The sequence below is a fragment of the Dicentrarchus labrax genome, unplaced genomic scaffold (assembly GCF_905237075.1).
Source record: "Dicentrarchus labrax unplaced genomic scaffold, dlabrax2021, whole genome shotgun sequence".
Classification (NCBI taxonomy): domain Eukaryota; kingdom Metazoa; phylum Chordata; class Actinopteri; family Moronidae; genus Dicentrarchus; species Dicentrarchus labrax.
This window is the reverse complement of record NW_026136713.1, coordinates 2,607,009-2,751,187: the sequence shown is the minus strand read 5'-3', so window position 1 is coordinate 2,751,187 and position 144,179 is coordinate 2,607,009. Positions and strand designations below refer to the sequence as shown.

General features: G+C 41.7%; 2 protein-coding genes across 3 annotated transcripts; both read left to right on the top strand.

Moving 5' to 3' along the window:
• Positions 1 to 33,829: 33,829 nt before the first annotated feature.
• LOC127375251 (uncharacterized) lies at positions 33,830 to 35,674 on the top strand. Its single transcript, XM_051421256.1, has 2 exons — positions 33,830 to 34,633; positions 34,745 to 35,674. Exons 1-2 carry the CDS (start codon positions 34,137 to 34,139, stop codon positions 35,484 to 35,486), a joined length of 1,239 nt encoding a protein of 412 aa, XP_051277216.1. The 5' UTR covers positions 33,830 to 34,136; the 3' UTR covers positions 35,487 to 35,674.
• A 6,442-nt stretch (positions 35,675 to 42,116) lies between these two features.
• Positions 42,117 to 95,164, top strand: LOC127375257 (uncharacterized). 2 transcript variants are annotated; one of them, XM_051421267.1, is made up of 2 exons: positions 42,117 to 44,548; positions 94,725 to 95,164. In XM_051421267.1, the coding sequence occupies exons 1-2, from the start codon at positions 43,683 to 43,685 to the stop codon at positions 94,900 to 94,902; spliced, it is 1,044 nt and encodes a 347-aa protein (XP_051277227.1). In that variant the 5' UTR covers positions 42,117 to 43,682; the 3' UTR covers positions 94,903 to 95,164. The 2 variants fall into 2 exon arrangements, with proteins under 2 accessions (XP_051277227.1, XP_051277228.1); XM_051421268.1 differs by lacking the exon at positions 94,725 to 95,164 and having other exon boundaries at positions 42,117 to 45,138.
• The last annotated feature ends 49,015 nt before the right edge of the window (positions 95,165 to 144,179 follow it).

Genomic DNA, 144,179 nt, shown 5'->3' with positions numbered 1-144,179 from the left:
ATAATCCAAACTCAATGCTTCAAAACGGTATGTCACAAAGCAATGGGTGACGTCACGACAGGTTCACACTTGACACCCACTATCCACATCCCCTAATCTGTCTCTCTACAATGCCTCTGCTACCTGTGCTGAAGTCTCACTAAGCTTAGTTACAGTAAACAGTTAAAAGCAGTGACAGCTCTGTACTGTCACTGCTTTCATAAAGATGTCTTGCAAGTAAAATATGAGATGTTAGTGGCCAGGATAGATGGTAAAAAAAAAAGGGTTCCATTATGTAACTACAGTTCTTTGAGATATTATTATATATTATTATTATCTGAACATTAAAACAGCTGAAACATAACAATTTAAGGGAGACACTGGATCTGACAGATCTGTTAGGAGGGTATGAATGTTGCAAGTTAGGTGAGGGTCATGTGATGTTAACCAGTTATTGAAGTAGTCAATTAAATCATGAGAAGAATAAGATCAGACTTTATCCCATAACCCATTTCTCCTTGAAGGAAAATTATGACATACCACAGACCAAGTAGAACTCACAGAACCCATTTCTGATGTTTTTTTTTTTTAAATACTACCCCTAAATGTCAAAGATCTGTGATGTGACATATAAGTCACAATGGGCGTTTATGGTAAATGTATTCCTTATTTGAAAATAAATCAACTTGGCAGCTTTTCTGCTTACAGAAACACAAATTTGCATTTTTATTTATCAAAACTCTGACTTTAATAGTGCTGTTTAACAACAGATTATTTTTTAGATTTGTTTTAAGTAACACATTTCGTGCTCAGTAGGGGGCAGGATTTGGGTATTAGCAAAATATTAATAATTATCAAAAATAATTATTAAAAATGTAATAATTAAAATTAATTATTAGGGTAATTAAGTAATTAATATTTTGATTATTAATTACAGAATTTTCCTCGGGGCACCACCCTGTTACCAGGGACTAATCAATCAAATCTGCAATTTACAGTCTCAAAAATATATGTAGGTTAATTTAACTTTAATATCAAAATATTTAAATCAAGGGGAAACCATACATACGAAGGCGTGAATACAAGCACTGACCCCGCCAACCAGCAAGTTGTACAATAACACTCCACACAATGTCCACAGAAACCGACTATTTAAAATATAATGCAGTTTATTTAACAATGAATCATCAATTAACTGTTATCATATAATTATAATCGGTATACAACACTAACCACTACTATAGAAATCAAAGATTGGCTTATATAAATGCCTGAATATAGTGTGTGTGTGTGTATATGTGTATCTGTAGGTATATGTGTGCGTGTGAGAGAGAGGGTGTCAGGAGAGGTAGGCGAAGCTTACCCACGCGAAGGGAGGTGTGTATCAAGGTGACGGCCTGGAAGAGGAGGTAACGTTACAGTGATGACGAAGTCTCACTGATGACGCTACACTGCCTCCCCAGAATGGCGGTCAGGTTAAATGGAATGTGTGATTTACAATATGTGTCTGCTTGCTGGGGTACCGTTATCTGGTCCCCAAAATCGCTGGCAAATCAGAACACGTGTATAGGTGGGTGTGTGTGTGTGTGTGTGTGAGAGGGAAAAAAGGAAAAGAGAGAGTGAGAATAACGCGTGCGCACCGGAGCCGAGGTTCTGACCCGCACCCGAAGATATCGAACTGAGTTATACCCACTACACCACAACGAGATCAGACTCTGATGAGATGATCTCAGGTGTGTGTCCTTTAACTAGCGGGTATACAGTTCAATACTCTCAGACGTGCGGCAGTCTGCGCTCAGCGGGACCCGGCGCGCTCTTGGTAAAACAGCTTTGTATTCTGTGTCGGCGACACTTTAATGTGAAAATCCAATACAATATATATATATATGCGTTGAATGCTGATTCAGCTTGGTCCTCGAGCTGAATAGGAGAGGCCGTGGTCTGGTCCCAGACTAACGGCAGCTGGTCCCTCGTTTGGCAGGGTACAGGATCAGCAAAGTCGACTTATGTGAAGAAAGCAGCGATCAGCGATCGGTGTTTCTCCTGACGGAAAAACTTCGTCCTTCTGCAGAGAGAACAGCGGCTGCGTGCTGTCTCTGCGGGATCCCGGATTAATTGACGATCATTAAAAAGGAGGAAAAAGGTGTAACAATCTGGCTGTCCAGCTATAAGACGGATGGCACAGAAAAGTAAAAAGGGGGTTTTAAAAGATAAAGAGAATGCTCTCTAGTACTATAAGAGTCGTACCTTAACGGACGGTGATCTCAGCGAGAAGCAAGGTGGAGAGAATCTCTTGGGCTTTTATACCTGGGATGACAGTTCTGGGGTCTGCGCGGATCTGACCAATGACAGGCCGGGGTTTGGGTGTTTTATGGCTCTCAGACCACACCTAGGACCCCCCCACTGAGGGGTCTGAGATTTCGTGGGCTCCACATTTTATGACTTTCAGTCACCCCCAAACAGGCTTTATGGCTCCAACAAGGCCCCTGAAAAATCTTTGTTCGAGCACATGGCCAGGCCCAACACACAATTATAATAAATGAATAATAAATAAAGCAAATAAGGCTGCCTCATTGGACGGCTTCTCAACAAGCTACTGTAGCTGTAGAACACTGAACAACAGACTTTGTACTTGATAAAACATACATAGTGCAAAAAAACAAAAAAGGAAATGAAAACCTTTTAATAATCAGCACCATGTTTGAACAATTTTTCTCAGTTCTTACATCTAACCCTAGGCCAAATGGTAAGATTTGTAACAATTACTATTCTATCTATCCTATTACCTTTTTTGTTATTGTGACAGACGTCACATCAGGTTTTCCATGACGACTTTAAGGTTAAAAGCCCGCTGTGACGTGGCTTGTTTTACATTATTATGTTCAGGAAATATGGTCAGAACAGGTTAAATCCAATACAGGACACACTATTAAAGTATTAGAAGTGTTAGCTTTTTGAATTTAGCTTCTTCCTTCATTTCTGTTTACCAGTCACACCCACATTTTGGAGAGGACACTTCCTGTCACAGTCACATGACTGTCGTATGCCCACACCAGGATGTTTTGTATATGTCACTTAGGGACTTAATGAGTTAAGGTCAAGCTGTATATGGAAGATTCAAGGACATCTAAAGTGTTTGTTACACACGTGTCACCACAAGCCTCCAATGGGCCCTCGCTACATCACGATATCACAAAGCCAGTTTGGCCTACATGCATGTGAGTCCCTCACTGAACTACTGAGTAGACCAACTACTGCGTTTTTTCTAGTCTACTCAATTAAGGATTTATTTCAACAAATCCAGAGTTGGTGATTGTTGGAACAGTGGAAAGACGAAAGAAGATTTTGGTGAGTCTAGTTTTTTTCTGGTTAAACCAAAGGTCTATATCTGTAAGGATCCTTTCTATAATGTTGTCAGACTGGCAAAAACAAGAACTTTTAGTAGATGTACTGTGATATATTTGTCCCCAAGAGTCAGCAGACCTTACTCTATTCTCATCTAACTTGGTGTATTAAAAGGTCCAGTGTGTAAGATTTATTCATGAGAAATAGGAATCTTGTTTTAGTTATCTTAGAAAGAGTCTTTTATATCTACAGAGGGTGGCCTTCTGTGGAGTCCACCATGTTGAACCGCCATGTTTCTACAGTAGCATCAGCATTGGTGAAAAATTCTTGGTTTTGTCAATGGAGTCTGGTTGGCTGTTGTGGCCATCTTTGCTCTGTGATGCTGGTGCTCTAGTGTGACATGTAGTGGTCAGTGAATTTTGTATATATAAACTTTAACTGTTGGGAACAATATTAAAAACACGAGTAATAAATAATGTTTAATACTTTATTTTTTCAATTCAATTCAGTTTTATTTGTATAGCGCCAATTCATAATAGAAGTTATCTCAGGACATTTTTCAAAAAGAGCAGGTCTAGACCGAACTCCTTATAGTATTATTTAGACCCAACAGTACCACCATGAGCAAGACCTTGGTGACGGCGGCAAGGAAAAACTTCCTTTAGAAACCTAGGACAGACCCCTCAGCTCTAGGTGGGTGGTCTCGACCAGTTGGGGGGGGAGAGAGAGAGAGAGAGAAAATAGTAGTGACTGATGATGAACATGAAGAAGACGACAAGACGACGACGACAACGATGGGGGACAACGAGCAGCGACAACAGCAACAACAGTAACCGTAGCAATAATAATACTTATAATAATAATAATAATAACACTAATATCAGTGATATTAGCAATGGCAGTCAAGCAGGACCATGTCAGGAGGCTCCATCAGGATCCATGAGAACCTGCAAAACGAGAAAGCACAAGAACTCCGGGGAAGAAGTGAAGTTAGTAATTGATGCATTAATGGGACATGAATGAGTGCAGAAAGAGAGAGAAAGAGGCAGACAGACAGACAGAGGTGCACAACAACAACAGTAGCAACAACTACACTAATAGTAGAGACTGATGATGATGAACATGAAGAAGATAATGACGACCATGAGAAAAACAATGATGGGGGACAATGAGCAGTGATTATAGTAATAATAGTATCTGTAGTAATAATAATATAATAATAACAATAATGTTGCAAGGTATCGCAGGGATGGGAGGCGCATGGGGGGTGAGGGTCATGTGATGTTAACCAATTATTGAAGTAGTCAATTATATCATAGATAGATAGAAATACTATTACTCCCGAAGGGAAATTATAATGTTATAGCAGCTGATTAAGAGTCAATTATTATTAGAAAGAATGTCATGAGAAGAGTAAGATCAGTCTTTATCCCATAAGAACCCAGACCCATTTCTCCTTGAAGGAAAATGATGGGGTATATACCACAGACCAAGTGGAACTCATAGAACAAATTTCTGATGTTTTTGTTTTTTTTTAAATACTACCCCTAAATGTCAAAGATCTGTGATATGACATATAAGTCACATCACTATCTTCATTCTGAACCTCACATCAGAAATGTTTATGTGTCTGTGTAAGTGTGTGTCTCAGTCAGACATAAACAGAAATAAAGAAAAGATGATAAGGCATAAAAGGAGCAAAAACACACAATGATTTCAGACATTTACTCACCTACTGAGCAACTTCTCCTCTATCCATGCAGAACAGCCACCAAACAATGGCACTGAGTGCACATAAATGCACACAATGCCCATTCTCTTGTCAATAGATAGGTCTGAAGACAGGTACATGTGGTGTGTGTGTGTGTGTGTGTGTGTGTGTGTGTGTGTGTGTGTGTGTGTGTGTGTGTGTGTGTGTTTGGTCTGGATGGAAAAGGCTGAATGACATTTCCTCTTCTCTCCATAGCGGCACTACAAACACAGACGGCCGAAGCACTCAGACGCCCTGCAGCTTCTCTCCCTCTCTCTCTCCCACAAAAGGCTGATATTCTCTTCTTTCTTGTTTTTTTTTATTTTTTTTATTACTGATATAGACTACTGCACAATGTGAGTTATTTCCATGCACCTGTTTGCTGGGGGAGTTTATTGTGCTTGTTAGCAGCTGGAGCTGGCATTCAGAGAAAATACCACCACAGATTTTTGGTATTTGAGCTATAAAGCAGAAGGATGACACTGACCTTAAATGAGAGGATTTCCAAAGAGCTCTCATCAGTTTGGCTGCCTTTAGAACTGTTTGATGTTTTTGGGCTGTTGGAAAGATTCTCTTTGCAGGTGTTTATTTCAGGTTCAAAATATGAAATGCATCTTGAAGCCAAACACAGAACATCCTGTCTCTTAGAAATTGTGCTTATATAGTGTGTATATATATATACACACACACACACTGAACAAAATTATAAACGCAACAGTTTTGTTTTTGCCCCCATTCATGCTTTGAGCTGAACTCAAAGATCTAAGACTTTCTCTATGTACACAAAATTTCTATTTCTCTCAAATATTGTTCACAAGTCTGTCAAAATCTGTGCCGAGATAATCCATCCACTTCACAGGTGTGGCATATCAAGATGCTGATCATACAGCATGGGTATTGCACAGGTGTGCCTTAGGCTGGCCACAAAAAAAAGGCCACTTGAAAGGCCACTGTGCGGGGGTGGGTCAGTCAACCAGTCAGTATCTGGTGTGACCACCATTTCCCTCACACAGTGCAACACATCTCCTTCACATAGAGTTGATCAGGTTGTTGATTGTGGCCTGTGGAATGTTGGTCCACTCCTCTTCAATGGCTGTGCGAAGTTGCTGGATATTGGCAAGACCTGGAACACGCTGTCGTATACGCCGATCCAGAGCATCCCAAACATGCTCAATGGGTGACATGTCCGGTGAGTATGCTGGCCATGCAAGAACTGGGATGTTTTCAGCTTCCAGGAATTGTGTTCAGATCCTTGCAACATGGGGCCGTGCATTATCATGCTGCAACATGAGGTGATGGTCGTGGATGAATGGCACAACAATCAAATTCAAAATGCCATCAATAACATGCACCTGTGTTCGTTGTCCATAACACACGCCTGCCTATACCATAACCCCACCGCAACCATGGGCCACTCGATCTACAATGTTGACATCAGCAAACCGCTCACACACAACGCCATACACGCAGTCTGCCATCTGCCCCGTACAGTGAAAACCGGGATTCATCCGTGAAGAGAACACCTCTCCAAAGTGCCAGACGCCATCGAATGTGAGCATTTGCCCACTCAAGTCGGTTACGACGAGACCCCGATGAGGACGACGAGCATGCAGATGAGCTTCCCTGAGATGGTTCCTGACAGTTTGTGCAGAAATTATTTGGTTATGCAAACCGATTGTTGCAGCAGCTGTCCGGGTGGCTGGTCTCAGACGATCTTGGAGGTGAAAATGCTGGATGTGTAGGTCTTGGGCTGGTGTGGTTACATGTGGTATTGTGAGGCTGGTTGGATGTACTGCCAAATTCTCTGAAACGCCTTTGGAGAGGGCTAGAGAAATTAACATTCAATTCACGGGCAACAGCTCTGGTGGACATTCCTGCAGTCAGCATGCCAATTGTACGCTCCCTCAAAACTTACGACATCTGTGGCGTTGTACTGTGTGATGGAACTGTACATTTCCGAGTTGCCTTTTTTTGTGGCCAGCCTAAGGCACACCTGTGAAATAGGCCTTTGTTTTTGCCCCCATTCATCATGAGCTGTACACAATAGTGTTGCGTTTATAATCACTGCTAATACTGTTCATACTGTACATATCTTAACTTACACTGAACAAAATTATATAGTGTGGATGTAAGTACAAGTAATTCAATTGGTTGACATTATATACAGAGTAAACAGCTAGATATGTATACACTATAGGTAGATATGTACAGTATAGACAGTGGCAAGTGAATACATTATAGATATATACAGTAGGACAGTATAAATATGTGTTAGGGTGTGGGGGCTTAAATAGTCCAGGTAAGTGTGCAGTAGTGTGGAGTAGTGTGGCGGTATAGTGGAGATGGGGTCAGTGGTGAACAATATAGGAAGAAAAAGAGTTCAGTCCATGGAGGGTGGGGCAGAGTTCAGTCATTCAGGGGAATAGGGGACAGAGTTTAGCAGGGTGACAGCTGATGGGAAAAAGCTGTTCCTGAGCCTTCTGGTTCAATAACAGATACCTATAGGGAGGGCAAACAGTCTGTCCTGGAAGAATTACAGAGACTTGAGCAGCTAAATTCAGGTTAGAATTTAAAATCCTCCTCCTTATCTATAAAGCTCTTCATGGTCAGGCCTCTTCATATCTTAAAGAGCTCCCCTCTAGAACACTGTGCTCTCTGAATGCTGGGCTACTTGTGGTTCCTATAGTCTCAAAAAGTAGAACAGGAGCCAGAGCCTTCAGCTACCTAGCTCCTCTCCTGTGGAACCAGCTTCCAGTTTTGGTTCGGGAGGCAGACACCCTCTCCACATTTAAGAGTAGGCTTAAGACATTCCTCTTTGATAAAGTTTATAGTTAGGGCTGCCTCAGGTGAGTCCTGAACCATCCCTTAGTTATAGGCATAGACTATCGGGGGATTTCCCATGATGCACTGAGCTCCTCTCTTCCTCTCCCTCTCTTTCTGCACAAATTCATGTCCCATTAATGCATGTCACTAACTTCACTTCTTCCCCGGAGTTCTTGTGCTTTCTCTTCTCACAGGTTCTCGTAGATCCTGGTGGTGCCTCCTGCCATGGTCCTGCTTGACTCCCACTGCTATTATTATTATTATTAATAATCTCTAGCTCATGAACATCAGGGGAACAACTCCAGCTGATCTGTTTCCCACTTTTCTTCTTTCTTCCGTTGAAATATTGGACATTGTGGTCAAAGGTGCGCTCACCGTTGTTTGCGCGTGCCGGTGCGCTTGTGCATCTCAGCCAGTGCGGACATTGCATACCATTACCTGGAATATTCCTCTCCAACGTTCGTTCACTGTGCAATAAACTGAACGAACTTCAGCTACTTCTGGGGAAAAACAGAGACTTTTTTTTCTTTGTTTTATGCTTCCCGGAGACGTGGCGGCTGTGGTGCATAGGCAGAAAGGGTCGTCCCCTAATTGGAAGGTTGCTGGTTCGATCCCTGGCTCCTGGTGCCACATGTCGAAGTATCCTTGAGCAAGATACTTAATTGCTCCCGATGCCATGCATTGGTGTGTGAATGTGTATGAATGAGTTAGTTTCTGTTCGATGGGCTTTACCATCACTGAGTGAATGTGTGTGAAAGGGTGAATGTGCCATGTAGTGTAAAAGCTTTGAGTGGTCTGAAGACTAGAAAGGCGCTATACAAGTACAGGTCCATTTACCATCGGTACTGGACTCGCGCTGCAGCTGGCTTCCAACTCTTCAGAGCAGATCGTGACACAGAACTCTCCGGCAAAGCAAAGGGTGGAGGTATCTGTTTTTACACCAACAGTAGCTGGTGAAATGATGTGAAAGTGATCCAACAGTACTGCTCTTCTAATCTGGAATATTTCATCATAAACTGTAAACCTTTTTACTCCCCCCGTGAGTTTGTTTCATTCATTCTGGTGTTTACATTCCACCGCAGGCCAACGTGCAGGAGGCACAGCGCACGCTCGCTGACCAGATACTGTGTGTGGAGCGGACTAACCCGGGCTCTTTAGTTATTGTCCTGGGTAACTTTAACAAAGGAAAAACCTTAGCCACAAACTCCCCAAATACAGACATCAAATGCCTGACCGGAGCGGAGAACACACTGGATCACTGTTACACTACAGTCAGCAGAGCATATCACGCCATCCCCGCGCCGCACTGGGCCTCTCTAACCACATCATGGTCCACCTGATTCCTACATACAGGCAGAAATTAAAGCTCTGTAAACCTGTTGTGAGGACATCAAAACAGTGGACCAGTGGAGATGGTTGTGGACCCAGCCCCACCTGCCCCCATCATCCTGTGTCACTCCCCAGTTGACTCTGGAGTCCTTCCGCTTCCTGGGTACCATCATCACCCAGGACCTCAAGTGGGAGCTGAACATCAGCTCCCTCACCAAGAAAGCCCAGCAGAGGATGTACTTCCTGCAGCAGCTGAGGAAGTTCAACCTGCCAAAGATGATGATGGTGCACTTCTACACCGCCATCGAGTCCATCCTCACATCTTCCATCACCATCTGGTACGCTGCTGCCACTGCCAAGGACAAGGACAGACTGCAGTGAATCATTCAATCTGCCGAGAAGGTGATTGGCTGCAATCTGCCATCCCTCCAGGACCTGTACGCCTCTAGGACCCTGAGGTGTGCAGGCAAGATTGTGGCTGACCCCTCCCACCCCGGTCACAAACTCTTTGTAACACTTCCCTCTGGCAGGAGGCTGCGGTACATCAGGACCAAAACCTCACACCACAAAAATAGTTTCTTTTTACGTCTGCAGCTGGCCTCATTAACAAGGCCCGGAACCCCCTTTGACACTGACTCTTATACCAACCCTGTATATATGCATTACGTTAATGCACTCCCGTCTTCTGCACAGTTTTCTTTCTTAGCTTATTTATTTGTATTTTAAAAGTGCTTTATTTTTTGTGATTTGTATATTTGTATATTTTATGCACCAGTGCACCAGTCACATTCCTGGTAGGTGTAAAAACCTACTTGGCAATAAACAATTCTGATTACTACAGTTACTATTATTACTATTATCATTGCTCATTGTTCCCCATCGATGTGGCAGTGTTTGTCGTCATCATCTTCTTCATGTTCATCATCATCAGCACCACCATCAGTCACCACTATTAGTATAGTTGTTGCTACTGCTCTTGGGTGCACCTTTGTTTCTGTCCTTTTGTCGTTACCTCTGTCCTGTCCTTGTCGTTGCAGCAATAGGGCAAAGTAGTGCAAAAACAGAGAACAAAGAATATCACAATAAGAATATTACTAATATTATTAATATTAGAAGATATAAAACTATAGATGAAAGTATATACACTATGCATTGTTCAAGTAGGACATGGAGTGCAAAATATGAGCAGAAAAATTAAACTTGACTAAAACTAAAAAACTAAAACTAAACTAAACTAAACTACTAAAGTGGAAATTAAATATAAATAGTGCAAAAGGCTTGTGCGTTGTAGGTAGAAGTTTTAAACCAGTCTTAGTCTGCGGGGGGTTGGAGGTACTGGGTGCTGTGGTGTTGTGGAGTCTGATAGGTGATGGTACAACTGAGCCTCCAAACCGCTTGGAGGCTCGGGGCTGGGTCAGTCTGTAGCTGAAAGTGCTCCTGAGCTAACTCAGCTCAGTGTAGAGAGGATGAGAGGGGTTGTCCATGATGCCTTTCAGCTTCCCTCTCATCCTCTTTTCAGTCACAGCCTTCACACTCTCCAGCTCCATCCCCACCACCGAGCTGGCCTTCCTCACCAGCTTGCTAAGCTTGTTGGCACCCCCCCAACAGACCACCGCAAAGAGGAGGACACTGGCCACCACAGACTGGTAGAACGTCTGTAGTAGCCGAGTGCACACGTTGAATGACCTGAGCCTCCTCAGAAAGAATAGCCTGCTCTGTCCTTTCCTGTAGAGGGCCTCAGTGTGATCCATCCAGTCCAGTTTATTGTTGAGTGTCACCCCCAGGAACTTGTAGGTGTCCACCATCTCTACCTTCTCTCCCCTAATCTCAACTGGGGAGGGGGGTCCTCTTGCTCCGCCGGAAGTCCACCACCAGCTCTTTGGTTTTTCCTGTGTTGAGCTGTAGGTGGTTCCTGTCGCACCATCCAATGAAGTTCTGGATCAGGTCTCTGTACTCCTCCTCCCTATCATCCGAGATACAGCCGACAATGGAGGAGTCATCAGAGAACTTCTGTAGGTGGCACGCTCCAGAGTTGAAGCAGAAGTCAGAGGTGTAGAGGGTGAACAGGAATGGTGACAGACAGTCTAGACCTGCTCTATTTGAAAAGTGTCCTGAGATAACTTGGCGCAATGCATATAATTGAATTGAATTAACTATGTTGTCTGGTCCTCCCTACAAGTCCTACACAGTTCAACCTCTGAACATGAATATGGAGAAAGTGATTGAGATTATCATCCCCTGTGTGCTGAAGGTGTTTAAAACTGGAAGTGTCTGTTTGGGAAACTGGGACTGTGGGTGATGGTTAAATGTATGTAATGCACTTTCCTCTCTAGTCCTCCCCTATTCAAAAAAAGAACATTATGCTAATTCTGGTCCAGATTACATAGCAGAGCTGGTAATTTGATCCGAAATATAATTCTATACACATTAACATGTCACCTAAGGCAACAGTATATTTCTAGTTGGTTAAATCTAATTATACAGCAAACATTGAAACTCCATTTGGGTTGCCTTAACTGTTTCCTCCAGGCTGTGCAGTGGCCTGTGGTGCAGACGAATGCTGAAACTTACTCAGCTGACACCACTTGTAGTTCTGCTGTTAATTTGAAACAATGTGTAGATCTCATTAAGCACTGAGCGGAGATTAGCCCGGGCCATAAAAGATTTTGACCAACAAATAATTTCCCCAAATCTGCATTCAGAAGACTTCAGATTCATGATTTATACATGACGTTCCAAACAAGGTTGTTGTTTTTGACCCTGCTAAAGACACAGTTAGCAGTGTGGTGGTAAAATATTCATGTGTCATTTTCATTTGGATTGTGGCTGCTCTCAGCTCTTAGCGGAGGAGCCTGGAGGAGGTTTTGGGGGGATAACAATTGGAGGATGGTGGATAGAAAGCAGCTGTCACAGTTGATCCTGCATGGGATTTACTGTGCTCAAACCCAAACAATGACTCCTTCCTTCTGCCAAGAGATATTAAATACAGTAATTGCCTGTCAGAGCCGCTTCATTCGGCCATCCCGCCAGACGCCAGCTGAAGGAAAAACTCTGGAGGAGATGTTTCTGAGGCCACCATTGATAACCAGAAGCCTGTCATTGCATGCATTCCATTTTCTTGTGTCAATGTGGGCTGTGTCAATTTGGGCTGATACAGGGTAAGCAGAGCTTTGAGAGGATACAGTGTTTTCTGGAGATCTCTGAAGGGCTTAAGCAGAATTCTGACTTGAAAATAGAATAAACAAGCAGGCAGATTTCTGTAGCCTCTTTCTCTTATCATCACAGACACTGGTGTAAAGGCCAACTGCAGCAAAATTAATTAACTAATTAATTGATTATTGGTCTATACATTTTGAGCAGTTAGTGAAAAATTCCCACCAGTTCCCAAGATGACATCTTTAATTTTCATTTCATCATTCAAATGTATTTTTCTCCTACCCAAAGTGGCCAAATTATTGGAACATTACTAGAACATTAGATATTTGCATTCAATCATTTTACCATTAAAATTACACTTGCACTGTAAAAGATGAAGACTTGCACAAATTAGTTAATTCCACTGTATACCGAATTTTGCATGCACAGTGAAATATTCTCGCAGCTTACTGTCAGTAAACTTTCCTATCGTAAGTCTTGGACCTCAAGAGAGTTCCAAGCCTGCAAAAGTAGTTACTGAATGGGTCCATGGGGTGGAGGTGTAGTTACAGCAGTTGCGCAGGGTTGGCATGGCCTGTGTTTGTGGGGCTCATTATATCTTTTCATGGGCAATGATCCCTGGTGGTACCCTGCTTACCAACTGCCTAAATCTCTAAGATACTCAATTAATTATCATATAAGGAAAACCAGAAACTATTCACATTTAAGAGATGGAACCTTTGAAATTTAAAGGACCAGTGTGTAAGATCTAGCAGTGAAGTTTCAGTTTGCAACTAACCAAACACGCTTGCGTCTGTATTTGATGACTTGGGAAGGAGAACGAGCTGTGAAGTGTATAAGAGAAACTATGGTGGCCGCAGAATGGGAAAGGCCCTATCTATAGGCATTGTTTTGTTTGTCTGTTCAAGGCTAGTTTTATACACAGATGGCGGTTCAACATGACGGACTCCATTTAACGATTCATTCAAGGCTTATTTTAAGGTAACAAAAATACGATTCCTATGTTCAGGTGAGTGTACGCTAATGAAAACATACCTAATATTATATGATGCTCCTGAATAGACCTTTAAAATAAATGGTTCACTTTTGGTTTCACACAGGACACCAACAGCAGTCTCCTTGGTTAAAGTCCTGTGTTTTGTTTGAGCCATCTATCCATGCCACCACCTCCATATGTGGACTTTTTCACTCTTTATTCTATGTTACTTGACTTCGACGGTGGGCATGTCCAGAAATTATGCTAGATGGATACTTATAGCGTCATATTTTGAAGCAGAGAGCCACTGACCCAGCGGCAATATTTTAGACTGGCATTACTGAATATTATCACTTAGATGTGTTCAGGGCAGGACTCCTATCAGACAAGCAAAGTTGGGGCAGAATGGACAACGTACACGGTCCGTGTATGTTTTGGTCATTGGATTTTCCTTTCAGAAACGGGTACTAAAAAACAGAAAATGAGTGGTTATTTGATTTTCGTTTTAAAATACAAAAATTAAAATTGAACTACAAGGCGTTTTTCTTTTTCGTGGTCAAAAAGGGATGAGCGAAATTTAAAAAAATATTCGATTTTCATTTTCTATTTCATATAACAAAAAATAAAATCACTAGAAAACAGAAACGGAAAAAAGACCTGTTGTTTCATATTCTGAGACCGGATGTTGTCATTTACAGGACGGTGCTGTGTAGAAGAAACAGTAGGCTAATAGACTGCGGTCAATCCAGCCGTGAGTCCGATCTCCGTGGTCAAATCAGCCGCACTTAAATTTCGAGTGTACAAGTATTCTCAGCATTATGGTATTTGTGTATGTGAGTCCGATCTCCGTGGTCAAATCAGCCGCACTTAAATTTAGAGTGTACAAGTATTCTCAGCATTATGGTAAATGCGGAGAAACAGCGTATTTACTTCCGGTTTTCAAAATAAAGGTATTTAGAGCCGTAAGCTATAATTAAAATATGTTACATTAAAGTGTTTCATGCGCCCCTGATGAATAAAAAACACTTTATATCAAGTATCTTTACTGCACCAGTGTGGAGAAATGCCAAAATAAAAGTCTCATATTTATGCCTCTAGAGATTGCATATTTGACCGTATTTGAGGTACTGTAAAAACATATTGCTCAGTGTTTCCTGGCTACTGATGGTATATTTGACTTTTACACATATGAGACTACAAACATACTTAATATCAAGCATTTTTACTGTACCAATTTGGAGAAATTCAACAATAAAAGTCCATATTTGTACCTCCAAGTGGTATTTTCATATATTTGAGCTACTGTAAAAACACTTTGCTCAATAATTCCTGGCTATGGATGATATATCTGACTTCTACACATCTAAGACTACAAGTATACTTAATATCAAGCATTTTTACTGTACCAATTTGGAGAAATTGAAGAATAAAAGTCCCATATTTATACTTCCAGATTCCATATTTTCTTATATTTGAGCTACTGTAAAAATGTAAACTGTATGTGGAACCACCTGCAACAGCTGTCACACTGAATAATATAAAAAATAATATGTGAGGAAGAGACAGTAGGTACAATGGTGTTTTGAAGTTAAAACTAATTATTTTTCCCTTTTACCTACAAATGGACACAGCAGAGCTGCAAAATAAGAAGAATGTGGACTGGCATTGCATTTTGTGTGAAAAGTAAACAAATTAGAATTGTGTAGGATTTTGTGTTTAGTGTTTATCTTATCAAGATGTTATTAAACAGTTGTGTGAAATTTTGACATGATTACTGCAGCATTATTGAAGTGTAATGAAAATGCTTCATCAGTAGCCTGGAAATATTGAGCAATATGTTTTTACAGTAGCTCAAATATAAGAAAATATAGAATCTGGAAGTATAAATATGGGACTTTTATTCTTCAATTTCTCCAAATTGGTACAGTAAAAATGCTTGATATTAAGTATATTTGTAGTCTTAGATGTGTAGAAGTCAAATATACCATCAGTAGCCAGGAATTATTGAGCAAAGCGTTTTTACAGTAGCTCAAATATATGAAAATATGCCACATGGAGGTACAAATATGTGACTTTTATTGTTGAATTTCTCCAAATTGGTACAGTAAAAATGCTTGATATTAAGTATGTTTGTAGTCTCATATGTGTAAAAGTCAAATATACCATCGGTAGCCAGGAAACACTGAGCAATATGTTTTTACAGTACCTCAAATATGGTCAAATATGCAATCTCTGGAGGCATAAATATGAGACTTTTATTTGGGCTTTTCTCCACACTGGTGCAGTAAAGATACTTGATATAAAGTGTTTTTTTATTCATCAGGGGCACAAGACTTTAATGTAACATATTTTAATTATAGCTTACGGCTCTAAATACCTTTATTTTGAAAACCGGAAGTAAATACGCTGTTTCTCCGCATTTACCATAATGCTGAGAATACTTGTACACTCTAAATTTAAGTGCGGCTGATTTGACCACGGAGATCGGACTCACGGCTGGATTGACCGCAGTCTACTAGCCTACTGTTTCTTCTCCACAGCACCGTCCTGTAAATGACAACATCCGGTCTCAGAATATGAAAAAACAGGCTTTTTTCCGTTTCTGTTTTCTAGTGATTTTATTTTTTGTTATATGAAATAGAAAATGAAAATCGAATAATTTTTTTAATTTCGCTCATCCCTTTTTGACCATGAAAAAGAAAAACGCCTTGTATTTAAATTTTAATTTTTGTATTTTAAAACGAAAATCAAATAACCACTCGTTTTCTGTTTTTTAATATCCGTTTCTGAAAGGAAAATCCAATGACCAAAACATACACGGACCGACCGTACACTCATGTTTTGTGGCGGTACATCAAAATTTCACACCACAGACACGACCACTTACCACAGTCATCACATAACATCAACAATGTGTTTTGCATTTTATGAGTACATTTCAGCTGGATCTGATCATCCTGCTAGGAGTTGAACATGAAAGTATAAAACGTGACGCTCTCACTATTACTGAATATTATCACATAGACGTGTTCAGGGCGGGACTCTTATCAAACGTGAAGTTTCGTTGCAGTCAGATCATGTATGCAGAAGTTATGACAAATCCCTGTTTTTATGGCGAAGGATCAAAATTGCACGCCACGGGACACCATGCCACATGTACGCTGTTTGATGGAATGTCGTAAATAGCACAATTTTTAATGGTGAATGTCTCTAGATGGCTGTGTCCATGTGTGGAGTCGATCCGATAAATTTCCTAGGAGGAGTTCATTCAAGTACAATGTGTGCAAATCGCCAGAAATGGCCGCTAAATCCAAAATGTCCGACTTCGGGTTTAGTTTGAGGTATGGGTCCAAGAGGCTTTTCTACTTAAGATACACATGCGTACCGATTTTCGTATGTGTCGACCTTACGCGTCTTAAGGGCTGGTTTGGGGGGGGCAGGGCTTAGCCATTTGGCGGTGCCCGTGCACGGGGACAATTGCATACCGGTATTTTCGCTACTTTTGAATTTTGTGCAAATTTCCCTGACTTTTCGAGCATGTTGCGGCCGCCAAATATGCGGTGGAAGGCGGCAAAAATAATAATTCCTTGCATTACAATAGGGCCTTGCACTGGTCAGTGCTCGGTCCCTAATAAGAAACGAAGCAAATACAATAGGGACCTCCAGCGGTCGCTGGCTCGGTCCCTAATTCCTTCAATTACAATAGGGCCTTCGCACGGTCAGTGCTCGGGCCCTAAAAATTCACACAAAATGACCATGGAATTCAAAATGGCCAACTTTGATGGCACGCTATGGACACGCCCTTCAACGTACAGTCACAAATAGCACGGCGTTCAATCAGCAACATTTTGTGATTGTACTGTCCAATTTTGAAGCAGATCTGATAAATTCCCTAGGAGTTTGTTCGTTCAAATACAAGACCACGGAATTCAAAATGGCCAAATTTGACGGCACGCCACGGACACACCCTTCAACGTACAGGCACAAATACCACGGCGTTCAGTCAGCAACATTTTTTGACTGTACTGACCAATTTTGAAGCAGATCCGATAAATTCCCTCGGAGGAGTTCGTTCAAATACAAGGCAAAAAAGTGAAAATGGCAAACATAATGGCCGCCAAGAGTTAAAATGAAAATCAAAATAGCTGACTTCCTGTGGGTTTTGGGGCATGGTTCCAAGAGGCTTTTCTGTAGGTCTCGGTATGTTACATGTGCCTACCGAGTTTCATACATATTGGTGAAACGTGGCGCCAGGGCTGCTTTGTTGAAATACTGAAGGGGGCGCTACAAACACGATTTTTACATGCGTCCTGTGAATTTCATATTCATAACTATTACGGTCTCTGCAGAGTGATTTACCCTGCCACCAGAGTGCCACCCAGTAGCGTGGTTTATTTTTCCTTTTTAAGTGAGCCTCAGGGAGCCATGGGCAATCATCGTACCAAGTTTTATTTTAATCACACTTGCCGATGTGGAGATATAAGCTTCTTCATTTTAAAGAGCGCCACCTGGTGGCGATGGCCTGAAATTGTGCACGATGCCTAGTGAAGACATAAGGAACTATTGACCCAAGGTTGGTGTCAATCGGACATACCAATGTGGAGAAATGGTCCACTTCCTTTTATGACAAAAAATCAACAGAAAGTGCTAATTTTATAACGTCCTTATTTTTTTAACCCTTTAGGCGCCGGGTTTTATTTTGAAAAATACTAGATTTTGACATCTAAATTTCAGAAGGCTCTGATTTGAAAGTGGTTTGAGATAGAGACAAAAAGTAAATGAGACAAATATTGAGAATGACCTAAAGTTTATCTAGGGAGTAAATTTCCCCATCTAATTTGCATATTATGACGTCATATGGCGACGGCCATATTGGATTATATAATTTCCATGAAATACCTGATATTTTGAAAGAGAGTTGAACTTATTTCATCGGATTCACCCCCCTCCATCTATTTGTTATGTTGTCCACATATCAAATGTACAGGGAAAAGTAAATTGTAAGCCAACAGTCATAAACTAGAACTATTACTACCACAAAACTCATGTAAACAGTAGGCGTTTTTTATGATTTTTTACCCACTACCACCCCCCCAATTGGAGGACACATTTTCTTTTCTTTTTTATTCTCTTCTTCATTATTATTATTATTATTATTATTATTATTATTATTATTCTCATTATTATTATCATCATTATAATATGATAATAATAATAACAGTAGGCGTCTTTTAGCTGCAGAAGCCTAATCTGATCTATCCAGATAAAAGTTTGTAGTATTTGTAGAGTGTGGAACCTCTCATTGCAAGGCACAGTACAGAGACAATATGAACAATATTGAGACCCCACCACATAGCTCACATATGGACAGGTACACATCCGCATCGGATGACTGTGCCACTGTCGCGCATGGACGCACTGTGATCGGCGCGGTAGAAAGAGTGAACACTAACGCTGGTCCCAGCGCTATTCTCACCATCCCCGCTACTTCTCCCACATCCATTAGCTCCCTTACTGATACTACGAGTTTGTGTAGTACTCCCACCTATGTTAGGCAAAGGGTCGTGTGTTTGTGCTTGTGTGCTTTCCCCGCTCTGCCCGGCAGCGCCGGTGCAAAGACGCACCGTGACTATCACACTCACTAAACGACCGGCCGTCATCTCCCAAAGGTAGATTTTCCCCTTCAGAATCAGAGTCAGCAAATAGGAGACTCATCACTTCCCTAATCATTAACTTTTAGCTTGTCATTTTCGTTTATTTCGTCTCAATAACTCCTAAATCCAGCAATACCACTTCAGCATAAATAGCGCTGTGGCGCACTATTTCCGGTTTCTCGCCCAACAGTTTGGACGGGTCTTCCTCGAACATTTTGCATTGAAACATGACGTTTTTCTGAGCTAAGGTCTAAGTACGGGATGTCTGCCAACTAGTGGAGGGGAGTATGAATGAGATATAACACTATATTAGGAGAAAACAGCTGTTTGATTCAGTACCGCGTCCTGTCGCAATTTTGCGACTTTGGCGCTTAAAGGGTTAAATATCAATTTTAAATTACGTGAAAAGTTTTGTGTGAATCGGAGAAAAGCACATGGATGGAACACAAAAACGTAGTTTTTAGACATTTCGTGCCGTAGTGGAAAAAAAGATCTAGGCGGAAGTGGGCGTGGCCTATATAGGGAGATGCAGCTCCATTCACCGAACGCATGGATATAAGGTTTTTGAATGTGAGACAAACGATGGGGGAGTTATTAGCCTAAACCTACTTTTCTTAATAATAGCGCCACCTAGTGGCCTACCCCAAAGCGACCATAGAATTTCAATGCTTTCACCAGGCCTGACAAATTTGCCAAATAAAATGAACGCAAAGTATATGTTCAGGGGGTCGAAAACGCAGTCAATGTTCTGAATAATAATAATAAACATACTGAATAATAATAATAAACATAGCAAAAACAATAGGGACCTTCCAGTTTATACTGGCTCGGTCCCTAATAATAACTTTAGCATAAACAATAGGGACCTTCCAGTTCCCACTGGGTCGGTCCCTAAATAGAAATATTATAGATAGGTAGCTTCTTCAGTTACAATCAGCTACAGTCGGTGTTGGAGGATATTTTAGAGGGAATGAAATCTGGAGATTCTGAGAAAGTAGTGAAATTCTTAGTATGGTTGGCCATCCCTTTTTGTGTCTGTCATCGGGTATCCAAGTGTTGTAAAAACAAAATAATCTATTTCCTGAATGTCTGTAAAGTCAATTAAAATGTAAATACTGTAACAGTTTGCTTTTAAAAACAGCTGAAATTTGGGCTTATCAGTTACTGTCACTTGTGTGGGTGTTGTAGGGTTCTGTGTTGGGTATTTCAAAGCAAATATATGTAAATATTTAAATTTGATTTCTATTTCCTCCAGTCTCAAATGGTTTGCATAAACTCGTCATGCTGTAGTCAAACACTGCCAGCAAAAGTGGAGAGCAGAGAAAAACACAAGTCAAGAAAAGGCTTGACTTTTCTTGGTATTCTTCCTGAAAATCCCAGCCTGAAGCCACCTCCTCCCCCACCTCTCTGCTCCATTCAGCTTCCCACTGAGGAGCAAACTGCAGTGCTACCAGAGTTGTGTTGTGGTAGATCACTGCCAACTGGTAGACAGATACAGACAGTATCCTGTAATAGGTTTTTGACTTAAATACAGGTTACACAATGGCACTCAAGTTGTGTAGTCCAGAGGTCTTGTATACTGGGAGGTTAGAGAACAAAGAGAACCTGTGATTTCCTTTTGTTTCGTAGCCTGGCTAATTGCTGGGTTAAGCTAATGCTAGCAATCAAACAAGCTACTGTGCGTAGCAAGTGAACAGGAGAAAGTGAATAAAAGTGGAGCCCATGTGGATCAGGGGAAAACCAAGTGAACATGCTGTTCTGTAATATGGGAGACTGAATATAATGGTCTTCCTCCAAATAACGAGATCCACTGCTCAGCAACAGACGTTCAGTGGCACAGTACACACACCGAGCCGAGTGAGTAAGAGCTCTAGGGCCAGAATATTTTCACATCTCACTCTGTGAATTAAGAGTTTATTTTGATCAGTTTGACGACAGGGATTACAATAACGAGTTGATTTACCACAGCCCAGACCAGGACTCTGGAGACAATAAAGACAAGGCGGGGACAGGGTGGGACAGGTGTAGTACTCTAGTAGCTAGGGTAGAATCCATACATTAGTATGAGACATTAATCTCATTATTACTGATGTTTTGACAAGAAAATAATTATCAAAAGAGACCAATGAAAACTGCAATCCAGCCAAACACAGAGACACACTATAGTTAGCTGCTGTGATGTGTGGCTGGAGTGAAAACTGCTGTATATCTACGTCTCATCATTCAGATCTGTAGGTGCTCTTGAGCTCAGAGCCTAAGACCTCCCCCTCTATTTGGTCATCTCCCATTCCAGGCTCTCTCTGCCATCCCATCTCCCAGTCTTGGCTGGTGTGTCCTGTATTAGTCTCCACAGTCCTGTACCACAGGACTCTAACTGCCCATTGTCACCACTACAGCTACTACTTCCAAGTTAGCCATGCATTTCGCAGAGAGCCACAACACTGGAGCCAAAATGGATAGACTCCTGGGTCGGCCAGCTAAATGACATGCACGTGCATGCATCAGTTGAATTAATGGTTAAATTCAAACTGTGCTCTTCCCCCTCCCTCCACTTTGTTTTAATTTGATTTGCAAAGGTCAAATATTAAAAATGAGAAGTGAGGAAGAGATGCAATAACAGATGTGAAGCCTGTTGTCTAAGCTGGCACAGAGCTGCTTCATTTGGAATAAATTCTACAGTTAACCAGAGCTGGTTCCTGATTTTATATTGCTCTATTTCAGTGTAAACATGATGATTTTTTCTGAAGAGGAAGGAAAGAACAGATTTGTTATCAGTTCCAACAATTCCACTTGTTTGATAATCCATCACTTCTACATTATAACTCTTCATAGTTACAGAAAATGTATGTATTTACATGACATAGCCCCATGCATGACATTTTGCTTTTGAAACTGACCAGAGTGAATGCAATGCATTCCTAATCTGCCATCTTGCAGCCACAAAAATGGAAAGAGAAGAACAAGGAGTGTGGAGCTATTATTGTGGCAAAACTATTTACAAATGTGTGTGGAGAGTTGTGTAACTGTATCTCAATCTCTGTGTGTGTAATCAGATCTGTGAATGTGTAAAATAATCTGTAAATATATACTGAGATTTGTGAATGTGTACAGGAATCTGCAAATGTGTGATTACAATCCGTGTGTGCATAATCCCATTTGTAAATATGTAAAAAATCTACAAATCTGTATTCAGATTTGCAAGTGTAAGGATATTTGTACACGTGTGGACAAATCTGTAATTCAGTCAGGACCACTTTTGTCAAAATAACTTTTATTCCAAAGCAGAATGTTACATTTTGGCGGTATGGCTCTGTTCTGGGACCTCCTTGCCCTTCTACGTGCCTACGTGGAAAACCTTAAGGCAGGGAGAGCACACCTCCCTACCCTTACATGTGCATGCATGGAAAAGTTTAAGACAAGGAGAGCGGCAGCAGAGACCCCCCAGGGTACAGAACAGGGCAAGCATCAATGGCAATCATAAAATGACATTGGTTAATTAGATACAACATAAAAGGAAGAGCTGGGGTGGAGGTGGGTTGCAAAACAGCTTGTAGAGGAAGCAGCAAAGATAGGCAGGCTAAAGCAGCTTAAATAAGGTACCCTGAATGATATTTGCCAATTTGAAGGAATCAGCTGAGCTGTCAGCTGACTGTGTGTTTACGATTAGCTTTGATCAGCTGATATAGCTGGAATTGAAAGCTGAGCCTGACTTCGTGGCCTGCCTGCACTAAGGCTATGGTTAATATGTGTAGACATATCTGTAAGTGCTGACTTACATATTAATGACTGACATATTAGTATATGAAGTATTTGCTCAAATAAAGTTTTTGGGGCCAAGTACAAGAATTTCTGGGGCCAAGTACAAGAATTTGTACAAGTACAAGAATTTCGTTTTTTTCTGAGTTTAAGATCAGAAAATTGCAGCTCATCTAGGATTTTATGTCCTTAAGACATGTTTGTAATTTAGATAATTGATTAATTTCATCGCCTAGTGCTTGCTCATGGTGGTACTGTTGGGTCTCTGTAAATAATGTTTTAAAGAGTTGGGTCTAGACCTACTCTATTTGAAAAGTGTCCTGAGATAACTTCTGTTATGAATTGGCGCTATACAAATAAAATTGAATTGAAAAATTGAAAAAAACCTTAGAGACTCACTGTCTAAAGATATAGTTACTCTAGATGGCATTACCTTGGCCTCTAGCACCTCTGTCAGGAATCTTGGAGTTATCTTTGATCAGGATTTGTCATTTAATTCCCACAAATAAGACACATCCTATCACAGACAGATGCAGAAAAAACTAATCCATGCATTTGTTACTTCTAGGCCGGATTACTGCAACTCTTTATTATCAGGTAGCCCCAATAAGTCCATTAAAACGCTCCAATTAATTCAAAAACGCTGCGGCACGAGTACTGACAGGAACTAGACAAAGAGATCACATCTCTCCTGTACTAGCTTCTCTACAAGGGCTCCCTGTAAAATTTAGAATAGAATTTAAAATTCTCCACCTACAAAGCTCTTCATGGTCAGGCCACTTCATATCTTAAAGAGCTCATAGTACCCTATTACCCCATTAGAACACTACGTTCTTTGAATGCAGGGCTACTTGTGGTTCCTATAGTCTCTAAAAGTAGAACAGGAGCCAGAGCCTTCAGTTACCAAGCTCCTCTCCTGTGGAACCAGCTTCCAGTTGTGGTTCAGGAGGCAGACACCCTCTCCGCATTTAAGAGTAGGCTTAAGACATTCCTCTTTGATAAAGCTTATAGTTAGGGCTGGATCAGGTAAGTCCTGAACCATCCCTTAGTTATGCTGCTATAGGCCTAGACTATCGGGGGATTTCCCAAGGTGCACTGAGCTCCTCTCTTCCTCTCTCTTTCTGGACTCATTCATGTTCCATTAATGCATGTTACTAACATCACTTCTTCCCTGGAGTTCTTGTGCTTTCTCGTCTTGCAGGTTCTCATCGATCCTGGTGGAGCCTCCTGCCATGGTCCTGCTTGACTGCCATTGCCAATACTGTTGTTGCTGTGCACCTGTCTGTCTTTCTGTGTCTCTCTCTCTCTCTCTCTCTCTTTCTGTCTCTGTCTCTCTCTCTCGCTCTCTCTCACCCCAACTGGTCAAGACAGACGACCACCCACCTAGAGCCGAAGGATCTGTCCTAGGTTTCTACCTTTTAACAGGCAGTTTTTCCTTGCCCTTGTTTCCAAGTGCTTGCTCATGGTGGTACTGTTAGGTCTCTGTAAATAATGTTATAAGGAGTTCGGTCTAGACTTGCTCTATTTGAAAAGTGTCCTGAGATAACTTTTGTTATGAATTGGCGCTATACAAATAAAACTGAATCGAATTGAATTGAATTAATGTCCAAACAAATACATGTGCCGCTGTGTGTATGTAATGCACCCAATATTGGAAACAAATATCCAACATGAATTCTATTCACAATCATCCACCACTGCAACTCCAGACAATCTGAACTAAACCACATGAGCTGTGTCATTTTAGCACTGGTTTACTGATAAATCAGATGGCTGCCACTCTAGGTGACTGCCTAGTTTGATTAAATATTGGTAAGATTTGTTTTGGGGTTTTTTTTTGTGAAAAAACAATCTTTGGGCTAAACTTATGAGTTACTTTGAATAAACGCCATGTGCATGTTTGTGCCTGCTGTGGGAAATAAACAGGATTTGGGGGTAATGAAATAGATGTGCCCCTGGTCAAAGGGTTGAGTTTTATGATAGGAAGAGCCAGGGGGAAGTCACAGATCAAAGGACCATTTGGTGAGAGAGACCTGGATTTACAGGAGTAACATTTGCAAGACACAGGGGGTTTCATTGTTTGTGATGTAATGAGATGTACTGAAATGTATATAAGGGAGAGCATTTTGGAAGTCGGGAGAGAACATTCACGATGGGACCTTCTCTCCATGCTGCATGAATTAAAGTGACTTGATTATCACACCGGCTTGAAAGTTCTTCAGAGACTTAGCACCTCTCAACTTTGGGAAGAATTTCCACGACACCTGCCACTGTTATACTTTATCTGCACAGAAGCCTTGTGCTTGAATAGAAGATGAGACTAGATTATGGAGCAACTTGCAACATACATTTGCTTATTAATAAAGGAAATAACAGGACTTTAGGCAGCGTAAGTGTGGCTTGTTTAAATTAGAAACTTTGTAATGACAACTCATGGGCTTTTTTTTAACCTGCAAATTCAGAGCAAATATCTCTGTGAGTGGCAGGAAGAGAAAAAAGATTTAAATTAAAAAATAAAATCCCAAGTCCCCAAGGCCTTGGTTTCCTTATTCTCCCAGAGACAGCCTGGTCAAATGGAGTGGATAATAAATTGGATTACTCTTTCAGTAGGAAGTCAATCTCTTGGCCCTGTGTTGGAGTCCCAGTAATGATCATTAAACAGTGAGAGGTCTGCAGCTGCAGCAAGGGCTGGGGATCTGAAACGGAGGAGAAACAATTTTAATTCAATGTGTAGGGTCAAAGTAGACCTTTGAATATGAACTTATTGTTCATTTAGCAGGGTTAATGGGACTCTTATTGTGACGGGGCACTTCCTGTCACCTCATTCAGCCACTTCCTGTGGCCATAACCTGATGTAGCTTGATGACGCACAATGTCCAATTGATAAAACTCCTGGCACAGCGTTTTTCTCTCGCTCTCTTCGCTCACCTCTCTCTCAAAGGGCACCAAATTCAGCTTTAACCTCAGCACACATGAGGAGAGGGAAATCAAACCCTCCCGCTCCTCCATGCTCTTTGTCTCTTACCAACATGTGTTTCATGCTCAGCTGAAACATCTGGTCAGAGGACACACCTATTCTGCCACGCAACCCCCAATGCGCACACAGACACACACCCACCTTTTCCCTCTAACTTAGTTGATTTAAGTTAGATTGTATATAGTGTATTTTCCTCTGTTTGCTTTTATTATCCCTTTAATAAATGCTTGTGTTTATACATGCTAGCCTATTTCATTTCGTATGAATACAGAACTCCAAATCCTTCCACTTTAACTATTAATAGTGATTTTGGTTATATAGTTATTAATTATTAATCCAATTTCTAAATTAATAGTTTAGTGTTTTTTAATGAGACTGATCAATCAGTTATTGGCTATCGTTTCCCTTATTTAAGGGTGCTGCCCCGAGGAACTTTAATATATAATATCGCTTCCCTCTGTGTCTCCAGCAAATCCCGTAGCCAGCTGCTGCTACTCCAACTAATAACTATCAGTGTGTTGGTCTTAATGACCATTCATTCATTTTGTGTTTCTTGGTAAGACTTTCTTTGGCTATTTACAGTGCGTTAACGCCATCTATTGGCCACTTGCAGTAACGGCAGGTTTTGGTGTATGGTTTCTATTTCCGATGGTACTCTCGTTTTGAACGAGTTTTGTGTTCAGTCTTCCAGACCAAGTTGCGCTCTGTGTTGTGTCAATTCCTCTTACAAGTTTCTTCAAACCCCGCACAGTCGTGTTTCCCACGGGGGCAATGCCGGTGAGTAACGCTGTGTGTAATATAAGGTGTTTTATATTAGCCGTTTTCTTAAGGAAATGAATGTGTTGCTACGAAGTGTAGATTCCTTTGTTTTCCATGTAATAGCGGCTCACGCTTAGTAGAAAACGATGTATGTGTTGCATTTGGATTTGGAAATGATTGGAAAAAGGCAATATGAGCTAAAAGGTACTTTTATTTGTGTTTAAAGTTTTACAGCTTGTTTTTGCACTGCCGTGTGTAAAATAAAGGAGAGGAGAAAAGACCTCGGGATAAAGCAGCATCTCTCTTCTTTGTTCACCTCACCTGGCTGTTTATACGCGCTGGATAACTAAATACGCAAACGTTTAGCGAGGCCAGTACAGTAAAACGGCAAACCCTCGCCTGTCAAGAAGAAGACAGAACTTCAACTGCATGTGACTTGCCGAGACGTGTCCCCTGCTCCATAAGACATGGATTCTCCGACCGAAATGCAACTTCCCTCTGGTGTGACTGAAGTAGAAGCCCGTGACTGGGAGGTGAGATCAGAGCTACTTGCATCAGGCCCTGTTCGTACGCCGTCTCAACACGGATCAACATGCAGCTCTCGAAGGAGCACCGTGCTAGCAACCGCTAAAGCCAAAGCTCAAGCAGCAAGAACCAAAGCAGCCTTTTCTGAAAGGGAAATGGCACTGAAACTTCAGAAAGCTGAATCAGAACTACAAAGTGCCAAAGCAGAAGCCGAATTAGAGGCATTGCGGTGTAGAAAAGAAATGGAGGCTGCAATAGCTGAAGCAGCAGCTCTTCAAGCAGAATTAGATGACGACAACAGCCTCGGGGAACCGGGGGTCAGAACCGAACCAAAGGTATTTCTCTGCATGCAACGTGCCACCGCAGAGAGACATAAAGCAAGAAAGCTATAATATTTCGCCCAACCTGCATAGCCACCTGCCTCCACCAGCATGTCCTCCAACGCAGCCAGCCATAAGACCTCCAGCACAGCATCCAGTGACATCGCCTGCACAGCTACCGACACATCCACCAGCAGAGTCCCTGAGACCGACACCAGCTCCAAGACAGTTGCCACTGCCGTCACAGGTACCACTACAGCCACAGCAGCCATCCATGCCACCTGCTAGTCCGTATTACATGCCACTCCAAGCCAGCAACCAAGCATGGCAGAGAGGAAAAGACTATGGGCTACCCAGTCCTGCTCCACACCCTACCTCGTCTCGTCACACGCCTGCCCAAGATGGACACAGCTCCCCGACTGCTGACCTGGCGAAGCTCATCGCTAGAAACCAGATCGTCTCCACAGGGCTGACGCAGTTCGACGATAAGGCAGAGAATTACTGGGCATGGAAAGCTTCATTCTGCAATACCATAGACAATATAGGCTTGTCGGTAGCAGAAGAGACTGACCTTCTGATTAAATGGCTCGGCAAAGAGTCGTCCGAGCAAGCACGCAGGCTCAGAGCAGCCTACATCAGAGACCCCCAGGGTGGCCTCCAAGCCATCTGGCAGCGCATTGAAGAGTGCTATGGCACCCCTGAAGCCATCGAAGGGGCGCTGTTTGCCAGGCTGGAAAGCTTCCCGAAAATCTCCAACAAAGAGCCGGCCAAGCTACGTGACTTAGCCGACCTGCTACAGGAACTGTACGCAGCAAAGCAGGATGGATTTCTTCCAGGACTAACTTACCTTGACACTGCTAGGGGAGTAGCCCCAATTGTAGAAAAGCTCCCGTATAATCTACAGGAGAAGTGGATGTCCTACGGCTCTCAGATAAAGCAACAGCAACAGATTCCCTTTCCCCCATTCAGTGTGTTCGTCAACTTCATCCAGAACCAAGCCAAAGCAAGAAACGATCCCAGTTTCAGAATCACCATGCCACCTCTGCCTGCCATAAATAGAGACAAACCCAAAGGCATCCAGAGTAGAATCAACCAGCCTGTAGCAGTCCACAAGACTCAAGTCGCCGAGTCCAACCAGAAAGGTGAGCCTGAAGCGGACTCTCTAGATCTCACCAAGCAATGCCCAATCCACAAAAAACCCCATTCATTAGGAGCATGTAGGAGCTTTAGAGACAAACTGCTAGCTGACCGTAAGCAATATCTCAGAGACAATTCCATCTGCTACCGCTGTTGTGCTTCAACCACACACATTGCAAAAAACTGTGACAAAACCATAACATGTGCAGAATGTCAGAGCATCAAGCACGTCGAAGCCCTCCACCCAGGTCCATCACCATGGAAAGCAAAGCCACCCCCACCTACGTCAGAGAACGGCAGGGAGGGCAGTGAGAACCAGCAGCTTCCAGAGACAGTCTCCTCCAAGTGCACTGAGGTATGCGGTGAGGGGATGAGTGCTAGAGGTTGCTCCAAAATATGCTTAGTTAGTGTCTACCCACAAGGCCAGAGAGAAGCAGCAACCAGAGTATATGCTATCATTGACGAGCAAAGTAATAAATCCCTTGCACGTTCAGAATTCTTTGAGATGTTCAGCGACAATAGCACTCCATCTTCGTACACGCTCAAGACGTGTGCGGGCAGCATAGAGACTTCTGGAAGGAGAGCCTGTGGCTACATGCTGGAGTCACTGGATGAGAAGACCTGCGTCCCTCTCCCTGTCCTCATTGAATGCAATGAACTCCCGAACAACAGGTCTGAGATCCCAACACCTAGTGCAGCTTTGCATCACCCTCACCTGAGATGCTTAGCCAGTGAGATTCCCCCCTTAGACTCCAGTGCCCAGATACTGCTGTTGCTAGGGAGAGACATTTTGAGTATACACAAGATCAGAAAACAGATCAACGGCCCCGACAATGCCCCATTCGCTCAAAAGCTAGATATAGGCTGGGTGGTGATCGGAGATGTGTGCCTCGGCACAGCGCACCGCCCCTCCTCAGTCACTTCCCTCAAAACATGTGTCTTGGGAGATGGCCGCCCCAGCTACCTCACACCCTGCTCCAGTCACCTGCGTGTGAAAGACCCTCCACACAGCCACTCAATCCTTCATGATCTTCCATCTCAGCAAGCCGCTGCCCACACTGCTCCTCTGCTGCACAGGGACGACCTGGAGTCCTCCGTCTTCCACTGCACCGACAAAGATCACCAACCTGCTCCATCCATCGACGACCTCAACTTCCTGAAGATCATGGATACTGAGGTATGTCAAGATAGCACTCAAAGCTGGGTCGCACCCCTACCTTTTCGGACTCCGAGAGAACGTCTGCCAAACAACAGAGACTATGCCATGAAAAGACTCAAGTCAGTCTGCCACACACTAGAGAAGAAACCTGCCATGAAAGAACATTACATGCAGTTCATGCAAAAGATGATTGACAGTCAGCATGCAGAGATTGCCCCAGTCCTCCGAGAAGGACAAGAAAGCTGGTATTTGCCATCCTTCGGCATCTACCATCCCAAGAAACCCGAACAGATTCGAATAGTGTTCGATTCAAGTGCTCAGTATGAAGGGATTTCACTGAACAATGTCCTGCTCAAAGGCCCAGATCTGAAAAATGACCTGTTAGGCGTCCTCATCAGGTTCAGAAAAGAGAAAATTGCTGTGACTGCAGATATTCAACACATGTTTTACTGCTTTGTAGTCAAGGAGGAGCACAGAGACTACCTGAGGTTTCTGTGGTTCCGCGACAACAACTGGGACAGTGACATTGTGGACTACAGAATGCGTGTGCATGTGTTTGGCAACACACCGTCTCCTGCCGTAGCAATCTACTGCCTCAGGAGAGCAGCGAAAGAAGCAGAATCTGAATTTGGCTCTGATGTCAGAGCATTCATTGAGAGAGACTTTTATGTTGACGATGCTCTTAAAGGGGCATTTCAAAACTTTTAATCATTTTATTATGTACATTTGGGAAACGAGGGCCTTAGCAGGCAAAGTTTGAAAAAAAGACTCAGTCATGTTTTTGGGCAGTAGAATATAGAAAACTGACAGAGTTCCCTTACTACTCCCGTTGGTAAAAAAAATGCACAGGAAGAACATGCAAAACTCACCCGTCCAGAAATCGAGTCCAGTGGATTAATTTTATTTACAATGGAAATGTCCAGAGTTGGCAAAAGCTGTTGGTGTGCAACACTTCACCAGTGACTGTTTAAGACTCGGTCAGTCAGTGATAAAATGTTGCGATAAGGGCAGTCAACTATCTGCAAGAGGCAAAGAAACTGTAAGTATTTTAAAATTTATGCTGTTTTCATTGTGTGTAATGTTAGCTAATGCTAACAGCTTTTAGCGCGGACGAGTGAAGCTAACGAGTTATTGTTTGTTAGATGTGTAAATGAAACTTATATGGTGAGGTTAATTAACCACTGGTAGATGTCTATATTTTCCTGCTGCAAATTTTTATAGAGACTTACACAAGTTTAGCCATTAATTACCGGTAAATCCCCCCGGGCCGCCGTTGTTGCAGGGGGACTTACTGTTGTGAGCTTGGGGTTTAAGCACAACAGCTTTATTTTCGTTGTATTTGTAAATGTGCATGCTTTCAGAAGTAACTGTTACTATGTTTGTGTGTGTCGCTCTAAATAAGAATACGTAACGAGAACAACAAATCAAAGTTTTCTGGCATGCACCAGCTGTTTCCTTGTTAACTACAGACATTTAGACAGGAATAGTTAAGTAACGTTAAGTAACTATGTTAGTTACGATGCATCGGTACAAGGATGTTATTGTCGCCGCGACACAAAAACGGAATATAAACAAGGTCAGCATAGAATACGGGTACTATAATGTGATATCTAAACGAGACAGTTAGGTATTACGACTACAAGAACATGAGGCTAGAACTAACGATATAGCGACTGTGTTCATCATGGTTGATGATTCTTAAAACTTAGACAAGTACAGTGTCTGTTTAAACGAATAGCTAAATAACAGGACCTTATTGTTCAATGAAAACTAGTAGAGCATGACAGTCATTGTTAATCCGGATAAATCACAAAACAAATAATCAACAAGAACAGTTATTTGCTTTACGTATTTCGAGTATAAATATCACTGCTCTTGTGTTTAGGAAGCACATCGGCGCTGAAGGGTACATTTGATGAGCAGACAAACAACACGCCATTTGGAACCAGCTTTCAAGAAGCTCAACCTCATTTAGTACAGGTTAGTGACAAGTACTTATCATGTGATTTCTTGTTGTGTTCTGTTAATAGTAAAATATGATTGCTATCATTTTAGTTCGCATAAACAATAACATCATCTGTCGTTTTAAGGCAGAAACTGTTTCCGACATGTTGGTGTTAAGCTCTTAATCAACACCTATAAAGAAAGTAAGGAAGGAGGAGGAGGAAAGGAGACCCTTAGAAGGCAGTTCTGTGCGTAGGACAATGATTCAACATGACAACCAACCACGAGAAATTACGTAGTAAACATTTAACAATCATTGTGTTACATCCTACTATTGTAGCTTACTAGGACGATCTTGACATTTCTGTCAATGTTTGTGTTTATTGCAGATGGATCTACGCCTTCAAGACTCAACTAATGTTATGAGAACTGCTATGAGCTGTTTCAGGGGCCCTGTGTGTCAGGGAATGTGACATGCAGAAAAAATGGCACGTTTCTCGAGAACAGCGCGCATTGAGTTCAAGAAGGGAAGCAGCCTTTGACGGGACGTGTACGCCACTGGTGCCTTTTCTTTAAGCGAAAAGGTATGTATTTACACTAAACTATGAATAAAAAGGAATATAGCATAATGACAAATTTATATACACAATGTGTATTTGAAAAGTGATTACTGGGTGCGCGTCGTTTCTAAGATCTTCAAAATCTTAACCATGTAAAGACCCGCGATTGTACACAGGTGGAAGACGGCAAGACCAATTGACAGCTCAGACAAAATTGTCCGTGTGACGAAGACTCACCAGGTATGTAATACTTAAATAATCTTTTATATATATATAAATAAAACACAAAAATACTATTAATGTATATATAAAAATAATTACTTACTTAATTAAGTCAAATAGACAGAGGACACACTTTATTTACACGGTTAAGTGCATATAATCTGTAATTTACAGTGAGCTATACAATAATACATTTTATTGCTTTCTAAATAATAGAGTAATGAGGTTGAAGCTAAAGAAAAAGGCAAGAGGACCCTGGAGGAACGTGTTACAAGAAGATAACGACGTACAAAAAAGTTGAAATACAATTATAAAAAAAGTATTACGTTTATGTAATATAAGTTATTAAAATGTCTTTTTTTTTTTTTTTTTTTTTTTTTTTTTTTTTTTTTTTTTTTTTTTTTTTTTTTTTTTTTTTTTTTTGGTTTTGGGGGGGGTTTTTTTTTTTTTTTTTTTTAACATTAGGACACCAGGGAACTAGATTAACTTGTTGAAATAAGTATAATATGACTCCTTAAGTCGTTTGCAACAGAGTCCGAGGCCATAAGCGTGGTGAAGAGGGCACAGGAGTCGCTCTCCCACAACAGCCTCCGGTTGCACAAGATCACGTCAAACAGTGCAGCTGTCATGGCTGAATTCCCCCCGAAGACCGTGCAAGCAGCATCAAAGACCTGGACTTTGCCACTGATAACGTCCCCATGCAGCGCAGCCTGGGTATCAGCTGGAACATAGTCACAGACACATTCACCTTTCAAGTACAGCGAGATGACAAGCCTTTCACACGCAGAGGCGTGCTCTCAACCATAAACAGCATCTTCGACCCGCTCGGTTTTCTCTCACCCGTCACCATACAGGGGAGATCGTTGCTGAGAGAGCTGACCATGGAAAACGGTGAATGGGACTCGCCGTTACCTGGACACCTCCAAGCAGAGTGGGTGAGATGGAAGTCCTCCCTACAATGCCTTCAAGACATACAGATCCCCCGCTGCTACACATCTCTCTCCACCTCTGCAGCAAGCGCGAGAGAGTTGTGTGTGTTTGCGGATGCTTCAACCAAAGCAATCGCAGCAGTTGCCTACCTGAAGGTGACCGATGAAGATGAACGCTCCGAAATTGGATTCGTGCTTGGCAAAGCAAAGCTGGCACGAGACAATCCAGACTCGAACTCTGCGCAGCAGTCCTTGCTGTTGAGATAGCTGAGACTGTTGTGAGTAGCATGGTCTCACACATGAACTCTGTCACTTTCTATTCTGACAGCAAAGTCGTGTTAGGTTATATTAACAATGAGCAGAGAAGATTTTATGTTTATGTAAGCAATAGGGTCCAACGCATCAGACAAGCAACATCACCCCAACAGTGGAAGTATGTCCCCACAGAGCTCAACCCAGCCGATCATGGCTCCAGATCAGTTGCAGCTGCATCATTGAGAGACACCAATTGGCTGACCAGACCCGCCTTCCTTTCTGGTAAGCCTCCAGCTGATCATCCGTCACTGTTTGATCTAGTTGACCCAGAGTTAGACTCTGAGATCAGACCTCAGGTCGCAGTACTAGTCACTGAAACCACACAGCTCAGCTTAGGAACTGAGCGCTTCGAGCGTTTCTCAAAGTGGACTTCTGTGTTAAGAGCACTTGCGGTCTTGATTCACATAGCACAGTGTTTCAGGCAAACGGACAAAGACAACATATGCAGAGGGTGGCATACCTGTAAGAAAGCAATCACGCCAGAGAACCTGGAAAAAGCAAAGAAACTACTGATCAAGAACATGCAACAGGAAAGATATCCTAGTGAATTTAGCAACATTCAGAGTAAGTCAGACATTCCAAAACGGAACAACATTGCAAAGCTGCGCCCAGTGGTTGACAGCTGCGGACTTCTCAGAGTGGGAGGACGCATCACACAGTCTGGCCTTGAGATAAACCGCACCAATCCTCTCATCGTCCCAGCTCAGCATCACCTAACGACTCTCCTTGTGCGCCACCATCATGAGCAGGTAAAACACCAGGGCAGACACTTCACAGAGGGGGCCATCAGGGACGCTGGACTGTGGCTGGTGGGCGGAAAGAGGTGTATCAGAGGCACCCTGTCCCGGTGTGTCACCTGCAGGAGACTGCGTGGCAAACAAGAGCATCAGCTGATGGCAGATCTGCCTGCAGACCGGCTACAAGCTGCCCCACCGTTCACGTACGTCGGCCTGGATGTGTTTGGTCCATGGGAGGTCATCAGCCGCCGGACGAGAGGTGGACAAGCAAACAGCAAAAGGTGGGCAGTAATGTTCACCTGTCTGTGTGTGCGTGCTGTACACATTGAAGTGATAGAGACACTGAGTGTATCTAGTTTCATAAATGCTCTACGGAGATTTTTCTCCATCAGAGGCCCTGCTGCACAGATTAGGTCTGACAGAGGCACTAACTTTACTGGTGCGTCAAAAGAACTGAATCTGGAAGACGACGCAGACATGCAACGTTACCTACAAGACCAGCAATGCACATGGATTTTCAACCCCCCGCACGCCTCCCATATGGGAGGGGCCTGGGAGCGACTCATCGGAGTGGCCCGTCGCATCCTAGACTCCATGTTCTTGCAGCAACGCTTCTCTTCATTGACCCACGAGGTCCTCGTCACACTCATGGCAGAGGTTTGTGCAGTCATGAATGCGAGACCCCTGCTGCCTGTGTCAACTGACCCCGAGAACCCCCTCATACTCACCCCCTCCATGCTTCTGACGCAAAAGACAGGAGCCCCATCATCGCCTCCACCTGACTTTGGCAAGGCAGAGATCATTCGTCACCAGTGGAAGCTGGTACAATATCTCGCAGAGACATTTTGGCACAAATGGCAACGTGAATACCTGAGCACCCTGCAAAGTCGGGCCAAGTGGCAGGAAAAAAGGCCTAACTTGCAGGAAGGAGACATCATCTTGATGAAAGACAATGCAGTGCCAAGGAACCACTGGCCGATGGCAGTGGTCATCAAAACTTATCCCAGCAGAGACAATGTTGTCAGGACTGTAGATATCAGAGTGGTCCGCCAAGGCACTCCTAAAATGTACAAAAGACCAGTAACTGAACTTGTCTTACTTTTCTCTCCTAAACAGGATGTTACTTGTGTTTAAGTAAAGTGTGTGCATCTAAAAAGTAATAGGTGTGGTATCCTTAAGATACCAGGCAGGGAGTGTGTTGGTCTTAATGACCATTCATTCATTTTGTGTTTCTTGGTAAGACTTTCTTTGGCTATTTACAGTGCGTTAACGCCATCTATTGGCCACTTGCAGTAACGGCAGGTTTTGGTGTATGGTTTCTATTCCCGATGGTACTCTCGTTTTGAACGAGTTTTGTGTTCAGTCTTCCAGACCAAGTTGCGCTCTGTGTTGTGTCAATTCCTCTTACAAGTTTCTTCAAACCCCCGCACAGTCGTGTTTCCCACGGGGGCAATGCCGGTGAGTAACGCTGTGTGTAATATAAGGTGTTTTATATTAGCCGTTTTCTTAAGGAAATGAATGTGTTGCTACGAAGTGTAGATTCCTTTGTTTTCCATGTAATAGCGGCTCACGCTTAGTAGAAAACGATGTATGTGTTGCATTTGGATTTGGAAATGATTGGAAAAAGGCAATATGAGCTAAAAGGTACTTTTATTTGTGTTTACAGTTTTACAGCTTGTTTTTGCACTGCCGTGTGTAAAATAAAGGAGAGGAGAAAAAGACCTCGGGATAAAGCAGCATCTCTCTTCTTTGTTCACCTCACCTGGCTGTTTATACGCGCTGGATAACTAAATACGCAAACGTTTAGCGAGGCCAGTACAATCAGTATCAGGCTCAATGAAAATCAGAGCTATAGTTTGTGCAGTGGAAAGTCCAATGTTTAAGAGCTCATGTCTGGTATATGTGACCAGGGAAAGAGAGCAGAAAACAGAACAAATAAACAAAAACACAAACAGTACTAGAGAGCGCAGTAGTGAGGCAACCGTCCGTAGCACCATCTTGATCAGAAAACAACATGGAAACATTCTCAACTGTTTTTCTTAAAAGATAAAAACCACCTCAAGCGATTTTAAATGTTCTTTTTTAACTCAAGTCTAGTTTTTTTCAGACTTTCTATGAACCATATCTAATGCGATATGACAAAATGAACATGATTAATGTTAGCTGGCTACCAGCTACTGCTGGTGATCCTTTGGCTCACTTCCATTTCTTTAAAACACTGTGCACCAACTGTTTGAAGTGAGATAGTTTCCAGCTCTACAACTGTTTTTCACACAGGGTTGATAGTCAGCAATCAGCAGCAACAGTTTTAGCCAACATGAGCTTTAGGAAACAAAAAAGCAGAGACAACACCAGCTGGAACCAATGAAGCTGCAAACAGTTTAATATAAACAGTGCATATTTGTTTTGGAATTTCGTACAGAAATACAAATTCTTTTTTTTTGTTCTTTAACAAAGCAGTCGAGCCAAAATTTTTATATAAGGCCAGTGGGAAGAATCTGTCTATGTTTTTTGACAAGGCAGCAACAACTAATTTTAAATTAAATTAAATACAACCTGAACTATAAAACATATTTAGGAATGATCTGTCAACATTGATGCTGGTAAGCGGACCTTGAGTTAAGATATATTGTTTTTCCAAACTATTGTTTCCGAGGCCATAAATAAACTTTCATGCTCAGTCAAGGAGTCATAATAAGAAGTGACATAATAACAAAAGATGAACTGAGAAAAACGGCTTTCGCTGATGAAGACCATTAAATGGATTTGATGTTGGTTCTTCTCTGATTGCTCTGACATAAAAACATTCTTTTCTGCATAAGAATTTGAATTCCTTTAGTATTTTAGTGACTTCATTAAAAAGAAACGTTTTCACTTTTTAAAATATTCACGTTTTTCATGTGCCTCAGGACAGTTAAACTTATATGCTTGTAAATGTGAACCAGCCAAGATAGACCTAATGTCTGATTTAAGGATGTGACCAGAATGGTAGTAAACAAAGTCAGACAACTGACTTTTTTAAATAAATACACGTGTTGTTATTGCAGCTAAAGGATTGTCACATTCTGATAAGCCCTCAGCAGTGCTAGACTATGTGATTTGTGAGTTTTGTCAGAAGTGGTTTAATATATGCATGATTGACTGACTGTTCTTTGGTTGACATTGTGCGTTAAAGAGTTACTTAACAGTAAATCCAGTCAATTTACTGAGTGGATTATGTGTCCTCTCACCTTATTATACTATCAACTGATCCTGTTCCCAGTAGTTAGAGTCACTGTAACAGTAGATATTTGCCTTTTTCTAGAGAAAGTATAATAATGGTGTCATGTAGACCAGGACCAACCGGACCATACCATTGTAAGACGTATTCCCAAACCCCAGTCTGATGAACTAAAGTACCGCTTCATAGGGCTGTGTGTTAACAAGAATACAGTGATACGATATGTATCATGATTTAGGGGTTATGATTCAATATATATTGTGATATATCATAATACTGTAAGGAAGGTAATATTTTGCAATCTTTTAAAATCAAATTTTAGGAAAACTTATATGCAAGTAAGTAAGTGAGTAAGTAAGTACATTTAATTGATAAAGCATATTTAAACACAGTATAAACTGACCAAAGTGCTGTATAGTGGATAACTAAAAAGAAAAATAATACAGAAAAACACATTGGACCAATAGTCAATAATTCTATAAAACATGAATAAAAGGAAACCTTCAATATTAGGGCACACAACACAGAAATACATAGGATGAGCAGGAGTACAGGGTTAGGGAACAAGGAAGGCCAGGGAGTAAAAGTGGGTTTTTAGCCTGGATTTAAAGGCAGAAATGGAGGGGGCAGATCTAATATCCAGGGGGAGCTGGTTCCACAGAGGTGGAGCAGCAACTGCAAAAGCTCTATCACCCCTCTGTTTGAGCCGTGAGCGCGGTACATGCAAAAGCCCTTTATTTGAGGATCTCAGGGACCTTTGAACAGAGTAGGGCTGTACAAGGTCAGCGATGTATATTGGGGCCAGCCCATTTAGTGCCCTAAAAACAAATGATAAAACTTTGAACTGAATCCTAAAATGAACTGGGAGCCAATGCAAGGAGGCCAGAATGGGGGTGATGTGCTCACGCCTCCTGGTGCCAGTTAGAAGACGCGCAGCTGCGTTTTGGACCAGCTGCAGACGTCTAAGTAAGGACTGGGGGAGGCCAAAGTAGAGGGAATTGCAATAATCCAGCCGTGATGTAATAAAGGCATGGATAATTTTCTCAAGGTCATTGTGAGATAGGAAAGATTTGAGGCGGGAGATCATTCTGAGCGGGTAAAAACTATTTTTGACAACAGAGCTAATCTGTTTGTCAAAGCAGAGTTCGGAGTCGAGAATGACACCCAGGTTTCTGGCATAGGGTTTCTGACAGATGGGGTGAGCTGACCTAAGTTTTGTACTACAGTGCATCTTGACCAACAGACCAGAAGAGATTGCATGGAGTCCCTAGATTTTAGAGGCAGTACAGCTGTGAGTCATCCGCATAGAGGTAAAAAGAGATGTTATGCTTTCTTATAATGTCACCCAATGGGAGCATATACAGGCTGAAGAGCATAGGACCCAAGATGGACCCCTGAGGGACCCCATATGAAACAGGAGCAGATGATGAGGAGAACTGACCAATAGAGAAAGTCCTATGTTTGAGATAGGAGCGGAACCAGAGTAGTGCAGTCTCCCTAATGCCCACTTGCTGATCAAGGCGGGTGAGGAGGATGTTGTGATCAACGGTGTCGAAGGCGGCACTAAGATCCGGTAATATGAGGATGGCATTATCACCTGAGTCTAGTGTGAGAAGCAAATCATTAGTTACTGAAGTAGGGCTGTTTCGGTGCTAGGAAGGGGTCTGAAACCTGACTGAAAAAGTTCTAGTAGGCTGTGAGTGGTCAGAAAAGGAATCAGCTGTGACAGAACAGCTTTTTCCAGAACTTTAGAAATAAAAGGAAGCTTGGAGTTTTTTAGGCAGTTGGTATGAAGGTTGTGTTTTTTAAGCAAGGGTTGGACATCCTCATGCTTATACTATAAAGAACAAATAAGAAATAAGGAAATGTGGAGTGGCACTTTTGAACTGTTCATAAAAACTACAAGATTGACCTCCTTCCGAAAAGCAAGCTGAGAAAGATAAAGGAGAAGGAACTAAAATCACAGTTGTCTGGACATCAGTCATTTTTCTCACAGCTGACCTCAAAAGCGAAAGCAGCCACCGAAGCATCGTTCCGGGTGAGTCACTCCGTCATTAATCACAAGAAGTCCTTCCAAGATGGAGAGATGATAAAGAGGCAATTGTTTAAAGCAGCTGACTCGTTGTTTCAGGACTTTCAATTCAATTTTATTTGTATAGCGCCAATTCATAACAGAATTTATCTCAGGACAATTTTCAAATAGAGCAGGTCTAGACCGAACTCTTTATAACATAATTTACAGAGACCCAACAATTCCCACCATGAGCAAGCACTTGGCGACGGCGGCAAGGAAAAACTTCCTTTTAAGAGGCAGAAACCTAGGACAGACCCCTTGGCTTTAGGTGGTTGGTTGTCTGCCTCGACCAGTTGGGGGGAGAGAGAGAGAGAGAGAGAGAGAGAGAGAGAGAGAGAGAGAGAGAGAGACACAGACAGACAGACAGACAGAGACAGAGTCGCACAGCAACAACAGTAGCAACAACTACATTAATAGTAGTGACTGATGATGATGAACATGAAGAAGATGACGACGACGACGACAACAACAACGATGGGGGACAATGAGCAGTGATTATAGTAATAATAGTAATAATTAAAGCTGTAAGCAGCATTGAACAGGACCTCGAAGCCGGCACGTGTCGGGGTGTGCTGCGGCCACGTCACGTGCCGGCGTAACACATGCGGCCCACAACATGAACATTTCACGTAAATCAGATCAAAATCGCTATGCAGCGCTTACTTCCTGTTGCCAGTAGATGGCGCTCTCACAATATCTGAATATTGTCACGTAGATGTGTTCAGGGCGGGACTCTTATCAGACATGTCAAATTTCATTGAGATCAGATAATGTACACTAAAGTTATGAGGATGTGTTCAAGGTGAGACTGTTACAGAATATATGAAGTCTATTGGAGATTGGACATTGCACACTGAAGTTATGAGTACTGTTTTACGGCGAATCTGCTGAATTCGCCGAAAGTGAAAATGAAAATCAAAATGGCCGACTTCCTGTGGAGTTTCGGGTGTGGGTCCAAGAGGCTTTTTTGTACGTCCAGGCATGTTACACGTGCCTACCGAGTTTTGTACATATCGGTGAAACGTGGCGCCGGGGGTGCTGTTTATTTATCCTGTAGGGGGCGTTACAAGCACGACAAACACGATTTTTGGTATGTGAGCTTCAGGCACTCTACACGTTCCCTGTGAATTTCATATTCATAACTATTACGGTCTCTGCACAGTGATTTACCATGCCACCAGACCACCACCTAGTGGCGGATTGTTTTGACACATTTTTTAGGGAGCCTCAGGGAGCCATGGGCAAGCATCGTACCAAGTTTAATCTTAATCACACATACCGTTGTAGAGATGTAAACTTCTTCATTTTAAAGAGCGTCACCTAGTTGCGATGGCCTGAAATTGTGCACAATGCCTAAAGAAGACATGTGAAAATGTGGACCCAAGTTTGGTGTCAATCGGACATACTAATGTGGAGAAATGGTCCACTTCCTTTTTTGACGAAAAATCCACAGGAAGTGCTAATTTTATAACGTGCTTGTTTTTTGAAATATCAAAATTCTTTTAATCACTTTTTAATAAGGACGGTCCACAGATGCTACGTGAAAACTTTTGTGCAAATCAGACAAAGCGCGTAGGAGGAACGCAAAAAAGTAGTTTATGGACGTGGAAATACGTTTTTTGAATGAGCGATGCGGGAGTTATTAGCCTTAAACGATTTCCTGTTGCCACTAGGTGGCACTCTCACTATTACTGAATATTATCACATAGACGTGTTCAGGGCATTATCAAACACATGAAGTTTCGTTGAGATCAGATAATGTACACTGAAGTTATGAGGACGTGTTCAGGGCGCGACTGTTACAGAATATATGAAGTTTAATGGAGATTGGACGTTGCAAACTGAAGTTATGAGTGCTGTTTTATGGCGAATCCGCTGAATTTGACAAGTCGTCACTGGCACGGTCATTTCACGTAACTCGCTCAAAATCGCCACGCAGCGCTTACTTCCTATTGCCAGTAGGTGGCGCTATCACTATGTCTGAATATTGTCATGTACACGTGTTCAGGGCAGGACTGTTATCAAGCATTTGAAGTGTGGAGCCGATTGGACAATGTACACTCAAGTTTAGCGAATTCGTGTTTTGTGGCGGTCCATCGAAATTTCCCGCCACCCCACAGACACACCCCCTCACCACAGTCAACACATATCATCAACAATGTGTTTTGAATTTTATAAGTAAATTTCAGCTGGATCTGATCATCCTGCCTGGAGTAGAACATGAAAGTATAAAACGTGATACTTCCTGTTACCAGTATGTGGCGCTATCACTATGTCTGAATATTGTCATGTAGACGTGTTCAGGGTGGGACTGTTATCAAACACGTGAAGTTTCATTCAGATTGGATCATGTACGCTGAAGTTCAATTCAATTCAATTCAATTTTATTTGTATAGCGCCAATTCATAACAGAAGTTATCTCAGGACACTTTTCAAATAGAGCAGGTCTAGACTGAACTGAGTGTCATTGACGTGCTACGGTAAGCGTACTGACTCACTTCCGGTTTCCTTCCTGCTCTGTGTACACTGTTTGGTGCTGTAGCTCTGTCAGTGAACGCTAAATATAAATTAGTTTTACTCGTTACAGCGGTTATTTACCCGCTTAACATTTAAACGTAGACTAGTTCTACTTAAACACTTGGAGTTTCTCCCTCTTTTAGGGACTTTTCACTACTTTCAAAGTTTTTCATACACTCTAGTTTCATTAGCATTAGCAGTTAGCTTTGGCTTCTCCCTCTCCCTCTCCTCTGTCCTGCTCAGTGTGTCAGATGTTCAGTTATTCCTCTGCCTCCTTTAAAGATAATGGTACCTGTATTAAATGTAGTTTATTTACTGCGCTGGAGGCGAGGCTTAGTGAGTTAGAGGAACGGCACCGCACCACGGAGATATCTTTAGCCCCTATAGTTAGCCAGCCCCCGGTAGCCGGTGCAGTCCGACCAAAGGTAGCTTCTGTTAGCTCTGTAGTTCCCCCGGTAGTTCCCGAGCAGCCGGGAAGACAGGGAGGCTGGGTGACTGAGCGAAGGAAGACTAGAACGGCGAAGCCCACAGGTCACCACCAACCGCTTCACGTTTCCAATACATTTTCCCCACTCAGCGATACACCCGCTGAGGAACCAACTCTGGTTATTGGCAGCTCCATAGTCAGAAACGTGAAGTTAGCGAAGCCAGCGGCCATAGTCAAATGCATCCCTGGGGCCAGAGCGGGCGACATTGAATCAAATTTAAAACTGCTGGCTAAAGATAAACGTAAATACAGTAAGATTGTTATCCACGTCGGCGGTAACGACACCCGTTTACGCCAATCGGAGGTCACTAAGATTAATGTGGAGTCGGTGTGTAACTATGCTAAGACAATGTCGGACACCGTAGTTTTCTCTGGACCCCTCCCCAATGTGACCAGTGATGACATGTATAGCCGCATGTTGTCATTCCACCGCTGGCTGTCGAGGTGGTGTCCAGCAAACGATGTGGGCTTCATTGATAACTGGAAGCCTTTTTGGGGAAAACCTGGTCTGATTAGGAGAGATGGCATCCATCCCACTTTGGATGGAGCGGCTCTCTTATCTAGGAATATGGCGAAGTTTATCTCTAAAACCTGACAGTCCAGAGTTAGGACCAGGAAGCAGAGCTGCTGTCTTACACACTTCTCTGCGCTTTCTTTAGAACAGTCACCCACCCAAAACCCCATAGAGACTGTGTCTGTCCCCCGACCACCTAAACTATTTAAAGAAATAAAAACAAGAGGAGTTCAACATAAAAATCTAATAAAAATTAAAACCAACTCCTCAGTAGCACAAAATAAGAGAATGAAATGTGGGCTGTTAAATATCAGGTCTCTGTCCTCTAAAGCTGTTTTAGTGAATGAATTAATATCAGATTATGATATTGATTTACTTTGTCTTACTGAGACCTGGTTGTCCCACGAGGAGTATGTTAGCCTAAATGAATCCACCCCCCCAGTCATATTAATACTCACATTCCTCGAGGCACAGGCCGAGGAGGTGGAGTAGCAGCTATATATGATTCGAGCGTTTTAATGGACCCTAAACCTAAACTAAATTATAATTCATTTGAAAGCCTTGTTCTTAGTCTTTCTCACCCAAACTGGAAAACACTGCAGCCAGTTCTATTTGTTATAGTGTACCGCGCTCCTGGACCGTACTCTGATTTTATATCTGAATTTTCAGAGTTTCTATCAAAGTTAGTCCTTAAATCAGATAAAGTAATTATTGTAGGTGATTTTAATATTCATGTGGATGTTGACAATGACAGCCTTAGTAATGCATTTATATCATTAATAGACTCAATTGGCTTCTGTCAGAGTGTAAATAAACCAACTCATTGTTTTAATCACACTCTTGACCTTGTTTTATCCTATGGCATTGATATTGAACATTTAATAGTCTTCCCACATAATCCTTTCCTATCTGACCATTATTTAGTAACTTTTGAATTCATACTATTAGATTATAAGCCATTAGGCAAAACTTTCTACAGCAGATGTCTATCTGACAGTGCTGTAGCTAAATTTAAGGAGGAGATTCCTTCAGTGTTTAATTCAATGCCATGTCTGAATTTAACAGAGTCCTATAACAACTTTAGTCCCTCTGAAATTGATAATCTTGTCGATAGTGCTACAGGCTCACTACGATCAACATTAGACTCTATCGCTCCTATAAAAAGGAAATTATTAAAACATAGGAGACTAGCACCTTGGTATAACCACCAAACCCGCCAGTTAAAGCAAATAGCTAGGAAATCTGAAAGGAAATGGCGCTCTTCCAAATTATCAGAATATCGCTCAAATTGGCAAGATGATCTTAAGATTTATAGAAAGGCCCTCCGTAATGCCAGAGGAGCCTATTACTCAGCACTAATAGAAGAAAATAAGAACAACCCTAGGTTCCTCTTCAGCACTGTAGCCAGGCTGACAGAGAGTCACAGCTCTATCGAGCCACATATCCCCATAAACTTAAGTAGCAATGACTTCATGAGCTTCTTCTATAATAAAATTATTACTATTTGAGAAAAAATTAATCACCAACTGCCATCAACAGTTATCAGTGGCTCTCCAAGTTCAGGGACTTCTGTCAATGTAAACTTAGATGTATATTTAGACTATTTTTCTGCTATCGATCTTCATCAGTTAACTTCAATCATTTCTTCATCGAAGTCATCAACCTGTCTGTTAGACCCGATCCCAACTAGGCTGCTTAAAGAAGTTGTTCCCTTAATTGGCACTTCTTTACTGGATATGATTAATCTTTCTTTATTATCAGGATATGTACCACAGTCCTTTAAAGTAGCTGTAATTAAACCCCTTCTTAAAAAGTCCACTCTTGACCCAGGGGTTTTAGCCAACTATAGACCGATTTCTAACCTCCCGTTCCTCTCTAAGATTCTGGAGAAAGTAGTCGCCAAAGAGTTGTGTGACTTTCTACATAACAATAGTTTATTTGAGGATTTTCAGTCAGGATTTAGAGTTCATCATAGCACAGAGACAGCTCTGGTTAAAGTTAATAATGACCTTCTGACTGCTTCTGACAATGGACTTGTCTCTGTACTTGTATTATTAGATCTTAGTGCTGCATTTGACACCATTGACCATGATATTCTTTTACAGAGACTTGAGCATCAAATTGGCATTAAAGGAACTGCCCTAACCTGGTTTAAGTCATACTTATCAGATCGTTCTCAGTTTGTACATGTTAACGATGAATCCTCCATAAATACTAAAGTTAGTCATGGAGTTCCACAAGGTTCTGTACTTGGACCAATACTATTTACTTTATATATGCTCCCTTTAGGCAACATTATTAGGAATCACTCCATTAACTTTCACTGTTATGCAGATGATACGCAGTTATATCTATCAATCAAACCCAATGAAATTAATCAATTATCTAAATTACAAACATGTCTTAAGGACATAAAATCCTGGATGACCTGCAATTTTCTGATGTTAAACTCAGAAAAAACCGAAATTCTTGTTCTTGGCCCCAAAAACCTTAGAGACTCATTGTCTAAAGATATAGTCACTCTAGATGGCATTAACTTGGCCTCTAGCACCACTGTCAGGAATCTTGGAGTTATCTTTGATCAGGATTTGTCATTTAACTCCCACATAAAGCAGACCTCTAGGACTGCCTTCTTTCATTTACGTAATATTAGAAAAATTAGACACATACTATCACAGACAGATGCAGAAAAACTAATCCATGCATTTGTTACTTCAAGGCTGGATTACTGCAACTCTTTATTATCAGGTTGCCCCAATAAGTCCATTAAAACGCTCCAATTAATTCAGAACGCTGCAGCACGAGTACTGACAGGAACTAGAAAAAGAGATCACATCTCTCCTGTACTAGCTACTCTGCATTGGCTCCCTATAAAATGTAGAATTGAATTTAAAATCCTCCTCCTCACCTATAAAGCTCTTCATGGTCAGGCCCCTTCATATCTTAAAGAGCTCATAGTACCCTATTACCCCACTAGAACACTACGTTCTCTGAATGCTGGGCTATTTGTGGTTCCTATAGTCTCTAAAAGTAGAACAGGAGCCAGAGCCTTCAGTTACCAAGCTCCTCTCCTGTGGAACCAGCTTCCAGTTGTGGTTCGGGAAGCAGACACCCTCACCACATTCAAGAGTAGGCTTAAGACATTCCTCTTTGATAAAGCTTATAGTTAGGGCTGGATCAGGTGAGTCCTGAACCATCCCTTAGTTATGCTGCTATAGGCCTAGACTATCGGGGGATTTCCCATGGTGCACTGAGCTACTCTCTTCCTCTCTCTTTCTGCACTCATTCATGTCCCTTTAATGCATGTTACTAACTCCACTTCTTCCCCGGAGTTCTTGTGCTTTCTCGTCTCGCAGGTTCTCATGGATCCTGGTGGAGCCTCCTGCCATGGTCCTGCTTGACTGCCATTGCCATTACTGTTGTTGCTGTGCATCTGTCTGTCTGTCTCTCTCTCTCTCTCTCTCTCTCACCCCAACTGGTCGAGAGAGACGACCACCCACCTAGAGCCGGAGGATCTGTCCTAGGTTTCTGCCTTTTTAACAGGCAGTTTTTCTTTGCCCTTGTCGCCAAGTGCTTGCTCATGGTGGTACTGTTGGGTCTCTGTAATTAATGTTAAAGAGTTCGGTCTAGACCTGCTCTATTTGAAAAGTGTCCTGAGATAACTTCTGTTATGAATTGGCGCTATACAAATAAAATTGAATTGAATTGAATTGAACTCTTTAAAACATTAATTACAGAGACCCAACAGTACCACCATGAGCAAGCACTTGGCGACAAGGGCAAGGAAAAACTGCCTGTTAAAAGGCAGAAACCTAGGACAGATCCTCCGGCTCTAGGTGGGTGGTCGTCTGTCTAGTTAGTAAGTTATGAGGATGTGTTCAGGGTGGGACTGTACACTGAAAATATGAGTACTATCTGTTTGATGGCCAATCGGTGGAATTTGACACGTCGTCACGGGCACACGGTTAAACATACAGTCACAAATAGCACAACTTTTGATAACCAATGTGTGTAGATTGAAGTGATCGAATTTGAAGTCAATCTGATAAAATCTGTAGGAGGAGTTAGTTAAAACAGAAGCCCTTAAATGCCGGAAATAGCATCACAGTTTGACATTCGATTCAACCTTGCCAACTTTGAGGGAATGCCATAGACACGCCCTTTAACGTACAGTCACAAATAGCACAACCTTTAATCAGCACCATTTTTTGACTGTACTGACTAATTTTGAAGCAGATCTGATACATTCTCTAGGAGGAGTTCGTTCAAATACAACGCAAAAAAATGCTGAAAATCATTGCAAAATGCCGGAAATGGCATCACAGTTTGACAGTTGATTCAACCTGGCCAACTTTGAGGGAAAGCCACGGACACGCCCTTTAATGTACATGCACAAATAGCACAACTTTTAATCAGAACAATTTTTTGACATTACTGACCAATTTTGAAGTAGATCCGATAAATTCCCTAGGAGGAGTTCGTTCAAATACAACGCGAAAAATTCACCGAAAATGCGCACGGAATTCACTATGGCCAACTTTGAGGGCACACCACGGACACGCACAAATAGCATACATGCACAAATAGCACAACTTTTAATCAGCACCATGTTTTGACTGTCCTGACCAATTTTGAAGCAGACCCGATAAATTCCCTAGGAGGAGTTCGTTCAAATACAAGGCAAAAAATAACAGAAAATGACCAAATAAATCAAAATGGCTGACTTTGATGCCACGCCACGGACACGCCCTTTAATGTACATGCACAAATAGCACAACTTTTATTCAGCACCATTTTATGACTGTAATGACCAATTTTGAAGTAGATCCGATAAATTCCCTAGGAGGAGTTCGTTCAACTACAACGCGAAAAGTTTGCCGAAAGTGAAAATGAAAATGAAAATGGCCGACTTCCTGTGGGGTTTCGGGTATTGGTCCAAGAGGCTTTTATGTACGTCCCGGCATGTTACACGTGCCTACCGAGTTTCGTAAAAATCGGTGAAACGTGGCGCCGGGGCTGCTGTTTTTTTATCCTGTAGGGGGCGCTACAAACACGACAAACACGATTTTTGGTATGTGAGCTTCAGGCACTCTACACGTGCCCTGTGAATTTCATATTCATAACTATTACGGTCTCCGCACAGTGATTTACCATGCCACCAGACCGCCACCTAGTGGCGGATTGTTGACACATTTTTTAGTGAGCCTCAGGGAGCTATGGGGAAGCATCGTACCAAGTTTCATCTTAATCACACATACCGTTGTAGAGATATAAACTTCTTAATTTTAAGGAGCGCCACCTAGTGGCGATGGCCTGAAATTGTGCACGATGGCTAAGGAAGACATGTGGAACTATGGACCCAATTGGTGTCAATCGGACGTACCAATGTGGAGAAATGGTCCACTTCCTTTTTTGACGAAAAATCCACAGGAAGTGCTAATTTTATAACATGCTGGTTTTTTAAAATATCAAAATTCTTTTAATCACTTTTTTATTATGAGGATCCTCAGATGCTACGTGAAAAATTTTGTGCGAATCGGACAAAGCGCATGGGGGGAACACGGAAAGGTAGTTTAAGGACATTTCACGCTCCAGCGGAGAAAAATTATAGGCTCCATTCACCGAACGCGTGGATATGAGTTTCTTAAATGTGCGACAAACTATGCAGAAGTTATTAGCCTAAACGCATTTTTTATGATAGTAGCGCCACCTAGTGGCCAACCTGAAAGCGACGCATAGAATGTCCCCATTTTCACTAGGCCTGATAACTTTGCCAAATAAAATTGAGTTTTCGTATATGTTCAGGGGGGCAAAAATGCAGTCAAAGGGGGCTAAAAATAATAATAGGTAAGGAGAAGAAATCAAGTGAAAACAATAGGGACCTCCAGCGGTCGCTGGCTTGGTCCTTAATAATAGGGGAGAAGAAACGAAGCAAAAACAATAGGGACCTCCAGCGGTCGCTTACGAGGTCCCTAATAATAGGTAAGAAATCGAGCAAAAACAATAGGGACCTCCAGCGGTCGCTGGCTCGGTCCCTAATAAAGGAATTCTGATTCTGATTCTGATACAGGCCTTGGGGGCGGGAGGTAGGGTCATGTATCTGAGCTTGAATGCATTTTATGAATAAAATAATAAGTCACATTCAGACATAAATGGGTTGTTAAACTAACATGCTCTTAAATGACTTAAGAGTTCAGGCTTTTATGATTTCTTTATTTTTGAATTGAATGATTACTTTACCCATTAAATTTAGTCTGGCCCCTGATGAAGCAGTCTCTCTCTCTCTCTGTTAGCATCTGTTTCAGGCCCCCTCCCTTCCTCCCTCTTTCTTTAATTTGATGTTGCACGACAAAAACACACACAAGTGCCTTCATCTTTGCCTCAAAAATTGTGAGATTGTTGTAAATATCTAAAGAAGAGCATTTAAATTGTCCAAGTGCTGGAGGGGACGGAGCCAAATGTGGGTCAAAGAACAGATTGGCATTAAGCCTTTTCCATATGTATGCTGATGATTTAAGGGGGCAGAAATTCACTTAGAGTGCAAGGGTAATCATGCATGGGGGGCTGCACCAAGAAATTGGTTACATATTGAAGTGACACTGTGTTGGAAATTGAAAGCAGAAAGCAGAAAGTCCAAATAAATCAAATAAGCGAGACAAATGGTACAATCTGCCTCTCTCTCTCTGTGTGTGTGTGTGTGTGTGTGTGTGTGTGTGTGTGAGGACTCTCACTGCAAGAATGATGGAGGCTTAACCTGTCAGTTTCATAAAACAGTCTACAGACCTGAAGCACCATTCAACCTGGATTCTAATAACAAAGGCAAGTCCAGTCATTTACAGTAATAACCTTGGGAGGCAAGAGTTTGGCAGACCGAGTCTGGATCTGCTGGGTTCATGTTGGCCAGATCGTTCTGTTATGTTAAACAGAGGAACCCACAAGCAGAACACAGACTTGGTTGGTTATGATTTCCGAAGACAGGCTTTATTGAGAACCAGTTGATGAAATGGTGATGTAAAGCTCCAGCTGGTAGTGATGAGAGGATTATGGCTGAGATCCAGGCAGCCTGGCTGATAAGAAGGAGCATGCAGGTAGCTGAAGTAAAGGTGATGATCATGAGGCACAGGAAAAAACAAGGTTAAGTTTCAAAGCATGAACAGGAAAAAAATTCCAGGCATGTAGAGACAATCTGGCAGAGAGCAGCTGGAGAACCAGGGTTTATATACTGCAGGACTGATGAGTTGATGGCTGGCAGGTTTGAGCAGTCAGACAGGTGAGCAGGTAATGGAGAGTGGGAGGAGTCCACACACACACACACAGAGACACAGGGAAACCAGGGAGGAAAAAACTACTTTGTCTCTCACCAAAAAACGTGTTTCATGCTCAGCTGAAACATCTGGTCAGAGGCCAAGGGACACACACCTTTTCTGGCGCGCAAACCCCTATACACGCACACACACACCTTTTTTCTTTTCTATTTCTATTTGTGTGTGGTGCCCAGAGTAACTTTAATATACATTTTTAATGTTATCTTTTGATAATACATTTTGATAGCTAAAATTAATTCATTGCATCAATATAGTTTGGTGCCCCTTTAAACCACTGTTGTACCAACAGATAGTACTGCTGTGATTTATCATAGCACCTACAGTGGCTAAACCACTGACATATATAAGACGGACGTTGTGTCTCCTTGCTGCTGCCAGCGTTCGCCACTTGGAGCCAGAGTCTGTGCAGTAGTAGTTGGTGCTATGGTATCAAAGTCCTGCCCATACGCCCTGCCGGCTAAATGGGAGGCAGAGCCGAGCTGTCAGTCATGACGAGAAACTCAATTAAAACCTTACCAATGACATAAATGAACGCCTGAACATACATCAGTATAATAAGAACTACCTAAAATGAAAGCCCATATGTTCTATCTGTTAACATGGATGCAGCAGACTTTATGAGCTATACTGCAGTCAGCCATCAGAGGGCGATCAAGATGTTTTGGCTTCACTGTAGTAGAGCTGTCATGTCAAAATATAACACAGTACATATTCCTCTTGCATATTTGTGGAGATGCGCGGCATCAAAGTCAGGTGACATAGTTAAAGCAGAGAGCAGAGTTGATTGAGTAGCGTGAGTTGTGTCTGAGAGTAGCTGCATGACTCAATTCGATATATTTTGAAAAATGGCTGAGGCACGACCAAAGAAAAGATGCTCGGAGGAATATATGGCGAAAAGAAGAGAGACTGAGAAGGAGCGAACAAAGATCCGGGTTTACATTGGGGAATCCATCCAAAGGTGGCGAGAACTCCGCCGGCAGAAGGGCTTCCAGTCCGATGTACATGTGGCTAAGTTCTTACTGGACAGGTAAGTAAAGTCAAGATTGGTTGTTGTAAATGCATGCACACTTGAGCCCTCGTGCCAGTAAAAAGTCGTTCTTTTCCAAAGTTATCCCATGAGAGTGAACCTACAAAGTAGCACAACTCCACTTTCGATTTCCATGCGCGTTCATGACAGTTACGGAAATATGGGGGGGAGGGGCGAGCTTGCTCTGTTTTGTTTGGTATAAAAGTTGGACTAGGACCTAGCAAATCTTCTATAACTCTAGTAATGCTGACTATAGTGACAGGCCTTGAAGATAATATAAATCCCACAGACACTCCCAGACAGAGAAATTTACTCTCTTCTACAGTAAAATCAATATGATAATTTACACAATAAAAGTGGCCACAGGACACTTTTAGCACTGTATGAAAGCAGAGCTTGGTAACCTTTACATACTCCCTCATCAGACTGTCGCTTTGTCTGTGTGAAATTTTGTCTTTACTTACTGTCCTGACAGGTTGATCCCACTCCTTCCATCTGTCTCTCTACTGTGTGGCACTTCTATTAGAGGTGGCAGGCAGTGCTCACATTACCATTCCGTGTAGCAGTGTGGAGAGATGAGGCCAGGGAGGGAAGAAAGGACACTTCAAAACCCTAATTCAGCAGCTCAGATCTGCAGACAGTTTAGCTGAGGTCACAGAGGAGCCTGGGGAACATATCAAAGGCAAAAAAAAAAACACTTTGAAAAGAAGCTCTAAAGTGTTATAGAGAAGCAATGGGACAGATGCCTTATACAGCAACACAGAAAAAGTCATTGAAAAATACTACAAAAGACAGAAGGACAGTAACAGAAAATATTTGTTTGCTAAGTGGGTGATGAAAAAAATAATGAAGCCAAATCAGGACATCAATTAATGAGACATCAAAAATGTACTGCTGTCACAAAAACCATCACAATATCTCTGTCAGCACTGTCTCTAAAACACAAAAAAGTTCGTATGACTACACCACAACACTATTTGCTCAAACTCAGCCTCCAGAAGTAAAAAATCTAAACACTAGCTCATCTTCAAATCCCAACAAGAGTGTTTCAGAAGCAGTGCATCTTCAGAGCATCTAGCCTGCACAACATTGTTGACCTATGTCTTTTGTCCTTTTTCCATGATATTAGTGCATCTACCATGGGTAAGTAGACTATGTAGTTAAATAGTTTCTCTGTGTGAAAAGTGTTTATTGTTGTTTTATACTTTTTTGATGTAGCATGAAATGCGATCAGAAGTCTGCATGGGGTATCAGGTATGGCATCAGCAGTGATGCAGACATTGTACCAGATCATTGTGGTAAAGACTGAAACCACCTCTCCCCATACTTTTCCAGTGTCAGGACTTGCCTCCAACAAGTTTTGAAACTTTACGAAACTGACAATATGACTTTCTCTTTGATTGGCAAGGTGTGTGTGGAGTAGTGCAACACCATGCATTCAAGGAGAGAGTCTGAAAGTATGCACCATTTGCATGATTCATCACAGCTCTATGACGACAGGCTTTTTGCACTACCTTATTTAGTTCGCTGTTCGTGACGTGCTACGGTAAGCGTACTGACTCATTTCCGGTTTACTTCCTGCTCTGTGTACACTGTTTGTTGCTGTAGCTCTGTCAGTGAACGCTAAATCTAAATTTGTTTTACCCGTTACAACGGTTATTTTCCCGCTTAACACTTAAACATAGACTATTTCTACCTAAGCACTCGGAGTTACTCCTTCTTTTAGCGACTTTTCGCTACTTTCAAAAGTTTTTGAAACTTTGGGAAGACAGGGAGGCTGAGTGACTGAGCGAAGGAAGACTAAAACACCGAAGCCCATAGTTCACCACCAACCCATTCATGTTTCTAATACATTTTCCCCATTCAGCGACACACCTGCTGAGGAACCAACTCTGGTTATTGGCAGCTCCATAGTCAGAAACGTGAAGTTAGCGAAGCCAGCGGCCATAGTTAAATGTATCCCTGGGGCCAGAGCGGGCGACATTGAATCCTATTTAAAACTGCTGGCTAAAGATAAACGTAAATATAGTAAGATTGTTATCCACGTCGGCGGTAATGACACCTGTTTACGCCAATGGGAGGTCACCAAAATAAATGTGGAGTCGGTGTGTAACTATGCCAAAACTATGTCAGACTCCGTAGTTTTCTCTGGACCCCTGCCCAATGTGACCAGGATCAGTAGACACTTGCTACGTGCTACAGTAAGCGTACTGACTCATTTCCGGTTCACTTCCTGCTCTATGTACACTGTTTGGTGCTGTAGCTCTGTCAGTGAACGCTAAATCTAAATTTGTTTTACTCGTTACAGCGGTTATTTTCCCGCTTAACATTTAAACGTAGACTAGTCCTACCTAAACACTCGGAGTTACTCCTTCTTTTAGCGACTTTTCACTACTTTCAAAGTTTTTCATACACGCTAGCTTCATTAGCATTAGCAGTTAGCTATGGCTTCTCCCTCTCCCTCTCCTCTGTCCTGCTCAGTGTGTCAGATGTTCAGTTATTCCTCTGCCTCCTTTAAAGATAATGGTACATGTATTAAGTGTAGTTTATTTACTGCGCTGGAGGCGAGGCTTAGTGAGTTAGAGGAACGGTACTGCACCACTGAGATATCTTTAGCCGCTATAGTTAGCCAGCCCCCAGTAGCCGGTGCGGTCCGACCGAAGGTAGCTTCTGTTAGATCTGTAGATCCCCCAGTAGTTCCCGAGCAGCCGGGAAGACAGGGAGGCTGGGTGACTGAGCGAAGGAAGACTAAAACACCGAAGCCCACAGGTCACCACCAACCCATTCACGTTTCCAATACATTTTCCCCACTCAGCGATACACCCGCTGAGGAACCAACTCTGGTTATTGGCAGCTCCATAGTCCGAAACGTGAAGTTAGCGAAGCCAGCGGCCATAGTTAAATGTATCCCTGGGGCCAGAGCGGGCGACATTGAATCAAATTTAAAACTGCTGGCTAAAGATAAACGTAAATACAGTAAGATTGTTATCCACGTCGGCGGTAATGACACCCGTTTACGCCAATCGGAGGTCACTAAGATTAATGTGGAGTCGGTGTGTAATTATGCTAAAACAATGTCGGTTTTCTCTGGACCCCTGCCCAATGTGACCAGTGATGACATGTATAGCCACATGTCGTCATTCCACTGCTGGCTGTCGAGGTGGTGTCTAGAAAACGATGTGGGCTTCATTGATAACTGGAAGCCTTTTTGGGGAAAACCTGGTCTGATTAGGAGAGACGGCATCCATCCCACTTTGGATGGAGCGGCTCTCTTATCTAGAAATATGGCGAAGTTTATTTCTAAAACCTGACAGTCCAGAGTTGGGACCAGGAAGCAGAGCTGCTGTCTTACACACTTCTCTGCGCTTTCTTTAGAACAGTCACCCACCCAAAACCCCATAGAGACTGTGTCTGTCCCCCGACCACCTAAATTATTTAAAGAAATAAAAACAAGAGGAGTTCAACATAAAAACCTAATAAAAATTAAAACCAACTCCTCAGTAGCACAAAATAAGAGAATGAAATGTGGACTGTTAAATATCAGGTCTCTGTCTTCAAAAGCTGTTTTAGTGAATGAATTAATATCAGATTATGATATTGATTTACTTTGTCTTACTGAGACCTGGTTGTCCCACAAGGAGTATGGTAGCCTAAATGAATCCACCCCTCCCAGTCATATCAATACTCACATTCCTCGAGGCACCGGCCGAGGAGGTGTAGTAGCAGCCATATATGATTCGAGCGTTTTAATGGACCCTAAACCTAAACTAAATTAAAATTCATTTGAAAGTCTTGTTCTTAGTCTTTCTCACCCATCCTGGAAAACACTGCAGCCAGTTCTATTTGTTATAGTGTACCGCGCTCCTGGACCGTACTCTGATTTTATATCTGAATTCTCCGAGTTTTTATCAAGTTTAGTCCTTAAATCAGATAAAGTAATTATTGTAGGTGATTTTAATCTTCATGTGGATGTTAACAATGACAGCCTTAGTAACGCATTTATATCATTAATAGACTCAATTGGCTTGGCAAATAAACCAACTTATTGTTTTAATCACACTCTTGACCTTGTTCTATCATATGGCATTGATATTGAACATTTAATAGTCTTCCCACATAATCCTTTCCTATCTGACCATTATTTAATAACTTTTGAATTCATACTATTAGATTATAAGCCATTAGGCAAAACTTTCTACAGCAGATGTCTATCTGACAGTGCTGTAGCTAAATTTAAGGAGGAGATTCCTTCAGTGTTTACTTCAATGCCATGTCTGAATTTAACAGAGTCCTATAACAACTTTAGTTCCTCTGAAATTGATAATCTTGTCGATAGTGCTGCAGGCTCACTACGATCAACATTAGACTCTATCACTCCTATAAAAAGGAAATTATTAAAACATAGGAGACTAGCACCATGGTACAACCACCAAACCCACCAGTTAAAACAAATTGCTAGGAAATCTGAAAGGAAATGGCGCTCTTCCAAATGATCAGAATATCGCTCAATTTGGCAACTTATAGAAAGGCCCTCCGTAATGCCAGAGGAGCCTATTATTCAGCACTAATAGAAGAAAATAAGAATAACCCTAGGTTCCTCTTCAGCACTGTAGCCAGGCTGACTGAGAGCCAAAGCTCTATTGAGCCACATATCCCCATAAACTTAAGTAGCGATGACTTCATGAGCTTCTTGTATAATAAAATTATTACTATTATAGAGAAAATTAATCACCAACTGCCATCAACAGTTATCAGTGGTTCTTCAAGTTCAGGGACTTTTGCTAATGTAAACTTAGATATATATTTCGACGGCTTTTCTGCTATCGATCTTCATCAGTTAACTTCAATCATTTCTCCATCGAAGCCATCAACCTGTCTATTAGACCCGATCCCAACTAGGCTGCTTAAAGAAGTTGTTCCCTTAATTGGCACTTCTTTACTGGATATGATTAATCTTTCTTTATTATCAGGATATGTACCACAGTCCTTTAAAGTAGCTGCAATTAAACCCTTTCTTAAAAAGCCCACTCTTGACCCAGCGGTTTTAGCCAACTATAGACCAATCTCTAACCTCCCCTTCCTCTCTAAGATTCTGGAGAAAGTAGTCGCCAAAGAGTTGTGTGACTTTTTACATAACAATAGTTTATTTATGGATTTTCAGTCAGGATTTAGAGTTCATCATAGCACAGAGACAGCTCTGGTTAAAGTTAATAAGGACCTTTTGATTGCTTCTGACAATGGACTTGTCTCTTTACTTGTATTATTAGATCTTAGTGCCGCATTTGACACCATTGACCATGATATTCTTTTAGAGACTTGAGCATCAAATTGGCATTAAAGGAACCGCACTAAGCTGGTTTAAGTCATATTTATCAGATCGCTCGCAGTTTGTACATGTTAACGATGAATCTTCAATAAATACTACAGTTAGTCATGGAGTTCAACAAGGTTCTGTACTTGGACCAATACTATTTACTTTATATATGCTCCCTTTAGGCAACATTATTAGGATCACTCCATTACCTTTCACTGTTATGCAGATGATACGCAGTTATATCTATCGATCAAGCCCGATGAAATTAATCAATTATCTAAATTACAAACATGTATTAAGGACATAAAATCCTGGATGAGCTGCAATTTTCTGATGTTAAACTCAGAAAAAAACGAAATTCTTGTTCTTGGCCCCAAAAACCTTAGAGACTCACTATCTAAAGATATAGTTACTCTAGATGGCATTACCTTGGCGTCTAGCACCACTGTCAGGAATCTTGGAGTTATCTTTGATCAGGATTTGTCTTTTAACTCCCACATAAAGCAAACCTCCAGGACTGCCTTCTTTCATTTACGTAATATTACAAAAATTAGACACATACTGTCACAGACAGATGCAGAAAAACTAATCCATGCATTTGTTACTTCAAGGCCGGATTTCTGCAACTCTTTATTATCAGGTTGCCCCAATATGTCCAACGCTGCAGCACAAGTACTGACAGGAACTAGAAAAGAGATCACATCTCTACTGCACTGGCTCCCTGTAAAATGTAGAATAGAATTTAAAATCCTCCTCCTCACCTATAAAGCTCTTCATGGTCAGGCCCCTTCATATCTTAAAGAGCTCATAGTACCCTATTACCCCACTAGAACACTACGTTCTCTGAATGCTGGGCTACCTTTGGTTCCTATAGTCTTTAAAAGTAGAACAGGAGCCAGAGCCTTCAGTTACCAAGTTCCTTTCCTGTGGAACCAGATTCCAGTTGTGGTTCGGGAGGCAGACACCCTCTCCACATTCAGTCTCGCAGGTTCTTATCGATCCTGGTGGAGCCTCCTGCCATGGTCCTGCTAGATTGCCATTGCCAATACTGTTGTTGCTGTGCTGCTGTCTGTCTGTCTGTCTCTCTCTCTGTCTCTCTCTCTCTCTCACCCCAACTGTTCGAGACAGACGACCACCCACCTAGAGCCGAAGGCTCTGTCCTAGGTTTCTGCCTTTTAACAGGCAGTTTTTCCTTGCCCTTGTTGCCAAGTGCTTGCTCATGGTGGTACTGTTGGGTCTCTGTAAATAATGTTTTAAAGAGTTCAGTCTAGAGCTGCTGTATTTGAAAAGTGTCCTGAGATAACTTCTGTTATGAATTGGCGCTATACAAATAAAATTGAATTGAATTGAATTATTTACACCATTAAAAGGAGTCATATTATGGCCTATTATCTGCCTCGACCAGTTGGGGTGAGAGAGAGAGAGATATTATATATATTATTAGCAGACACACAGAAACTCCCCTATTTACCGGGAGAAATGCCAAAAAGTCAAATTATTGCAGCAAAATATGTCTCCTCATGCCACGAACTGAGGACAACCAGTGGAAACTCAGATAAATGTATAAAATAATTTATTATTTTTGTTCAGTCAGGACCACTTTTGTCAAAATATCTTTTATTCCAAAGCAGAATATTACATTTGGTGGTATGGCTCTGTTCTGGGACCTCCCTGTCCTTCCACGTGCCTACGTGGAAAACCTTAAGGCAGGGAGAGCACACCTCCCTGCCCTTCCATGTGCATACATGGAAAGGTTTAAGACAAGGAGAGCGGCAGCAGAGACCCCCAGGGTACAGAACAGAGCAAGCATCAATGGCAATCAGAAAATGACATTGATTAATTAGATATAACATAAAAGGAGGAGCTGGGGTGGAGGTGGGTTGCAAAAAAAGGCTTGTAGAGGAAGCAGCAAAGATAGGCAGGCTAAGCAGCTTAAATAAGGCGCCATGAATGATATTTGCCAATTGGATGCTTGAGGGAATCAGCTGAGCTGTCAGCTGACTGTGTATGGTTTCCAATAGGAAGCTTAGGAGGAATCAGCTGATCCATCAGCTGATGTATGTTTATAAATAATAATACATTTAATTTGAAGCGCTTTCTGAATACTCAAGACACTTTACATAAATCATAAAAGCAGCAAAACAACTATGACTATGATTATGACTAGTTGTGATCATATGATATATCTGTAACTGAGAGTTGAGCCTGACTTCGTGGCCTGCCTGAACTAACGCTATGCTCAATTTCAGTCAGGACCACTTTTGTCAAAATATCTTTTATTCCAAAGCAGAATATTACATTTGGCGGTATGGCTCTGTTCTGGGACCTTCCTGTCCTTCCACGTGCCTACGTGGAAAACCTTAAGGCAGGGAGAGCACACCTCCCTGCCCTTCCATGTGCATACATGCGGAATGACACGCATGGCAAAATTAAGATGTCCGAGCAAGGAGAGCAGTTGTCTTTTGGAAAATGCTACTGCTTCCTGTGCTTTTTTCATTACCTCTCTGATGCGATTCAATTTTTCGAGAGGCAGGGAGGCTTGCATCAGGACGCTATCTAGAGTGATGCCTAGAAACTCTATAGCCTTACATGGGCCTGATGTTTTTTCCTCAGATAGTGGAACCCCTAATGTTTTAAAGGTATGTTTTAGAGCCGAAATGCATTGGTCTGGTTTTGAATTTGGATAATCAACTAACAGAAAATCATCTAAGAGATGAAGCACGAAAGGCAGTTTGCAGTTGTTTAAAAGAATCCAGCAAAGAGCCTCTGACAGGGTGTCGAATATTTTAGGGCTGCTGTGACAACCAAAGGTGAGCTTGACTGAGAAGTATATTTTTTCTCTCCATTTGACACCAAACAGATGCCACTGTGAAGGGTGTAATGGCATGACTTTAAATGCGTCTGTGATATCTGCCTTGGCTAGCCATGCGCCTCTACCTGCTTTTTTTATCAACTTGATGGCATCGTCTATGGTAGCATAGAATAAGGAGAAAGGTGCCAGAGGAATTAAACTATTAATGCTTTTCGTTTCGTTGTTGTGAGGAGCAGATAGATCAATGATTAAGCGATTTTTCCCTGAATATTTCCTGGTAGCTATACCTATAGGGTTAATGAGGGTTGTTGAGAAAGGTGATTTCTCAAATGGACCAATCATGAACCCTTTTGTTATCTCTTTCTCTAGTAAAGTATCGACTACCTCAGGTTCTTTTAAAGCAGATTGTAGGTTTTTGCAAAGAAATGACATTTTTGGCAACCATGTCAGCCCAGCTAAGAACCCTTGAACCAGTCCTGTGATCAAATAATTCACGAAACAGCTGTTAGGATGCTTCTTTAGCGCCTTCCCCAGCTCAGGGACGTTGATTGGTGTTGAAGGCTTTATTTTTTCAAGCCCCCTTTTGGGAGGCGGCTTTGTCTCGGGCACACTGATTTGGGATGCCCGTCTCCACAATAACTGCAAGCATGAATGTATTTACAATTATAGAACTTGCACACATTTTCGTTGAAATTGAAGCACATGGGAGTTATTAATTGAGTCACCTTGGTTTCTTCGGTTTGGGGTTTTGAAAAGGGCTTGGGTGGTTGGCCTACAGTCACAGATCTAGGGCACAGGTTGTGCGAGTGAGAGAAAGAGCCACAAATTGAGCAGGACAGAGCTTGGTGGCCTGTGAAATGCCTGCTAATAAGAGCCAGGTCGACTACTGACCAGTCCAGTCTTTGGTTGAATCTTTGAATGAACATGGAAGCTTTAGCAGAGAATGATTTGTGGTATTCAAAAAAAAGTGTTCCTCCATAAGACAAGGCTAGATCTAAAATGATAGCTAGGTATGTGTCCAGTTGGGCTCTACGGGAAGGATACGCTTCACATATGATGTCTCTACATACTCCAAAAGCCACATTAAATTCCGCCAGAGTTAATGTTTTAGACAGTCTGGGCTCACACTCTTTCAGCATCACTGACATATCTCCACAGTCCACAATACGTCTATCACTAATCTCTGAGCAGAGCAGGATTTTTATCAAGTTGACGTCATTACCTGCAAGGATTTGACTTCTGAGATGTGGAGAAATTGCAGCGGCCGGAGGAAAGAATGGAACCCCTGTGGAGATTGGGACTGCACTTCCCAGCGTTCTCCGCGGGAATGTGATGCCGTCGAAGTGTGCTGCGGTGATGTCATCGTCCAGCGCCACACCTGTCGGACCATGCGCTGGACCTGCGGACAGTGAGGAGGGAAACATGCCAGCTGCTGATGAAGACGGGCCGGCTGTATGTGTTGACTCCAGGACTTGGATCCTGGAATTCATGGTGGCAAGCAACGACTGGATGCTGGACAGAGCTGACACGATGGGGTCGTTATCGGCCGGGTAGGCGGAGCTGGCTGCTTCGTCTGGGACTCGTGCTCTTTTGGAAGGCAGCGCGGCGGCTGGAGCTGGGACTGCAGCGGAGTTGCGGGAGCAATTCTTCCTTTTCTCTGCAGATTTTTTAGGAACAGAGTGGTTGGAGAGAAATGCGGATGCTGTTTCGGAGCGGATCTTCTCCTTAAACAGTGCAAACAGCTCCTCGTGAGACGCCCCTACTGGAGCAGTAATGTTGTTTTTAAACAACACTTCCAGGAGTTTAGGTACTGGCCAATCATCAATGCCAGGAGTATTTGGATTTTTACTTGCCAAACGAGAGCTGCGGCGGATGGACATAACGCTCTCTTCGTTGGCTTACTCTGCCTCGGATTGTTGCTGAGACTCCATGATGCAGTCGACCTGCCATGAATCCTCATCGTAGGTAGACATGACGAGCAGTGAGGTAAGTAGAAATACGTACACGGATAGCTTGATCGTTCTCATGGGGTAGCTTGCAAAAAAAGGCTGTAGAGGAAGCAGCAAAGATAGGCAGGCTAAGCAGCTTAAATAAGGCGCCATGAATGATATTTGCCAATTGGATGCTTGAGGGAATCAGCTGAGCTGTCAGCTGACTGTGTATGGTTTCCAATAGGAATCTTAGGAGGAATCAGCTGATCCATCAGCTGATGTATGTTTATACATAATAATACATTTAATTTGAAGCGCTTTCTGAATACTCAAGACACTTAACATAAATCATAAAAGCAGCAAAACAACTATGACTATGATTATGACTAGTTGTGATCATATGATATATCTGTAACTGAGAGCTGAGCCTGACTTTGTGGCCTGCCTGAACTAACGCTATGCTCAATTTGTTGTTTGTTTTTTTTAAATATATACACACACACTCTCTCACACACACACACACACACACACACACACACACACACACACACACACACACATCTTACAGTTTTATCTATTTTATTTTAATTTTAATATATTTTAATATTATATATATATTATATATTATATTTAATAATTTGTTATTACTGTTATATTGACAACAGACTACTTGTTTTAACTGTAGCCTGTTACTTTACTACTGTCTTAATGACATTTTTAGTTGATACAAACTGATTGATTGATTGTAATTAATTACTTATTGACTGAGATTGATTGATTGTGACTGTGATTGTGATTGAGTCAATCATAGTTACAGTATTACCAACAGTATAGATTATAATTAATTTATTGTAAATATTGTTTTCCTTTATTGTTATTATTATTATTTTTAATTCCAAACGCTTGCTTTGGCAATATGTACAGTGTTAAGTCATGCCAACAAAGCGAGAGAGAGAGAGATAGAGAGAGACAGACAGAGAGAGAGAGAGAGAGAGACAGAGACAGAGACAGAGACAGACAGACAGTTTCACAGCAGTAACAACAGTAGCAACAGCTACACATGAACATGAAGAAGATGATGACGACGACAACAGCAACGATGGGGGACAATGAGCAGAGACAATAGTAATAATAGTAACTGTAGTAATAATATTAATAATAATAATAACAATAATATCAGTGATATTAGCAATGGCAGTCAAGCAGGACCATGGCAGGAGGCTCCACCAGGATCCATGAGAACCTGCGAGACGAGAAAGATCTGATCTCTTTACCTAGTTCCTGTCAGTACTCGTGCTGCAGCATTCTGAATAAATTGGAGTGTCTTAATGGACTTATTGGGGAAACCTGACAATAAGGAATTGCAGTAATCCAGCCTAGAAGTAACAAATGGATGGATTAGTTTTTCTGCTTCCGTCTGTGACAGGACGTGTCAAATTGTCCTTATCAAAGATAAATTCAGGATTCGAGACAGTGGTGCTGGAGGCCAAGGTAATACCATCTAGAGTACCTATATCTTTAAACAGTGAGATATAGGTGTTTGGGGCCAAGTACAAGAACTTCAGTTTTTTCTGAGTTTAACATCAGAAATCTGCATCTCATCCAGATTTTTATGTCCTTAAGACATGCTTGTAATTTAGATAACTAATTTCATCAGGCCTTTCTTGATAGATATAACTGGGTATCATTTGCATAACAGTGAAAATTAATGGAGTGATTCCTAATAATGTTGTCTAAGGGAAGCATTTATAAAGTGAATAGAGTTGGTCCAAACACAGAACCTTGTGGAACTCCATGAATAACTTTAGTGTTCATGGAGGATTCATCGTTAACATGTACAAACTGAGAACGATATGATAAATATGACTTAATCCGGCTTAGTGCAGTTCCTTAAATGCCAATTAGATGCTCAAATCTCTGTAATAGAATATTATGGTCAATGGTGTCAAATGCAGCACTAAGATCTAACAATACAAGTACAGAGACAAGTCCATTGTCGGAAGCAATTAAAAGGTTGTTATATACCGTGATGAACTCTAAATCAAATAATATCAAATAAGATGTTACTATGTAGAAAGTCACAGAACTGTTTGGCGACTACTGTCAGTACATATCCAAAGAAAGATTGATCATGGGGGCACTGCTGAGCTTTAATGGAGTAGGACATGATTTGGACGTTTCCTGCCCTACTTTTTGTTGGAAAGTTTAACTCTGGACTGTGTAAAATGTCTGGAAAGAACACTAAAACTCGCAATACTATTCAGACACAACTGTGGCCTGGTCCACAAACCGCGACCACATCCTCGAGTGAGCCATCAGCTCCTGCAGAAAGGAAAAAAAAAGGAACTCCAGGTTACTCTCTGGGATGCTTTTTCTACTATCAATGACCTGCAAAAAGACTCGAAGAATAAAGTTAGTAACATGCATTAATGGGACATGAATGAGTGCAGAAAGAGAGAGAGAGGAAGAGAGAAGCTCAGTGCACCATGGGAAATCCCCCGATAGTCTAGGCCTATAGCAGCATAACTAAGGGATGGTTCAGGACTCACCTGAGCCAGCCCTAACTATAAGCTTTATCAAAGAGGAACGTCTTAAGCCTACTCTTGAATGTGGAGAGGGTGTCTGCCTCCCGAACCAGAACTGGAAGCTGGTTCCACAGGAGAGGAGCTTGGTAACTGAAGGCTCTGGCTTCTGTTCTACTTTTTGAGACTATAGGAACCACAAGTAGCCATGCATTCAGAGAACGCAGTGTTCTAGTGGGCCTGACCATGAAGAGCTTTGTAGGTGAGGAGGAGGATTTTAGATTATATTCAAAATTTTACAGGGAGCCAGTGCAGGGAAGTGTTTTGAATTAATTGGAGCGTCTTAATGGAGTTATTGGGGCAGCCTGATAATAAGGAGTTGCAGTAATCCAGCCTAGAAGTAACAAATGCATGGATTAGTTTTTTGGCATCTGTCTGTGATAAGATGTGTCTAATTTATGTAATATTATGTAAATGGAAGAAGGCAGTCCCCGAGGTTTGCTTTATGTGGAATTAAATGACATGTCCTGATCAAAGATAACTCCAAGATTCCTGACAGTGGTTCTAGCGGCCAAGGTAATGCCATCTAGAGTAACTATATCTTTAGACAGTGTCTAAGGTTTTTGGGGCCAAGTACAAGAATTTCGTTTTTTTCTGAAAATAGTATTGGTCCAAGTACAGGACCTTGTGGAACTACATGACTGTATTATTTATTGAAGATTCATCATTAGCATGTACAAACTGCGAACGATCTGATAAGTATGACTTAAACCAGCTGTAGCTGCATAGAGCTGCTCAAGCCTCTGTAAAAGAATATTATGGTCAATGGTGTCAAATGCAGCACTAAGATCTAATAAGTAATAATAATAATAAAAAATAATAATAAGTAAGTACAGAGACCATTGTCCGAAGCAAAAAAAAGGTCATTATTAACTTTAAGCAGAGCTGTCTCTGTGCTGTGATGAACTCTAAATCCTGACTGAAAATCCTCAAATAAACTATTGTTATGTAGAAAGTCACACAACTGGCGACTACTTTCTCCAGAATCTTAGAGAGGAAGGAGGGGTTAGAAATCGGTCTATAGTTGCCTAAAACCCCTGGGTCAAGAGTGGGTTTTTTAAGAAGGGGTTTAATTACAGCTACTTTAAAGGACTGTGGTACATATCCTAATAATAAAGAAAGATAAATCATATCTAGTAAAGAAGTGCCAATTAAGGGTACGACTTCTTTAAGCAACCTACTTGGGATCGGGTCTAATAGACAGGTTGATGGCTTGGATGAAGAAATTATTGAAGTTAACTGATGAAGATTGATAGCAGAAAAACATTCTAAATATTTACATTTACATTAGTTAAAGTTCCTAAACTTGTTGAGCCAGTGATACCTGTTGAGGGCATTTGGTGACTAATTTTCTCTTTAATAGTAATAATTTTATGATAAAAGAAGCTCATGAAGTCATTGCTCCTTAAGTTTGTGGGGATATGTTGTGGTTCGGGAGGCAGACACCCTCACCACATTTAAGAGGAGGCTTAAGACATTCCTCTTTGATAAAGCTTATAGTTAGGGCTGGATCAGGTGAGTCCTGAACCATCCCTTAGTTATGCTGCTATAGGCCTAGACTATCAGGGAATTTCCCATGGTGCACTGAGCTCCTCTCTTCCTCTCTCTTTCTGCACTCATTCATGTTCCATTAATGCATGTTACTAACTTCACTTCTTGTCAGTTCTTGTGCTTTCTCGTCTCGCAGGTTCTTATCGATCCTGGTGGAGCCTCCTGCCATGGTCCTGCTAGATTGCCATTGCCAATATTGTTGTTGCTGTGCACCTGTCTGTCTGTCTCTCTCTCTCTGTCTCTCTTTCACCCCAACTGGTCGAGGCAGACGACCACCCACCTAGAGCCGAAAGATCTGTCCTAGGTTTCTGCCTTTTAACAGGCAGTTTTTCCTTGCCCTTGTCGCCAAGTGCTTGCTCATGGTGGTACTGTTGGGTCTCTGTAAATAATGTTTTAAAGAGTTCAGTCTAGAGCTGCTGTATTTGAAAAGTGTCCTGAGATAACTTCTGTTATGAATTGGCGCTATACAAATAAACCTGAATTGAATTGAATTGAATTGAATTGAATTGAATATGTGGCTCAACAGAGCAGTGACTCTCTGTCAGCCTGGCTACAGTGCTGAAGAGGAACCTAGGGTTGTTCTTATGAGGGACTGAGCCAGTATTGTTTTTTGCTAAAATTATTATAAGGGACCGAGCCAGCCACCGCTGTGAGGTCCCTATTGATTTTGGTCCGTTTATTATTATGATTCTTCTTAGGACTTTTTACTGCATTTTTGACCCCCTGAACATATAAAAAATGTCTATTTTATTTGGCAAATTTCTCATGGCTGGTTCGATCTTGGATATTCTATGCGTCACATTCAGGTCAGCCACTAGGAAGGCCACTAGGTGGTGCTACTTTTAGGCAAAGTTTGATAGGCTAGTAACTCCCGCATCGTTTGTCTCACATTAAAAAATATATTATTATATCCACGAGTTCGGTGAATGGAGCTGAATCTCCCTATATAGGCCACGCCCACTTCCGCCTAGATTTTTTTTCCGCTAGAGTGCGAAATGTCCAAAAACTATCTTTTCGTGTTCGATCCATGCGCTTTTGCCCGATTCGCACAAAACTTTTCACTTAATTTAAAATTGATATTTCAAAACAAGCATGTTGATTTTTCATCAAAAAGGAAGTGGACCATTTCTCCACAATGGTATGTCCGATTGACACCAAGCTTGGGTCCATAGTTCCCCATGTCTTCCTTAGGCATCGTGCACAATCTTGAACAATTTGAGGCCACCGCCACAAGGTGGCGCTCTTTCAAAGTTTCAAACGTTTATATCTCTGCATCGGCAAGTGTGATTAAAACAAAACTTGGTAGGATGATTGCCCATTGCTCCCTGAGGCTACCCTAAAAAGGAAAGAAACTGGGTGGCGCTCTGGTGGACCGTAATAGTCATGAATATGAAATTCACAGGACACGTGTAGACCGTGCCTGTAGATCACATACCAAAAATCGTGTTTGTCATGTTTGTAGCGCCCCCTACAGAATTTTTAAAAAGCAGCCCCGGCGCCACATTTCGCCAATATGTATGAAACTCGGTAGGCATGTGTAACGTGCCGAGATGTACAAAAAAGCCTCTTGGACCCATGCCCCAAAACCCACAGTAAGTCGGCTATTTTCATTTTTAATTTTCACTCACGGCGTCCATTTTGTGGTCATTTTCACTTTTTGGGCTTGTATTTGAACGAACTACTCCTAGGGAATTTATGGGATCTGCTTCAAAATTGGTCAGTACAGTCAAAAAATGTTGCTGACTTAACGCCGTGCTATTTGCGACTGTACGTTGAAGGGCGTGTCCGTGGCGTGCCGTCAAAGTTGGCCATTTTGAACTCCGTGGTCTTGTATTTGAACGAACGAACTCCTAGGGAATTTATCGGATCTGCTTCAAAATTGGACAGTACACTTGACAAATTTTTCTTATTAAAAGTTGTGCGATTTGTGACTGCCAGAAGACATAAATTTACTATACCTTGAGTGTACATATTCCAGTTGATTCCAAGCTCGGGTCCATAGTTCCCCATGTCTTCCTTAAGCATCGTGCACAATTCGAGGCCATCGCCACAACGTGGCGCTCTTTAAAATAAAGAAATTTATATTTCCGCATCAGCATGTGTGATTAAAACAAAATTTGGTACGATGATTGCCCATGGCTCCCTGAGGCTCGCTAAAAAAACGTGTCAACAGTTCGCCACTAGGTGGCGCTCTGGCTGCAGGGTAAATCATTCTGCTGAGACTGTATTAGTTATGAATTCACAGGGCACTGGTGCCTGTATCTTACATACCAAAAATCGCATGTTTTATTTGAACGATCTCCTTCTAGGAAATATATCCGATCAATTTCAAAATTGGTCAGTACAATCAAAACAAACTGTAGATAAAAAGTTGTGCTATTTGTGACGTCAAACGGCATGCCCATGGCGTGGCCTCAAATTTCAACGACTGACTTTCAACGAAAAGGGAAGCTGTCATAACTTCAGCATACATGATCAATGCTGCCCAATGCTGCTTGCAATATATATATATATATATATATATATCTAAGTTTACATTAACAAAAGTCCCTGAACTTGGAGAGCCACTGATGACTGTTGATGGCAGTTGGTGATTCATTTTCTCTCTAATAGTAATAATTTTATTATAGAAGAAGCTCATGAAGTCATCGCTACTTAAGTTTATGGGGATATGTGGCTCAATAGAGCTGTGGCTCTCAGTCAGCCTGGTTACAGTGCTGAAGAGGAACCTAGGGTTATTCTTATTTTCTTCTATTAGTGCTGAATAATAGGCTGGACTGAAACGCTCCGTTTGATCTCCTGTCTCTTTAAGGCCCCCCTCCCGAAAAGCCCAGTCTGCTCTCGGCTGACGCTCCGGCCCTCCCACTTGCGCCTTAGCGTGGTGTTTTGGCAGGCAGCTCCTCACTGTTACTGAGTTTAGCTGCATTTCTACTGTCAATATTAATTCAATAACTGCTTCTAAACCAAAAACTTCACCGCGGGACATGTTAGAGTGGGAGCCTGACCTGAATCGCGGAGATATGAACAACATCAACAATGAGAATTACAGCTTTCTATGACGTTTCTCTTTACAGATACAGTAGTGAGCAGTGACCCACAGTCTACAGAGCCCAGTGAAGTAAAAAAAAATTGTTGTGAGGAGCTAAAGAGGTAACGTGTTAGCATGTGCATGTAGCATAGTGTATAATGATAATGTGACGTGGGGATGTGAAACCATACGAAACAGACAACATGAAACATTACTCAAGCAGTTGTTTCTAGTGAAGAAACAGCCAGTAAATGTACCAAAGTAATCAGAGTAATAGTATAATGATTACTGTAACCTCCCATCTGTTATGTTCTTTGTACACATTAGTTTACTGAGACCATGGAAACATACCATAATGAGGCTGCCTGGAATACTTTATCCTGTACAACATGTCAACATAACTGAAGGAATTACTCATCTAATAAACTAACTTTCTTATGTAGTTGAAAAACTGCTATGTAACCAATTGTAAACTGTACTTTTTCCATATTTCATAGTGAGTCTGATATTTTAACTTGAAACATTTGTTAGACAATTATTACCAAGGTTAACCTTCAGATTTATTTATTTGTAAAAGCTGCAATTATGTTTTAACCCCTTTTAAAAATACTGTATATACTGAATATCATTTATAATTATATATTATGATGTCATTTATCTGTCAACATAATAAAGTTTGAATGTGAGACAGTAATGTATTGTGTTGCTTACGGTCATTTACTACAGGCTTAAAATTTCACATTTTCATATTGATAGATGTTACACTGAGCAGGGTTTCAACTCGTCTACATACAGGAAATCTTCATAAAACCTCTGTGAAATAACATGTTATTTGTATAAAACCATACTTGTTACTGAATTTAAAAATGACCAAAACTCAAATAAAACTTCATTCATATTCCAGTTACAAAAAAATGATTGACAAATATAATTGGGTGTATGTTGCAAGTAACAAAGCTATAACTTTTATGTGAGCTGTGCAGATCATGTCCTCGAGGTATATGGTTTCTAGTATACTGAAGTGTCCGCTGGTAATGGAGCTCTGCGGTCAGTGTTCATCTTGATGCGTCTTCCTTTGGATACCCAGACTGTCCTGATGCTGCAGCTGTCTCTGTCCTCTGATGGGTCCAGGAACACCTGAGCCTCATCAGGTCACTCAGATCACCTGTAAAACATGGCAGATTCATTGTTACTTGTAAGACAGCATATAATACAGGACAAGTTCAACAGCTCATTGGGGCTCAAAGTAGTCCTAAGGCATGTAATAAAATGAAAGCTGCAAGCAGCAATGAACGGGCCCTCGCACTCTATGCAACTCGGGGTGTGCCGCGGCCACGTCACATGCAAATGTTACGTGCAGACCGCGAGATGAAAGTTTCATGTAAATCAGATCAATGTAAATCAGATCAAAATCATCACGCAACGCTCACTTCCTGTTGCCAGTTGGTGCTATTACTATATCTGAATATTGGCATGTAGATGTGTTCAGGGCGGGACTCTTATCAAACGTGAAGTTTCACGGAGATTGGACCATGTACACTGAAGTTATGAGGACGTGTTCAGAATGGGACAGTTACAGAATATGTGAAGTTTAGTGGAGATTGGACATTGTGAGTACTATCTGTTTCATGGCGAAATTCCCTAAGAGGAGTTTGTTCAAATAAAATGTGAAAAATCGCCGAAAATTACCAATAAATTCTAAATGGCCGACTTCGATGCCACAAACGCGCCCTTAAACGTACATGCACAAAAAGCACAACTTTTAATCAGCAACATTTTTTAACTGTACTGACCAATCTTGAAGTTGATCTGATAATTTTCCTCAGAGGAGCTCGTTCAAATACAATGTGTGTAGATCGGCGATCTGCACACGTGGGTTAAGGTTATGGGTCCGAGAGGCTTTTTTGCTTGTCTGATCATGAGACACATGCTTACCAATTTTCATACATGTCAGTCGTACGTGTCTTGGGGGCTGATTCTGGGGGGTGTGTGGCTAAGCTATTTTGTGACCCCCATCCACGGGACCAAGACAATACGTTAGTGTTCACCACGACTGAATTTTGTGCAAAGTTTCATGAGGTTTCAGGCATGTTTAGTCCCCCAAAAATTTTTCAAATGTTCAAACAAAGGCTGATTTTCGCCGCATCGCCATGGCAACGTGGTTCTTCGAAAATTCTTAAGATTCACAAGATGTCATCGCCATCTTGCTAAGGGACTTCTGACAGAATTTCAGCTGGATCTGGTCAATCTGCTGGAAGATATACATAAAAGTATAAAAATGACAATTCTTTTCACCACTAGGTGGTACTCTCACTATCAGTGAATATTATCACATAGATGTGTTCAGGGCGAGACTCTAATCAGACAAGCGAAGTTTGGAGCCGAATGGACAATGTTCTCAAGTTATAGCTAATTTGTGTGTTCTGGCGGTACATCAAACTCTTACCAGACGTGCGAAGTTACGTTGAGATTGGATCTTGTACGCTGAAGTTATGACAAGTCCTTGAAATTGGACGCCACGCCACGGGCAGCCCTTTGACGGAATGCCGTAAATAGCACAACTTTTAATTGTGAATGTCTTTAGATGGCTGTGTCCAAATCTGAAGTCGATCCGATCAATTCCCTAGGAGGAGTTCGTTCAAATACAACGTGTGCAAATCGGCAGAAATGACTGCTAAATCAACAATGGCCGACTTCCTGTTTAGTATGGGGTATAGGTCCAAGAGGCTTTTCTGTTTTTTTTTTAATCACGATACACATGTGTACCGTACATGTCTTGGGAGGCTGATTCGGGGGGGGCTTAGCCATTTGGCGTCACCCGTGCACGGGTACAATTGCATACGTCGAGTTTCGCCATGTTTGAATTGTGTGCAACGTTTTGTGAGCTTTTGCGCTTGGGAAAGTGTGCATAAATGCGATTAAAGGCGCAGAAAAACAATAATTCTTACAGTTACGATCAGGCTTTCGCACTGGTCAGTGCTCATAAATACAGTACAAGTTCCCAGTACAAAAACAGACATTTAGCAGTGAGTCTTTGTTGTTGTTTATAATACAATAGGAGATGATATGAGTAGGAGATGTTACACTGACCCTGCACTTATATCGGGGGACCAAACATGCTTATAGGGAGGCCCAGGGGACCAGGGACCTCATCACCATCCTGGCCTCCCTTAATGCGGCTGGGGAGGATGTCCCCCTTTTCATCATATATGAGGGGGGATATCCAGGGGGCCCCTATAATAAGGAGGGGGTCCCCTATGCCCTCTACGTCAAGTCACCGGCAGGGTACATGGACAGTGAGCTGTTTAGGAAGTGGTTTGTCGGGCATTTCATGAAGTTCACCGGACAGGAGTGCCAGCTGCTGCTTGTTATGGATGGACATAAATCCCACCTGGATCCAGAGCTGGTACGGGTGGCACAGAGGGAGGGGGTCATTCTCCTGTGCCTTCCACCACACACTTCACATATCCTGCAGCCTCTGAATATGAGTTTCTTTGGACCCTTGAAGGAAGATTTTTCTGGTATTACAGGAGATCTGTCAGCAGTGAGCCACTCCTTGGTATCCAAGAAGGAGTTTTTCAAGGGTCCCAAGAGACTCATACCAGAGGGTAAAGGATCATGAGAAAATATGTGTAGTTTAGTCAAATTATTTTTCAATTTCTCTAGTCATTTGTCTTTTGATTAAAGAATATCATTTTTTGCATGAACATTTATTTGTTATATTATACTATATACTAACTCTGCACTGAGTGTATTACAGGTAATTGTTATATGTGCATACAGCATATGTGTCTATAATTGCTAAATTAAATGCATCAGCTTGTATTTTACAAGTGATTGAAATGAGAAGTGTTTAACAAAATATCCAGTAGGTGACGGTAGAGCTTCACTACATAATTTACAGTTGTTGAAGCATTGTATCTTATTTTGAAGAAGGAAAGTACAGTCCCAGATGTGTTGATGTTAGTTTGTCAGACTCAGGAACAACTCAATACCCCGCAAAACCAGCAGCGCTCAATGTTTACAGCGAGCGGATGCGGCTGTGCGGCTCAGCAAGTCCTATTACTGACTCTAGTAAAGAAGGGGCAAAAGTAAATGGGTAAAACGATACATAAAGTCCAACATCAGACTTAGTAATACTCCTCAGTAATCTATTACTGTAACTACATTAACGCTAACGGTTTATATTAGTCACGGTTTTACTTCACAAACAGCAGTCAGCCACTACAGCTCCTCGTGCTAATCAAAGTTACAATGCCTTACTGAACAAATAAATTCCAGCAGTTTGAACATTTCTTCCTTACACATAGCTCTGTCTTTACCTCCGGTGCACATCCATCACATGAATTTACATACTGCAAAACATACACACCTGAACAGAGAAGAAGGCCTTCAGCTAGCTGGCTGAGCTAACGTTAACACATCAGTACAAAGTTACACAAAAAGCTAAAAATCACCAGCACCCAACCTACTACTCCTGGTATTTTTTCAGCTTCTCAAAGGGCTTAACGGTCACACAGAAAGTCCGACATCGGCCCAGCCTGTGTGACTACAATGTTAGCCACAATAGCTGCATAGCATGTTAATGCCAAGTCCAGCAGGCTAACCAACACAATAAACAGCAAAATAACATTAAATAGAGAAAAACTTACAGCTTCTAAGAGTGAAGTTGTGTGATAGATGTCCGTATCGGTCCATGAGCTGGTACTCCTTTGAGAAAGTAGTTGCAGTCCTTGTGGGAACATTTCAGTCCCATTTCAAAAATAAATAAACAATCCAAAATAAAGTATGCATCTTCCTCTGATGATTCAATTCAATTTCAATTCAATTTTATTTGTATAGCGCCAATTCATAACAGAAGTTATCTCAGGACACTCTTCAAATAGAGCAGGTCTAGACCAAACCCTTTAAAACATTAATTACAGAGACCCAACAGTACCACCATGAGCAAGCACTTGGCGACAAGGGCAAGGAAAAACTGCCTGTTAAAAGGCAGAAACCTAGGACAGATCCTCCGGCTCTAGGTGGGTGGTCGTCTGTCTCAACCAGTTGGGGTGAGAGAGAGAGAGAGAGAGAGACAGAGAGAGAAAGAGCGAGAGACAGACAGACAGACAGACAGACAGACAGGTGCACAGAAACAACAGTATTGGCAATGGCAGTCAAGCAGGACCATGGCAGGAGGCTCCACCAGGATCGACAAGAACCTGCGAGACGAGAAAGCACAAGAACTCCGGGGAAGAAGTGAAGTTAGTAACATGCATTAATGGAACATGAATGAGTGCAGAAAGAGAGAGGAAGGGAGGAGCTCAGTGCACCATGGGAAATCCCCCAATAGTCTAGGCCTATAGAAGCATAACTAAGGGATGGTTCAGGACTCACCTGATCCAACCCTAACTATAAGCTTTATCAAAGAGGAATGTCTTAAGCCTACTCTTGAATGTGGTGAGGGTGTCTGCCTCCCGAACCACAACTGGAAGCTGGTTCCACAGGAGAGGAGCTTGGTAACTGAAGGCTCTAGCTCCTGTTCTACTTTTAGAGACTATAGGAACCACAAGTAGCCCAGCATTCAGAGAACGTAGTGTTCTAGTGGGGTAATAGGGTACTATGAGCTCTTTAAGATATGAATGGGCCTGACCATGAAGAGCTTTATAGGTGAGGAGGAGGATTTTAAATTCTATTCTACATTTTACAGGGAGCCAATGCAGAGAAGCTAGTACAGGAGAGATGTGATCTCTTCTTCACGTTCTGAATTAATTGGAGCGTTTTAATGGACTTATTGGGGCAACCTGATAATAAAGAGTTGCAGTAATCCAGCCTTGAAGTAACAAATGCATGGATTAGTTTTTCTGCATCTGTCTGTGTCTAATGATGGGAGGACATGCAGACTTCTGTGCTGGTCAGTGTAGCAAACATCAGGGCAGCTGGGGCACTTAGCTCCAGGCTTTTAGGAACAGCCAGGGCTTGCAGGGCAAACATGTTGGACAGCAGCAAAGGCAACTCTTCTCAGTGGGAGGTGGTTAGTCAGAGGGGAGGTGGTGCTATGCAAATAAATCCCCTTTTTACATAGGAAGGGGAGCAAAATCTGAATGGAGCGTTTGGGCAGAGGTCTTCTGACATGGCCAGCCCACTAAAAAAGGACTGCGTTGATTTTTTACACAGTTTTTGGGTTGGTAGGCCACCCAAATACCCAAATATGTGTGTACAAACATTAGTAAAGTTCATTTTGCATAATATGTCCCCTTTAGTGTGTGGCAGTGGAGTTAGTACACTGTTGGTTTTCTGGAACAGCTCATCTCAGAAGTTCTAGTTCCTTTTTACGCCTAAATACCACATAAACACCATTTCTGTTTGACTGACAAGTAGCCATGTGAATTATGATGGAAAGGAGCGGGTAACCATGCTCCTGACAATGTGTAACTTTGAAGTGAGAAACTTCCTTTCCAACAGTCAACATTGGTTTCTTTTAACTATGACCACAATTGTTCCCTATGCTTAATCTGAAATCTCTTTTTTCTTTTGTGTGTTTTTGGTGTTTCAGCGATATAAGAAATTTAGCATAGCGTTAGTTCAGGCAGGCCATGAAGTCAGGCTCAGCTCTCAATTCCAGCTATATCAGCTGATCACAGCTAATCATAAACACACATCAGCTGATGGCTCGGCTGATTTCTCCTAAGCTTCCTATTGGAAACCATACACAGTCAGTTGACAGCTCAGCTGATTCCCTCAAGCATCCAATTGGCAAATATCATTCATGGTGCCTTATTTAACCTGCTTTAGCCTGCCTATCTTTGCTGCTTCCTCTACAGGCCTTTTTACAAGCTACCCCATGAGAGCGATCAAGCTATTTGTGTGTGCATTTCTATTTACCCTACTGCTCGGCATGTCTACCTATGATGAGGATCCATGGCAGATCGACTGCATTATGGAGTCTCAGTCTTGAGGCAGATGAAGCCAACGAAAGAGAGTGTCATTTCCATCCGCCGGAGCTCTCGTTTGGCAAGAAAAAAATAAAAATCCTCCCAGCACTGATGAATGGCCAGTGCCATCAGTTAACTTCAATCATTTCTTCATCGAAGCCATCAACCTGTCTGTTAGACCCGATCCCAACTAGGCTGCTTAAAGAAGTTGTTCCCTTAATTGGCACTTCTTTACTGGATATGATTAATCTTTCTTTATTATCAGGATATGTACCACAGTCCTTTAAAGTAGCTGTAATTAAACCCCTTCTTAAAAGTCTACTCTTGACCCAGGGGTTTTAGCCAACTATAGACCGATTTCTAACCTCCCGTTCCTCTCTAAGATTCTGGAGAAAGTAGTCGCCAAAGAGTTGTGTGACTTTCTACATAACAATAGTTTATTTGAGGATTTTCAGTCAGGATTAAGAGTTCATCATAGCACAGAGACAGCTCTGGTTAAAGTTAATAATGACCTTCTGACTGCTTCTGACAATGGACTTGTCTCTGTACTTGTATTATTAGATCTTAGTGCTGCATTTGACACCATTGACCATGATATTCTTTTACAGAGACTTGAGCATCAAATTGGCATTAAAGGAACTGCCCTAACCTGGTTTAAGTCATACTTATCAGATCGTTCTCAGTTTGTACATGTTAACGATGAATCCTCCATAAATACTAAAGTTAGTCATGGAGTTCCACAAGGTTCTGTACTTGGACCAATACTATTTACTTTATATATGCTCCCTTTAGGCAACATTATTAGGAATCACTCCATTAACTTTCACTGTTATGCAGATGATACGCAGTTATATCTATCAATCAAACCCAATGAAATTAATCAATTATCTAAATTACAAACATGTCTTAAGGACATAAAATCCTGGATGACCTGCAATTTTCTGATGTTAAACTCAGAAAAAACGAAATTCTTGTTCTTGGCCCCAAAAACCTTAGAGACTCATTGTCTAAAGATATAGTCACTCTAGATGGCATTAACTTGGCCTCTAGCACCACTGTCAGGAATCTTGGAGTTATCTTGATCAGGATTTGTCATTTAACTCCCACATAAAGCAGACCTCTAGGACTGCCTTCTTTCATTACGTAATATTAGAAAAATTAGACACATCCTATCACAGACAGATGCAGAAAAACTAATCCATGCATTTGTTACTTCAAGGCTGGATTACTGCAACTCTTTATTATCAGGTTGCCCCAATAAGTCCATTAAAACGCTCCAATTAATTCAGAACGCTGCAGCACGAGTACTGACAGGAACTAGAAAAAGAGATCACATCTCTCCTGTACTAGCTACTCTGCATTGGCTCCCTATAAAATGTAGAATTGAATTTAAAATACTCCTCCTCACCTATAAAGCTCTTCATGGTCAGGCCCCTTCATATCTTAAAGAGCTCATAGTACCCTATTACCCCACTAGAACACTACGTTCTCTGAATGCTGGGCTACTTGTGGTTCCTATAGTCTCTAAAAGTAGAACAGGAGCCAGAGCCTTCAGTTACCAAGCTCCTCTCCTGTGGAACCAGCTTCCAGTTGTGGTTCGGGAGGCAGACACCCTCACCACATTCAAGAGTAGGCTTAAGACATTCCTCTTGATAAAGCTTATAGTTAGGGCTGGATCAGGTGAGTCCTGAACCATCCCTTAGTTATGCTGCTATAGGCCTAGACTATCGGGGATTTCCCATGGTGCACTGAGCTACTCTCTTCCTCTCTCTTTCTGCACTCATTCATGTCCCTTTAATGCATGTTACTAACTCCACTTCTTCCCCGGAGTTCTTGTGCTTTCTCGTCTCGCAGGTTCTCATGGATCCTGGTGGAGCCTCCTGCCATGGTCCTGCTTGACTGCCATTGCCAATACTGTTGTTGCTGTGCACCTGTCTGTCTGTCTGTCGCTCTCTCTCTCTCTCTCTCTCTCTCTCTCTCTCTCTCTCTCTCACCCCAACTGGTCGAGACAGACGACCACCCACCTAGAGCCGGAGGATCTGTCCTAGGTTTCTGCCTTTTAACAGGCAGTTTTTCCTTGCCCTTGTCGCCAAGTGCTTGCTCATGGTGGTACTGTTGGGTCTCTGTAATTAATGTTAAAGAGTTCGGTCTAGACCTGCTCTATTTGAAAAGTGTCCTGAGATAACTTCTGTTATGAATTGGCGCTATACAAATAAAATTGAATTGAATTGAATTGAATTGCCTAAGCTCCTGGAAGTGTTGTTTAAAAACAACATCACAGCTCCAGTAGGGGCATCTCACGAAGAGCTGTTCATACTGTTTAAGGAGAATATCCGCTCCGATTCAGCATCCGCAGTTCTGTCCAACTACTCTGTTCCTAAGAAATCTGCAGAGAAAAGGAAGAATTGCCCCCGCAACTCCACTGCAGTCCCAGCTCCAGCCGCTGCGCTGCCTTCCAAATGAGCATGAGTCTCAGACGCAGCAGCCAGCTCAGCCTACCCGGCCGATAACGACTCCATCTTGTCAGCTCTGTCCAGCACCCAGTCGTCTCTTGCCACCATGAATTCCAGGATCCAAGTCCCAGAGTTCGGTTCGACACATTCAGCTGGCCCGTCTTCCTCCGCAGTTGGCCCGTTTCCCTCCTCGTTAACCGCAGGTCCAGTGCATGGTCCAGCTCACGGTCCAACAGGTGCGACGCTGGACGATGACGTCACCGCAGCGAGCTTTGATGGCATCACATTCCCTATATTCTGCTTTGGAATAAATGTTATTTTGACAAAAGTGGTCCTGACTGAACCATGGTAATGGGATATTCCATGCCATAGCCCTATTAAAGGTGAAACAAACAAAAATTAAAATTATATTTTTATGTATTTTGTCACACCTACTGTTTACTTTGTATGTTTTATAAGATTGTCAGCGGTCCAAGGGAACCACAAACTTTGAGTTCTTTCCAATTTTATTTTCATTTTTTAGGATGACATTGTGGGCACCTTCTCCAATTCCTCCAATTACTCCTACATGTATTTGTCCGGTCCTCTCATAAAGACAAATTAGAAACTGCCCTCACTATAATGAAGTCCTTGAGACACTGAAGGCCTTTCGGAATAGATTATGCGTGGGTTCAGACAGCTTTCAGACAGCCAGTTATTTTTAAACATTGTTTTATAATACACCCCCGAAATTGGCCCCTCACCTGTCCAAACTGTTTAAGCAGTCACTGGGAGCATTGCCCCCTGTGCAGTTTGCATCAATTGTGGTGAATAAATGATTTGGTAGTCATGATTACAACTCAGTGATCCAGTTGACATAAGGGCCCCATTCACACCATTTTCTTTCTTATGACTCTTTCTTATCACTTGAGATTTGATCACACCTTTAAATGTGGTCTGGCTGATCCAATTTCAGTCCAATCCCAACGTGTTCTGCATGCTATTATACCTAAGTTGTGCATTAAAGCTGTGTATGATTTTCAGTAGAGATGTTCCAATACTATTTTTTTCTTTCCAATATCGATTATGATACCTGAACTTATCAGCGGATACCAAGTATTGATCCCTTACATGTGGGATAAAAAAATTATATAGATATTATTTTCTTCAATTTATTTCTTATACTACTAAGCCTGTATGATTGCTATCATTATTGTATGGTCTGGTCAGGTTAAACCACTTGTCAGAGTGAGAAAATGACTTCGTTATCCTGGGAAAACAAAGGTTTTGGGGCTAAATTACACAGTGTTGGATTAGTGCACACATGCATACGTGCTGCGATCCAGTAGCGCATTTTAGGCAGTATCGGCTGGATTTCGGATTCTGGTATAGGTATCAGAACAATTCTATATTTCAAAAACAAATTAACAGCAATTAATAACTCAAATCCTCTGAATTAAATTATACTATCACATTGACTGACACAGTCCAGTTTTGTCCATTATGCCTTTCTCTCCGTCCCTTCAGCCACATTCCCACTTCCCTAGTCCCTTGCATTTCTATGAAGCTTTGCAGTCATTGCCATTCTGCATTCATCCACCAGGTGCCCTCAGACTTTCCCACCTGTCCCAGCTCACCTGTTTCTCGTTCACCAGTCACCATGTCAGTTATTGAACCTGTGTTCATTAAAGTATATGAACACCTTACTTTTGCCTGTTTTGTTTTCTCTTTTCTCTTACACACCCTTCATCTTTAACAAACATACTTATCATCTATTGCCGCCTTTACCCCTTTGCTGCCTCCTCTAGCACCACTTGTCTTCTTTGTCTTGGCACTTCCAGGACTCCTGTTTCATTAACCCCTGACAGCGTTGTAAAAAAAACATTCTTTCACGTACCATTCAAAGTTAGATGTGAGTTCCTTGTAGGGCTGGGCGATAAAATGATAACGATATGTATCTCGATAGACACGTAATCAATATCAATAGAAAATGCGTTCGATAGAACGTTTCGATATGTTTTTTTTCCTCATTGGAAGAAACCAGCGTAAGTTTAGCTCCGCTTTGGTTGCGAAGCAAGGTTGGTTGCATGAACAAAGGCACTCGTCGTCTGGTACCTAGCAACGTATGGAGTGACACGCTAATAGCCAATCATGTAACAGTATCAAGTTTGGTTGCGCCATCTCGTTGTCTCGTGTTCGTGTTTGTTTCCAGAAACAGCGTGGTGTGGAAAGCCGCACGGCAAGTGAAAGATGAGTGCCGCAACGAGCGAGGAAATTGTGGAAAAAAATGGAAAGGTCAGCTCGCCAGTATGGGAGTTTTTGGGATTTTATAAGTCAGACCGTAGTCAGACCAATGTTGTATGTAAATTATGCAAGACCGTCGTCCCCACCAAGACTGGTAATACAACTAATTTGTTTTACCACCTTAGCCGCTCTCACCCTTTGGAGCACAGCCGTATCAGACAACAACGGCCAACACCACAGAAGCAGCAGCAGACCACCATGGAGCGGTACTCGGCATCAGTGCCTTATGACAAAGAATCCAAACGTTACAAAGACATAACCCAGGCAGTGGCATATCACATAGCTAAGGATATGCTTCCTCTCAGTACCGTCGAGAAGCCCGGTTATAAAAATCTCCTTCACGTGCTTGAACCACGCTATGTGATTCCAGGTCGAAAGTACATTTCTAAGACTGCCATTCCCAAACTATATCTGATGTGCAAAGAATCTGTGCAACAAGAAATCTCGTCAGCCAGCTACTTTGCCACAACCTCTGACCTGTGGTCAAGCCGTACTTCAGAGCCATACATTAGCTTGACCATTCATTTCATAGACGACAAATGGAATCTGAAAACCAGATGCCTTGAAACAGCTTATTTTCCTGACGATCACACAGGACAAATTATAGCAGAAGGCTTGAAGGAGGCACTGTTGTCCTGGACTCTAATTGAAGACAAAATGGTGTGCATCACCACAGACAGTGGCGCAAATGTAGTGAAGGCGACTTCACTGAACGACTGGACCCGGCTACAATGTTTTGGCCATCGTTTGCATTCTGCTATTGGTGAGTAGCATTGTCATTTTGATGGTATCATCCATCCATGTTGGTTACTGGATTGATTTTATTAGCTAATACATTGAGATGATATAATTATTATTAATTATTATAGTTATGACTGTTATTATTATTATTATCCATGAAAGCAGCTTTACACTGACTTACTGAACCTCATCTATTATCTGTAATTTATGCTGTCATTGTTTTTCTGCAGGTGCTGCAGGAAAGGATAAAAGAGTGGACAGGGCTGTAGGTGTTTGCAAGAAAGTGGTCTCTACCTTTTCTTACTCATGGAAGAAAAAGAGTGCTCTCTCCAAAGCACAGCAACGTCTCCATCTTCCCACACACCAGCTGATCACAGAGTCACTAACCAGGTGGGGCTCTAGACAGAAGATGGTGGCAAGGGTCCTAGAGCAACAAAAGGCCATCACTGAAGTTCTGTCTGCTGACAAAAACACCAGGCACCTGATCCCAACTTGGCAGGACATTGATGTCCTTGAGTCTATGAATGCGGCCTTAACTCCTCTCCTGGAGTTCACAGACTCCCTTTCTGGTGAGTCATATGTGACAGTCTCGTATGTGAAGCCTGTGCTCCACCTGTTCCGCTCCAATTTGCTTAAAGTAAATGAGGGGGACACTCAGCTCACATAAGAGATGAAGACAAAAATAATGACCTATCTTGATGAGAAATATGCAGGCCCTGACAGAGATGATCTCCTTGACATGGCTACCTTGATGGACCCCAGGTTTAAAGTCCAATACATCAGACCAGAGAAGGTAGGGGCCATTAAAATGAGAGCAGTGTCTGAGGTAGTGAATGAAGGCCAAGGCCAGTCACAGGCAGGGCCTTCTGAGGGAGCAGCAGACCAAGGTGCAGAAGAAGGAGCTGCGGCTGCGGCTGCGGCTGAACCACCTCTTCCACTGGGCGTGAAGAAGCAACGCAAGTCATTGGGGAGCTTCTTCAAAAAGCAGAGTCAAGAAGAGGTTGACTTGCCTCTCACTGATGAACAAAAAGTGGAGAGTGAGCTGGAAAGGTACCTGAGGTGCCCTGATGCAGACCGTGAGTCTGAACCCCTGGACTGGTGGAGGCTCCATGAACACAACTTCCCCAGATTGTCTCAGCTGGCAAAAAAGTACTTGTGCATCCCAGCCACCAGTACCCCCTCAGAAAGAATTTTTAGTACTGGGGGTAATATTGTTACATGCACCAGGGCAGCTTTAAAACCAGAGAAGGTCAACCAGCTGGTGTTCCTAGCACAAAACCTTGAGTGAAAATATAGTTGAATAGTTCAGATGTTACAGATGTAAAGTCTAAGTCTACCTCAGTTTTACTTTAATTTCTTCTATGTTTACAAAACACTGCATATTTATTTATTTATTTTTAAAATGTTATTCACCAGAACTTTTTTACACTAAACTTGCAGTAGAAAATATATATGAAGATAGTTCTTCTCAGATCTCAGGTTTCTCTATGTTTACATTTAACACTTTGCACATGTTTTTATAACACTTTAGTTTTGTTAAGCACTTTATTATTGATAATTGTTCAGTTTTCATTGTGATTTAAATTTTCATTCAGTCTTATGTTCATATTTATTGAGTGTTTTCCAGGGTTGTGTTGACATTCCTTTTCCCTGTCTGCCTACAATCAGAGGAAGGTTAAGTTCATAATAAAAATGTTTAAATTTAGTATATTTTCCTCCTGGTCCTTATTCTAAATAGGTCATACAATTTTCAATAATTATCGACATCGACCGATATGAAACACTTATATCGTGATACAGATTTCAGCCATATCGCCCAGCCCTAGTTCCTTGTCAATTACCTATATAAAGGTCAAATCAATGTATCATTTAATACAAGGTTGCATAAAAGTCCTTTCAATTGCAAAGCTTGTTTGTAATGATTTTTTGCAACATTCAACCATAGAAAAGGTTCAACTGAGGAGTATTCTAAGTGCCCTTATTAACTGAAGTCTCTGATGTCCACATATTATCAATTACTTTCCATGTCTGTTCCCTATATTTATCCAGTTCACTCAACACCCAACCACTCTGCTCAATATCTTATCTCCTATTTTATTTAACATAGATAGATAGATAGATAGATAGATAGATAGATAGATAGATAGATACTTTATTTATCCTGAGGGAAATTCAAGAGTAGACATAATTGGTTACTCTGTATCAGTGATGATGATGGGGATATAAAAGGAAGGCTGCAGTGCGGTGATGATGTATGGACTGATAGCATGCAAGGCTGTACAGTAAAGAGATGGATCAGATGGTACTGTATTTTGAGCAGGGCTGATGTGTGGACAGAAAGATGATATGCTAACTTATATATATTGATCCCTTCCTTACCTCCTGTCCTGGTCCTCAGAGAGCTGATCATGACTGCTTTCGCTCAATGGCCTATTACACCCAATTCACATAGAGCAGACGCCTGAGCAGCTTGAGGCGTTTCTTGTGTGTGATGGTTGCGTTTCCCAAACGCATGGCGTTCACACTGAGCATGTCAGCTGCTGTAAAGCTGCTGCTGCCAGCCCTATGTTTCCCTACACACTTTTCCCTGTATAATGTTCATTAAAATTAAAATTTTCATATAACTTAATTAACAATGCAATATAATTTAAACGCAAATATGAAGAGGGGTAATCAGAAAGCACATGTGGCACATGTCATCCAGCTCACTTCCAGAAATTCTTTCACAAGTGAAGTCGTTTTAATTAAAAGATTACTACATTGCTTTATTTTGAAAAGGTTGTTTAAACTGTACTGAAATATGTGGATATGACTACCAACAGATCCTTCCACTGTGCTGTTTAGCAGCATTTCTACCGCGTGGCTCACAGTAAAAATAGGCGAGCGGGTAGTGTGACTGCTCTAATCTGTTAACATGGGTTGCAAAATAACAATCAAGACGTTCTGCCACGCAGACACGCGCAGTGAGAACAACTATGGTTAATTACAACTTTAACTGGTTCTATCAGTCATGATAACACTGTTCTCACCAAAGTAATTAATGAGAGACCACAAGCAGGTCGGACAGACTTCTTTGTAAGAGAAATGACAGTGAACAGTGCAATTTAAATCCATATGTGACTCAGATGAGATTTTTTCAGTAAACAGCACAATCACATGCAATCTGATCTGATCAATTCTGATTTGGACCACTTTTATATATTGTAGCTGCCACCAGAATCAGTTAAAGATGATTTAAAATTATTTTCTTTTCTGAGCTGTTTTCACTTTAAAAAGTGCAAACAAGCCGTGTAAATTATTCTTTAAGTAAACATTCAGTTCAATTAAATTAAATTAATTTTTTTGTCATTTGTATAGTGCCAATTCATCACAAAAGTTATCTCAGGACATACTCAAATAGAGCAGGTCTAGACCATACTTGAGAGATAACGACAGAAGGGCAGAAACAAAGACAAACAGTAGCAAAAATTACACTAATAGTAGTGACTGATGGTGATAATGATGATGAACATGAAGAAGATGATGACGACGATGACAACAGCCACAACGATGGGGGACATTGAGCAATGATAATAGTAATAATAGTAACTGTAGTAATAATAATTATAGTAGCAAGTCTCGCTACTACCGAAGGTTCTCTCAGCACACAATCCAACAACAGAGGTTAATAAACAAGACAACTTTATTTTTTTGTCAGCAGCACACACTATTAATACAAAGCCCGCTTCAAAAGTCCATGAAGGTTTGCTCTGGTTGTCCATTCTGTTGTGTGTTGGCCACCCCAGGTCCAGCACACTACTGCCTTAAGAGAGGTAAGTGTGATTACTCAATGAGTACCAGCTGAGATAATCAACTCACCTGGCGCTGTTCTCGCAAGCCTTCCCCACACCTTTCTCTCTCCTGCAGCTGCTTGTAAACCACACCAACCTCCACAATAATAATAACAGTAATATCAGTAATATTAGTAGTGGGAGTCAAGCAGGACCATGGCAGGAGGCACCACCAGGATCCATGAGAACCTGCGAGATGAGAAGGCACAAGATCTCCGCGGAAGAAGTGAAGTTAGTAACATGCATTAATGGGACATCAGCTCAGTGCACCATGGAAAATCCTCCAGCAGTCTAGGCCTATAGCAGCATAACTAAGGGATGGTTCAGGATTCACCTGAGCCAGCCCTAACTGTAAGCTTTATCAAAGAGGAATGTTTTAAGCCTACTCTTAAATGTGGAGCTGGTTCCACAGGAGAGGAGCTTGGTAGCTGTTCTACCTTTAGAGACAAGTAGCCCTGCATTCAGAGAGCGCAGTTTTCTAGTGGGGTAATAGGGTATTATCACTGTCTCTATAGCCATTGATGTTCATTAATCAACCTTTTGCTACGAGCTAAGAGAAGTAGAAAACAGGTTGGTTTTAGCGTAACGTCCTGCGTTACTTTATGTTGTTTACAAGGTTCATACAGAGGTTCACCCTCTCCTCCCAGCTGTCTTTGAGTGGGCACACTGTCAAATAGTGTTGTAGTCAAGACCGCACCAACCAAGACCAAGACATTACCGAGAACAGAGAGTACCAAGACAGAGACAAGACCAAGACATTTGAAGGTCGAGACCGAGACAAGACCAAGACTTTTAGATGTCGAGACCGAACAAGACCATATATATCAAAGGAAAATCATAACAAAACATCAGAATGTGAAGTTTGCTTTTAAATAAATGCGACAACAAAAACAACCTGTTGTTTTCAGAACAGCACAATGACTGACAGCACCTTCAGTGCCAAGCTCCTCTCCTATGGAACCAGCTTCCAGTTGTGGTTCGGGAGGCAGACACCCTCTCTACATTCAAGAGTAGGCTTAAGACATTCCTCTTTGATAAAGCTTATAGTTAGGGCTGGATCAGGTGAGTCCTGAACCATCCCTTAGTTATGCTGCTATAGGCCTAGACTATCAGGGGATTTCCCATGGTGCACTGAGCTCCTCTCTTCCTCTCTCTTTCTGCACTCATTCATGTCCCATTAATGCATGTTACTAACTCCACTTCTTCCCCGGAGTTCTTGTGCTTTCTCGTCTCGCAGGTTCTCATCGATCCTGGTGGAGCCTCCTGCCATGGTCCTGCTAGATTGCCATTGCCAATACTGTTGTTGCTGTGCACGTGTGTGTGTGTGTCTCTCTCTCTCTCTCTCTCTCTCTCTCTCTCGCTCTCTCTCTCTCTCTCCTCCTTCTCGTGTCTCTGTCTCTGTCTCTCGCTCTCTCTCACCCCAACTGGTTGAGACAGACGACCACCCACCTAGAGCCGGAGGATCTGTCCTAGGTTTCTGCCTTTTAACAGGCAGTTTTTCCTTGCCCTTGTCGCCAAGTGCTTGCTCATGGTGGTACTGTTGGGTCTCTCTAAATAATGTTATAAAGAGTTCGGTCTAGACCTGCTCTATTTGAAAAGTGTCCTGAGATAACTTCTGTTATGAATTGGCACTATACAAATAAAATTGAAATGAATTTAATTGAATTGAAGTTGTGGAGTTGTGGGAATCTGTTTTGGTTTTTGTACCAGAAGACAAATACATTATCAGTGTCAGTGTCCTGTATGGCATCAAAGTATTTGCTTATCTGTGTTCTGACGCTTGAACCCTGGCGTGAATCACTGGATGGATCTCCATCTGTGGCTCTGCGCTCTTCACCTTCGCTGTCCATCAAGTTCTCAACCTCAGAGATCAAAGTGTCTGAAAATACAAGCAAATGAAAGAAAATTACTGAATTAGATAGAAAGACACATAGTGATACAGTGTCAAAAGTAGGTATCAAATCAAATAATCAACTACTCTAACAATATGTTGTTTAGAACAAGCATATTCCCTAAAGGTAAATTACAAAGATGGTGTTAACCTAATAAATTCCACTACAAGGCTAATTCAGAATTTTTCTCTATATATAAAATGTATGTGTGTATACCTGTCAGTGTTTTCTTCAGATCTTCTCTGAAGTTCTTGATTGATTTTGCATTTTGCCCATTTGTAACATCCAGATCCACCCAATTTAATCCAAACTGTGAGTCAAGCATTGTGGCCAAAAAGTACACATTGTGGCTGAAAGGTTCCTCCCCCCACTGTCCTTGGTCATGTCTGTTTTGGCAAAGATTCCACTGAATCTTCTCATCAGAGACTGACGAAGGGCCTTTACTATTGGCCGACGCTGTATTTGTGTCTCCTCCATCTTCACAAGATGTGTATGCAAGTCCAGAACAGTCGGTGCTAATGGTAACTGCTTTCTCTCCCTCTGTCAGGTCTGTTGTCTCCGAGAGAAGTTGAGAGAGTTGAGAAGCGTGATGTTTTGGCAATGGCGCGAGAGATGGCTCTAACTTCCTTCATGCCGTCATTCACAGCTAATTGCAGGGAGTGAGCAAAACAAGAAATACGTTCGCCTGATGACCAGGGTGGCTCTGTGTCTTCCACAGGATTCATGTCCTCCCACGGGTGCTCATCATCAAGGTTTTCCTCCTCACTCTAGCTGTCATCTGACTGCTGTTGTGGCATGCAAACTTTAAAAGCACACTTCATATTAGCAGCATTGTCTGTGACAATATAACTGATCTTCTGACAGATACCATATTCTTCTGTGATCTCCTCAAAAGCAGAGGAAATTCGCTCTCCACTATGTTTGCCTGGGAAACATCTACAGTCCAGCAAGTACGATTCAAGGGCATAGCAATCCTTTGACTTGTTGCACAAATGAGCTGTTACTCCAAGGAAGGAGCAAAGCCTGCGATCAGACCAAATGTCCGTAATTAAGGACACTGTTGATTTTTCCTTCAGCTTCTCCAAAACAGTCTCCTTAACTTTCTTTACCAAAACAGGTATGTGTTTCTCAGTAATTGTTCCTCTTGAGATTGGTGTGTACTTGTTATCCACAGTCTCAAGAAAGTGTTTAAAATTTTCATGGCAGACAACACCCAATTATCAAACCTTTGACAATGGCCTCACTGATGGCTTGCTGCCGTGGGGAATGTTGACTGTAGAGCTGCACTTTCTGGGCAATGGATAGGATAGTTGGCTGTGTAGCATCTGCCTGTTGTCCTGCCTTGTAGTCCAGGAACCTGAAATTCAGGAGGAAATAAAATGATTAGGTGAAACAAACACCAAGAGAGAATTCTCAGAAATAATGTTTTAAGTTGTGCAGAGAGAAAAGGTGTCAAAGCCTGTCAAGTTTCCTAATTGATATGCAAATATTAAAAAACATTATTTCTCCACTTAAAAGTACACTAGATTCAAATATTTTCCCCATTTTTTTCAAAAAAGGTTAGTAAAGTAATTCCATTTATTTGCAGTTTAAATTTAATTAACTTAGTTGTTTTTTTAGTTTATTAACTTTGTTTATCAGACAGACAGATAGATATATTTGTGCTTACTGCCAACACACCATACATCACTGCGATACTCAATATATTCACTTTTTTATGAAATTAAATTAAACATCACTTTAAATGACTACTTTTAAACAATCTTTTAAACTTCATGCATTAGCATTACTTACCATGTTTTGAGTATCTTGAATGAAGCTTTTTAACATTTTTATATTTTTATCAAACAAATATTAAACTATTGAGCTGAAGAGTCTGTCACTCTAGTTTGTGGCATTTTCTTTGACTGTTGTTTCTAAAAGTGATCTGCCATATATTCATTTAAAAATCTTACTGTAAATAATACACATAATGAAAACAGATTAAATGTGCAGTTTGTTTATAAAGTTACACCTACATGCTATTGTAAGCTTGATTTCAGCTATATTTCTTTTGAAACAATGTGTTTTAAACCATTCATTTTTCCTGATTTATATTTTACCCATACATTATTCCTCAATGCCTTATCTTTCTATACTAGCACACACAACTCCAGTTTGACTTGAGAAAGCCTTGTGTGTATCATACATTTTGGGGAAGAAATATGGCCCATTTCATCTATATTGTTCTGTTATCTTGCTTGTTACAACAATGCCATGCGAGCTAACGTTAGCAAGCTAACTTAGCAAGCTAACTTAGTAAGCTAACTTAGTTGTAGGCTAATATAATCGGTGCTTTGAAAGTTAGCTTATTTGCTACAACGACCATGGATAGAGTCAGTAGCGTAACATCATGGTGATAGGCCCCGGTGCAAATATTTTATATATTTTATTTGTGCCCCCGCCCTAGTCCTAGTCAACTTTCATCCACTTGCTTTTTTTTCCTGCTGAAAGGAGAAACAACCGAAGTCACGTCATCGCGACTCATCATGACTGACAGCTATCAACCTCCTCCCATACCAGCCACTCAGCGTTAGCCTACCTTACCGACCCGCCCCGAGCTATTTCATTCACAAAAACAATACAGCTGCTGGACAGCTCCTTTTTTTTTTCTTCCTTCATGGGCACCTGATGGCGTCTGGGCCCCGGTGCACCGTCGACATTCACGCCATTGGATAGAGTTGAAATTTACCAAGACTTTTGATATAACGTTAATGTTAAACTTAGTATGGTATCTGTTTGTATGGTAACTGTTAGCTTACCTGTCTTTATGCTTCCTTGTGAGGTGGCGGTAAAAGTTTGACGTCGTCCCAGCTGTTTCGGTGAGCAGAGCATTGCAGAATTTGCACACCGCAGAGTGTTTTTGTTTACTTTCACAAATAAACTCCTTGTGGTGTGTAAAACCAAATTGAATTATAGCTGAGTTAGTAGACATCTTTCCTTGCGAGTTCACACAGCCGCTTTCCTCCTGTCTCTCCAAACTCTGTGTGCAGTGGAGCATGCCAGTCACTCTCACACTGACACCGGGCAGGTAGCAGCTGCAGCTGGGGGAAACCTTTACACTACCAATGATTTGAAGTTATTAGCTGTTTTTTTACTTATCAGTAAGGCATGGACAAAAAAAAAAAACCTGAGTCCACCCAGTCCGAGACCGAGACAAGACCAAGAACCTCAAAAAATGATAGGATCATATTTTTTTCACAATAACAACTTTAGTTACACCATCACTCTTTTCTCATTCAATTCAATCTACAGACACAATCGGCACACTTAATTTACTCATTAACTTCATTAAAACATCTGTGATGAAGTGTATGTACACATATTGACTATCTATGTCTCACAGTTATCCTCTCTGCAGATATCCTGAAGCCACATATTGTCCTTCACTCTTTGGTGAAATAAAGCAAATTAGATTTTATTGGTTAATGTCCAAAATGCAACGCAGCAGCTTTGAGGTATGATGCCACTAGGTACTTTTACACTACTTGTTTCACCCAAATTGGGGTGTGGTCATTCTGATGACAGGAAAATGATGTACGTCTGCTCCCATCTATTGGGAAACAAAAAAAGCAAGAAATGTGGAAAGTGGAAAGAATAAATTTTTTACACTGACCAAATCAGAGGCATGAATTTTGTGATGAAAGGAAGGTAAAAAAGGTATATGAGCCGCAGACTGCAAGTGAAAAAAAGCATCTGAACAGCTGTAATGATGCACAACCAGCCCAATCTAACTTAAGAGAATAATGGCATTGGAGATCATTAAAACCCACCAGCTCTATTAACTGGAAAGTAAATGTGAGAGGTCATACAATCAGGCACCATTTAGTGGAATCCATTTCCAACTTTAAATAAGGAGGGCCAGTTGTCTTAGAACACACTGTATGTATTTGATCCATTCACCTCATTCACTATCACAGTTCTCATTTCCATGAGCTTAACTGATCCTTAAAGTTCCCAGCTTCTTGATGTTTTCCCCTGATGTTACTGCATTTCAATAAGATCACGCACTTTGCAACGGCAGTGACATTTACATCTTTAATTAGTTAGTATTTGTTTTTAGATGTAAAATTAGCAGTTCCCTGGAGGATTTCAGTGCAGCTGATCCATGACTTTGTTCAGTTTAATTGCACATTACACATAATGAGGTATTGGTGGTACATGGAGGTAAAAGAAAAGTGTTCTCAAAACAACAATACAAAACTGAATTAAGCATGAAAGTAGGATTTAACATTTCATATAACATTAAAAACAATGTGCGGGAGGTGTTATCTTCCCTCTTCTTCTGCTTTCAGATAAAGGCAACGCAGACACAAATACATATATGAGGATTAGAGACAGGCTCAAATATATGCACGTTTGTATGCGCAAGCATGGGCACAGTGGCAGCTCTGAATTGCTGTATTACACGCAACATTTCAATTCTATTGTTTCGACATCTCTGAGATTCACCAGCAAAATGCTTAGATTATCATCATATAAAGTGTGTGTATGTGCAAAGAAGTGGGCCAGTTGTAATGAATCAAATTGACTGGAAACAGAGAAAAGGAGCAGAGAACAAAAAGAGGCCATCCTCACAGAACAAAAAGAGGCCATCCTCACAGATGCTCTGTAAAGGGGTGAATAAATGCGACTCTACCGTATATAAAGGCAGAAAACAACCAATCAAATGCCAATATCCTAATTCTCTGTGCATTCTGGGGAATTCTGGGGAGTAAATTTCTGTATTAAAGTCACATTCTGCACAAGAGAGACATAAAGAGTGGTTTTATGAGCGGTATTATGATATGATATTATGATGCTTCCTTCTGATATTCTTTAGCATAGGATGCACTGGACCATCCTTTACCAGAAGAAAGGAGATCATGCTGTCCCACAATTCCTTGCAGCAGCAACATATAAAGTGATGCCCCATTGTAGTTTCACCAGGCGGACCCATGTAAATGTAGAAACAGAACCTGTTTTATGACACTATCTGAAACTAATGTACAAATCTATCCAGTTAGGCATAATCCATAAACAAACATGTTGTAAAGCAAACCTGTAGGACGTAATATTACAAAAATTAGACACATCCTGTCACAGACGGATGCAGAAAAACTAATCCATGCATTCGTTACTTCTAGGCTGTATTACTGCAATTCCTTATAGATAGATAGATAGATAGATAGATAGATAGGTCCCCTGTGATGATGATGAAGGCCTCCGGGTGTTTCGTTTGTAGTCCTGCAGTCACAGTGTGGATGACGTCACACGCTTTTTCTGCTATCCCAGACAGAGGAATGTAAACAGTGATGGCGATGATGATGAAGACCCCTGTGAGGAATATAGACAGTGATGGCGATAACATGGTGATCTAGGACTTGAAATGTTGGTTTTTCCACACTTTTCTAGTCCACCGTGGAGCTGACTACAGTCATTTGGTTTGTGACGTGCTACGGTAAGCGTACTGACTAATTTCTGGTTTACTCTGTGAACACTGTTTGGTGCTGTAGCTCTGTCAGTGAACGCTAAATCTAAATTTGTTTGACTCGTTACAGCGGTTATTAACATTAACATTTAAACGTAGACTATTTCTACCTAAGCACTCGGAGTTATTCCTTCTTTTAGCGACTTTTCACTACTTTCAAAGTTTTTCATACACGCTAGCTTCATTAGCATTAGCAGTTAGCTATGGCTTCTCCCTCTCCCTCTCCTCTGTCCTGCTCAGTGTGTCAGATGTTCAGTTATTCCTCTGCCTCCTTTAAAGATAATGGTACCTGTATTAAGTGTAGTTTATTTACTGCGCTGGAGGCGAGGCTTAGTGAGTTAGAGGAACGGTACCGCACCACTGAGATATCTTTAGCCGCTATAGTTAGCCAGCCCCCAGTAGCCGGTGTGGTCCGACCGAAGGTAGCTTCTGTTAGCCGTCCTCCGGTAGTTCCCGAGCAGCAGGGAGAAGAAGACAGGGAGGCTGGGTGACTGAGTGAAGGAAGCCTAAAACACCGAAGCCCACAGTTCACCACCAACCCATTCAAAATACATTTCCCCACTCAGCGACACACCCGCTGAGGAACCAACTCTGGTTATTGGCAGCTCCATAGTCAGAAACGTGAAGTTAGCGAAGCCAGCGGCCACAGTTAAATGTATCCCTGGGGCCAGAGCGGGCGACATTGAATCATATTTAAAACTGCTGGCTAAAGATAAACGTAAATACAGTAAGATTGTTATCCACGTCGGCAGTAATGACACCCGTTTACGCCAATCGGAGGTCACTAAGATTAATGTGGAGTCGGTGTGTAATTATGCCAAAACAATGTCGGACTCCGTAGTTTTCTCTGGACCCCTGCCCAATGTGACCAGTGATGACATGTATTGCCGCATGTCGTCATTCCACCGCTGGCTGTCGAGGTGGTGTCCAGCAAACGATGTGGGCTTCATTGATAACTGGAAGCCTTTTTGGGGAAAACCTGGTCTGATTAGGAGAGACGGCATCCATCCCACTTTGGATGGAGCGGCTCTCTTATCTAGAAATATGGCGAAGTTTATTTCTAAAACCTGACAGTCCAGAGTTGGGACCAGGAAGCAGAGCTGCTGTCTTACACACTTCTCTGCGCTTTCTTTAGAACAGTCACCCACCCAAAACCCCATAGAGACTGTGTCTGTCCCCCGACCACCTAAACTATTTAAAGAAATAAAAACAAGAGGAGTTCAACATAAAAATCTAATAAAAATTAAAACTAACTCCTCAGTAGCACAAAATAAGAGAATGAAATGTGGGCTGTTAAATATCAGGTCTCTGTCCTCTAAAGCTGTTTTAGTGAATGAATTAATATCAGATTATGATATTGATTTACTTTGTCTTACTAAGACCTGGTTGTCCCACGAGGAGTATGTTAGCCTAAATGAATCCACCCCCCAGTCATATTAATACTCACATTCCTCGAGGCACAGGCCGAGGAGGTGGAGTAGCAGCTATATATGATTCGAGCGTTTTGATGGACCCTAAACCTAAACTAAATTATAATTCATTTGAAAGCCTTGTTCTTAGTCTTTCTCACCCATCCTGGAAAACACTGCAGCCAGTTCTATTTGTTATAGTGTACTGCGCTCCTGGACCGTACTCTGATTTTATATCTGAATTCTCAGAGTTTTTATCAAGTTTAGTCCTTAAATCAGATAAAGTAATTATTGTGGGTGATTTTAATATTCATGTGGATGTTGACAATGACAGCCTTAGTAATGTATTTATATCATTAATAGACTCAATTGGCTTCTGTCAGAGTGTAAATAAACCAACTCATTGTTTTAATCACACTCTTGACCTTGTTTTATCATATGGCATTGATATTGAACATTTAATAGTCTTCCCACATAATCCTTTCCTATCTGACCATTATTTAATAACTTTTGAATTCATACTATTAGATTATAAGCCATTAGGCAAAACTTCCTACAGCAGATGTCTATCTGACAGTGCTGTAGCTAAATTTAAGGAGGAGATTCCTTCAGTGTTTAATTCAATGCCATGTCTGAATTTAACAGAGTCCTATAACGCTTTTAGTCCCTCTGAAATTGATAATCTTGTCGATAGTGCTGCAGGCTCACTACGATCAACATTAGACTCTATTGCTCCTATAAAAAGGAAATTATTAAAACATAGGAGACTAGCACCTTGGTATAACCACCAAACCCACCAGTTAAAGCAAATAGCTAGGAAATCTGAAAGGAAATTCCAAATTATCAGAATATCGCTCAATTTGGCAAGATAATCTTAAAACTTATAGAAAGGCCCTCCGTAATGCCAGAGGAGGCTATTACTCAGCACTAATAGAAGAAAATAAGAAAAACCCTAGGTTCCTCTTCAGCACTGTAGCCAGGCTGACAGAGAGTCACAGCTCTATTGAGCCACATATCCCCATAAACTTAAGTAGCAATGACTTAATGAGCTTCTTCTATAATAAAATTATTACTATTAGAGAAAAAAATAATCACCAACTGCCATCAACAGTTATCAGTGGCTCTCCAAGTTAAAGGACTTTTGCTAATGTAAACTTAGATATATATTTAGACTGTTTTTCTGCTATCGATCTTCATCAGTTAACTTCAATCATTTCTTCATCGAAGCCATCAACCTGTCTATTAGACACCATCCCAGCTAGGCTGCTTAAAGAAGTCGTACCCTTAATTTGCAGTTCTTTACTGGATATGATTAATCTCTCTTTATTATCAGGATATGTACCACAGTCCTTTAAAGTAGCTGTAATTAAACCCCTTCTTAAAAAGCCCACTCTTGACCCAGCCAACTATAGACCAATCTCTAACCTCCCCTTCCTCTCTAAGATTCTGGAGAAAGTAGTCGCCAAAGAGTTGTGTGACTTTCTACATAACAATAGTTTATTTGAGGATTTTCAGTCAGGATTTAGAGTTCATCACAGCACAGAGACAGCTCTGGTTAAAGTTAATAATGACCTTCTGATTGCTTCTGACCATGGACTTGTCTCTGTACTTGTATTATTAGATCTTAGTGCTGGATTTGACATCATTGACTATGCTATTCTTTTACAGAGACTTGAGCATCAAATTGGCATTAAAGGAACATGTCATTTAACTCCCACATAAAGCAGACCTCTAGGACTGCCTTCTTTCATTTACGTAATATTACAAAACTTAGACACATACTATCACAGACAGATGCAGAAAAACTAATCCATGCATTTGTTACTTCAAGGCTGGATTACTGCAACTAAGTAGAACAGGAGCCAGAGCCTTCAGTTACCAAGCTCCTCTCCTGTGGAACCAGCTTCCAGTTGTGGTTCGGGAGGCAGACACCCTCACCACATTCAAGAGTAGGCTTAAGACATTCCTCTTTGATAAAGCTTATAGTTAGGGCTGGATCAGGTGAGTCCTGAACCATCCCTTAGTTATGCTGCTATAGGCCTAGACTATCGGGGGATTTCCCATGGTGCACTGAGCTCCTCCGTTCCTCTCTCTTTCTGCACTCATTCATGTCCCATTAATGCATGTTACTAACTCCACTTCTTCCCCGGAGTTCTTGTGCTTTCTCGTCTCGCAGGTTCTCATGGATCCTGGTGGAGCCTCCTGCCATGGTCCTGCTTGACTGCCATTGCCAATACTGTTGTTGCTGTCTGTCATTCTCTCGCTCTCTCTCTCTCTGCCTCTCTCTCTCTCTCTCTCTCTCTCTCTCTCTCACCCCAACTGGTCGAGACAGACGACCACCCACCTAGAGCCGGAGGATCTGTCCTAGGTTTCTGCCTTTTAACAGGCAGTTTTTCCTTGCCCTTGTCGCCAAGTGCTTGCTCATGGTGGTACTGTTGGGTCTCTGTAATTAATGTTAAAGAGTTCGGTCTAGACCTGCTCTATTTGAAAAGTGTCCTGAGATAACTTCTGTTATGAATTGGCGCTATACAAATAAAATTGAATTGAATTGAATTGAATTGAATTGAACTCTTTATTATCAGGTTGCCCCAATAAGTCCATTAAAACGCTCCAATTAATTCAGAACGCTGCAGCACGAGTACTGACAGGAACTAGAAAAAGAGATCACATCTCTCCTGTACTAGCCTCTCTGCACTGGCTCCCTGTAAAATTTAGAATAGAATTTAAAATCCTCCTCCTCACCTATAAAGCTCTTCATGGTCAGGCCCCTTCATATCTTAAAGAGCTCATAGTACCCTATTACCCCACTAGAACACTACGTTCTCTGAATGAAGGGCTACTTGTGGTTCCTATAGTCTCTAGGAGCCAGAGTCTTCAGTTACCAAGCTCCTCTCCTCGATACCATAAAACTTCAATTAAGAGCCTTTTATTGGCTTCAATCAACCTGCCTTTGAAAAAGGCCTCTATATGGGACAGGCCTTTAATTCATTTTGCACAAAACTCTTGCTCAGCAAAGACTGGAAACAGAAACAAGTATGAATAAAAAAATAAATAAATCATATACACATGGCAATTACAAATCATTAATTTGATCATTTGATACTTTGGTGCTAATGGATTCTGTAAAATGAGCTGAATGATTGAATTGTGGAGAATCTAACTGATCTAACAAAGTGTAGTATGTCCATATTGACATTTAAGATTATTATTAATTAGATTTATACTATTAATCTATTTATTTAAACGTAAATTCAATAAGTTAGTTCAATATTAACACAAAACAACTCCCTGAAAAGAAAGGAAGTGAAAACCATTTAAACTTAACAAACCACTGATCCAACAAATAAATATGAATAACGCTCTCCCTCCACAGAGGGAGTAATGATAATGACACACGACGAGCAGCACCACACAGCTCTACTTCACGACCTACAGCACCACAACACTATCTGGTGGCTTGGCCCACTGGCCTCGTCTGTTTCCGTCGAGGTAACTTTAAAGCAATCGGCATGATTGACCAGTTGGAGGGGAGGGCGGCACCTGGATCAGGGCACAGGACAGAGCAGAGGCAAAACACACACACACGTAACAACAGCATTAAATAACTATTAATTAATACAATGGTAAGCATTTAGTAACTGTTAACAGATGTGTCTTGTTAGCATGTATTAAGGGTTTACATTTTTATTTATGTAGTAATTAATATTAGTATGTGGTTGATAAATGTCAATAACATGTATGTCATAAAGTTCCCAGCTAAGCCATTTTATTAAGAGAAAACTGTTTTTATGAATGTTTATTTAAGGTAAATAATTGTCCACTTACTTTTCTATCCTCCACATTAGGATTTATTTATGGTAGGTAAACGTTGAGAAATCTTACACCATGGAAGTGAGTGAGTACACGTGTCAGAAGATGGCACATGTGCTATGTGTGTTTATGTTATACACATTTTAAAATGAGGTTGAAAAGTTGGTGTCAAAATGGAGACACAATAAAAGCTGATGTAAATTTAATATACAGCATCTTTGCAGGAGCTGTCTCTCTTCTGGTTTTATTTCTAGCAGTGTAAATACAACATCAGCACATTGTTGGTGCCCACTGTTCCATAGAAAAGCAGACAAAAACACCACAGTGTGTCCACATGAGAGACAAATTCATTCCTGAAAATACTGTAACATACAGTAAATGTTATATTAGTTGTTAAGCACCAGTGTAATATCATGATGTAATAGTGTTAGTCTTTTAATCGTGTAATCTTGTTATTCACACAGCAGCATTTGATGAAAACACACACTCATTTGCATTTTGAGGACTTTTTGAGAAACTGTGTGTTCATGGAGGAGGCTTAGCACCAGGAGGCCCACACAGTGCAGAGGAGTGGGCAGCCTACGGTTTAGTGGGATTTACAGTGATTAACCACCATCAAACAAACAGTCACCTATAAGGCTTTTTTTGCATGGAGATGTATGAAGGGAGGCTTTACACAAATGCAGATGAATGTATGGTGGCTGAAATGTACCTCCCTCCATCAGAGTCAGTATGTGTATCAAAGATAGAATATTTAGCAGTGCAGAACTTCTCTGTCTCTCTTCTCATTCATTACTGTGGAGTCAGAAGTTTGGGTGTCAGTAGATTGATAAATTTTCCTTGAAGGATCCCATCAGCTACTGTGAAAAAGCTTAAGCTCCTAACCGCACAAACACACTAACACACATGCCTATAGCGCTTGTTTAATGCTAATTGGACCGGCATCAACCTTGCTGATTGGGTCATTAGTTGCTCCCTAACGTCCTGTCAGAGGTTTCATTTCCTGTGCCCTCTGTGGGTTAATGAGGTGTGTGGGGGTTTGGGAGCTTGGGGTGGGGTGGGGTGAGGGGGGCTGTTGGGACAGTTTATTCTGTGTTTTTTGTCTTCTGCTCAGCCTCATTTGCATGGTAGGAGGAGACAAGCTCCTTAACGACGGGGAGTCCCCTACCATTGCCCAGAGAATGAAAGCTAGCAGAGAATAGATGATTTGGGCTAATTAGGCCATCCAAACGGCTATGAGACAGCAGCAGTTAAGAAGTCATTATGGAAGAAGAAAGTGTTCATTTACACAAACAGGGGAGTACACAAAGACATACCAAGCTAAACACACAGGAATAAAAACCTATCCCCCAAGACACACTGTGGCACACAGTTATCTTGTTCCCAGGTCTGACTAGCAAGGCACAGAGCAGTGTTTAAATGATCAGTTTAAATGAATGTTAGACATCTATTTGTCATCTTTCTGACAGTGAGATGAGAGGATTCATGTAAATCTCATGTTTGTGTTCAAAGTACTTTGAGTGCTTTTAGTTTAAAATCTGTGAACTTTTCAGAACTGTCGTCACTCCTGCTAATTTTGAAAAACAATCAAGATAGAGAACTTGTCAGTAGCAACCAAGAAAATGGAGGAGAAACTTTTTATCTAGCTTTATATCTGAAGAGAGACAGGAAAGTACGACAGAGTATTAGGGCCAGACTAAGAAAAAAAAAATGAAATTTTGAAATTACGAGAATAAAGTTGTAATAATACGAGAATAATGTAATAATAATACAAGAAAAAAAGTTGTTTTAATGAGAAAAAAGCTTCGATAGAGTTATCAAGATCTGACGGGACCAGCTCAACCAAACAGCAGCCTCAGCCTGAGCCCAGCAGCCGCTGTTTGTCTCAGTCGTATCGTACAGTCAACAGGTAAGATAAGGTATTGATCATTTCGTTGTTAAACAGTTTTGCTGGCTGAGCCAACAGGCTGACAGTTCTCATAAAAGTATTACTTTATTTTCGTAATATTATGACTTTATTCTCGTAATATTAAGACTTTATTCTCGTAATGTTACAACTTTATTCTCGTAATATTCCGACTTTATTCTCGTAATGTTACAACTTTATTCTTGTAGACCTAATATTAGGACTTATGGCTGCACTAGTTTTACTGTCTCCTCTGCTTGTTTGGTCATGGGCGGGGCTCAGCTCCAGCAAACACACACACACACACACACACACACACACACACACACACACACACACACACACACACAGATAGGTGTTGTGTCTCGTCAAGTTTGTTAAGTTTAGTCATGTTCATGTTAAATGTTTTCATGTTAGTCCTTCCTGTTTTATTTTGTACTCACCTTTTCCCTTACTATTCAAACCCTGACTTCCTCCCTTTGTGTGATTTCCTGCCTTTGTAATTGTCTGCCCCGCCCTGATTGTTTTCACCTGTGTTCACTTACACATAGTATAAATAGTCCTTGTCTTCCTTTGTCTTTGTCAGTTCGTCTTGTTCAGTAAGTAGAAGAGTATTGTTAAGTGTTCCAGTTCAGAGTTCAGGTTTTTTCATGTGTCCAGTTTGACTTTTGTTTGCTTTTTTGATATTCTCATTGAGAGCGACTTTTTGTTTGCATTTTGATATCCTCCTTGAGAGAGCTTTTTGTTAATAAATAAATAAATATAACTTTTTTTTCTACATCTTCGTCTGTGCCAGAGTCGTGCATTTGGGTCCACCTATTTTGTGTCAGAGGTCGTGAGAATAGGCCTTTACCACTAATAGGGAACCGGCTTGGTTCTGGTTAAAACACCTAGTTTGAACAGCATTTCGACCAAAAATAAATTGTTTCAGAAGCCAACCAAAAAATAGGATGTTCTCCTTGGGAACCAAAGTGGGTGTGTCATATACCACAGGTCGTTGTGCATTGTGCCATGCCCTGAAAAGCAATATTTCCACCTGCTTTGTCCCCAGTTGTTGCTTTACACAACCACAGCACATTTGTTAAGCTAATAGCAAATTTTAAACCGGAAAAGTCTGTTCCTGGCCAACTGACTGATAAAGTTATACCATTGGTCGATCAAGTTTATTGAGTTCCCCATTGCTCTTTCAAAATCTAAAGGCACAAACCTAACCCGCAAATCTATTGTCTGAAATGGAATGGAATATTCATACATTACAATTTATTTCATTGTCACCTGAAAATAACAATAGCTATGTTTTCGTTACCTTAGAATTAACCATTTCCCATGGTGGCTGCCATGTTTCTACAGTAGCCCAGAACAAACAACTACCTCTAAAAAGGGGAGTGTTTTTCGCATGTCACAGCCACCGTAGTTTCTCCTACAAAGCAAGGCAAGGGAAGCCTTGTGTAATCCTACACAATGGTCCTTTAAGAACAAATGTTACTGGGACCACTATTGCAGATGAACAGTTGATATCCTGGAATTCACATTATGTGCACTACCACTGAATATACCTGTAACAATCTGGCTACAATATAGCACACTGGCCAGCCATATACAAGTTTCCGACCTAGTCTTGTTACCCTTAAACTTCACATCCCAATGTATGCTCCTTGCAGCAATCAAATATTGTTTTCTGTGTTATTCTAATGATATAACTGTTATATAGATCATTGCTGTAGATACAGGTCAGAGGTCTGTACTGCATATACAGGGCAGAGGTCAGTGCTATAATTACAGGCCATATGTCAGTGCTGTAGTTACAGGCAGAGGTCTGCACTACCTATTTGTTTCATAAAATAGTAACAATAATGATATATTTTTATTTTGCTTGGTATTCTTTTTCTTCTTCTGTACATTTTTTGGACTGCTACACTTCTTGCTGGGAGTCTTTCAGAAGCGGTGCCTGCAAGCAGTAGTGGTGGCAGCAGCACTTCAGGAAATCCAAAAATTCTAGATATGGTATTTTATTTGGATTTAAATAAGGGAGATAATGACAATAAATTAATCAGTTGGAGTTAAAAGCGTTAAAAGCGCCAAGTGATGAAACGACATGAAAGCCCTACCTTAATTTGTATCTTAAAAGGGCCCTTAATTGAGGTGAAAATTATGTATGACTACTGTAAACTATAAGCTATTCAAAACTCTTAAATGTATTATACTACTTATGGTGCGATCCATTTGTCTCGTAAATCCCCCAGCCGAGTTGGAAAGTGTAAATCTCGCAGCTATCTCGCAACATTTCACCAAGACACACCCCCTTTTGGTCGTAATTTCAGCCGTCCCACTCGAGGCTCCTGAGAGCTAAACGAGGGTGAACGTACGACTCGCAAAACAAAGATGGCTACGCCCATATTGAAATGTATTTTCTTTGTATTTGTACTACGTTGGCGTTTTAATGTCGATTTTTAAATGCTCTTACACACTTGTTTACATTGCTGCTTTAGTCTGGTCACCAATTTATGCATTGCACGGTGTTGCTGTGCGTGCAATACAATGTAAAGTTTTGTTTTCTAGTTGGTTTGCTAAATAGGCTAATGTAGCTAACAATAACACTAGCCTGCCACTGCCCCTGGTGGCTCGAGAAAAATGCCACAGCACTTGTTGAAATTGAAATAGGCGAAAATGGCAAAATATTATTGAAATGATGAATTAGTGTTTCTGTAGAAAAACATTATTATTTCACATTGAGCTTGTTTAGATGAGCCACAAGCAATAACAAGACAGCTCCTGCACTGGTGGCGTCCATGTTCTTTCCGACTCGTAATGCCCAAAGACAAATGGAACGCTATAAGTGGTACAAGCCAGGCAATTACGTCACGTTCTGGCGTCAGAGCAACTCGGCGGGGGATTTACGAGACAAATGGATAGCACCATTATTTCACTATTAACAATGTAAATAACATATTTTTCGTAGAAATTTGGGAATTTTTTGAAAAAAGCAAGCAAAACTTGCCACTGAAAAATATAAGAATGTTTGGGCGTAATATTCAAACAAAAACATTTAAAGAATGTTATAAATTTATAGTACGGTCTAGACCTGCTCTACTTAAAAAGTGTCTGGAGATAACTTTGGTTATAAATTGGCACTATACAAATAATATTTTTAGAATGTTTTGACAGAGCGTTACCCTACCTTAAGAAGAACATTCTGTTTAATTTTAAAAATGTCCCACTGAAAACATTACGAGAACATTACATGGTAACAATTTCAGAAAGTTTTCAGAACCAAAAGTTTCTAGCTGGGTATTTTAATTTATCAGATAAACTTATACATATAATGTCTTCATTTACCTGTCGGAAAGGGCTGTCTGATGGCAAGGTAAAGTGAAACAAATATTCTAAACATAGCGTATATTTAAATGTATATAGATTTTTTTTAAGGTGGGCCTTATATTTAGTGGCTAAAATAAGTTTTTCTGCTGCTCACATTGCTTAGTTTCTGTGCCAGTACTACTATTATCTACTGGAATTATTGGACATTGTGGTCAAAGGTGCGCTCACCTTTGCTCAATCAGTGAAACGCAGGAGGAGAGGAAAACACGGTTGTGCGTCTCCACCAGTGTGGACATCGCACACCATTACCTAGAATATTCCTCTACAATGTGCGTTCACTGTGCAACAAAATGGATGAACCTCAGCTACTTCTGGGGAAAAACAGAGACTTTTCTTAATCTTCTGTTTTATGCTTCACGGAGACGTGGCTGTGTGGACCGATACCTGACTCTGCGCTGCAAGTTGGCAGGCTTCCAACTTTTCAGAGCGGATCATGACACAGAACTCTCTGGCAAAACAAAGGGTGGATGTATCTGTTTTTACACCAATAGTGGCTGGTGTAATGATGGGACAGTGATCCAACAGCACTGCTCTCCTAATCTGGAATCTTTCTTCATTAACTGTAAACCTTTTTACTCCCCCTGTGAGTTAGTTTAATTTATTCTGGTCGGTGTTTACACTCACCGCAGGCCAATGTGCAGGAGGCACAGCGCACGCTTGCCGACCAAATACTGTGTGTGGAGCGGATTTACCCGGACTCTTTAGTTATTGTCCTTGGTGACTTTAACAAAGGAAACCTCAGCCATGAACTTCCCAAATACAAACAGTTTATAAAATGCCCGACCAGAGAGGAGAACACACTGGATCACTGTTACACTACAGTCAGCAGTGCATATCACGCCGTCCCCCACGCCGCACTGGGCCTCTCTGATCACGTCATGGTCCACCTGATTCCTACATACAGGCAGAAATTAAAGCTCTGTAAACCTGTTGTGAGGACATTACAACAGTGGAGTGAAGCTGCGGAGGATCTTCAGGCAAGTTTGGACTCTACTGACTGGGATGTTTTCATGACTGCTACCAACAGTCTGGATGAGTACACAGAGGCTGTGGCATCATACATCAGCTTCTGTGAGGACTGCTGTCGACCATCACGCACCAGGGTGAGTTATAACAATGACAAACCATGGTTCACAGCCAAACTCAGACAGTTACGGCTGCAAAAGGAACCAGCGTTCAGGAGTGGGGGCAGGGACAGGTTCAAGAAGTCAAAGTAAGTTTAGCAAGGCGGTGAGAGAAGCTAAACAACAGTACTCTGAGAACAACAAGTTCTCAGCCAACAACTCTGGTTCTGTCTGGAAGGGGCTCAGACGGATAACCAACTACAAACCCAAAACCCCCCACTCCATCAATGACTTGCGCCTAGCAATCAGATCAGATCAGAATCAGAAATACTTTAATAATCCCAGGGGGAAATTATTTTCGTTACAACACTCCAGATATACAAACGATATATTATACAAACAACATATATTGCTGTTAAAATGCCAGATTTGTGATGTAAAAAATATGAGACAATAATAAATCATGTCCAAACTTTTTCCACCTTAAATGTGATCTATAATGTGAACAATTCAATTGAAAAACAAACGGAAATCTTTTGGGGGGAAAAATAAAAAATAAAAAACTTACAATAACCTGGTTGCATAAGTGTGCACACCCTTAAACTAATACTTTGTTGAAGCACCTTTTGATTTTATTACAGCACTCAGTCTTTTTGGGTAGGAGTCAATTAGCATGGCATCTTGACTTGGCAATATTTGCCCACTCTTCTTTACAAAAGCGCTCTAAATCTGTCAGATTGCGAGGGCATCGACTGTGTACAGCCCTCTTCAGATCATCCCACAGATGTTCAAATGGGATTCAGGTCTGGGGTCGGGCTGGGCCATTCCAAAACTTTGATATTCTTCTGGTGAAGCCATGCTTTTGTTGATTTGGATGTATGCTTTGGGTCGTTGTCGTACTGAAAGGTGAAAGTCCTCTTCAGCTTCAGCTTTCTAACTGAAGCCTGAAGGTTTTGTGCCAAAATTGACTGATATTTGGAACTGTTCATAATTCCTTCCACCTTGATTAAGGCCCCGGTTCCAGCTGAAGAAAAACAGCCCCAAAGCATGATGCTGCCACCACCATGCTTCACTGTGGGTATGGTATTCTATGGATGATGTGCAGTGTTGTTTCTGCGTCAAACATACCTTTTGAAATTATGGCCAGAAAGTTCAACCTTAGTTTCATCAGACCATAACACATTTTCCCTCATGCTTTTGGGAGACTACATGTATTTTTTTTGCAAAATTTAGCCGGGCTTGGATGTTTTTCTTTGAAAGAAAAGGCTTCCGTCTTGCCACCCTACCTCATAGCCCAAACGAATGAAGAATACTGGAGATTTGTGTCACATGTAGTACACAGCCAGTACTTGCCAGAAATTCCTGCAGCTCCTTTAATGTTGCTGTAGGCCTCTTGGAAGCCTCCCTGACCAGTTTTCTTCTCGTCTTTTCATCAATTTTTGAGGGGCGTCCAGTTCTTGGTAAGGTCACTATTGTGCCATATTTTCTCCACTTGATGATGACTTCACTGTGTTCCATGGTATATCTAATGCCTTGGAAATTCATTTGTACCCTTCTCCTGACTGATACCTTTTAACAGTGAGATCCCTCTGATGTTTTGGAAGCTCTTTGCGGACCATGGCTTTTGCTCTGAGATGCAACTGAGAAAATGTCAGGAAAGTCCTACTGGAACAGCTGAACTTTATTTGGGATTAATCAGAGTCATTTTAAATGATAGCAGGTGTGTACTGACTACTATTTAACATGAGTTTGAATGTGATTGGTCAATTCTGAACACAGCCACATCCCCAGTTATAAGAGGGTGTGCACACTTATGCAACCAGGTTATTGTAAGTTTTCTATTTTTTATTTTTCCACCTAAAAGATTTCAGTTTGTTTTTCAATTGAATTGTTCACATTATAGGTCACATTAAAGGTGGAAAAAGTTTGGACATGACTTATCTTTGTCTCATTTTTTTACATCACAAAAACCTGGCATTTTAACAGGGGTGTGTAGACTTTTTATATCCACTGTATATACAACATTCAGCACAAAAAGTATAAATATACAAGATCAAATGTACAGTATTAATGTGCAAAAAGTGCAAAAGAATGATTGTCTATGTTTTGAGTCAGAATTACAGGGGGGGGTGTCTGACTCTCTGAGGGAGGCTTTGTAGAGATTGATGACCACAGGCAGGAATGATTTCCTGTGGCGCTCTGTAGTGCATCTGGGTGAGAGGAGTCTTCTGCTGAAGGTGCTCCTCTGCTGGGCCAGTGTGTCGCAGAGAGGGTGAGAGACATTGTTCAAGATGGACTGAAACGATCTGAATGAGCTCTACTGTCGCTATGACAGACATAGGAACAGTCCTGACACCATCCCCCGTGACACCCCTCACCAGTTCCCCCTCCCCCAGCTCAGCAGGAGCCGGGGCCACTTCACAACTCCACACCTCAGTGAATCCCCCCTCCTCCACCACAGAGACGACTCTCTGCCTCCAGGAGAGGGACGTCAACAGACTCTTTAAGAGGCAGAACCCACGCAAAGCAGCTGGACCAGACTCTGTCTCTCCATCCACCCTGAAGCACTGTGCTGACCAGCTGTCTCTTGTGTTCACTGACATCTTCACTTCAACACCTCACTGGAGACATGTCATGTGCCAGCCTGCCTCAAAGCCTCCACCATCATCCCTGTCTCCAAAAAACCAAGGACCACAGGACTCAATCACTACAGACCTGTTGCCCTCACCTCTGTGGTCATAAAGTATTTTGAGCGCCTTGTGCTTTCCCACCTCAAAGCCATACCGGAACCACTCCTGGAACCCCCGCAGTTCGCCTACAGAGAGAGAACAGGTCTGTAGACGATGCAGTAAACATGGCCCTGCACTTCACCCTCCAACATCTGGACTCCCCAGGAACCTATGCCAGGATCCTGTTTGTGGACTTCAGCTCTGCTTTCAATATCATCCTCCCAGCTCTGTTACAGGACAAGCTCTCCCAGCTCACTGTGCCTGACTCCACCTGCAGGTGGATCACAGACTTCCTGTCTGACAGGAAACAGCATGTGAAGCTGGGGAAAAATGTCTCTCACTCTCGGACCATCTGCACTGGATTTTTCCAAGGCTTTGTTCTTTCTCCTCTGCTCTTCTCCCTGTACACAAACAGCTGCACCTCCAGTCACCAGTCCGTCAGGCTCCTGAAGTTCGCGGATGGGCTTATCTTTAGTGGAGATCAGATTGCCTACAGTTGGGAGATTGATCATCTGGTGACCTGGTGCAGCCAGAACAACCTGGAGCTAAACGCTCTAAAAACAGTGGAGATGGAATCTGCCATCCCTCCAGGACCTGTATGCCTCTAGGACCCTGAGGCATGCAAGCAAGATTGTGGCTGACCCCTCCCATCCTGAACACAAACTCTTCTAAACACTTTCCTCTGGTAGGAGGCTGCGGTCCATCTGGACCAAAACCTCACGTCACAAGAACAGTTTCTTTCCATCTGCAGCTGGTCTCATTAACAAGGCCCGGATCCCCCACTGACTGACACTGACTCTTAAACCCACCCTGTATATATGCATTACATTAATGCACTCCCGTTGGTTTTTCTATCCTGCAAATTGTAAATATCTTTCCTGTTCCTGAATTATTATTCCTAGAAATTAATTATATTTTGGCAGCAAGTATTGATGTTTCTTTCAGTTTATCACATTTTTGAGGGGCTGACCTTGTATAATGTCCATGAAAAAATTAAAGTTTCTTCATATCATTTAAGTAACAATGCAAAGTAAATGTGAGGAGTTGTAACCAGAAAGCATGTGTGGTTTGTTTACCTGAGAGAGCAAGCGTGAGAGAGAGAGAGAGAGAGAGAGAGAGAGAGAGAGAGAGAGAGAGCGCAGTGGAAAGATACCACCGGGCAAATTCTTTCACACGTTAAGTTGTGTTAATTACCGATTACAGCAACACTTTACAATGAGTATACAATATTAAGCATTAGTTAAGCATGAATAAATACTGAATTCATCATTTATAACGCATGGATACACATTAGTATGTAGTTTATAAACACAGTTAAAATATTTTTACTCATCATTGATAAGCACATTAGTTATGGATTAGTAAATACTGAATTCATCATTTATAAAGCATGATTCTGCTGTAAATAGTCATTACTATGTGGTTTATAATCACAGTTATAAATGTTTTACTCTTCATTGTACTGTACATCTGTTCTGCATGCACTTGCACATCCACTATTCAGACATGTATTAATGATTAGTGACTGTGTTAGCAGATGTTCTATAAAACTCACAACAAATTCATTTTCTAATGATGGCCTATAAACAGTTATTAATGCAGGAATTCACAGTTACAAAGCACTTACTACTCGTTAATTAAGTATTTTGTGTGAGCTCATCTAAAGTGAGCACTATCTATGGCTTATTAAGCATTTACAAATGAGATATAAAGGCTGACAATTAGGGATGGGGCCGATCCGATCCCGTATCGGTATCGGGACCGATACCAGCGTAATTCACGTATCGGAATTTCCCGATCCAACCTGCGCAGATTTCCGATATCCATGAGCCATGTCTGCGTTAACGTTGTCTGCTGAAATGACTCCACAAGTGATTCCTGCCGGCCAGTCTGCTAGCTGGCTGCAAACTGTGGAATGGATTTCCTGAACGGAGGCGTGGCTCAATGAGACACAGAGTTATGAGACACGCCCCACTCAGGAAATCCATTCTGCAGTTTGCAGCCAGCTATTTCAATTTCAATTTCAATTTTATTTGTATAGCGCCAATTCATAACAGAAGTTATCTCAGGACACTTTTCAAATAGAGCAGGTCTAGACCGAACTCTTTAACATTAATTACAGAGACCCAACAGTACCACCATGAGCAAGCACTTGGCGACAAGGGCAAGGAAAAACTGCCTGTTAAAAGGCAGAAACCTAGGACAGATCCTCCGGCTCTAGGTGGGTGGTCGTCTGTCTCGACCAGTTGGGGTGAGAGAGAGAGAGAGAGAGAGAGAGAGAGAGAGAGAGCGACAGACAGACAGACAGGTGCACAGCAACAACAGTATTGGCAATGGCAGTCAAGCAGGACCATGGCAGGAGGCTCCACCAGGATCCATGAGAACCTGCGAGACGAGAAAGCACAAGAACTCCGGGGAAGAAGTGGAGTTAGTAACATGCATTAAAGGGACATGAATGAGTGCAGAAAGAGAGAGGAAGAGAGTAGCTCAGTGCACCATGGGAAATCCCCCGATAGTCTAGGCCTATAGCAGCATAACTAAGGGATGGTTCAGGACTCACCTGATCCAGCCCTAACTATAAGCTTTATCAAAGAGGAATGTCTTAAGCCTACTCTTGAAAGTGGTGAGGGTGTCTGCCTCCCGAACCACAACTGGAAGCTGGTTCCACAGGAGAGGAGCTTGGTAACTGAAGGCTCTGGCTCCTGTTCTACTTTTAGAGACTATAGGAACCACAAGTAGCCCAGCATTCAGAGAACGTAGTGTTCTAGTGGGGTAATAGGGTACTATGAGCTCTTTAAGATATGAAGGGGCCTGACCATGAAGAGCTTTATAGGTGAGGAGGAGTATTTTAAATTCAATTCTACATTTTATAGGGAGCCAATGCAGAGTAGCTAGTACAGGAGAGATGTGATCTCTTTTTCTAGTTCCTGTCAGTACTCGTGCTGCAGCGTTCTGAATTAATTGGAGCGTTTTAATGGACTTATTGGGGCAACCTGATAATAAAGAGTTGCAGTAATCCAGCCTTGAAGTAACAAATGCATGGATTAGTTTTTCTGCATCTGTCTGTGATAGTATGTGTCTAATTTTTCTAATATTACGTAAATGAAAGAAGGCAGTCCTAGAGGTCTGCTTTATGTGGGAGTTAAATGACAAATCCTGATCAAAGATAACTCCAAGATTCCTGACAGTGGTGCTAGAGGCCAAGTTAATGCCATCTAGAGTGACTATATCTTTAGACAATGAGTCTCTAAGGTTTTTGGGGCCAAGAACAAGAATTTCGGTTTTTTCTGAGTTTAACATCAGAAAATTGCAGGTCATCCAGGATTTTATGTCCTTAAGACATGTTTGTAATTTAGATAATTGATTAATTTCATTGGGTTTGATTGATAGATATAACTGCGTATCATCTGCATAACAGTGAAAGTTAACGTAACATATGACGTAACATCCCGCCTCCCACCGTCATCATGTTGATGACGTGCTGAGAGCGGGAGCTCAACGTACACGTCCCAGACAGATAAGATCACAACAATAGCCTGTCTTCATAAACCACCCTTGTTGGTCTTCATACAATATGTTGGGAAGCTGCAGTAAATATCAATACAATATGTTCTATATCCCTTTGTGTTGTGTCTCTCCTTCGTCTGTTAAGATAACTGAACATTTTGTGAGTCTCGAGGCATTGTCAGCCTTTATATCTCATTTGTAAATGCTTAATAAGCCATAGATAGTGCTCACTTTAGATGAGCTCACACAAAATACTTAATTAATGAGTAGTAAGTGCTTTGTAACTGTGAATTCCTGCATTAATAACTGTTTATAGGCCATCATTAGAAAATGAATTTGTTGTGAGTTTTATAGAACATCTGCTAACACAGTCACTAATCATTAATACATGTCTGAATAGTGGATGTGCAAGTGCATGCAGAAATGTACAGTACAATGAAGAGTAAAACATTTATAACTGTGATTATAAACCACATAGTAATGACTATTTACAGCAGAATCATGCTTTATAAATGATGAATTCAGTATTTACTAATCCATAACTAATGTGCTTATCAATGATGAATAAAACATTTTTAACTGTGTTTATAAACTACATACTAATGTGTATTCATGCGTTATAAATTATGATTTTATTATTTATTCATGCTTAACTAATGCTTAATAGTGTGTACTCATTATAAAGTGTTACCAAGATGACTGTAAAGTGCCTTTACTTTCAACTGTTATGAAATATGTGGATTTGACTACCAACAGATTCTTTCACTGTGCTTTTTTGCTGGGGGACGCACGCAGCTTGCGGTAAAAAATAGGCAAGACCTCGACTCTCTAGTGAAGCGTCGCTGCAGATACCGCTGAGATTGTGGCTGCTCTAATCTGTTAACATGGGCACAAAAATAAAAATTAAGACGTTTTGCCATGCCACACAGATGCAAGCGGTGTGAACAAGCTGTAAACATGCTCAAAAACTCATGAAACTCAGCAGACACATCACAAATGGTTGTGCATTGGTGTGGCGCCATTGAAAATTTCAACAAAGCTTCAATATTGCATAGTGTATATACTTCCATTTATAGTCTTATATTTTCTATTATATTTTGTAATATTTTTTAGTGATATCTTGTTGTACCTCCACTTCTGTACCTATCTTTGCACTACATTGCCCTATGCTGCTGTGTCAGTTTCTCCTAAGGGGGATCAATAAAGGAACATCTTATCTTATCTCTTATTATCTTATGCCCGGCATCCCATTCACAGAAATGTATTGCATAGGTAGCATGTCTAGACGTACAAAAAGGCTTCTTGGACCCATACTCAAACCAAACGGGAAGTCGGCCATGCTTCATTTAATGTGTTGATTTTTTTTCCTACTAACTCCTCCTAGGGAATTAATCAGATCAACTTCAAAATTCAAAAGAAGTTCACGATGTTCCTAAAAAAGGTAATAAAATCTTGAGTTTACATCAAAGGTCGTGTCGAAAATCAATGTTTTGCCAAGAAACAGGAAGTTGTACTGACTTCTCTGTACTTTGTACAATCTGCAACAAACTTCACGTCTGATAAGAGTCCCACCATAAACACATGTACATGCTGATACTCAGTCCAAGTCATAGCGCCACATACTGGAAACAAGAAGAAAGCCTTGTATGGTGATCATAATCTGATTTACATGAAATTTTCACAGTGTGGTCTACGCTGTGATACGCTGGCGCATAATCTGACCGCAGCACACCCCAACGCGCGCGGACTGCGAGGGGCCCGATCATCACTGCTTGCAGCTTTTATTACATTTCTGTTTGTGTATAGATTAAAGCAGTAGTTCTCAACCTTTTTGGTGTCAAGGACCTCCTGATTGATACAAATAAGGGCCCAAATCTGGATATGATAAAATGTAGTCTCAGTGATCAACTGGATTAAACAAACAACATACATCACACTAATGAGTGAGCATGGTGTGGTAGGTGTATTATTGAACTTTGGACAGAGCCAGCAAGCTGCTTCCCTCTGTTTCCCTCTGTTTTGACATGCAGCCCCTTGCTGCATGTCATCCCCTCTCTCTCTGCCCCGCTTTCCTGTCTATCTCTGGCTGTCTCTCTATCAAATAAAGGCATAAAGGCCAAAAAAATAATACAATAAAAAAAAAACAACAGGGGTGTTGATTTTCTATGGATAAACGTTCCTTTGATATTGAATTTTCAGAGAATGGTTGGTGAGGAAAGCTGAAAACAGTATTCCATCTGCTCTTCAGCCACAGGGAGAGACAACATCCACCTTTCCTGAGGATTACTCCTCTTTCATCCTTTGCACAGTGCACTGCTGACGGTTATGGGCTGTAATTATGTGTGATTATGCTTAAACATCTCCCTGAATGTGACAACCAAAGGCAGTAACATCATTGCACTAAATCGCATCACTTTGACTGTTGACAGTGCACACTTTGTTTGGGGGGGGTCTGCTAAAACTATTGTATTTACTGTATGTGTACATAATCAGATAATCCTTGCACAATATGCACGCATATCCATGTAGTAATTTTCATATTTGTAACAGAATGTGAATAGCAGTTGCAACTTTCACAGTGGGGCATGTGACAACACGTATGCACGTGGCCTCTTTGGATAATTGCTATCATTTAAATATTAATGTGGCTCCCTTGTCTGCAGTAGTGGGCCATGCTAGAGACTTTGCATGCAGATGGCATCAGACTGAAAATAAAGATCAAAGACAAGAGAAATCCCATTTGTTCCACTCCCTGTGTAATGCCAAGGCTTTAGGAAAATCTGCCTGCTCGATTTCTGGGCTCAGAAAGAGGAGCTGAATGTGAGACGTGGCTGGCACAGATGGCAGCAGCTGATATCCAGCCAGTAAGATTGAGAACACACTCCATGGCTGCTGTTGTTACTACTGCCAGCCTGGCTTCATTTTCTGTGCTCTGGGTTTCTCTGGGAGTGTCAGAGATGCTACTTTTAGCTGGTTCCAGTCCATAGCAACGCACATGTGGAGTTTAGTCGATCTGGAATAATTGATGGCGATTATAATTAGAATAATAATCAAAATAATAATAAAAACAATCGTTTGCTTATTTATTTTCTATGTAAGTTATGACAGACACACTGCAATCCACTCGTACTTTTGCCTAGTAAGAGTCTTTTGGCATCCAGTTGCACTCCAACATGAACTCAGTATAAAAAAAAGAAATTAATAATTAAATATGACGTGCGTGCATGTGTACATCATATGTATTTTGAACCTGTTTTTCCTAATGGTTTTAATTTGGACTCTTGGGATACAAGCCTTTGGGCTAAAAGAAAACCAAATATAATAATTTATCAATCAGAGTGCATCATTTCTGGAAAAACACCTCCTGAGCAAACTGAACCCACTGTTCCATATAGTCTAAATGTTTAAAGGACCAACTCAGTCCTTGACTCATTCTGAATGGGTCTCAGAGTGTGAATCTATTTGAAATGCTTAGATATATGATGACTTTCATTTTGACACAAATGGTAATGGTAAATGGACCTGTACTTGTATAGCGCCTTTCTAGTCAAGTCCCACAGACCACAATATGGAGTGTCGACTGCTAGCTGGAGAGGTGCCAGTTTCACCTCCTGTGCACTGCCGAGGTGCCCTTGAGCAAGGCAACCTAACCCCACGAAACTGCTCATCACTCCACCATCTCTCTCCCTGTTGCATGTCCACTAGTGCATGAAGTGTGTATTTCAGCCTGTGAGTGAAGTGAAAAGAGTGAAAAGAACAATTTCCCCTAGGGGATTAATAAAGTATATCTTATCTTATCTTTTTATTATGCAACATTCCCCCTTTCACACACATTCACTCAGTGATGGCAAAGTCCATCGAACAGGAACTAACCAATTCATACACACTCACATACCAATGCACAGCATCGGGAGCAATTTGGGGTTCAGTATCTTGCTCAAGGATACTTCTACATGTGGCGCGAGGAGCCGGGGATCAAACCAACAACCTTCCGATAAGTGGACGACCCGCTCTGGCTCTGAGCCACAGCCGCCCAAAAATGCTTCCACAAATGTCTGTTTGTAGACTTTACTTATTTTGTGTACAAACACAGTTATGCAGTTATGATGTTTATTGTATTCATAGTCATGAGAATCAGCAGGACACTGTTGTGATATCCATATTCTGTTATTATTCTGTTTTTGCTCTGATTGCAGCAATGAAAAAATGTGTATATTTCATGTTTTAAAATGTGACATTCGATGTAAAAAGTCGCTCTAACTTAAATATCTAGAAAACAGATTGCCTTGAAAGAGTTAAGGGAATATATCTACTAGACTTAAGTTATGTTTACTTTATATCTACTGATACATTTGACTTCAAATTTAGTTGTATTTATGTCATTTGTGGAAATTATTCCAACTTAAAGATAAAGTGACATTAACTTTTTACGGAGCTATTATTGTAGCAAAACTATTTACAAATGTGTGTGGAGAGTTGTGTAACTATATCTCAATCTGTGTGTGCGTAATCAGATCTGTGAATGTGTAAAATAATCTGTAAATATGTATTGAGATTTGTGACTGTGTACAGGAATCTGCAAATGTGTGTTTAGAATCCGTGTGTGCGTAATCCGATTTGTAAAAATGTAAAAAATAGACAAATCTGTATTGAGATTTGCAAATGTATTGAGATTTGTAAATATGTAGACACATCTGTAAATGTGTATATAGATCTGAAAATATGTAGACATATCTGTAAGTGCAGACATACATATTATTGGCTGAGAAATCTAAGTATGTGCTCAAAGAGCTAGAAAAACAGACAAATCATCGGGGCTCTCAATTGGTCATTTTACGTGACACACTTCTACCATGGCACATCTGTAAATGCGTGTGGACATCTGTGTGTAAGGAGAGATTTGTCTGTGTGCCTCAGTAGCTATACAGCCAACAGACCACCAGTCGGCAGTAGCGAGAAATCGGTGCGCTTTCGTCATTCTTTAACCTACTTTTGATGAAACCAGGAAAATAGCGATATAGGGCACTTAAATTACTTAATTTACCGTTTATCAGACCACAAATTAGTCAAGAATTAGGTTGGAAAATGCAGTCTGAAAAATGACTTTCGTGTCTTCCGACCGGGCCTCACTGATTACTGTATAAACCTTGTACAGTACAACGAAGGGAAGCCGATGTGGTTTTCATGCTGGTTTTGGCTCCTGGCCCCCTGGAGCTGACCCGATGCTGTGCATCGGTGTGTGAATGTGTATGAATGAGTTAGTTTCCATTTGATGGGCTTTGCCATCACTAAGCAAAAGGGTCAATGTGGCATGTAGTGTAAAAGCGCTTTGAGTGGTCGGAAAACTAGAAAGGCGTCAACAAGTACAGGTCCATATACCATTTACCATTTTCCAAACCACCACGTTACTTATGACCTCAGGGCTTTCGTCAGACAGAAGTGGGCGTGGCTGTTGAGACACACACACAAATCTCTCCCCACACACACACACACACACACACACACACACACACAATTTACAGATCTGCCACGGTAGAAGTGTAGCAAAAATTGCATGTAAGAGGCCTAGTTAGAGGAAGAGGAGAAGGAGGTAGAGGAAGAGGCCTAGGTAGAGGAAGAGGTAGAGAAGGACTTGAAGAGTTGATAGAACCTGAACAAAGAAGACGAGGACCAAATTTGACTCAAGAAATCCGTGCAACACTTATTGACCATGTTATCAACCATGGACTGACACTGATGGAAGCTGGACAGAGTTCAACCAAATCTCAGCAGAAATACTGTTGAGTCAGTAATTCGGACATTTCATTGAGAAAACAGGTAAGCTAACCACACAGTACATTGAAACTGAAGCTTGCTGTACTTATCAATAGTGTTTACTGTGACATTTGACAGTAGGCTGCATGTGTATTTTTTAAATATATATTTTTTTACATAGGATTGAGGGTCGAGGACACCAAGGTGGAAGGGGCCCTATGTTCACTCGTGCACAAGAGGCCGCCATTGTGAACATGGTTTTGACCAATAATTGTATCAGGCTGCGAGAAATCCAAGCCAATATCATCAATGATGACCATATTTTCAATAACATCCAACGAGTCTCTCTGTCAACATTAGGTCGAATCCTCAAGAAAAATCAAATATACATGAAGCAACTGTATCGGGTACCATTTGACAGAAATTCAGAGAGTGAAACATCTGCGCAATGAGTATGTGGAGGTATGTATTCATCTTACTATGGTGTGGCATTGTGCACTGCTCATAATGTTCTGGCACAAAAAATACTGTGCAATAGATATTGAATAGCATCCTATTGTCTTTTACTGTGTTTGAGAGAGTCTTGCAAATGGATGCTGAAGAAATTCAACATTAATTTATATATGTGGATGAGGCTGGATTTAACCTTGCGAAAACAAGAGGGAGAAATGTAATTGGACACAGGGCAATCACCAATGTGCCAGGGCAGCGAGGGGGTAACATCACCCTTTGCGCTGCTATTACACAAAATGGGGTCCTCCACCACCATGCAAATCTGGGACCCTATAATGCAAATCTAATACTTGCATTTTTTGACAGATTGCACGGGATTGTCACAGCATTAAACCAAGTGGACCAGATGCGGTACATTGTCGTTTGGGACAATGTCTCATTCCATCGGGCTGCTCTGGTCCAGAATTGGTTCCATGAGCACCCTGAATTTGAAGTCTTATACCTTCCCCCATACTCCCCCTTCCTGAATCCAATAGAGTTTCTTTTCAGCATGGCGGTGGAAGGTATACGACCTGCGGCCCTATGACCGTTTGCCCCTCATTCAGGCCATGGAGCAGGCCTGTGATCACATCGAAGCAGCTTCTGTGCAGGGTATTCGTCACAGGCGATTCTTCCAACGGTTCCTTGCCAATGAAGACATAGCCTGTGATGTGGATGAAATCTTATGGCCTGATCCAGCCAGACGGAGAGATGATGAATAGTTACGGTATTCTTGTTGCTTTTACAGTAGTTTTTCTTCAGAGTCAAAGTGTATGTACTTTATGCAGTAATTTTTTGTCTACAGATTTTATTTGTTTCATTGATTTCATTGTTGGTTGATTACTGTAACTGATGGTAAGAAATACTGTAAGTATTGAAATAAATACTTGAAATATTCAGTCTGCAGCATCAGTGTTGTGCAGTGCTTGGTAAGTTTATAGTAGGCCTACTTGTGTACATTCTCCCTATATCTCAAACTAATCATGAAGAATGTTGTGGGTTTGTCACTATTTTTTTTTTTTACATCTAAATTATCCCTTGCCTAACAATGTCTGGCCAAAAATCTAGCACGTTATTTCCTAAAATTAGTTTTTTTTACAAATTCACAATTTTTTTTATTTATCACAGCAGTGTGAAACTGGCTGCAATAGTGTCTGATCATTGAGGACTGTGTTGGTTAAATGAGAACTAATAGCATTTTCACAAATATGTGTATATGTTTTGACTGAAGTGTCATTTTGCAAACAATCTAGGAATTATGCAAATTGAGTGTGGTGTTTGGATAATTGTGATTATATTTTGAGAAAAAGAACCAGGTTTTTAAAATTGCGTGTAAACAATTGAAGAAAACTAATAAATATAGTGATAAAAACTACACTAGACCAATACATCAGTGTTTCTATTGGTTGACTAAGGAAATCTGCTCAGTCAAAGTTGAACAAAGGTGAACTCTGACCCAGTGTGCGAAGTCCGGGGGGGGCTCGACCCCCTCAGTTAACCCATGAGGCCCCCTGAAAATCTCAAATTTTGTCAAAAATTAAAAAAATATATATATATATTGTCACTAATGATCACTAAAATGTTTTAAGCTCACCATGTCCAAAATTCAAAACATTTATTCACAAATATGTTCCATTTTTTGACAAGCGGAACCAGACAGTCCTGTGCACCAGTGACGTGCAGTCAGGAGAGGCAGGGGAGGCAGTGCCGTATGTTTTCGTTGTTTGAGTATTCAGGTGTCAATCTGTCATTATCCAATCAGGGTCTATTAGGGATGAGTATGGGGTAACCAACCGAATTCTGAGAGGGCGGGATTAAAGAGAGTAACGGAGCGGAGACGTGAGAGAGAGAGAGAGAGAGATGCTGTGCTGTTCATGAGTTGTTATTTTTTGTTAAAGTTGTTTCATTTCTTTAATTAAAAACGCTGAGGGTTTTTACAAGTCTGGACTCTGCTGAGAGGACAAAGAAGACAAGTTTTGGTGTGAGTGCTGAACAAGCACATTAACTGAAGCCTCGTATGGACTGTACGCTAACTAGCATTAGCTTCGTGTGGACTGTTGCTAGCGGACGAGCATTAGCCGTTGCTAGCGGGAGGAGAAGGATGGAGCACGTGCGTGCGAGGAGCCGGGTTTTCCTGCATGGAGGAGTTTCACAACTTTTCATTAGCCGCCATTGGACAGAGGTTTTGAACTAAAGAAAACAACGTTGTTATCCAGTGTGAGTGGAATCAAAAGGATATTCACATGAGCTCCAACTGAGCGCCAGCATGCATGCTACCATAAACTGAACAAACTAAAAACCCTGGGTATTTGGGTCATGTTGAATAAATGTTCCCCTATTTTTTTTTTATTGAAACTGTGTGTGTACTAATTATTCATGTTGCAAAAGGAGAAAACATTGTGTTTTATGATTGAAAAGGAAGGTGGTTATTAAAAAGTATGCATGGGAGTTAACTGAAGTTGGCCTCTCTGCACCCTAGTGAAAATCTGATTATCTAGTCGAAGTAAATGCATTGAAATTTCATATTTAGTAGGCTCTTACCAATTCACCTCCCATGCTAAATTGTTTAAAAGTAATCAAGGTAAACATTTTGTTACAAATTAGAATTGAGTAGGAGAGCTACATTTATAAATCTGATTCTGATGAAGTCAGTGCCTCACCAGACGTAACGTTGAGAAGTCATACTTCTAAGAATATACTCTTAGATTTTTGTTGTGTATCCAGATACTTTATTTTGAAAATTAGGCCATTATTTTGGAACCATTTGATACGGAGCGAACGGACAGGCAGGAAGTAAATACGCTAGAAGTAGCATGGAAGTTCGGGTGTCTGCTCCTCCTTGTTAGCCCTTTGAAGGCATTCCTTGTTAGTAGGAAGTAAAATATATGAATGTGGAGTTAGTGTTAAATGTGAGATGGATAATGTTAGGTCACAGCTAAGTTGTTTGTTAAGTCTCTATGCAACTGTTTATCTTTAAGTCCATGCTTACACTTAATAATAATAATAATAATAATACTTACCTTGCATGTGTGATGGGTAGCGTTCCCTCCCCACTCTAGTTTAGCCACACCCTGCAATCATTGATTGTCAGCAGGTGAGGCTAATCACTTCTCAGTCCTTAAATGTAGCTGTGTAGCAGTCAGCAGTAGGTTTTGCCTCACCCTACCCTGACTCTACAGTTGTTTGAGGGATGCCGATGCCCAACTAAGGTATGAATTGTTCTTGGCTTGTTTATCATATAGTGGGCGCATGCATTAAATTCTTCCCTCACATCTGTGCAGGTGTAATGGCAGGAATATGGGAGCTAATTGAAGGTAGTTGCTGCTCCCTCCACTAGAAGAGTGGTGTGTATGTGCCAGATTCTAGTTGGATAAATTGTTCATGTAACTCGCAGGTATGTTAATCTTTAAGTTGTATGTCTTGTGTACTATTCTTCTCAGTGGTCTTTAGATTTTAATGACTGAAACATATGTTTTTGGATTAATGTTTATATTATATACATGTCACTATATATTTTGTATGTGTTTTCTTTACAGTAGGAACTGGAACATGGTGTCTGTTCCCATGACCTAGTCTTCTGGCTACTGCTGTTTTTGCCCTTCTACAAATGTATTTATTGTATATGGTTACCTTGTTTTACTGTGTAGATTGTTAATTTCTGATAATTGGTTTGTGTTTTCTTGGTTAATTTAGTTGTCGGATTTATTTATCATCTTTCATAAACCAAACTTGTGAGTTAATGATATAGTGGAGCTCTTTTTAGTGTTTGTACAGGTGGGCTGTCATAGGCTTACAGGTGGTGGGTTACTGGGTGGAGGGTTTCCCCCTGTCTGGGTTCTATGTGCATGCTTACGTTGCTGTGTATTCTAACTATGTGCTTTATTGTTTTGCAGTGTGTGTGATCTCTTCTTCCCTGTACCTACTGGTGGTGGTGACCCCCCCTTTTCTCTCACTCCCTCATTCCTGTAGGCCTCCCTGACAGCCCCCCCCCCTTGTACTGGTAATTACCTGTTTAGTGAATATAAGTATATTTTGGTAATAAATCGTAAATTTTAACCTATCCCAAATGGTTTTTTTGAGAGTGACATTAAATCTGTGTAAATAAATGTAGTGGTCGAAACTGGAAATTCACATCTCTGCTCCTTTTTCTCTGTACTATAAGAACCTGTTAAAGTGGGTATTCTCTGGGTGAAAGTCCCAGGGTGGCGTTGTCACACTTGCTGGCAGGGCGCTTAGTTGCCCTGGTCACAATTGGCGTTGTCGGCAGGACTTGTAAAGCAGAGACGTGTCCTTCTGGTATATTCTCACAGTTGGTTTGGTTTTGTTTTTTTTTTTTTTTTTTTTTTTTTTCTCTAAAGAGGTAACCTTTTTAGTCAGTCTTTGGGCAAAAACAGCAGCTGGCCTTGGATTCTTCTTGGGGAGGAGTCTTCATTCCTGTCGTGGACTTTGGCTCCCTGGTGTTAATCCAACTCTTAGACTCTACTTTACCGATATGGAGGGTGAACCGCAGGACTTGCGGGACTTGGTGATACAACTCAGGGCTCAAAATGAACAGCTCACACAGGAGCTTTCTACAAGACGATCTCCCTCTCAAAGCCCCGCTCCTGGTTCTTCTCGGTCTGCTGGCTCCCCTGGTGCAGCTCCTGAACGCCTCCTCTACATTCCCAGGGAGCGAAAGTGTCCCACGTTTAGTGGGAATGTGGGTATAAGTATAGTAGACTGGGTTGAAGAGGTCTGTGCTAGCATGCGGGCCAGACATCTAGCTCCCATTGACCAGGCATACTTTATTTATGATCATTTGGGGGGGTCTGCCAAAGATGAGATAAAGTATAGGCCTAAACAAGATCGTGAAGACCCAGAGAGGGTTTTGGCTATACTGCAGGAAGTGTATGGATGTCCACTGTCCTATGTTGCTTTGCAGAAGGATTTCTTTTCCAGAAAGCAGCTAGAGGGCGAGTCATTACAGGAATATTCGCATGCTTTATTTGAACTTATGGAAGAAGTCATGAGGAATGCCCCTCAGGCTGTACCTAACTCTGCCATTCTTTTGAGAGATCAGTTTGCTGAATTTGTTAATGACCCAGATCTCCGCAGGGCTCTAAAACAGGTTGTACGTGCCAACCCAGCAGCTACCCTCCTGGATGTGCGTGGTGAGGCGATCAGATGGGAGAGGGAAGGTAGGCAACCAGAGGGTAGGCCATGTAGCTTTTCAGTTCCCTCAATTTGTGCCACCCACACTTCCAGGGTGTTAGACCAGACTACTGTACCCCCTCAAATTGACATGGCCGAGATAAAATTAATGTTAACAAAACAACAAGAGCAAATTAACCAACTGTCTACTCACCTTCTGCAACTACAGAACTCTCCCAGATGGTCCCAACCTCTTAATAGTGGTCCTGTTATCTGTAGACGCTGTCAGCAGCCGGGGCATTTTGCCCGTAATTGTAATAATGAAAGGGTCCCTCCTCAGCAACAGCGCCCCCAGTCCCATCCCATGCAAAGGTCAGTTGTACAGAATCAGCCAGCGGAAAACTAATACCTTCTGTTTTGCAGAGCCACAATTCAGAAGGGGGCATTGCAGGCTCAGGTTATCCAGTAGATGAACAGTCTCTTTCCCAGATCGTTAGTCCCTGTCCACATGTCACTGTAGACATGGGTGGCGTAGAGGTGAACTGTCTACTTGACACCGGGTCCATGGTATCTACTATGAAGGAGTCCTTTTTCCACCAACATTTTAGAAATTCTCCTCATGCATGCCAGTGGTTACAACTCACAGCAGCTAATGGGCTTAGCATTCCATATGTGGGGTATGTAGAGTTGGATGTTTCCGTATTGGGCACAGTCATTTCCAAAAGGGGAATCCTAGTGGTTAAGGACCCCCTGGGGCCTCCATCTGAAACTGATATCCCTGGGGTTCTAGGCATGAATGTGATACGTGAATGCTATGCAGAGTTGTTTGGGCAACATGCCTCATCCCTTTTTGATATCCCACTATTGAAAGAGACTTCGGCGTGGAAGAAGGCTCTGCAGGAGTGCCATGAGGCCCAGTTCAGAACATCCGCACGTGCCAGTGGAGTTGCCAGGGTAAGGGGGAGACATCCAGTCTACATACCTGGGGGGACAGTTAAGTTGGTGGCAGCTACCTGTTCACAAAAATGTTCTCCTTCTCTTCAGGCTTTATTTGAACCCTTTGCTAACCCTGATGCCCTCCCTGCAGGTTTGCTAGTATCTCCTGCCATGGTCACAGTGCACCGGGGTACTGCCTACATCCCAGTGGTGAATGTTGGTAAAATTGATGTAAAGCTTTACCCCCGCTGTGCCCTAGGGACGCTGAACCAGGCCCAGATAGTGAGTTTACCTGCAGGCATCAGCGAGGTCCCTATGAAGCCAGAGGGATTGGGTACCACGGCCACCATGAATTCCCAGGTAGGACAGGTGAGCAACACCTCTGACACCCTAGAGTCCCTTGATCTGGGCAATGTTCCAGAGACAGAGCAGGCTAAGATAAGGTCCATGCTTAAGAAACATCAGGCTGTCTTTTCAGCTTTTGAGGGGGATCTGGGATGTACTAACCTCATTGAGCATGAAATCCCATTGTTGGATAATGTGCCGGTGCGACAGAGGTTTAGAAGAATCCCCCCCTCAGATTATGATTCTGTTAAGGCCCACATTAACCAGCTCTTAGAGACCCAGGTGATCCGAGAAAGTTGTAGCCCATACGCATCCCCCATAGTCCTTGTCAAGAAGAAGGATGGCAGCCTGCGGATGTGTGTGGATTATCGTCAACTCAATGGCAAGACACGCAGGGATGCTTTTCCTCTACCCCGGATAGAGGAGTCTCTTGATGCTCTGGCTGGGGCACGATGGTTTTCAACAATGGATCTGGCAAGTGGCTATAATCAGGTACCAGTAGCTGAGAAAGACAAGGCAAAAACAGCTTTTTGTACACCTTTTGGCCTGTTCGAATTTAACCGCATGCCCTTCGGCCTCTGTAATGCACCAGGTACATTTCAGAGGCTGATGGAGCGGATCTTTGGTGCCCAGCATTTTCAGACACTGTTACTGTATTTGGATGACGTAATAGTCTTCTCCTCCACAGTAGATGAGCACCTGGAGCGCCTTGATGCAGTGCTGTCTCGCCTTCAACAGGAAAAACTGAAAGTAAAGTTGGAGAAATGCTGCTTTTTCCGCACAGAGGTAAACTATCTTGGTCATGTGATCTCCAAAGACGGGGTGGCCACAGACCCAGGAAAGATATCAGCAGTGGCAGATTGGTCCAGGCCAACTCATGTGACGGAGTTGAGATCATTTTTAGGCTTTTGTAGTTATTATCGACGTTTTGTTGAGGGGTTTGCTAAGATCGCAGCCCCTCTTCATCGCTTGGTTGCCGAAATGATAGACTCCCGCACAAAAAGAGCATCTCGGAAGGTAATTGGGGAACTTTGGACTGGGCAGTGTGAAGAGAGCTTCCAGAACCTTAAGCGCAGACTGGTCAGTGCCCCTGTGTTGGCCTTTGCCGATTTCTCTCTGCCCTTTACTTTAGAAGTGGATGCCAGTCTCAGTGGATTGGGGGCAGTGCTATCTCAGGAGCAGGATGGTAAGGTGAGGCCGGTAGCATATGCCAGCAGAGCCTTGACTCCATCAGAGAGGAACATGCCCAACTACAGCTCCATGAGGCTTGAGTTTCTGGCCCTGAAATGGGCAATGACTGAAAAGTTCCGGGATTATTTGTTGGGCCAAAAGTGTGTTGTATGGACTGATAACAATCCGCTCAGTCACCTGAACACTGCAAAGCTAGGGGCAACAGAACAGCGATGGGCCGCCCAGCTAGCAGCTTTTGATTTCTCCATTCGGTATCGCTCAGGCCGCTCTAATGCTAATGCGGATTCTCTTTCCAGGCAGTACCAAAATGCCCACATACACCCGGATCTGGGGACCGCCCTCCCTGGAACTGCTCTCCCAGAGTCCTTAAGATGCCAGGAGATCAAACCACCATTATCGGTAACCCAAATGTCAATGTCTGTCCTCCCCTCTTACACTCCTGATTGTCTCCTTACCCTCCAACATGCAGATCCAGTGTTGGGAGCTTTTCTCCAGTTTTGGCGCCGCAAACGCATTCCGGACGGGAAGGAACGCAAGGCCCTCTCGAACCCAGTACGAGAACTAGTACGCCAGTGGAATCGAGTGGTGGAGAAAGAGGGGCTCTTGTATCGCCGTATCCTCCGTCCGGATGGTGGAGAGGAAATTTATCAGCTGTTGCTACCGGCCTCCCTGAGAGAAGAGGTCCTCCAACAATTACACCAGGGTCACGGCCATCAAGGAGTGGAGAGAACCACCAACCTGGTGAGACAGCGGTGCTATTGGCCAGGTCTGTATAAGGATGTCAAGGACTGGTGTCAAAAATGTGAACGGTGTACGTTGGCCAAACCTGTACACCCTGCGGTGAGAACACCTATGGGTCACTTGATGGCCTCCCGACCAAACCAGATTCTAGCCATTGACTTTTCTCTGCTAGAACGTTCTCGTGATGGGAGAGAACAAGTCCTAATTATGACCGATGTCTTTTCCAAATTCACACAAGCTGTACCTACCCGAGATCAAAGGGCTTCCACAGTGGCAGGCCTACTGGTCAGGGAATGGTTTTACAGGTTTGGGGTGCCGGCCCGACTGCATTCAGACCAAGGCCGGAACTTCGAGAGCCTGTTAATCCAGCAGCTTTGCAGTTTCTATGGCATACAAAAAACGCGCACCACCCCTTACCACCCTCAGGGGAACGGCCAGTGTGAAAGGTTTAACAGGACCCTACATGGCCTGTTGCAGGCCCTTCCGCCTGCCAAGAAGCTGGACTGGCCAGACTATCTCCCACATGTCACCTTCTCCTACAACACCACCACCCATCAAACCACTGGTGAGTCACCATACCTTCTAATGTTTGGTCAAGAACCCACACTCCCTGTTGATTTTCTCCTTGGCAGGATCCAGGAACCTATTGGGGGTACGGTCAATGATTGGTTGCAGGAACATCAAATGCGCCTCCAGACTGCCTTTGATGGTGCCAAGGAGCGGATTCAAGCAGCAGCTCGCATTAGGAAGGAGCGGCACGACCAACAGGTGTCCGGTGGCAGCCTGACGGATGGTGAAGTGGTCTATTTGCAAGACCATAGCTCTCGGGGTAGGGCAAAGATTCAGGATGTTTGGGGTCCTATGAAGTATAGAGTTGTTAAAGCCCCCTCTGACAGTGGGGCAGTGTACTCTATTGCACCCCTGGACAATCCAGGAAAGATCAAACATGTCCATCGAACTCTGTTGCGACGAGTCCCGTTAGCCACTCCTCCTCCCTGTGAGTCAGACCCTGGTATGCCAGTGAGACCCTATGCCAGTGACGGTGATGACGAACAGAGTGGTGAGTTCTGGATTATTCCTCAACCAGCAACAGTTACTCTCAATCCCTCTACTTGCCCTCCTCAGCCACCCACATCAGTGGAGCCTTTTGCTATTGCCACTTCTCCAGTAAACATGGACACTGCTGATCCTATGGAAGGACCTAGTGCAGTCCCCCTTCGTAGAAGCAAGCGGGAGATAGCAGGGAGGCATACAAACCCCTATAATCTTCCTGTGACGGCATGGAGGAGAGGGACGGAGGCTGCAACTTCTCGGGTCCCTGGGTCTAGAAGTATGATTTCCGCTATTGCTAGACTTTAGAACTAGTTTATCTGAGGCCATGCTTGGTTTTTGTTTTTATTTTTATTTTCGACGGGACGCCGACAGAAAGAGGGGGGGTAGATTGTGATGGGTAGCGTTCCCTCCCCACTCTAGTTTAGCCACACCCTGCAATCATTGATTGTCAGCAGGTGAGGCTAATCACTTCTCAGTCCTTAAATGTAGCTGTGTAGCAGTCAGCAGTAGGTTTTGCCTCACCCTACCCTGACTCTACAGTTGTTTGAGGGATGCCGATGCCCAACTAAGGTATGAATTGTTCTTGGCTTGTTTATCATATAGTGGGCGCATGCATTAAATTCTTCCCTCACATCTGTGCAGGTGTAATGGCAGGAATATGGGAGCTAATTGAAGGTAGTTGCTGCTCCCTCCACTAGAAGAGTGGTGTGTATGTGCCAGATTCTAGTTGGATAAATTGTTCATGTAACTCGCAGGTATGTTAATCTTTAAGTTGTATGTCTTGTGTACTATTCTTCTCAGTGGTCTTTAGATTTTAATGACTGAAACATATGTTTTTTGGATTAATGTTTATATTATATACATGTCACTATATATTTTGTATGTGTTTTCTTTACAGTAGGAACTGGAACATGGTGTCTGTTCCCATGACCTAGTCTTCTGGCTACTGCTGTTTTTGCCCTTCTACAAATGTATTTATTGTATATGGTTACCTTGTTTTACTGTGTAGATTGTTAATTTCTGATAATTGGTTTGTGTTTTCTTGGTTAATTTAGTTGTCGGATTTATTTATCATCTTTCATAAACCAAACTTGTGAGTTAATGATATAGTGGAGCTCTTTTTAGTGTTTGTACAGGTGGGCTGTCATAGGCTTACAGGTGGTGGGTTACTGGGTGGAGGGTTTCCCCCTGTCTGGGTTCTATGTGCATGCTTACGTTGCTGTGTATTCTAACTATGTGCTTTATTGTTTTGCAGTGTGTGTGATCTCTTCTTCCCTGTACCTACTGGTGGTGGTGACCCCCCCTTTTCTCTCACTCCCTCATTCCTGTAGGCCTCCCTGACAGCCCCCCTCCCCCTTGTACTGGTAATTACCTGTTTAGTGAATATAAGTATATTTTGGTAATAAATCGTAAATTTTAACCTATCCCAAATGGTTTTTTTGAGAGTGACATTAAATCTGTGTAAATAAATGTAGTGGTCGAAACTGGAAATTCACATCTCTGCTCCTTTTTCTCTGTACTATAAGAACCTGTTAAAGTGGGTATTCTCTGGGTGAAAGTCCCAGGGTGGCGTTGTCACACTTGCTGGCAGGGCGCTTAGTTGCCCTGTCACACATGCTAACTGCGAACTACTATACATAATTAATGACTTTGTTGTAGCTACGTGTTGCATCAGTTTGTAATGCATTTGTGGTACTCAAACACCTTCCCCTTACTGTTGTATGTTTGTATTTCAGTTTCACATCAAAGCATGATAAAGTTCTCAACTTCACCCCGGTGTACGAGACTCTTTGTGTGGAGGTGTTTAGCTCGCTGGATAGCAGGATAAGGCATTCTGTGAGGCCAGTACAGGTTTGTTGATGCGTGTTATAGTATTTCAGAAGTTATTTTGCGCATGTTAATGCGGACTTGATTCCGTGTAACCAGACTGGCATGTTTTGGTTTTGATTTAGATTTTATTCAGATTTGATGCGTGTGTGGAGGTTGGATGTGATATGTGCTTATTCAATTCAATTCAATTCAATTCAATTTTATTTGTATAGCGCCAATTCATAACAGAAGTTATCTCAGGACACTTTTCAAATAGAGCAGGTCTAGACCGAACTCCTTATAACATTATTTACAGAGACCCAACAGTACCACCATGAGCAAGCACTTGGCGACAAGGGCAAGGAAAAACTGCCTGTTAAAAGGCAGAAACCTAGGACAGATCCTCCGGCTCTAGGTGGGTGGTCGTCTGTCTCGACCAGTTGGGGTGAGAGAGAGAGAGAGAGAGAGGTGCACAGCAACAACAGTATTAGCAATGGCAATCTAGCAGGACCATGGCAGGAGGCTCCACCAGGATCGACAAGAACCTGTGAGACGAGAAAGCACAAGAACTCCGGGGAAGAAGTGAAGTTAGTAACATGCATTAATGGGACATGAATGAGTGCAGAAAGAGAGAGGAAGGGAGGAGCTCAGTGCACCATGGGAAATCCCCCGATAGTCTAGGCCTATAGCAGCATAACTAAGGGATGGTTCAGGACTCACCTGATCCAGCCCTAACTATAAGCTTTATCAAAGAGGAATGTCTTAAGCCTACTCTTGAATGTGGAGAGGGTGTCTGCCTCCCGAACCACAACTGGAAGCTGGTTCCACAGGAGAGGAGCTTGGTAACTGAAGGCTCTGGCTCCTGTTCTACTTTTAGAGACTATAGGAACCACAAGTAGCCCAGCATTCAGAGAACGTAGTGTTCTAGAGGGGTAATAGGGTACTATGAGCTCTTTAAATTATGAAGGGGCCTGACCATGAAGAGCTTTATAGGTGAGGAGGAGGATTTTAAATTTTATTCTACATTTTACAGGGAGCCAGTGCAGAGAAGCTAGTACAGGAGAGATGTGATCTCTTTTTCTAGTTCCTGTCAGTACTCGTGCTGCAGCGTTCTGAATTAATTGGAGCGTTTTAATGGACTTATTGGGGCTTATGTGTGCTGATATAAGGCAAGTAGGCATACAGGCTTGTAATAATGGATGTGTTTTGAGTAAACCCCCCCCAATACAAGTGAGCCCCCCCCAAAGCCGCGGTATAGTTCGCACACTGCTCTGATCTGTGCATCCATCGACTCAGCTGGAGAATGCAGTGAAACAGGAAACCCACTGGTCGCACTGGATACAATTATATTATTCACAATCTGCTGCAAGATGCCTGTACAGCAAGAGCTCCAGCAGCCTTTGGTCTAAGCCTTGTGCCAGGGAGGAGCCATTTCTCCTAGAAATTACATTTATATAAAAATGTTTTGAGGGCTCTTGTCCGACTTCCTTTCCTCCTGGGGTAAAATAAGTGGTGGGCTGGACCCGTTGATCTGGCTGGGGGGAATACACCATTATTCAAAAGCCAGCAATGACTTGAGATATAAGACTTTTATTAAAATTTAACCAAAATCACAATCTTTCCCAAACATAACCAAAGTTGTGTTGCTTAAACAAGAAATCAAGGAAATTTCTATTAAATTCAATAAAATTGTATTTGTATAGCGCCAATTCATAACAGAAGTTATCTCAGGACACTTTTCCAATAGAGCAGATCTAGACTGTACTCCTTATAAAATGTATTTTCATTATACAACACAAGGTTGTATAATGAAAATAGAATGAAATAGAAAAAAATAATTAAACTCAGCATAACATTCAAAATAAATATCATAAAACAAAATATACAGTCATTTATACTGTGTACACACACACACACACACACAGCTATACACTCAGGAAATAATTCTGTAGTGCATCGAATGACGATAATATGGTTTCATCTTCCACTTTGACTGTGTTTGAGCACAAACCATCATTGATGTAAACACAGTCAACCTTTTCCCTACACACAACCTTTCCCTAACCCGTATGACAGTCCTGTACTTTGTACACTACGCACTATCTGATAATCCAGGCAGGTGTTACGTCGTCACCACAATGTAATTATGAAAACAATTTAGACATTTCTGGGAGACAAAGTTGCTGGGAGCCTGGAGGGCTGAGGTGCTTCTTTATGCTCCTTACTGAAAACCCAAATACACTGTGAGTCTTTAACAATCTGAACAGTCCTAAATGAACTAATGCCCTCATCCTGTTCATGTCAGAGCTGTGGGAAATATACCTACCATACTGCGCCCAGAGTCTAAGAATGAGAGGAGAACTTTTCCACAAGGTGGTTTAGAGGTCATCAACAGTGGGTTGACAGCTTCAACACCACACGCAGAGAAATACGAACACACACTGCTGCTGCAGTTGACATATGTACATTAATAAAAATGCTGTGGAAATTACTGTCATACATTGTTTCCTTTTGAGCCGGCATAACTGAGGAGAAAATTAGCAAAGTAAAGTGTGAAATAAAGAGAGTGCTTTTGTCTCGCTGCATGCAAATGAAATGTCAACGATACTTAATGAGATTTTGCCCTGTCTAATTTTCACATTGTTGACTAAAGTGTGAAAACTCTAACAAACAGATCCATTAGACTCCTACTTGTATAAGATGTATGTGTGCATTGCTTTGCCTTGTGTAGCATGTCACCAGACTGGGTCTAAGAATAGGTACTCACATCTGCTTCAATTCACATTAAGGACCAGACATGAATATGTATTAAGACTGAACTAACTGAACTTCATCTGTGGAGATGTGAGGGTTTAGTAGGTTTCATGTATATTCTACTAATATATACTGCAATAAATATACATGAAATGGGTTGTTGAATGAATGACTGTAGAAATAAGAGTTGCTCTTTGTTAAAATGGTCTAACTCTATGGCAACAAATACATTCATCAAACGCTCATTTTAGAGAAGCACTGTCTGCTTTCATTTATTCTTTTTGACTTGAAAAAAAAAACAGTTATTTATTTTTAACCCACTGGGATCTGGAGCAGCTTTGTTCAAGTAACTATAGTAGCTTATCAATTTAAACCCTCTCTGGTCATCCTGCTCTGATCCAGTTAAACTATGTGCTTTGATGTCTTTGAAACCACGATGCACAGCCTTTAATGGCTGATGATCATCGCAGGCTGTAATCACATCCACGTAATTTTCCTCATTCAGAATCAAACTGCTATTTATTTTGTTAGTTCTTTATTTGGATTAGAGCTAGCAAAGAACAATGACATTGACTTTTATATTTATATTTGTTTTAGTATCTATAACTTTAGCTGAGCACATGAACATTTCATGAAATACTGAAAACTTTCATGCTAACAGATCTTTATCAGTCTTTATCAGGCTGTTTTTCTACTCACTTTTTTCGTTAACATAGGACACATTTAGCTACAGTTACTTTGCCAGACTTCTAAAACTGTTTTCTCATGAACTCAGGACCTGAGAATCAGAACCAGACATTGTCCGGGTCCGAGTGCTTTGCAGACTTTTTTGCCCTGGGTTTTGCACCTCAGGAATGGCAAACTATGTTCTTTGGATTTAAAGTAAACATGACATTTTAGATTACATCAACTTTAATATTGTACACCTATTTAACAATTTATTTTAAAAAATAAACAAAACAAAACAAACAAAAGCCTACATTTCTTAGTATTTTCATATCAAAATCAAATTTATCTTCCTGTAAAACAAAATGTGATGCATGATCACGTCATAACATAACATAAACAACCAGTTTCAACCAATAGTACCATGACATCCATCAATTAATCAGTGCTCAACTTTTAGTGACACAAAGCTAAGATTTATTAGTTATTAACTGTAAAACTGTTAAAGTGTCGCACCGTCGACACCGCTGTTCATTGAGAGCACACCGGGTCCCGCTGAGCGCAGACTGCCGCACGTCTGGGAGTATTGAACTGTATACCCGCTAGTTAAAGGACACACACCTGAGATCGTTTCTTCAGAGTCTGATCTCACTGTGGTGTAGCGGATATAACTCAGCTCGATATTTTTGGGTACGGGTCAGAACCTCGGCTCTGGTGCGCGTCATTCTCCATCTCTTATTTCTTTTTCTCCCTCTCACACACACACACACACACACACATATACACGTGTCCTGATTTGCCAGCCATTGTGGGGACCAGATAACGGTACCCCACGCAAGCGGACACGTATATGACATATGACAGCACACACATTCCTCCTTTAAACTGGCCGCCATTCTGGGAAGGCAGTGTAGCGTCATCAGTGAGACCTCGTCATTAGTGAAGGGTCGGTTGTGAATGATCTTTTCCCGTTTTTTTGACATGAGAGAGCAAGAGAACTTGGCGCTACATAGACAGAGACTACACACTGGAAAGGTGAGGAAAATTAGTGACAGGAAAAGTATAATAAACATAATTAATTTTTGTAGCACTCTGTTCCATGTTGAGTATATTAATAAATCCATATAAATAATAAACATTTGATATAATGTATGTATTTACATTAGTTATTCGCTTTACACATAATATGGTAATAAATTAATTTAAGCAACAAAAAATCTGAGGAGCCACTTGGGAGCCGAAAGAGCCAGCTCTTTTTAGTGAGCCGAGCCAAAAGAACCGGCTCTCTAAAAAGAGCCAGAATTCCCATCACTACTCGTCATCACTGTAACATCACCTCCTCCTCAATCCAGGCCGCTAGATTGGATACACACCTCCCCTCGCGTGGGTGTCTCACCTACCTCTCCTGACCCCTCCCTCTCTCTCTTCGCCAGTATCACGGAGCCAGTGGCGTTCTGTAAGCCTATGTGGCATTTCTCCCCCCTCTGCTGAACGCCTTCCCCGTATTTTGTTTTCTCTCTTGGAGAAGCCCTCAAGCAAAGAAGTGATAATGTCCTGCACAAAGGCCTTCAGTGGCTTGTGTGGACCTGCAGTCATGCTGCAGTAAATTGTATGGGCATTGACCATACTTATGCTTAGAATGGCATTCACTATTCGATTATACCATTTCTTTGACCGATGTGGAAAGAGGTAGGTTTTCATCCTCTGATCAGCAGTGTCTACTCCCCGCATGAATGAATTGTACCTATCCACGTGTAACGGATGTGGGTAGGGCATGTAAAGAGACGACTCAGTGACTTGTTTTCCAGCATTTATTTGCTCCTGCAGAAGACAGTAATACACATTAATTGCCTTCTGGTCCTTTTCTGCACCTCTGTTCCCCTCAACATGCACGGCGGCACTGTCAGGTTTCATTCCTTTTTTTTTCTCAAGTTACATACAAATACATTCATTTAATATTACAGTATATACTCAGCTCAGTGTGCACATTACTTGCCAAAAGCTTTTTAAATTGACAGGGAAACATATAACTTTAAACAACAAGTCTCCTCAAAACCATGAGACACAATATAAAAAAGGGATAACAGTGACTCCTGGTGGGCAAATTTAAACAGTGTGTGGATAAGAAAGACTAAACAGAGACAACTAAATTATCACATTTAGCAAGGAAAAGCACATACCTGCAGAAGACAGTAATACACATTAATTGCCTTCTGGTCCTTTTCTGCAGCTCTGTTCCCTAAACAGGCAAAATAACAGCGTTTACACTAAGAAATGGATACTACGGTGTCTGAAGTGGTACTTTGTTTACAAGACACGGGCGGTCTGCTGCGTTACAAATGGCGCCCAGAAAGTGAGTTGAAAACTTCTACAAAACTTATATTAACAGTCAAAACAGCACAAAACAGCTGGATAACGTAGCAGCATTAACGGTAACCATATTGTATTAGCGTGTACAACATAAACGGTTCATTTTCCAAAGAAAACAATAAAATAGCGCAGCAGCATTTCTCCACACAACTTACCCTCAACATGCACTGTGAGGGTCAGTCGGAGCTACGGAAGCTTAGGAGGTACAGAAAAGGTGACGTAAAGCAAAATGATTTCCGCAGGAAACATTAATAAAAATAACGGTAAATTAAAAAAACTCATTAAGATAAAATTCACACATATTCAACAATCATTAAATGATATAATATAATAATATATAATAATATAAATAAAATTGACAAATACATAAGGAAATAAGCATAATATATATTGATAAAGTGCATTTTTAACTCTGTTACACACACATACAGGTCTGTTTATATCCCTAAACCCACTGTCCGTATGTTTGGACCCGATCCGTTTCCAGACACACAAGTTCCCATGAAGAGTGGACAACAAATGGAAACGCTTTACGTCATGCCACGCACACGCCAACATTTTGCCATCCCTCATGAACACTGGGTCATCTCCTCTGGCCAAGGGCAACTCGGTCTTTCTCAGGGCCTTTGGCATACCTCGCCTTTGGCTACTGGCTGTCCCACACAAACCAGTTTCATAATTTGCCAACTTATTTGCTACAGCTGGTGACGTGTAGTAGCTATCCATATACAGTGGGTACGGAAAGTATTCAGACCCCTTTAAATTTTTCACTCTTTGTTTCATTGCAGCCATTTGCTAAAATCAAAAAAGTTCATTTTATTTCTCATTAATGTACACTCAGCACCCCATCTTGACAGAAAAAAACAGAAATGTAGAAATTTTTGTAAATTTATTAAAAAAGAAAAACTGAAATATCACATGGTCATAAGTATTCAGACCCTTTGCTCAGTATTGAGTAGAAGCACCCTATTGAGCTACTACAGCCATGAGTCTTCTTGGGAATGATGCAACAAGTTTTTCGCACCTGGATTTGGGGATCCTCTGCCATTCTTCCTTGCAGATCCTCTCCAGTTCTGTCAGGTTGGATGGTGAACGTTGGTGGACAGCCATTTTCAGATCTCTCCAGAGATGCTCAATTGGGTTTAGGTCAGGGCTCTGGCTGGGCCAGTCAAGAATGGTCACAGAGTTGTTCCGAAGCCACTCCTTTGTTATTTTAGCTGTGTGCTTAGGGTTATTGTCTTGTTGGAAGGTGAACCTTCGGCCCAGTCTGAGGTCCTGAGCACTCTGGAAGAGATTTTCTTCCAGGATATCTCTGTACTTGGTCGCATTCATCTTTCCTTCGATTGCAACCAGTCGTCCTGTCCCTGCAGCTGAAAAACATCCCCATAGCCTGATGCTGCCACCACCATGTTTCACTGTTGGGATTGTATTGGGCAGGTGATGAGCAGTGCCTGGTTTCTTCCACACATACCGCTTAGAATTAACGCCATAAAGCCCCGACTGGTGCAGGGCTGCAGTGATAGTTGACTTTGTGGAACTTTCTCCCATCTCCCTACTGCATCTCTGGAGCTCAGCCACAGTGATCTTTGGGTTCTTCTTTACCTCTCTCACCAAGGCTCTTCTCCCACGATTGCTCAGTTTGGCTGGACGGCCAGGTCTAGGAAGAGTTCTGGTCGTCCCAAACTTCTTCCATTTAAGGATTATGGAGGCCACTGTGCTCTTAGGAACCTTGAGTGCTGCAGAAATTCTTTTGTAACCTTGGCCAGATCTGTGCCTTGCCACAATTCTGTCTCTGAGCTCCTTGGGCAGTTCCTTCGACCTCATGATTCTCATTTGCTCTGACATGCACTGTGAGCTGTAAGGTCTTATATAGACAGGCGTGTGCCTTTCTTAGTCAAGTCCAATCAGTTTAATTAAACACAGCTAGACTCCAATGAAGGAGCAGGACCATCTCAAGGAGGATCAGAAGAAATGGACAGCATGTGAGTTAAATATGAGTGTCACAGCAAAGGGTCTGAATACTTATGACCATGTGATATTTCAGTTTTTCTTTTTTAATAAATTTGCAAAAATTTCTGTCAAGATGGGGTGCTGAGTGTACATTAATGAGAAATAAAATGAACTTTTTTGATTTTAGCAAATGGCTGCAATGAAACAAAGAGTGAAAATTTTAAAGGGGTCTGAATACTTTCCGTACCCACTGTACAACTCATGCCCTTTCCCTATGTGCTGGGCCATCAGCTGCCGAACTGGAACATGGGTGGCACCTAAATCAGTGACCTCCTCACCATGCTGTCCAGTGTACAAAGACCACTGCAGAACATATCCCGACTTGGCGTCACTCAAAACAAATGCCTTATAACCATATTTGTCCGGTTTGTTCGGATTATACATTTTCAATGTGGACTTTCCCTTGAAAGCTATGGTCATTTCATCCAGTGACAGTTGTTTGCATGGGCCATAGACAGCTGAGAAGCGTGGAATGATCAGGTAAATTATTGGGCGCACCTTGAACAGTCTATCATAACCTGGCTGGCCCCTCTCAACATACTCATCATTATTGGCAAAGTGGAAGAAAGACAGGATCATTTCGAATCGTTCAGAGACATCACGTTCCCAAATCCCGGTGTAAAAGTTGGCCAAAATTCTGCCCAAAAATCCTCAATCTCTGATTTATGTACCAGGCCCATGCTCAAATGTTAGTTCACGAGAGCCTAAATACTGATGAGCATACCAATTTGTCTCCATTGTAATGTGACTCCAGAAATCATCAGTCAGAAAGAGGGACAAAAAATCTATAGACCTTGAATCATTGCTAAGCTCTCCACGATATCCAATTTGCTCATCAAAGGGCTTTATCCATTCCTGATATACTTCCTCATCTCTCAAGTAAGTCCAGCCACAATGACGACCATCATCATCATCATTTCCAGCCCTGTTCTGCCTTCCCCTGTTGCCTCTACCACATCCACCTCTCCTATGGACACTACGACCTTGTGTACCCCTGCCCCCTCTTCCATTTTGCAAAGGGTTGAAAGACTCATCATCACTACTTTCAGCCCTATTCAGACCACCCATGCTGTCTCTACAACACCCACCAGCCCTTCTATGAACACTTCACCCATGTCTCCCCCTGCTATCCCCACTAGTGCTGGGAGAAGAGTTGGACTCGTGTGTGTTTTGTGCTTCGTGAACAGTGCTGCGTCGCACGGCTGCACCAATGCCGCGCATGGACGCACTGTGACCGGTGCGGTAGAAAGAGTGAACACTAACGCTGGTCCCAGCGCTATTCTCACCACCCCCGCTACTGCTACCACATCCATTAGCTCCCCTACTGATACTACGAGTTTGTGTACCATTTCCACTCCCACCTATGTTGGGCAAAGGGTCGTGTGTTTGTGCTTGTGTGTTTTCCTCACTTTGCCCGGCAGCGCCATTGCTATGCAAAGACGCACCGTGACGAGCACCCTCACTAATCGACCAACCGTCATCTCCCAAAGGTAGATTTTGCCCTTCAGAATCAGGATCAGCGAATAGGAGACCCATCACTTCCCTAAGCGTCAACTTTTTGCTTGCCATTTTTGTTTATTTCATCTCAATAACTCCTAAATCCAGCAATACCGCTTCAGCATAAATAGCTTCGTGGCACACTATCTGCACTGCACTAACTGTGGCTGTAGCTGTTGTTAGTGTGCAACAGAATCAGGCTCAGGAACCTCCCAGTGAATACGGCTGGACCGGGACTGAACACAGCCTCCAAGAAAGACATAGGCCAGTTTTACGAAAGTGATACCGAAGGGATTTATGAAGTCTGATGGACTGAAAAGTAGATAACTGCCACTAACTGCTGCAGTTAGCTTGTGCAGCTGATAATTAACATGTTACAGATCTATATATCTAGTTATCTATCTAGCTATCTAGTTCCATATTTAGGGCATGTTGCGACAACTGAACTCAAAGACCACTGAGGTTACTCCATCCTCTGATGAAGGCCATGAAATGTGGTTAAAAGTTCAATTTATTTTGTCTAGTCTCAAGGTCAAGAATTAACTATTACACTCTGTTAGTGTAATTATTGACAATGTTAATATTTTTCATTGCATTTGCTGTTTTGTTGGACACTTTTTCATTAGAACTGTCTTTGTGTTTTCTGGATATGGTTATTTGGTACCAACAGAGTTTAAATGGCAAACATTTCACATGAACAAACAAATAACTGAGGGAGTAAATGCCCCTGAATTCTAATAGACCTTTGCTTATATGAGAGCCAATTTGATTTCACCTCCAATATTCACAGAATGCATAAACAGATGCAGTATAGGTGTACACTTGTAATTTAATATTATTGATAAGCTGTCTCTTACACAGCTCGCCAAGCTTCACAGAGTATATGTGTCTGGCAAATAGATTAATTCATTTGGCTTTTTATCTTGTGGGCTGTACTTTGGCTTCCAGTGATGTCATGCAAGGCTAGCATAAATCATTTTAATTAGTACTGCCAAACAACAAGCACTGTCCTATTTAAAGCACATTAGTTGGAGTGGGAGCTGCAGATCACATTGATCACACAAACACATAAACACACACACACACCGTAAGAACATGATGCAATTTGAGGTTTGTCTTCTGGCTTAGATCAGGGAGCCAAATAAAAGACACAGTCAGGTTCCATGAAACAGGGCCTATAGATCCCATTCTTGTGCTGCTGCAGGAGCAGCAGTACCTCCACAAACAGGTCTGTGTGCAGACTGTTTTTCAGGAGCTGAACCAGACAACACAAAAAAGTGCATCCCTGTGGAGACGAGAATAAGTCTAAGAATAAGGACAGGGAGATGACAGAGAGAGAGAGAGAGAGAGAGAGAGAGAGAGAGAGCGCTTCTCTGCTTGCCTGGGGCCTGGAGTTGTGCATGCTGTTTTGTTCATGGCCTGAGGTTGTGCAATCTGTTTGACTGTTTAATGTATCAATTAAAAATCAGTGTTTTGCCTCCTGCCGTGCTCTCCAGTCTGGCGTGCCCAGAACCAGGCAAAGCGCCCATCCCCTGGAGGGGCCAGTGATTCAAACACAAACTAGATGTAGACACCCAGACCTCCTGCTAGTTACACTCTCGTCAGTTAATTCACCTTGTGAGTGGGCAGAGCAATTGGCTGTTCAGTCAGAGTAGGAGTCACTCTGAAGCATTCTTAATCAGTTTCATTGTAAGCAAAGCGGCTCAGCTAATGATGGTTTGGTAATAGTGCAGGGGTGTGTCCAGAGGCCACCTCAAGTGCCACCCCATTATCCTTACCTCTTCCACTCCACACTGTCTTTCAGAGGCTGTAGCAGGCTCCGTTTTAAAGCTAGAGGGAAGATACTGGTATTATATGAAACTAAATGCCAACCATGTCGTGCTTTCTTACTTGTCAGGGAGAGGCCTAAATAACGCTGCAAATCTAGGCTAAATTTTGCCCTCTGAATGAAAATGGGTTCTATGGGTACCTAAGAGTCTCTCGTTTGCATACATGCCCACTTTCTGCTAATCCCTTGCAGTTTTGAGCAAAAACCATGCAATTCTATGCATGTGCATATTATTTTCACCTAGTGTACTTGAATATTTATGACCTCTCTGGCATTCAGAGGATGTATGGGGTTTCAAGATATATTGACAATAATGTATGATTTTGTGGACTGTTTTTCAGGCAAGACACAAAATTTCTTCAAAATTGATTTCTTAAATGGTTATCGGTTTATGGTTAATCCTATGAAAGCATCTAATGACGGTAAGTGGTTTTGCTGCCTAAACCTAAACTATTAACTAATAACTTAGTTACTAACTGACAACAGTTTTGTTCTGAAAGTCTGAAACTTTGACCAGTCTCCCATATGGAGGTGCTGTACTGAACCCATTCATCCACCACTACTTAGTTGCATAACTGTTTCTTGTCGCAATTTATGTGCATACAACCTTTTTTTAATACATACTTTCTGTATCATGAGAATGAGCACCTGGTTCATCCTAGTGCTTGAATGCTAAACAGGGCATGTCTAGACAAGAAAAGCAGTGAGATTCATAATTGCATGCCAACTATGTTTTTGGGGATTTAAGAAATATCCTTTGATATAATGTGCATTAATTACTGTGCAGTACCATACCATATTCACTGTGCAATCTATTGCCCATGTGCAACTGCTGCTCTCCAACCACTTTGCTGCTGTAACATTGGAATTTCCCCATTGTGTGACAAATAAAGGAATACGTATCTATCTATCTATCTATCTATCTATCTGTATTTTTATTTACAGTTAATATTGTAGTGGTACGACAACTAAAAAATAAATCTTTGCACTGGTTAAAGTCAGAAATGATACATATTTATATTAAATAATAGGATTTAAATTGCATTAAATTCACCTAGCTAATTAATGAATTCAGTCTCAGTTCTGTAGTTCTTGATTCAGTTACTGTAATACTTTTAATTAAAGGTTTATAAACTACTCACTACACACACAACTAAGATCTACCAGATATTCTGATTACATTGAAAAAAGTATAACCTTGCTCAAAAAAAAAATGATGTCCAGATATCACATCTGAAATATTTGACTTCACAGAATCTTAATTGAGTAACTTCTTATGACATGATTATTTTATGTTGATGTAAACAATAATAATGCACTTGACTCAACCTTAATTCTTTGCCTTGATCCAAATTATTTTCTTAACATTTTAGTTATTGAACCAAACTAATAAATTAAAATTGAACCAACCTAATGTAATTAATCACTTTTAACTGAATTAACATGAATTAATGTTTGCATTGACACCAGTTAATTAATTTACATATATCCAAACTATATTTTTCACATTTTATTTGACTTCAAAAATAATTTGTTTCCCACCTTATAAACTCTATAAAAAAGACACTTGGCCAACAGATTACGTTAAATGTATTTATAAATCTTTACATCTAACATTTACAACAACATATAACCATATGGAATATTTTATCAAAGAACAGGAGAAGGAGCTCTGTTTCTTTTATCTGGAACTTCTTGATAAAAGTGGCTTTGTATCTCAGTAACATTCATAACATTCCCACTCTAAAATATTGACCAACAACATAAACAAGCTAAACAAACACACACGTGGTAAAAGGCCTATACACAGGCTCTATCCAATCTGAACTGTAATTAAATGAAATTAAATGAAATATTGCTTTGTGGAAACAGTGTTGACCCTCAAACGACCAAATTCAAAACGCTCACTCAAAGCCCAACAATAAAACATAGCTTTAAATGGCTACAGCACCCTTGGCTAGGTGCAACAAAGTGCAGCTGAGGTTCTCCCCCTCATAAAGTGCTGGCTAGCAGCTTGTGGTTACTACAGGCTACCTCAATATAAATGCGACATCCACAGTGTGTGCACATGTGCTTGTGTGTAAACACACATAAGCACGTGTACGCATGCCACACACTATTGTGCAGTGAGGAGTTCACCATTCAGTTCCACCCTGTGGATATTCCATGTTAAGAGCATAACAGAGTTCAAAGAGCATTACCACTCCAGCTGCCACAGAAGGCAACTCATTGAGGACTTCCACACCATCAATGATGATCCCAGTCTCTTTGGGCTGTTGTAGAAGGCTAGAGTTCTCTCTTAAGACAAAGATCGGCATGGTGGTACTCTCCAGCTCTTGCTCGGCTTGATCTTTCTCGGACATCTGAGGTAAAATTTAGGACAAAATGTATAAGTGAACAACTGATGATTAATCACCACATCCAATGGCAGAGCTGTCAAGCTTCCCCCAGGATTATTAAAGTTGCATCTCATCATGGAGAGACAACAGATTTGGGCATACCGTGTATTCTTTTATCAGGTCCTCAACACATTCTCCCAGGCATATGATGAGAGATTTGAGGACACACTCCCTTCTGAGATCACAGAGCATTACATGATCTATGTCAGAGACCACTGGCAGTCTCTCTTAGAAGAGGGAAGACTGGATGTCTCTTTGCCAGGTCAGGCCAATCCTGCCTTTTTACAGCCCTCTCTCAAGACCTGCCAGTGGTCATTGACGTGTTTTCATCCTGGATGTCTCTGCTTTCACTTATTTGTGCTGTGGATTAATGTGGATTTGAGCTGGAATCAAGGTATTGTACAAGCATCTCGCAAGAGCTGGCATCAGCACTGGTCACTTCACAAATGCAACAATGACAGTAGCTCCCCACCAAGGGAGAAGGCCACAGCAAGGTGAGGACAACAGTTCCTCCAAATCCCCCAAAATGCAACTCTGTGTGCACCAGAGGAAGGGCACCTGCTGCTAGTGTGTAAAGAACATTTGCAAAGCCCACACATCCTTCTGCTCGACACACACACACACACACACACACACACACACACACAAAAAGACACAGCATTTGCGAAATGACTATAACCATAATCACTGAAATAAAAATAAAAATGGAAAAGGATACCTATCCCCATCAGACAAGGGTTAAAATGCTAACTGTTGTTAGTGGTTAATTATATACATCATACCTGATCATGAAACTCCAGGATCGTGGCAGTTTTTGCTTTGGTTGTCTCAGTGCTGGGCTGAGGATAATAATTGGCCTCACCTCTTCTTGCCTTTTTGTTGTTCTTTGCTGGGCGGGGAAGAGGATCTTCTCGTGACTTGGATTTGAGAGTGTTCACCATAAGCTCAGATGCAAGTCCATGCGACTTCAACTGAGTGCGATAATTGCCCATCTTACTTTTGAGTCTCAGTTTCCACCCATAGCTCTCATTATAGGAGTCTGCTTGCCTCAGGCAGGGATGCTTTCTTGTCAGAACCTCTGCGACATCACCCAGGTCTGCATCAGTGGGGTACGCCTTATAGGAGAAAATCTTCTCTGCCAATCTTTCCAGAATGTCTGACAGCATTTTTGACGTAGGTGTCAGTCTAGTTTGGTCCTTTGTGTATTTAGCATTCCCTTTCTCGAGTTGATATTCTGTTTCAAAAGAGAAGGTTGGGATGTTGAACTCCTTCGGCCAGGGCTCTGTTCGGAGTCTCTCTGAGGAGCTGCTGCTGAGTATGATTGTGTCATCTGAATCAGTGCGTATCGATAAGGAGCTTGAATCTAGGTCACTCGAATCAGCTGGGCCACTTTCTATGAATTTAAGAATGATATCAGTATCAGGAACAGACTGTATGACCTTGATGGTGGTAAGATCCTTGATCGGGGAGGTTGAGCTCAAGTTAACAAATTTTCCACCAAAGTCAATATCCTTGTATTGCAGCCTGATGCCTCCAGTAAGTTTGCATGCTTCTTTGACCTGTTCAATGAGCTCTTCAACGGTGTCTGGCACCAGTGGTAGATCCATCCTCTCTGAGCTGTCGTCACTCAACAAGATGAGGAGTCGTATGGGATTTACCAAATTGACGGATCAAGTGAGGGTCCAGGAAGCTGCTTCAATACCAACTAAAATAACAAAGGACAGGGACACACAAAAGACATGGCATCAGCTCCCACTGCAGGTTTCTACAGATGAATAAAAGCATTTGTTCTGAACGGTAGCCTATCTGAGCAACAAACAACTCTATTGGGCATATCACATGGTAGAGATATGCCCCATAGACTAGCTAGTCGTTAGCCATGCTCAGATCAGCTACCGTTTGGCAAAAATGCTTTTGCTCTCAGGTAATGCTTTAACTCAGGACAATACCACAATTAGGGCTGCTCAATTATGGAAAAAATCATAATCACGATTATTTGGATCAAAATTGAAATCACGAATATTCAAACGATTATTTTTTTAAACTTCAGAAACATGCTGCATTTATTGGACATTTGTCAAAAACACTTTGCAAGGAAGTCCTCAGTTACACTTTCCTTTCCCCATAAACATTTGTAAGTCTCCTCGTTACCTGTTCAAACAAAAACAACGTGACAGGAGAAGACTGCAACTAGTGTATAGATAGTATAAATAGTTACGGTGCTCACGTGACTTCACATTGTCGCGCAACAGGTCGGGAACGGCGAGTATACCGAGCGCATGACTTGTCTGCAGTGCATGCTGTGGGGGAGGGACGGAAATACGCATGCGCGAAATACGCAGACTGTATACAACGCTGCACAACAGAAAATGAAAAAAAATTTGCTTCCCCCCCGATTTTATTCGTTTTGGGATCGTTTGGCCCCAAAATCGTAATCATGATCAAATTTCGATTAATTGAGCAGTCTTAACCACAATACAACATAAGTTGATTTTACCCCAAAATTGTGGACAGGCTTCTCTAGGGAGCCCACACAACAATCATGGTTAGAGTTAGAGTTGGCTTCACCAGGTGAGGGGGTCAGGTTAAGGACTGTTATTACCTGGATGTGTTGAAGGAAAGTGAATGTAGATGGTGATGCCCAGGCAACCGATGAACTGCAGGCTGGCGTCAAAAACGTCCTGCGTGTCTTTACACTGGGGAAGAGACATGACACAGCAGGACCCAGGAGTCACTATCACAACAGGACTCAGTGAGATACAGACAGATATGATGCAGAATACTGAACCTCAGCAGGAGGAGGATTCCGGAGACCGACAAGTGAGCGAGAGAGAACCAGGTTAGGAGTCAGGGTCACAACTCATTCTTACCTGGGCGTGTTGAAAGATGTGTTGGTGTAGATTTTGATGTCCTGACAGCTTGTGTAGTGCAGGAGGCTGGAATCAAACCACATCCTGGATGTCTGGAGAACAACAGGAGAGACAGAGGGGGAGAGGGAAAGCATTAGTTTACATTCAGAACAACCTTGTGTGGGCATAAAGA

Bases quoted from the DNA above. Each gene is read 5' to 3' on its own strand.
- LOC127375251 (XM_051421256.1), top strand. From the start codon at position 34,137: ATGCAACAGGAAAGATATCCTAGTGAATTTAGCAACATTCAGAGTAAG. The intron at 34,634-34,744 runs GTGGGCAGTAAT...TTTCTCCATCAG, and splicing joins GGACAAGCAAACAGCAAAAG to AGGCCCTGCTGCACAGATTA.
- LOC127375257 (XM_051421267.1), top strand. From the start codon at position 43,683: ATGGACCCTAAACCTAAACTAAATTATAATTCATTTGAAAGCCTTGTT. The intron at 44,549-94,724 runs GTTCCTCTTCAG...GAAAAACCCTAG, and splicing joins GAAAATAAGAACAACCCTAG to GTTCCTCTTCAGCACTGTAG.